At 37.4% G+C, this 144,179-nt stretch overlaps 2 protein-coding genes across 2 annotated transcripts in view; one reads left to right on the top strand and one right to left on the bottom strand.

The window, feature by feature from the left end:
- The first annotated feature begins 44,489 nt into the window (after positions 1 to 44,489).
- Positions 44,490 to 119,725, top strand: cacna1hb (calcium channel, voltage-dependent, T type, alpha 1H subunit b). The gene is made up of 33 exons (XM_065254297.2): positions 44,490 to 44,607; positions 46,142 to 46,275; positions 48,670 to 48,767; positions 49,524 to 49,683; positions 65,506 to 65,818; positions 66,369 to 66,461; positions 69,694 to 70,354; positions 74,766 to 75,115; positions 82,843 to 82,994; positions 83,070 to 83,255; positions 85,640 to 85,754; positions 88,257 to 88,412; positions 95,223 to 95,304; positions 95,390 to 95,562; positions 95,775 to 96,110; positions 96,747 to 96,847; positions 96,941 to 97,064; positions 99,542 to 99,610; positions 99,691 to 99,875; positions 100,267 to 100,393; positions 100,831 to 100,956; positions 103,722 to 103,811; positions 104,529 to 104,721; positions 110,079 to 110,230; positions 110,575 to 110,684; positions 110,774 to 110,907; positions 112,258 to 112,328; positions 112,428 to 112,506; positions 115,225 to 115,346; positions 115,534 to 115,830; positions 116,145 to 116,301; positions 116,403 to 116,563; positions 117,906 to 119,725. Exons 1-33 carry the CDS (start codon positions 44,515 to 44,517, stop codon positions 118,911 to 118,913), a joined length of 6,408 nt encoding a protein of 2,135 aa, XP_065110369.1. The 5' UTR covers positions 44,490 to 44,514; the 3' UTR covers positions 118,914 to 119,725.
- A 19,153-nt stretch (positions 119,726 to 138,878) lies between these two features.
- syngr3b (synaptogyrin 3b) overlaps positions 138,879 to 144,179 on the bottom strand; it is a 6,949-nt gene continuing 1,648 nt past the window's right edge. The window contains exons 3-4 of the mRNA XM_065254295.2: positions 140,851 to 140,996; positions 138,879 to 140,386 (exon numbers count right to left, since the gene is read on the bottom strand). Coding sequence (XP_065110367.1) covers positions 140,168 to 140,386; positions 140,851 to 140,996 — 365 coding nt within the window. The 3' untranslated portion in view covers positions 138,879 to 140,167. The remainder of the gene's footprint in view (positions 140,387 to 140,850; positions 140,997 to 144,179) is intronic.

The following is a 144,179-nucleotide window of genomic DNA, read 5'->3' as shown; positions in this document are numbered from 1 at the left end:
CTCTCGAGTGGTGGAGTGCTTTTGTTTCCCCTTTCACTTATTCACAGATGTCCCTCGCGCCTGCTGATGTTCGCCGGGGCCGTGTGCCAGCCTCGCGTTGATAAATAATTGCTGCGCTGGACCGTTTGTCTGTGTTCTTTACCTGCTCTCTCTCTCTCTCTCTCTCTATCTATCTCTCTCTCTCTCTCTGATGCAATGAAATAATCATCACAATTATCCTGAATAGCATTTTAAAGGTTTTAAGAGGCCGTGAGAGGTTAAGGCAGCATACGAGAAAATTCTTCATATATATTTCCAAGAAGCTTTTCTTGTGGACCTGAAAAACTGATGTTTAATGTCATCACACGAACCTCGTCTGTGAAATGACTGTACCGAATCTAGCGTCATGCTGTTTCTATTGCATTAAAAATCTGACTTATAGCACTGAAAACATCTCTTGTGTTATGTAATCACGGTCTTTCCAGTCAGCGAGGTTGAGTGAGTGTTTGTGTCTCATGTCTCCTCTCATACTCTGTGAGGTTAAGTATGAGACTCGTATGTGATTGTGCGCACTTTCTGTGGAGCATTTGTAGGAACTATGACATCTATTACTCATAAGAGAATAGAATATGAACGGTAGAGGATGTGAGGTTTTGTATAAATTGATTTTGTAAGAGATTGCACTTGGGGTGTGTAAGTAAAAAATGAGCATTTACATTTTCTTATGTAAATGAGAGTCGCGCTTGGCTGGGTGCCCATGCAAAATTTGTCACAGTGATTTTGTAAGGTGTCCTGTTTCACCTTTTTTATTGTCGGCCAATCTCTTCTTAAATGTGACCCTGTTTCTGATAACTCGGCTAAAGTCATTTTATGTGATGTTCTACATGTGAATCATCGTACATAATGTGAAGAACATTCTGTGAAAATATAACCTTATTATTCTGAATACTGATGTCATGTCAAAGAGGACATTACTGTAACATGGACTGTTTAGATACCAAGGTATACTTTTTGAAAGGGTACCTCCCCAGTGACAGGAACAGTTTTTTATTAATATTATTCGAAAACACTCTTAACCTTAAAGGTGCTAAAGAATGCATTGACACAATATGTTAAATAGTTTTTTGATATCATAGAAGGTATGTGGCTTTATTAAAGGGATAGTTCGGCCAAAAATTATATCCATCGTTTTTCAGACAAACACATTTTCGGATATTTTAGAAAATGTTTTAGATCTTTCAGTTGATTAAATGTAATGTTACGGGGTCCACGACCTTCAAGTCCAAAAAAAGTGCGTCCATCCTTACAAAATAAATCCAAACGGCTCCAGGATGATAAACAAAGGTCTTCTGAGGGTAATCCGCGCGGTGTTGTCGTAGAAATATCCATATTTAAAACTTTATTAACGTAAATAACTACCTTCCGGTAGCGCCGCCATCTTAGTCGCGTCCGCATTCAGGATGAGAGCTTACGCAGCCTACGGAGGCTACTCTGCTGCTGATCTGTGCCCCCGCCCTCCGAATTTGTCATACGTCACTAAGAAAAGTGCGTACACTACGCTAATACTCTCTCCTGAATACAGAGGAGTCTAAGATGGCGGTAAATTTATTGCTTATATAGCAATAAATATCCACACATAACTTAACATAACAGCATAATGAAATTAATAAACAGACAAGGAAGCAGGATTGACATGTAAATTGTATTATTATTATGGGGAAAAACAGCAATATTACTGAAATAAGGTAAATGCGTCAAACACACGGCTAACCGTACTAATAAGTCTAAATAAGCAATAACAGTGGAAAAAACTAGGGATGCACCGATATCACTTTTTTGGAATACGAGTACAAGTACGAGTACTTGCATTTCAGTACTTGCCGATACCGAGTACTTAATAAAAAACCTGATTTAAATTTACAGGTAACAGCTTTAGTCATATAATTTAACAAAAAAACAAAGGACTAGTTTTCCAGTTTGTTGTAAACTCTGCCTCTTTGGACAACACAAGAGGCATTAACCCCTTACACGCCGCTCAAACATAGAGATTTCTCAGACCGTGGTATCGATTCCAGGTATCGGGGGACTTTTAACGAGTACGAGTACTTTAGAAATTGTGGTATCGAGGCCGATACCCGATACCAGTATCGGTATCGGTGCATCCCTAGAAAAAACATTATTGACTCTCAAAACCTTATGAAAATGTAAAAATGATGTGGTTTTTATTTGAATTTCTTTTGTATTAAATTATTTTTTGTTTCTTTAAATTGCTTTAAATGTATGGATAGCCTACATGAACAGTGTTATCTCAAAGAATAATTTACAAATATGCAAGAAAAAGTTTGTACTCTAAAAATACTTAATTTGTAACAAACAGGAAGATAAAGAATTTACAAACGTGTGGACAGCCGAACCGTTTCAGCACTCGGACCGCCCCATGAGTGTTTAAAAAAAGCATGACTTAAAGTAGGTTCTCACACTTACCATATCCAGAGGTCATCATATACAATAAATCCATAGGATAGCATTAAAAAAAACATTTAAAAATAGAGGCAATATTTAAAGCATATGTCTAACACAAAGCATTTTTTTTATATTTTAAAAAACGTTTGTGTGCTGCTGCGCATCCATGATTGTGATAAGCAAACGCGCGTTGTCGTCCCGTTTATAGGCGCATATTACTTACGCAATCTTTAAATAACAAAAACAATATTACACCATAGACCAGGTTTTAGTTGGTCAATAGCATAGTCTATTTTAATTGCCTCAAAATGGCAACACGCCAACAATGCACCTGAACACACCTCATTTTCAGACCAGAAATCCCATGGGCGCAAAAATGGCCGACAATGTATTTGCTATTTAAACAACCTGGCTTAATGTGAAAATGATAACTGTGCCGGGCTGAAACTAGCAAAAAACACTTGCGTCGCTCTTTGCGCTGGGTGTATGATAGGGCCCCTTACATTTGAGCCTGTAACAGACAAAGATACAGATTTTAAGGAATAATCAATTATTCGGAGAATGGAAATTTACATTTTTGTGTGTTAAGTTTGTGTTTTTTTCAGTATGGACATGTCAAACGTAACTGTAACGTCAATAGTAGAACTTCTAACTAAACGCTAGCATATACCATTAACTAGCATGTAGCGCTAACTGAGCAGTCAACACTTTGTATTTAGCATTGTAACATCGTCCTTATTAGTTTAATGTGTAATTTAATTTGGGGCGTACATCTCGACTGTAACGATTGTGTTGTATTGAGATCTGTTTCCAGCTTTTTTGCATGCATGAGATTTACATAAGAAGAAGGAAACCATCGTGTTTGAGGCTCATGATATGTCATAACCATGTACAAAACTCTTATTATTCATCTATGGCTATGTAAATACAGTTTTTACATTCAATGGCACATTTAAGTATTCACAATAGTAACAGTGATGCTTGCCCTACAAACCAGCAGTAATGATTGGTGAGCACCCACCGTAACACATAGTAGGTAGGTTGGTAGGTAGGTATAGATAGATAGATAGATCATTTAAACTTTTACTCAAGTATATTAGTTTAAACAGACATCTATGGACTCCATCTGTAGCTGTTGTACAGCAATAATAGCATGTGAGTGTGATTTAACAGGGTTTGACAGGTTTTAATAGTTTTTTCCCATATGTGGGGGTTACATGTGGTAATTGGAAACCCCAATTCCTTCGCGCATATGTCTGTTCTCTTGCATGATTGAAAGGCTGTTCCCACAGGAGGACTTTAATGGGAAAAAACAAGCTAGTGCTCGTCAATACCCTTGTATTTGTGTGTGCATGTTTATGTGTGTGCATAACAGAGACGTCAAGAATGTGAGGGAATGTCAGATGATGGCATTATTTTCTAGAGAGATATGACTGCATTTATATATCAGGTGCACATGCACATACACAATGTCCTCAGAAACTATTAATGATAGCCATTCCAAAACTTCACTTATGGGTGATCTCCCTGGCTACTGTCACTAATGAATCTCCCGGGTTACAGGTGCCTGTCATCGTTGTCACGGTAACGGCATCGGTTTCCAAGACAACGGGAGTCACTAATGTAGGCACAGGGTTCAAGCAAGGAGCAATAAGAGAGGAAGAGAGAGTTAAATAACAAGAAATGTTATCTAATAAAATGAACACAATTATTGATGGTTTTCAATTATTGTGTGTAGATATTGACCAAAATAACACAACAAGGATGATAAGGAATCTTGTAGTTATGATTAAAGTTATGAGTGAAAGAAGTTGTGATGTTACCATTCTGAACATTTCGATGCCACTGACTGCAATGGCTTTTGGACACTTCTATGGTAATATCATTGCATACCACGTACATTGGAATGATAATGGAACATTTAATGAACATTTGCCAATAGACATATCCACTTGTTCCTTTAATAGAGCTTGCTATTTTATGCGCCATTTTGTATCAAGGTGTACACTCATTGTTGCAGTGCATTATGGGATTGAATAAGTGCACTCGATCATGTTAAACTTAGCAGTTGTGTCTGAAACTACCAAATGTGGCATCTATTTATGTATATATCTATGGTCCGAGGTGGTGCAAAAGAATGGAGACAGGGACTAATTTGCATATTCATATCTATGGTCCGAGCTGTGCCATTTAGTGGAGACAGGGACTAATTTGCATATTCATAGATTGCATATACTAAATGAGGCAAGGGTGTAGAGTTACATTCAAGCTGTTTTAAAGCATGAAGAAATTACTGAGACAAGTAAAGCTTTTATGATCAAGACTCAAAAGATGAGTTTTCAGTAGTACTGTGTTTATATATATTCAATTCAATTCAATTTTATTTATATATCGCTTTTCACAATTGTCAATTGTTGCAAAGCAGCTTTACATGTAGAGGAGAACACTGAAAATCAATACATAGTATAAGAAGTAGAATAAAGCGGCTATGGATAAACCATGTAAGTGAGCGTATTAATAATGTCACGTATAAAGTGCTAAGTTAAGCCAAAGTTGGCTGACTCTCCCTGGGACTAATATATATATATATATATATATATATAAACACAGTACACACACACATATATTATGCAAACACAAACTTTTACTTTGTATGTGATTTATCGTGATGAATCTTTTGACAGTCCTACTGAAAACTCAATAAAATGTTATTTAGATATATTTTTATTTTTATTTATAATATAAAATATATCAAAATATATATAAATATACATGTAAATGTTTCTTAAATACAAACATTAATGTGTGTGTATTTATATATATGAAATAATTACACACAGTGCACACACATAAATTATGCAAAAACTTTAATTTTGTATGCAATTAATCACAATTAATCTTTTGACAGCCCTAGATTTAAGTTATCAAAATATCAACAGTGGGACAACAGTGGGACTTTAATGCTTATGTTGAATATGGTCAGTTTTGAGAATGTTATGAAGTTGAAACTAAGGTATGCTGTTGTGAAGATGTAACATTTTAATACATAGAACCATGTCTTTATGCTTTGCACCAGACATGCAAAAACACTTGTGTACTTGGACAAAAGGTCAGACTAAGAAAATAGTCTGTTTGATGACAGACTTTTGACCTTTATTTTGCTATCCTGTGTCATCCTGTAATACAGGGCCGGCGTCATGGGGGGGAATTCACGGGCAGGGCATACGCGTCATGATGAAAATGAAATTATTTTAATTTAAAACACTCAAATAAAACGTAATTTTGAAGAAACTATTACGGAAAATGAACAAATACAAGATTGTTAATTAAATGAATTAAATGTTTTTAACAGATACCTCTAACGAAAATAGCTGCGTGATGAAGAGAAACTAAAGGGTTAAATAACACAAACTGAAGCGGATTTGTAGAACGTCTGGCGAACGATGATGGATGGTACAAACTGATTATTACCCACTATTAATTACATTATCTTAAAGGAATGTAAGTACTGTAGCATGTAAATAATGCGCTATTTTCCGAAATGCATTTGACCTAGTTACGGCGGTAGGGTTTCCCAGCTTAGGCGGGCCACCCGAACTGCAAAGTGCTATGGGAAACCCTGGTCTGGCACCGGCTCTGCTGTAATATAAGATGGTATGCTGATTGGAATCCTTTTCATTTATTATTTGGCTGTTTTCGCAATAAAATAGACTTGCTGCTTAGCGACATTTGGAAAATCCAGGCATGGATTAAAAAAGGATCTTGACATAACATAAAAGCACTGTCATGTATTGTCACAGGAGCGGAAGCGCTGACAGTAATACTCCATTCCTGATTTTACTGTTGTTTTCACTTAAAAAAATTGCTTGCGATTAAATTAGGTTTTCTTAAAATGAAATTAACATTAAAATGAAATTAACATTAATTTAAATTAATTTCATTTTAAGAAAAATCTTTTTTCAATCTGTGCAACCGGTTAAAATAATTCACCAGAGGCAGGGATAAAAAACAGAGGGTGGGGGTAATCCCCATCATCCCCCTAGCAAATCACACCCTGAGTATCACATACAGCAATACTACAGTATCTGCAAATTAAACATTTTCATTTTTGATGAATCATCATATTAATTCGTCAAAACATCGCTGTCAAATGAGAAAAGTATGTTTTTTGGTGTGATTGTAACATGGACAAATGATGCCTAAATTTATTGCTCCAAATGCACATAGCCTACTGTTTGTTGTTTTATAGCAGTTGTACAATTGCCATCAAACAGTTAATGGGTTATAATATATCTATTATTTCCTATGCAGTAAGGGCCCAGATTTAATTTTGTATTAACATTTTAATATAATGTTCAACTGAAAGGCATGCATGTGATTTTGTGTCATGAAAAAGAAAAGTGAAGAATAGAAAAAAAGACAACATCCTCATATCGGTGACTATTTAAACATAAATGGCACTTATGTAAAAACAAACAACAGAAACATCGCCTAAATATACAGTAGATTTAATGGCTATCATGGGGATTGTATTGGTTTTAATGTAAACTACTTACTGTAGGTCTCCACTCCTAATGTGGTAGCACTGTTAAATCTTACTGGAATAAGTCCCAAACGCAATACATAAAAGGATTGTGTGGTTTTAATGGGAAACAGCTGATTGGTCATAATGGTATTTGTATTGGCAACCATTACAATCTGGGTTGTTTTATCAGTAATCCACAGGGAAATATACACATGGTCATCTTTTGAAAGGCCGATTTGTGTTGTGTTGCTGATGTAACACGCTTGTCAGCTAACATCAGTACAACCCGGATGTGTGGATGGAGGTTATTTCGTGATTCGTGCGTTTGTGTGTGTGCACCTTTCCGTGCATATCTATGTTTACAATATGACAGTCTGCAGCCCGTGTACTTTTTTGAGATATAAATCGCTGAATACATAAAGACAACATCCCAGAAAAATCGTGATGTACTCGTGCACCTTGCTATGCACACGGTTTAACTTCTTTTGTCAGCATGAAGGGGCTGGTTGCTACGGTAACATCACCATGGGTATGCCCTGTTTGAGTAGCGTGTCAGTACCTTGCACGCTCGCACATGCACCGACCTGGACAGTGAGGGTGACTATGAAGCCATGGGCGACATTTGAGGCACACTAAATAAATGCATACATACAACAAACTCTTGTTAATAAGTAACGGGAATGCTGTGAAGTGGTGTGTAATTTGCACCTTTTATCAGATTTCGACAGGTTCCGTAACACCTATAATTTTACAGTTTGTGGCCCCGTCTGTGAAAACCCAGACACACACAAAACATATGAATCCAGTCTTTTGATACTAAAAGCTAAAGAAGTCCCAAGTGACCGTCCTATAATCACTGACTCATGTAACAAGCATGTGGCCCCTAAGGACCCATTTCTTTCGCCGATGCCTCCGGCTGGCCCACAGTAAGAGAGTGCTGACAGTAAAACCGGTGTATCCCTGCATCCGTGTTCGTGAGCTGGTGGGTGGACATAAGTTAGTCGAGAAGAGGCGGGGGGTTTGCGCTATATTATAGCACTGTCTGTGGATTCTCCTTGGGATCAACCCTTCCTTGGAAAGCACCTGGTTGCCAGGCAACATATGAGTTAAGACCTCACTGTATCCTCAGAGGTCTCTGCCACATTTGATTGGCTGACTCAGCAATTGGGGGCAGAGCTAACTGTGCCCCATAATCAGGATAAGATGATGTTTATCTTGAAATATTTTCTTAATAACATTGTTACTTTAGTTCAATGGTAGTGTTTTATTTTGTGTCAGACATCGCATCTCGATAGCAAGCTCATACTGTGCACAATGAAACTAAAGGCATTGATAAATGCTGACCGATTGTTTTTTGATGGTGAGAGTAAGTTAGGCTTCATTTCTTGCATTCAGCCTCTATCATCTTGCATTACATCAATCACCTTTAAAGAACTATAACACACTGCATGCATGGGTCTCTCTCTCTCTCTCTCTCTCTCTCTCTCTCTCTCTCTCTCTCTCTCTCTCTCTCCTGTCTGTCTTTGTTTCTCTTCTGTTCATCCAGAATCGTCACCATCACAGACTTAATGGTTTATAGAGAGGTTTTAATCTAATAGTGTGTTAGTCGAATTGGAAAAGCTGTAGTTTAATGGAATAATGTCTGATAATTACAGACTTCAGTTAATTCACCATTACCAGTGAAATATTGGGTTTACGGTAAATTAGCGTAAATTGATGCTGTAATTGTGTGTGTGTGCGCGCCTACGAGTTTGCGTGCATGTTTGTGTGCAGTTTAATTGATGCCGGAAACATTACGCCCCAAAAGACAGCAGCTTATTAAAAATGGAGCAAAAATTAGTGTTTTTTATTTAACAGTACACTCTTGCCCCGTTGCGTTGCCACTTAAACCATGCTTTGCTTTTCCAAACAAAAAATCCCTGGCTCTGTGCCCTTTTCCGGTTCAGAATCAGCCTTAAAATCTTGCTGGTCTCGATCCAGCTAACTCATGATTTTAGTAGGTGGAGCTTCCAATTTTTTATTTTCATTTTAAGAAAACTAATACAGTGGTGTGAAAAAGTGTTGACCCCCCTTCCTGATTTTTTATATGTTTGTCACATTTTAATGTTTTAGATCAGGATTAATAAAAAAATATATTAATCAAAGATGACAAAAGTAAACACAACATTTAAAAGTGAAGCCAAAACGTCTCGATCGCCACCCAGTGAGTGGTTCCAGTATAGGTCATAAACCCTGCCTCCTTCATGTTATTTAATGGTACTTGATTCAAGTGTTTGTTTTTTAAATAAGTTTGTTTTTAGTTAGTTATTTAAAACTATAAAAATGGTGGTGTCACGTCATGATTGACAGCTGTGATATGCGCATTCTGCGAGGGCGGGGCCTTGATTTCACGGCTTTACTTCCTGCTCACTACTGCGCAGGAATGGTCCCGAAATCGCTACTGCGCAGACTCAAGACCCAAGATGTCAGCGCCATATCGGGACACTGGCGGCTTCACTTTTCACCAAAGGAATAGAGCGAACAGGCGTTGTCCATCTTATTTTACAGTCTATGCCCCTGGTAGAACATTACTAAACTGTGGTTATTCACACCTAAGTTCAGTTTTTCTAGCCACACCTAGGCCTTATTACTGCCACACTTGTTCTCAATCAAGAAATCACTTAAATAGGACCTGCCTGAATAAGTGAAGTAGCCCGAAAGATCCTCAAAAGCTACACATCATGTTGAGATCAAAAGAAATTTAGGAATAAATGAGAAAGAAAGTAATTGAGATCTATGAGTCTGGAAAAGGTTAAAAAAGCCATTTCTAAAGCTTTGGGACTCCAGTGAACCACAGTAAGAGCCATTATCCACAAATGCTAAAAAAAATGGAACCTTTCCAAGAGTGGCCGGCCAACCGAAATTACCCCAAGAGCTTAGCAACGACTCATCCAAGAGGTCACAAAAGACCCCACAACAATATCCAAAGAACTTCAGGCCTCGCTTGCCTCAGTTAAGGTCAATGTTCATGACTCCACCATAAGAAAGAGACCTGCATGGCAGAGTTCCAAGATGAAAACCGCTGCTGAGCAAAAAGAACATAAAGGCTTGTCTCAGTTCTGCCAGAAACCATCTTGATAATCCATAAGACTTTTGGGAAAATGCTTTGTGGACAAAAGTCTTGTCTTGCGGCATTCTGAAAAGTTGAGATATTTTTAACTCGATGCGGTGCGGACGCGCCTGGAAAAAATGACCGCATTGCACCGCGTGCGCGTTGCGACTTCCCCACTTTAGTTATGAGTGCGCATACCGCACGCCTACATTTGAAATAACAAACTTGAGCGCGCAAAAGACATGATATGTGAATCGCCCCAACACAGCATTTCTAAAACAGAACATCATACCAACAGTAAAATATGGTGGTGGTAGTGTGATGGTCTTGGGCTGTTTTGCTGCTTCAGGACCTGGAGACTTGCTGTGATAAATGGAAACATGAATTCTGCTGTCTACCAAAAAATCCTGAAGGACAATGTCCAGCCATCTGTTCATGACCTCAAGCTGAAGCAAACTTGTGTTCTGCAGCAGGACAGTGATCCAAAACACACCAGCAAGTCCACCTCTGAATGGCTGAAGTAAAACAAAATGAAGACTTTGGAGTGGCCTAGTCAAAGTTCTGACCTGAATCCTATTTAGATGCTATGGCATGACCTTAAAAAGGCCAAAAGGGCCAAACCTCCTCCACAGCACTGTAACAGAGTCATTGCAAGTTATCGCAAACTCTTGATTGCAGTTGTTGCTGCTAAGGGTGGTCCAACCAGTTATTAGGTGTAGGGGGCAAACACTTTTTCACACAGGTCCATGTGTGTTTAGATTTAGTTTTTCCTTTATAATAAAAACCTTTATTTAAAAACTGCATTTTGTGTTTACTTGTGTTATCTTTTATTAATATTTACATTAGTTTGATGATCAGAAACATTAAAGTGTGACAAATATGCAAAAAAATAAAAAAATCAGGAAGGGGGCCAACACTTTTTATACCACTGTATATGAATATATATATATATATATATATATATATATATATATATATATATATATATATATATATATATATATATATATATATATTGGTAGCAAAGTTCTCTAAGTGCACAGAAGAAGAATTGGGTGAACAACGGTGCATGCATGTCGATGTGCAAGAGGTTTTTCTCTGGTAAAAGGAGGTTTACTAAATATATTAGGATATTGACACATTTTTGAGCCTTTTACCTTTTTTTCAGAAAAGACAGTGAAGAGAGACTGGAGATTTTTTAAGAGTTGAGATTTTTGCATGTACTTTTGCAGTAAAAGACTATTAAATACCAATGAGATGACTAAAGTGAGATTTGTGAAATCACTGACTAATACAAGCATTGCATTAGTCTGCTTCATTGCCATTAAAGTGAAATTACTGAACCTAAACATAAGAGCTTGATAAAAAAAAATTGCTCATTTACAAGAAATCATGTCAGATGCACTTTTTAGGTTTTGCATCTGAGCTATTCCCAATTTTTCGCATTGTTGTTTTATGTTTGCTGTTATTCTGAAAAGCTGCTAAACAGTTAATGAATAAATGAGTGATTCTATATAACCCTAATCTTTGTGTGGTGGATGATTGCCAAAGCATCTAACATGTTTCTGCGACAATCGTTTTTTAGTGTGTTGCTATGTGGTTTCTATGGAGGTCTGGTTGGTTGTTAGGTAGTTGCTTACTGAACCAAGTCAAAATAGCCCACTGGCAATTCTCTAAGATATTGTTGTCTCTAGATCGGTACAGCTTGGGTCCTCGTTCAATGCATTTATTTCTCACTTTATCACCCACAAGGTAAAAATGATATGTTTACTTTCTTTTCTTAAAAGTAATAGCATACCTCTGCTCCATAATATCCATAGCAAAGTTTAATATAAGGGGTAAGAGCTGTTTAAGTCTATAACTCTCAATTATGCCAATCACTCCTGATCATTTGGGCAGTTACTTTACACTGTACATAATCAGTCAGGCGCAAATCTGTTCATCCATTTTCCTACCCACGCGCTCTCTTTCGCTCCTTCTTTTCCCTCTTTCTCTCGACTTGTACCAATCGATCATTCTCCGGTTTCTTTCGACCTGTCACGGATCAATAACTCTACACTCCTCTACTTTCCTTTTGTCTGACCGCATTAGACGCTGCTGCTTTTCCTCTGTCTGTTTGGTGCTTTGCAATCTCATTTGTCATTTTGGTTAATTGCTATTAGCTGCCAATTTATCATAATTTCTCAAGTTTGGCTTTTTTTAGAGGCTTTTGAAGTGGGAGAGATTATAAGTGGGTATTGGTTAGAGCTGAATGTCTGTAATAAAAAACGACGTAAGTAAATGTAAAGTGACATAAGTTTTGCAGAAGTGTTTTTACCACCATTATTTTGGTGATGTTTGGTGTCTTAAAGCCAAAAAAAGGCTATATATATATTTTAATCACTTTAGTATTATTGGAAATATTGTCAAATCAAATTCACCATAATATAATCATCATGAGCAGGAAGTTGAACAAAAGTCGATTTTGAGAGAACATAGATACTGATAAAATGGATGCAGTACCTTGAATGCTTTGTAGATGGCTTTGGGTAAAAGCGTCTGGCAGATGAATAAATGTAATTGTAAAACAGGAAATCAAATCACATAAGACTGTAGACTGGGGATGCACAATATATCGTTTCCATCGACATCGCGTGGCATGCATTTGTAATAGTCACATCGCAGAACACGCAGAGCATTTTTTCTGAAGGAAAATTATTTCGGATGCCCTTATCAGTGTTACATGATTTGAAAAATGTTTTTGAACGACAGGGAAATATCATTATACAATAGAGCTATACAAGAATCGCAATAACAGAAAAATAAATTATTGCCATGTCAGTTTCCCCCCAATATCAAACAGGCTTTCTGTAGACCCTCATTATGTTGTGTCAAGCTATAGTTAGTTTCAAACATTTCAAGGGATGTTATCATTTTATGAGATGGCCAAGTTAGTTTAGGGTGTTAAATGGAAAATTCAGAATAAAAACATTAGACTTTGTACACTTGTTAATTTTAAAATAATCAGTAGGATGTATAAACTTGCTGTTAGCTTGGCAATGCATTGTGCTGCAAAATATTTTATATTTTAGATATAAACAATTTCAATAATTTGGCATATTCTTGTGAATTGATAAAAAGTATTTCCCGGTTAAAACAAATCTGTCAGCACAATCATAATTCAGTTATTGACTCTAAAGCAGTGTTTCTCAAACTTTTTCAGCCCAAGGACCACTTTATCTTCCAATTTTTTTCTGAGGACCACCTAACAAAATCTCACTTTAACACGCCCCCTAAAAACAACATAATAGAAAGGATCAATTTAAGTTTAATATGCAACCGTTTTAAGGCACCGATCCATTTTTACGTTATTAAAACAGAATGGCAAGAACTGATATCACAGTTTCACAAGTGCATTAAAAATCTACTTAAATAAGTGACGATTGTATAAACACTTGCCTAGTTTAGGACATCTTTTGGCGGACCACTGGGGGGGTTTGGCGGACCACTAGTGGTCCGCGGACCACACTTTGAGAGTAGTGCTCTAAAGAGAGTTGCATACCGGACGAGCAGCGCCATGTCGCACCATAAGTCTAAAAAAACAACACATTATTTTCTATTAGAGTAGACATGCGTCTGAAGGCTGCTGTCCGCTTTAACTCTGGTTTAACTGCTCAAAATCCCTGAGCCACTCACGTAGTTTAACATTAAATAACATTGTATATGTCCTTAATCGTTAACAATTAACAAAGGCTGCTAACACATATTTTGCATCTTGAAGTATTTGCTATCTGACTAAGCTGACGCTATTTAATGTGCACGTCCGGTGTGCAATACCTCCTCCGAGTTGCCCTACACGCAGCGCGGCGCTTATTTACTGTATATGACGGTTTTAATGCCGTCATTTCAAGCAAAGTTTTATGCAATTTGGCTGTTTGTTTATGCCAAGTTCACACTCCATGACTTTAAATGTCGGCCGATTGGTGTCCTGCTCTCTGTAAAGTCTGGTGTTTTGAAGCTGTTGAGGTGTTCACATTTTGTGACACTACATGATTGATCCACAACAGGAGGTCACAAAAAACATGCGAGAAGTGGAACGGGAAATGACGCGAAACAAAACATGAAACAGGAATTGTTTATTTGAAAATAGATGTCAGAAAGAAATCTGTGCTGCAAGCTGCTTGCGTGTTGACTACGTAAACTTGAATCTGTGATAATGGTGACGTCATGCGAATAATTTAATTAAGTCTATAGGTATGCGCGAGTACAACCAAAACAACAATGGCGGCCTGTTGAACTGTGTGTTGTGCTCATGATACTTATATATGCTTCTCCTACAAAGTTTAAAAATTTTTGTTAAAATAATAAACCGCGTCATCCATCTAAACAAAACTGCTCGATGCTTTCGCCATTTAGACTATTTGTATACATGGCTCTGTGAAGATTGTGTATGTTCGCGGGCTTGTAGCGTTTCTTTACAAGGTAGCATCGCCATCTACTGGCCTGGCCAACGTTGTTGTGTACCTGTTTTTTTCCATAAAGCAAAGACATTTTTTTCTTCTGTTTTTCAACATAAAACCTCTGTGGTGGGATTTCCATCCAAACGTGAAGCGAAAAACAAGCAAATGGGAATTAGGTGCGTTTCCATCAAGTTGTTCGAGCGAATAACGGTGGTATTGGTAACCTACTAACCAAAAGTAAATAAAACAAGACATGCCTAGAAAATGGAGACAGGACTGCATTTAGTTACAGTTGGGCAAGTTATAAATTTACTAGCAGTGCGGCTTGTAACTAAATGCTGTGCACAAAAGAAGGAATGCAGATTTTTTGATGCAGGCACTAGCAGCAAGGGCATTGCGACAACGTCAAGGCCCCATATATGCAAAAGACAATGACATCGGAAACAGCTAGACGGTCAGTCCCGTAGATTTAATGTTTGTTACATCAGAATTTGTTCGGCAAATACGTTTCTATGCATTTACTCTTCAATCAAGCTTACATTTTTTTTCACTAATTAATGGATTTTTATTCAAAATTTGGCGTTTTCATGACTCGTTTTTTATGCGATACTTAAAAATGTATAAATGCATAAAATCATGGTGATTGTAACACAGCTTGTGAGGTTCGGGATGAAACCTAAAGAACACAACATATAGTAAAGCAGAAGTGTTAATGAGGACCCCATGACAGCATGTCTGGCATTTGGTGAAAGCATAGCGACCCAATTGTGATGTCGGAAAAGCTTTCATGGTCAGATGAGACCAAGAGCAAGCAAAATGTGCGGCACAAATCTACAGCCCACACCTCAAACACACCATACCTGCCTACAATGGCCTCATGCTGTGGGTCTGCCTTTCATCAGCAGGGACCGGGGCATCTTGTTAAAATAGAAGCAAGAATTGATGCTGCAAAATACAGGGAAATGTTGCATGAGAACAGGCTTTATTCTGCATTTTGGAAGAGGCTTCATCTTTCAGCAGGATTCCCAACACAAAGCCAAATTAACACTGGAGTGGTTTATGAAGGGGAATATTCAATCTAATCAGTCCAAATGAGAATCCGTGGTGCTAAATTGCAATCCGCACAAGTGTGATCCTGTTAAACTAAACAACCTGAAGCCAGTCTGCTTGAAAGTAAATGCTAAAATCACACAGTACTTTACCTTTAAACTGTGGTGTTGACATCTGCTTTCAGGTTTTTTTATACACAATATATTCCATTTATCCACCAATGCAGAATCAAAATGCATAATTTTCTTTGAAATAAAAAAAACTTCACAGAGAAATTCTTGGGTTTTCGATTAAGAAAATTTGATTCTGACGGGTATCACAGTATGCATATAAATGTTAATATCATGTCTTAAACCTGAGCTGAAGTTTGTATTGTACGTTCTCAGCACAGGGTGTCTGTCGGCTATAATGACCTCCATCTCTCAGCTTTTTAGTCGTCTGATCATTTGATCACATTCACAGCTCATTAAAACTGCGACGTGTCAGAGCTCATCCGCAGAAACCCTCAATTAAAATGATCTTTACTGCGCCGAAAACATGGCAACAGTTTGCATTAAACTCGTACTTGATGGCGCTGGGAAATTTGAACCTTTTTGATGAGCAAAAGAGTTTTAATTGGCGGAAACATGCACAGTTTTTTCTGTTTGTTTTTTTTACTTTTAAAAGGCTGTGCTTTAGTTTTAGGTGAATATTTTTCACCCTTATTTCTTAACTTTATCTTAAGTTTCTCCCTAGTGGGAGGGGGTGTATAATTGTGCCTCAAGAATTGTGACAGCAATCCTCCTCGGGTAGGTCAGGTGACCTTCCTGCGTGAAGTTTTCATGTTCTCCCTGTGTCTATAGCCATGTTTTCATCACCATGGTTTTATGCACTTTTTGAAGTATCGCATCAAAAACGAGTGATGGGAAAAGAGTTAATACGCTCGCTTGAGGTGGTTTTTGACTGATGCGAAAAAACTAAATGCAAACAATGGGAGATGGAAATGTAAAATCTGATGTAGCGAACATTAAACCCACGGAATTGACCGTCCAGTTGTTTCGCTTTACAATATATGCTGCTCGATGTCATCTTAGCTCTTTCCCCGCCATTTCTCAGCAGAGAAAAAAATATTTGGATACATTTATATTTCCTGTTTTGTTTGTTTATTTGTTTATTTATTGTTTGTTTGTTTATATATTTTGTTTATAAGGCATTTCGTAAATTTTTTGTGAAAATTACAAAAAATGCTGGTGGGCAACTTTCAAAAAATAGCCTCGTTGCTATAGTAGTCCCTGCAAAAATGCTGCATTTGTTTTTCTGTGCACAGTCATGTCTTCATTTTCAAAGCGTGCCTTGTTTTGTTTACCGTTGGTTACAAGGTTATCAATACCACCGTCATTTCCTCTAACAACTTGATGGAAACGCACCTAATTCGCATTTGATTGTTTTTCTTTTTTTGCGAATTTTGAAAAGATTTGCTTCATGTTTGGATGGAAACCCAGCTAGTGTCTCATCATTATGCCCCACCCCAAAATCCTGTTTCAGCTCTTTTAAGAGCCCTTATTTTCCTTTTCATTATTTAAAATATTTTTTTGGTGTCAGTGTGTTAAGATTATGTGTGTGTTAGTACATGTAAACAATGTTAATGAGTTATCATTGCATTACACCAAATACCAGTGGCGGCCTGTGACTGCTCTTCCGAGGGTCTTAAATTCAAAATTAGGGTGACCATACGTTAGGCTTGTTGCGATAGTCGGTGAAACGGTGATTAACGGTGCTTCAGCCTCTCACCGGTTGGATCACTTGCCCACTGCGACACTGTCTTTCACCGTCGTTTTGATATTTTCTTGTAATTAAATCATTTAGTTTCGTTTGAGAGAGCAAACACTTAGAACTGAATGTGTCTGCTGCCTAAATTCAGCGGAGCTGAACGCGCGTCATCACAAAGCAGCGTCTGCGGGTGTCAGATTTCATTTATTCCTGTCAGACTACGGCGAGCTGATTGACCAGACGATCATGGCAGAAGCTGCGTGCTTACTCTTTTTTGTTGTAATATACATATATGATGTTAAACAGGGTGCGATTTGCTGGGGGGGATGCGTGGGATTTCCCCCTTTCTGGTCAATGTATCCCTGCCTCTGCTTAATAATTTTTATCCCCGGTGGGGATAAATTTATCCCCCCCTCAAAGTGATCAGTGCTACTACACTAGTGGCGAGACGGATCACAAAACTTATCACGGATCCGTGGTTTGAATAAAGTCAATTTTGTTTTAAAATGCGCTGCTTTGGCTGGCTCTGATACAGCTGCCGCGCAGCCTCTCTGTATTCACCACTCTGAAGACTTGCTCAATGTCCCGCCCACGGCGCTACCTGATTGGTTACAGACCCGGTTACACCTCACGAGTAAAAGGCTATCAACACATGCGAGATGGTTATGGAGCTGTGTGTCGAAACGATGGAAGGCAGCATATTCATCCGCATATTAATAAAGCGAGAATAAACATCACAATCTGATAATCTGTTTATGATGACAAGCAGAGTAAGTGTCCCAGTCACACCACTGAGAATGGCAGAAGTGACACATGATAAATGCAGATGAGGCGTTTAGCGAGGCGCGGGCGCGTCCAGTTTGCGCAAATGAGGCTAATTGACATGATGCATCTGTCTTTTCTATCATTTCACTGTAGCTCAGCATTGCGGTGTAAAGTTAATGTTATTACTTTAAAAGCAGCAGTAAAGCTGTTTCTACTGTTATGGTTTAACTTTGCAATCAATACATTGTTCATATATGTTTAAGTTGACACTACGTTGTGCCATACAGTTTTGCCATTCAAGATTTAATTCTTGCGTGTTTTTTCGTTGTGCATGATCACAGTTCATATGTGTGGGGAAAGATAAACTATTAGTGTAAAAATATTGCGTTAGGCTGCTTCATGAGTTAAGAATTTTTTTACAATTCCTGCAAATGCAGTGATGAAGTTAATGTTCTCATGATTTATTTTTATGAATTAAAATGTTTTGAAATGTGCTGTGAACAGACGCATTATGTCAAGAATGATAAAAAATCGTCAATAAGCTCATAATTTGCGCTAAAATAGTCTAAATGTTTAGTTTAAAACCATTTTAAAAAGCTGGTTATTTTGATGTTTCTGCGCAAGTTCAGCAGACAGTGAGGTTCGGGTTTGTTCCGATCAGAGCTCGTGAGCGGAGAGCGCATTTCTGAATATTAGAAATATTTTAATTAGAAATATATATAAAAAAAATATATTATAATGGATTTTTGTTAGGTCGGACAATGATTACCAAATTTCTCTCTCATATTGCTCTTCATAACCACTGAAAACAGTCAAAAAAGTAAAAACTAGTGGTGGGTTCAAAATAACTCATGACGAAATATGGTGAGTACCCACCGTCGCCGAAATCGACGCCTCTGAAAACATCCCCCCCTCTGTTTTTTTCACAAATCGCACCCTGATGTTAAATATAAGTGAGATCGTTTTGTTGTTGTGTTTTTCATTAAGAATAATAATAAACCCATCATTCAAGCAGCGCTTTATGGAGGAATAGCCGGTTGCTCTGCTTGGGACTGGTGGGTTTCTGTCAGAAGTATTTGCGCACATTGACTCAAGCACTTAAACCAGCTGTGGCACTCGCAATTGCACGCAAATTCATGCGTGATTTAAAGCAGCGTACGCAAGCGCTGGATTTAAACAACAGTTGCATCTAATTCAAAAGTGAAAGTAAAATGCGCACGTCTATATGTGCATTTAGAAGCCCCTCCCACCCGGTGAAACCAGTATCACCGGGTTTATCACGCGCTGATTAACGGGTGGGAAAATTCTGTCACCGCAACAACCCTACCATACGTGCCATTCTTCCCGGACACGTCCTGGCCAGGATTTCGGTGTGTCTTCCGGAAGTCGTATTTGTTGACGGCATACGCCATTCAGTTAAAAACATAAGACATACAATCGTAGTTTCATTACCTTAAAATGTGCTTTTCTGTAATAATAATAATAATCCTCTATGACGTATGCGGTCGACAAATACGACTTTCGGAAGACGCACCCGAATTCCTGGCCAGAACGCGTCCGGGAAGAATGGCACATATGGTCACCCTATCAAAATATGTGTTGTCGTGTGTTGCTCGTGTTATCAAAATGTGTGTTTGTTGCATCATGTGAACCATGTGCATCACGTGTTTCGTCAAAATAAGTGCCTGCTGCACACGTGCCAAAACCCTTTATGATAAAAGAGACGCTCACGTTCATAAAATACACGCAAGACACTCCCTTAACAGTAAACTCTGATTACGGATGAGATTATGTGAGTATTTGGCAATTGTGAGTGTCTCTTTTATCATAAACCCTTTAGACGCGTCTGCAGCAGGCACTTATTTTGACAAGACATGTGATGTGCATAGGTTCACTTGACACGCAAACACATATTTTTAAATTACGAACCACACACATGACGGGCTATATACAGTACATGTTGTGACGAACCTCACATTGCGCACCCTCGAAAAAATAAGTCACCGGGCGCCACTGTCAAATACACAAAATAATGTAATTTTTAGCAATGGTGCTCTTTAAAACAAATAAAGTCCACATTGGTGATACTGTATATACTGTATAAAGTATATATGAGTGTCTAAGCAAAGTATGTACAGTTTATGTGTGCTAAGACTACGCTTTACAAACGAATCCCAAGATTCACCTAAGAACCTTTACACCATCTAGCTCTTATTTCGAAAGATCAATAGGAATTTCATTTGTCTTAATGTGATTGCTTTAAAGAGACTTCGATAGTGTGTGTGAGGTATGTTGGGGAGGGTTACATCAATATGCAAAGTGCCAAGTTCCTGCTAAAAGCTTAATAGTCTTCACATGAATGGACGGATAGATTGCTAGCAGGAAAAGGCCACGCTATCTGGCTAAAGTTAAGAAAATTTAATTTTACTGATGAAAGCGAAGTTTGAATTGAAAGATGAGAATGATGTATGTACAGAAGCAGAGAGGGGGGAAGAGAGAGTTTCCATAGCGATGTCCTTGCGAGGGCTTCCAAGTTTCAATGAAAGCCACGGTTTCAGTCATTCATCAGTCATTCTTGTCTTTATGAAGAGAGGCACTTTGTCTTATTAAATACAAACAGGCTGTTTTACCTTTTCCCAGTCCAGCTAACACCCTTTCACATGCGGTCACACGCTCCGTATGCTAATACGCTGCATCATTAGTCATACTGTGGGGTTACTGCACATCCCAAGGTTCAGTTTGGGAGGGTAACTGCTGATGATGCTAAAATTATGAGTCAGGGAATGTCCTATGAGGGTGCGTTTGTGCCTGGAGCAACATTTCATTGCTCAGAGGATGCTCAGTCCTAGCTTGGGAGACTTAAAGGTGAAGTGTGTCATTTGTTTCAGCTTTTAACCCTTATATTATGTTCCGGGTCAATTTGACCCGTTTTGATATTTCAGCTGTCGGATAAACCAGTTAACCTGTAATTTTATTCTTGAAATTTTCTGACTTTTTCTCATTTATGGCCATGAACATGCATGCAAAGTTTAGACATGCTGATATTTTTTGAAGTGTACCAAAATAATTTTGTAACGATTTTGAGGTTCGCGGGTCAATTTGACCCGCATTTTGTTTTGCTCCAAAGCAACTGCATAGACCTAAATTAAATATATATTTTTAGTGTTTGTTGTTATATTGGTGTTTTACTATCCTGAAATGATGGGGGTAAAAATGCTTCTCCTCACTATTTTGAGTACTGAAAAAGACTTTTACAGACACAGATGGTAAAAGTGAGCTATAATTTCTATTTACAATGTATATGAAATACTACTTAAGTTTCAGTTTTCTTCCAGAAATTTTGTCACTTTTTCTCATTTAGGGCCATGAACATGCATGCAAAGTTAGGATACACTGATGTGTTTTGAAGTGTTTTTTTTTTTAGCACAAATAATGATTTTTGGTACGATTTTGATGTTCGCGGGTCAATTTGACCCATATTTGTTTGTTCCAAGGCAACTGTATAAACACAAATTAAATACATTTATTGCGTATATTTTGGTGTTTTACTACCCTGGAAAGGGAAAAGTTAGCTTTTCCTCACTATTTTCAGTACTGATTAAGACTTCCTCAGACACAGAAAAGTAAATGTGAACTATCATTTCAATTTTCAATGTATATGAAATACTATGTAAAGCAGATGAATTCAGACCCACAGTAAATCCAGATGTGAATACAGGTGATGCCAGCTGTGCCCCACAAAACATGACACCAAAATAAGCATCATTTGTGTAACATGCAAGAGGTCAGAAAGCACATGCTTGATGTGTGCACATCATGTAAACAGTGATTTCTTGAATTTGTACAATGAGCCTCAATAACAAAAGATGAGCCTGTTTAGAAAAAGAAAAGCTTAATTTCATTTCACAGCAATATTAAATTGTTAATTTAGGATGTCTTGAACACAGGTATGTTAAAAAAAACATGTTGAATTAAAATTTAAAATGTTAAATGTTGCAACAGTTTTTGTGCAACATTTGTTAAAACAAACATGTTAAAAATTGTGGTTAAATGCATTTTTTTAAATCTTACTTTTTAATTTAAAGTGTTTATAATGTGTGACAAAGACTGATACAAAAATGGTTCTGTTCATACCTAATCCCTTCTTGTTTTTCATAATGTGATATTTACGGAATTGCATTGAATCCAATGCGGGTCAATTTGACCCGCTCCATCAAAATCGTCACAAAAATCGAACACAATACAAGGGTTAAATACGTTCTCATGTCTCTGCAGAAACAACTGTACACTGTAGGAAGTGAAAAGTTGGTTTATGCAACTTCAAGGGGACTTTCACAAGACACATAAATAAATCTTTGGTGTCCCCAGAGTACACGTGTGAAGTTTTAGCTCAAAATCCCATATAGATCATTATTACAACAAGTGAAAATTGCCACTTTGTGATGTTTTTGGGTGTGTCCTTTAAAATGCATCTCTGCACTAAATGGCAGTGCTGTGGTTGGATAGTGCAGATAAAGGGGAGTTATTATCCCCTTCTGACATCACAAGGGGAGCCAAATTTCAATGAGCTATTTTTTCACATGCTTGCAGAGAATGATTTACCAAAATGTAAGTAGTGGGTTGATCTTTGTCACATTTTCTTTGGTGATTAAAGCACTGGGGACCCAATTATAGATCTTAAAAATTTTCATAATATGTCCCCTTTAATGTACTGTCCCTGTGACAACTTTTGTACCTTTTTTAGTGTAGGAATGTTCCCAGAAACATTTCATTGAAGTATTAAGTTAGTCTTAGGTATTTTAACTAAATACTTCTCCTAAAGTTAAACACAGTTGAGATATTTTTTTTAGTAAAGGATATGCAAAAAAATGCCTTTCTTACTTAGTACTTTTCTCTTGTTTTCAGTAGAAATATCTAAAAGTTCTTAAATCAAGATGTATTTTCTTGATGAGCAAAATGACCTAATGCCCAGAATACACTGCAGGATTTTTGCCCTCTTATAAGATCATCACCTTATCACACTGTGCGACATGGATCGTTTAAACTCTGGTACGACAGGCATGTAGACTGTACGATGATGACAGGGACGCTTCGGCGGCAGCGTCACATGTCGCGCAACGTCACCAGCATGCGCTCTTGGTAAACAAATACTACTATGCAGGTCGTAGCAGCAAACACACTGTGCGGTGATCATGCTGAATTTCAGACACTGTCAGAAAACTATCGTAGGCTATCTTTGGAAACAAGACCGGGAAAACGGCCGTTTTTGAACCTCTCTCCCTGTACGACATAGGACCACCGATGAGGAGCCACGATAACAGAAATTGTGGCGATTGTTTCGCGATGGCAATCTTTCGTCTGGGACAGCCAATAATTGTGCAGTGTATCCCGGGCTTATAAAAAATATACAATTTAAGTGAATTTGTGCTTAAAACATGCAAAAATATCTGCCAATGGGGTGAGAAAAAAAATCTTGAAATAAGATTTATTTTTTCTTAAACACTTAATTCAAGCAAAATTTTCTCACCCAATTGGCAGATATTTTGCTTTTAAAGCAACACTATGTAGTTCCATGTAAAAATGACTTACAGCTCCCCCAATTGGTTGAAAAGCGCAACAGTGCCTGGTATCAGACACTCTTTTGCAGGCAGGGGGAGGGGCGGGGCTGTGTGCTCTACCCTCCACCGCCACTTTCAGAGTGTGCTTGTAGTAGCTAGGAGGTTGCTCAGGTTGCAGCAACAGTACAATTTGTCCAGTTAAAAGTTGTTCTATCACTGAAATAATTTTAGAGACATTATTTAAAGGTAAAAAAAACTACATAGTGTTGCTTTAAGCACAATTTACTTAAATTGTATAATTTTTGTCTAAAAACTAGACTTATTTTCGTAGGTCATTTTGCTCATCAAGAAACTACATCTTGATTTGAGAATTTTTAGATATTTCTACTGAAGACAAGACAAAAATACTATGTAAGAAAGTCGTTTTTTCCAGTGTAGATAATTTAGTCTTGGAAAAGCAAAAAGCTTACAGAACACAAATTATACATTGAATACAATTTTATCAGTTTACTTTTTTGTTGGCCTTTTTGGTTATTATTATAACAGTTATTCTCCTGGGCCTTGACTTGAGTATTGAGTGCCAAGCCTCCTTAAATTCTTACCAAAGCTGAGCTACACTTTACACTCCAACAAGCACACAACAAAAATTTTCAATACAACTTTAATAATATATTTAAAAATATAAATAAAAACATATATTTTCCAAATGTAATATAATTTTTGGCCACTACTATAGGTATTGATGCTTAAATAAATATGGTAGATATATGACAGATGAGGCATTGTTACTGCTGCTGTTGCGTATTAATGTGTGTTAGTATTACTTTAAAACTTTCGTCTAGCGCTTCCTTTAAAGGTACTTTCTGGTTGCATGGCAACTAAACATTTTGGACACAAATGTTGCTGTTGTAAAGATTGTTGTACCATTTGTCATGCTATTATATAATATTAATTTTATCATGATCAAGCAGTCTTTGGCGGACAGCCCATCTAAGCTACAGTACATGGATGTCTTACTGGTGTTTATGCTGAGTTAGAAAACCGCCACAAGCGACAGACGTCAGGGCATCTGTCAACTATCTAACATCGGAAGCTCTTGTCACTCTCCTGAGCGAATCTCAGATACTCCAAAAAGGATATTGAGTCATGGAGACACTTTGTGCCCGTGGCAACTTTTGTTGCCAGACTCCTGATTGACTTTTAACCTGCTAATAAAAGTTCCCGAATCTCCAAAACATTTGCACGCTCAGCCAGAGGTTTGGGTTACGTGCGTACATGCAGAGAAAAGGAAGAAGAGCAATGTCACACAAATTTCATCCCTGCTCTTTACTCTCTACATAGTAATGTCACCCAAAAATCCCATCTAAGCCCACCGTACACTGTCGAAAGAAAATTAGCCAATGCCTTCCTGCATGTTAATGTTCAAATGAGGCACTGATGGATTAGTAAGCGCTGCTCTGTCAGAACAGTATGTAACCGTTTTGTGCCGAGCCAAAAATTGGAGCCTGAAAAGAACAATTTAAACAGCGCTCATAAAAGTGCCACAGACAGATTTATAAAACCAAACTGAATATAACTGCTTTTGGGGGAATCTTACTCGTACTGTATATTAGGTTTCCTTTGAGAAATGCATGCTTTCTACGGTATGTATTTATTTATTCATATTTATATATTTATAATAATATATAAATAACTTACCTAAAAGAACAGTAAGAGCCTGAGAAAAAATGATAAAGAAAAGAAAAAAAAAACATGTCAGATGCACTTGGATGGTTTTGCATCTGAGCTCTTTGTGTTTATATATTGCACGTATTGTTGTTTCAACCCAGAATGTTGAGTTGTGTTAACTCGATTTCTTTAACATATTTTACCCGACGCACTTTATATACATATGGGAGAGCGGGGCACAACCTAACACTTTTTGGTTTTGGCTCGATCATTCAAAAAACATTTGAGTTTGATTTATTATATTTTTACACAAGCAACACACACATCTCTGCTACAAATGAACATTTGAAGTTTGTTTCTAGTACTTAACATTCTTGGACAATTACACCAAACGTGACAGAAGTGCAAACGTTACAACTTACTCCATAGGTGGGATTAATTGTAACAGGCAGGGGGTTAGTTGTAACACTTGCTAAAAATTGAGTTTGCAGGCAAATATTTCAATACTATTTAGTCCATATACTTGAAGTGGATATTGTTTATATATCTGTCTATAATATACAGGTATCCACACTGTATTCATTCATCCGGCCATTTTCTAAGTTCAATTAATAAATGGATACAAATGTCTAAATATGTGAGAAAAAGCAGCACAATTATGACAAAACATTTTTTATTTCTCCTACCATCCCTCCACCTCAATTCCTCCTCTTTTCTAATTTACCCAATGTCGCAGTCCAGGGAGTTAAGTCGGAGCTAAAGCTGAGCTTCTCCTAGACAGAATGTTAAATGTGTGACCATTATTTCTGTGAAGAATAGACAGGTGAACTCATGCAATAATCCACTTAAGATTTCGTTTTAAATATATTATCAGGGTAGTTTTTTTCAAGTAATTTGCATTGATTCTGAACTGTCTTGTCCGTGTGTGTGCATGTTGTTGTCAGCAAATCTCTCCGCCTCAGTCTCCTGCTTTAATAAACCTCCCGGAGTTCATATCTAATTGTGAGCGTGTGTGTGTAGATGACAGAGAGAGCAGCTTGTCTCTAATACTGTGTGACATTTACTCACACAATTTAATTAACTCTCCAATATCAGCCAGATTTCTCTACCTTTTCATTTCGCACACACACCAACACACACGTACGCAATATACACATCCAGTGTACAACCGTACAAAATGTGTTCATTTTCGTTTAAGATTTGTTTGCACTAAGGAACTTTAAACGCTTTTTAAATGCCTCTTTCTCCGTGTTTTGCGTCCACAGCACTTTTGAGCTTCCCACATCCCTATTACTGTTCAGGAAGGAATACAACCTATTGCATTGTTGTATAGAGCCTTTAAAAAACAGCAATGTACTGTAAGATAAATGTCAAGAGAATTTTGTATAGATTTTTAAGTATAACGCATGCACCTCGAATCGCATTATTGTACATTTCTAAACATTTGCATCAGGCTTTTTTGCCGTGTACTTGATAAGTTAATTAAACGGCATTGTTCAAGTATTTATTTTAGGGAATGCTGCAGGGATTTACATGCTTACACGCCTAAGAAATTAAAGGTTTTGCTTTGTGCCTAAAGAAACATTTCCTAATCAGAAACTTTTTTTGTTTTGTGTAAACTTTTTTTTGGAAATTTCTTTGGGGAAGTTATTGATGTCACAATACAGGTTCTCCGGATTTTTGTATATGGATTTTGGCTTTTGCTTTTCTAAAGCACACATTAATTACCTGACAAGTTGGGTGTAATTTTAGTAAGTGGACAGCAGAGGCACTAAAACAAACTTTCTAATCCAATTTGTTTGCATTCACTATTTTCACTTTTCTCGCATTTTTGCAAATGCAGCATATCCCACGATATAATTTCCTAACAAATGTTAAGACTACTTTATTAATGTTTTTAGACAGAGATACAATGCACACAATTTTTTTATTCAAAGAACACACGCTGTTTCTGTTTTTGCTAATCTTATATTAATCTCGAGTACCTATAGACCGTTTCAGCAGTAACAACATAAACAAGCGGCTGTCGCGGTCCGCACGTAACTTCCGGTAAACTCCGCTAATAATAAATAACAACAAAGTTCTTTAAACGTAGTTTATTTATATAACAAGCAAACAAAACAACACATAGATTACCTAGGAAACCAAAACATTTGTTATTTTCGACAAGGCATTTGTTCAAGAGATCAGTTTAGCAACTAGTCAGACCATTAAAAAAACAAAACCGGAAGAAAGGTTCGGATCCAGACGTGTATCGCGTGCGTCTGATGAAACCGTCTATAGACGGTTTCATCGGATGCATCGGTCGGAACTTTACTTTCGGTTTCTGTTTGTTTAATGGTCTGACTAGTTGTTAAACTGAACCCTTGAACAAATACATCGTCGACAATAACAAATGTTTTGGTTTTCTAGGTAATCTGCGTGTTGTTTATTTAGCTTTTTATTAGAAATAAACTACTTTAAAAGGACTTGTTGTTATTTATTGTTAACGGAGTTTACCGGAAGTTACGTGTGTTCCACGAAAGCCACTTGTTTATGTTGTTACTGCTGAAACCGTCTATAGAGTACATACTTCATGTTTCCAAAAAGTCTTTAGTTTAATCAGATTTATAAAAGACAGATCCGCTGTACCGTTACATTCCGGAAAAACCTGAGCTCCTGGATGCGTACCGCGGACGGATCGAGTCGCGAACATGCAACACACACAAAACATTATACCACTATTTCTGAATAACTCATAATTCATATTTGTGTTGTTTGCACTTACGCTTGTGATTGTCAACAACGCACAGACATTTGATGCTGTTTTACTTACCGCCTGCGACTCATGACCCAGTTGGGACCACCCCATTTCAATGCAATCCAGCGTTAAACAAACACACGCTCAACTGCGCTGCTACCCTGGATAAACAAAATATATCCATTGTTTCTTTATTGCTTGGTTCTTCAGGAAGCATAAAATGCATAAATATTGCTCACAAACCAAAACACACGTCTTTGGTGACGTTGATTTTGTGTCAGCTCTTGGTTGGCGTGTGCATGTGCCATTTTGGTTAAAGTGCCAATGTAATGACTTTCACTGTACTCCCGGGACACGTTATGCAACGGTTTAATGTTATTATTATTACAGTATTAAATGAGTTATTAAAGGCACACAAGGCAAGTCTGAGTATTATTTCTCTACTAGCTCCCCCTAGTGTCTGGGAGTAAATGCGTTCTATATCTAAGACTATACGAGACTGAAGGACACCGGGTCGGATACAGCGAACTTGCAAGTGGGGTATTCTTCCTACAGACGGTAGGGGCGGGCGAGAGAGTCTTCATTCGTCATGTAATGAGTCATTTAACCATATACCGACTTACGAAGATGATTTATTAACATAAAAATGCTGCCTTGTGTCCCTTTAACATGTTAACTTGTACGCTCCTCTTTCTTGCAATCTGACAATCTTGTGATTCTTACTTGCTGTATAGAAACTGTGTGTATGAAAGAGAGACATTACAAACATATAATTACATTTCATGACTCCACGTGCTCTCGTTTTTAAACTTAATGTAATCTATTGTAACTCTCTCTCTCCATCTATCTATCTGTCTCTTAGTCTCTCTCTCTCTCTCTCTCTCTCTCTCTCTCTCTCTCTCTCTCTCTCTCTCTCTCTCTCTCTGTCTTAAATGCATTGAGTTTGAATTGATCACACACTTTGAATAAAAGTTTTTTTACTTGCTGTAGAGATACTTTTAAAGAGATTTCAGTATAACTGATACCTTTAAAGAAAAGTAGTGTAACTTCATACATTCAGCATTTTGTGTGTCTGAATATTTGTGTTACAATATTTCCCCACATATGCTATGCACTTTTTATTGATAATTTAGTTTGAATAATATTTACATTATTACTTTATCAATGTCCTTCCTGTTTGCATTCCATTCCTTCTAATGTGACTTTGATGTGATTTTGAAATACACGTGTGTGCGTTGTCGTGTTGTGTGTCTAACGTGCGTATGTGACAGATGTGCTCAGTATCATCCATCAGTTCTCCCCAGCCTGACCCCTGAGCGACGTACAGTGCACGTTTGAGGGGCGTTTCGTTCTCCACGTCCTCTAATAAAGGTGTGTGTGTGTGAAATGTCCCAAACCAACCTGCATTAGAAGTGTTACTGCATTGCAGCATGGTGCAAACTGGAAGTGTGTGATGCATTGCATTGTGCTGTGCTTCTTTGTGTAAATGTTAAGTGAGCTTACATCAACGAAACACTGAAATGTGGGTGAAGCCCCCTCTATGGCTTGCGCTGTACTGCAGTAAGGAAAAACAGTGTCGTAGTAAGCACTTTTATTAAATGTTGTGAGCCAATAGTAGCAGAAACACAAACATCCGAAAAATTGCTTCATTGCGTCAGTTAGAGGTAAATCTTTGTGAGCATAATATATAAATATTTGGCAACCTTATCTAATTTGAGCACGTTCATTTTAAAAGGACAGGGTGTGATGTATGTTGTCTTTAGTTAAAGTCATGTTTGAATAAAGAGAAGTACATTTAGAAGTATGGTTGCAGGGTTGCTAGACGCAATATCACTAAGCTAAACAATAGATTAGCATTTCCTAAAAAAACTGTGGTTGCAAAGGGGGAAATAAGAATTGAGCTTTATGAGCTTAAAGGCATACTAAAGCCAAATATCAAAATTGCGTAATCCAAGATATATATGTCTATCATCTTTCAGACGAACACATTAGGAATTATCCTAGCTCTTCCAAGCTTTATAAACATGGATCAGGAAACAACTTTTGACTTTAAACCCCAAAAAGTGCATTAATACATCACAGAAGTAATCCACATGCACCAAAAGGTTAATTAAGGTCTTCTTTGGGTAATCGAAGCAGTTTCGTAAGAAACATTAAATCAGTTAAATCAAGAGGAGCCAAATCTCGTATGCTGTTAAACTGGCCACAGATTTTTTTCCCCCACTCTGTAATGGGAATGTTAATCAATGATGATAATAAATTGTTATTAATCATGACATTTCAAGGGGTTTATTATAAGCAGTCAATAGGCTATATAAAACACGTAGGATACTTTAGTAGGATTTGTAAACTAATCCTATCCAAATTGTGCTTTGGACTCCACCATGAGTTTTAGCATAGTGAGTTGGTTGCCATAGGTACGTTACGCATAAACTGATTCGAAGATGGCTTTGTTACCAGAAGCTAGTTATTATAGTTCATAAAGTTTAAAATATGTATATGTATATGTATATGTTATAACTAGATGCACACTTCTTGTATCTAGTATTACTGAGAACTCATATTTTCTTTTTTAATATTTTAAAAACAATTGCAGTTTAACATTGCAAGTGCCATATGTTAATAGTCAACTAAATTGTTTCATTTGATGTCTTCTCCTAATAACTAAAATTGCACTTAATGATTTCTTTTTTATATTTTAAAGATATATAGGCTTAACCACCTTTCCATTGTCCATCCAGACACGACGGTTGGAGTTCGCCCCCTAGTGGCAGTCGTAATATAATTTCAGTTGAAATGTAAATCTGTGTCAACATGGGAGAGAAGCTCATTCCAGCGCTAGAGCTTTTAGTTAATAATTTAGTTATCAGCAATCAATCGTTTTTAAAGGATTCAAGTGTTACTAGTAAAGTTAAACAAAAAAGGAATAATTTTCAGTGTTTTTATTTGGACACATCACTTCCGGTTGGCGTGTCACATGCGGTGTAGTCGCACAAGTTTACTTTTTTAATGCATCCAAACAAAGCTCAAATTAGATAATTACGCACCCGCAGATGGTTGGAACCCCACGCAGCCCCTTTCCGACTTTTCTTCAGACAAACATGAACGGCGGGCCGGATAAAAAATATTGGAGGGCCGCATTTGGCCTGTGGGCCCCCAGTTAACTGGCCCTGTTATTGAAGAACCATTTTTGTCTGATTCAATAAAGAACCATTAACATCCAAAGAACCTTTCTGTTGCTTAAAAGGTTATTTATAAAAAATGTCTTTAGTTTATAAAAAGCATCTTTATTTTTAGGGGCATAAACTTTTTTTACAGACTATACGTCAGGGGTCTTCAACTAAAATTGGTGGAGGTCCAGTAAATGAACCCTCCGCACCAGCCGAGGTCCGGACGTAAAAACATAAATCGACTGCTTTCGCCAGACTAAAGAAATTAGTGTAAATATTTGTTTTATTGAACAAAATATAGTGTTATCAAGCATATTGAATAATGTTTCTTCATATGTATAAGCATAAATAATCCTTCACAAAATGGATTTCATTTTAAAGCTGTTCTGTTACTGTATGTCCTTTCAGTTGCTTGGTACAAAATATCTAAATTTATCCAGTAACAATGTCTGACAAAAATATGAAGGGAACAGTGCAAAATGCATTCATCTCTAAATCTGCAAAACACACATTCATTTCCACATAACAACTTAATAGGAAAACTAACATGCACTTTTCTGCTAAACTGAGAATTACAATCACAATCAATGAATACAAACCTCTCTGGCTTAATCAAATCATATCACATGTTACATTCATTCTCATTTATTGTCTGTACTTAACTAAGTTCTGCTTAGCTGCTTCAAGTTGCACTGGTAAAAGATCATCATCAATATCATTCATAAACACAAACAGGTAAAAGTAAACTGCCAGTTTTGGAAAACTGAAAAAGTGCAGGAAAACATTTCTCTCTTAATTTGTACTGTTCCTTCAAGTTTATAAAAATGTAAATAAGTTCAAAAGACGAAAGAATAAAAAGTCCTAGTCAAAAAAACTATGCTCATTGATCATTCTTGACATGTTTTTACTTTTGATAATGTTAACTGTTGAGAATGCTGACTCGCAACTATACGTTGAGCCAAAAATGCAGCATCCACGCACTCCTTAACTATTTTCCCATCTGTAAAGGGCTTGTTATGCTTTCCTTAAATCCACTGTATTTTCAGTGAACACTCATAGATGGCTCGATGACGCATAGCCAGAGCCGGCCCTAGACCTTTGGGGGCCCTAAGCAAAATTTCGTCGGAGGCCCCTTTGACCGTTTTAAGTAAGGCCTAAAGAAAAGCAATGACTACCTTATGACTATACTGCACATATTATCTCTACTATGTTATTTTTTTTAAATGTGTCTATTAAATTATGTTTTAATTATTCTATGTATACTGTATGTTAATGATCTTTTTTACATTGCTGGTCCTGAGTACGTATTTCGTTCTTATGTGGCAACATGTAGCCTACAGAATGACAATAAAAGACCTTGGGGTGGTCCCGGACAGGGAATATCTTAAGACAGGACTCGGCCTTAGTTTAATTAGAAAACATAACTAATTTGAACAAAAATGCCTTACTAAAAACATTATTTGTGTGGATTTTGAGGCAAAACAAAGAGCACTGGTGTATTTTAAGATATGTCAGTGCAAGCTTTTTTCAGTTTGGACAGCTCTTAGCCTACTTTTATTTTAGTCTAGGACTACTTTAATTCCTGTCAGGGAAACTGCCCCCTTGAGTTCTTGATTTGAGTTCCATGTTTGATGTCTAACAGGAAAAAATATGATACCACTGACTGAACTGAATGGCAGTGCAGTGCAACAAACACACACTGATGAACTTGCTAAATAAAAAGACTTTTCACTGACCATCAAAGAAACATTTTTAATTGACACCAGAGTTTAAGAGGCACAAACAACAGCCTATATATAATTTGAATGAAATTGAGTAAATAGAATAACATTTAAATAAAATATAATATAAAATAATAAATATAACACTTAAATGTTTAAATTTTTCAAATAAACAAAATTAACAATAATATCTAAAACATCACAAACAAGGTTAATAGTACCTAACATTCGCCTCACTATATATTATCCCTTACGTAAATAGCATAACAAAAGTTAATAGGCTTGTTTGAGATGAGCAAAATCTGACACAAACATAGGTTTGTGGATAATAACAATTAACTTGCAAATAATATTAATAATTGAAGATTAACAATTAACATTGCATTCATAACATTAATCTAACAAAGCTGACTACTGTATGTCATATGCATTGCTATAGTTTAAATATTAAAGACTGAACAGTGACATTATAAACTTTTGCAAAGGCCAGCAGGTGGTTTTAAAAACAGTTCGCTGTCTGGGCATGTACCACCACGCATATGCGCATGAGTTTGTTTACTCTTACACATAAAACACTTTAAATTCAGACGTTTAACAATATAATTACACTAATGACATACATATGTAGAAATGACAATGGCATACGTGAAATATAAGCGTAACAGAATTAATTTACCACGTTAAACCGTTTAAATATTAATTATTAAGCTTAATATACCAATTCACGTTATGATGGCAAATATAAGAAAGAGAAGTCAAACAGAACACAGGTTTGGTCATTACCGAAGTCAAATAAGATCCACTTACTTCGCATTTACGCACAAACACACATAGCATTAAAGAAATTGTCCTTAAAGCAACAGCAAAAGTTCGCGTCTGTATCAGTGATCTGGCTCAACTCAACTTTGCGTTCTGTGGGCGGGATGCTCGCCTGCACATAGATCGCGGGCACTGATTGGCTGCTGCGCTGGATGTTGTGTGTCAATCAATCTCGGCAAGAAAGAGATCTTATTTATTAGCGAACTTTCATAATAACTATAATAACAAGTAACAGCCTTTTTAACATTGCCATAATAATAAATAATGAATATTTATTTTATGTTACTTTTGATGAATGATTTTTTTCAACCACTAGCTAAGTGATGGCCCTAGCTAGGGGGCCCTCTGCTGGCCACGAGGCCCTTTGCAATTGCAAGTGTCGTTTAGTGGCTGGGCCGGCTCTGCGCATAGCTCGTTGTTTGGCAATGAGTGAGTGTGGGTCGCTCATACTGGGCTTTTAGTTCATTTATTTTTCGCACCCTTACCTCGGACTGCTGAGGGTAAGTTTCTTCAAAGTGTCTTTGTTTAGTTTCGTAATGGTGTTTAATGTCCCCACTTTTGACAACCGCAACAGACTCGCAAGCAAGATTAGGCTCTCTGCTTTCTTCCCTGCACACCTGTCTGTGAATGTTCGCGCTGGCTCCGCACTCGAAACCTGTGTTGATGTAGGACCCATATAGCGCTACTGGGCTGACCATATATGTGCCTGATATAAATAGGATTTTATAATAACGTTAAATAGCGTTTGCTATTTATGTATTTTATTGTGTTAAAAGTCTTTGCGGTCCGGATGGACGCATCTCGCGGTCCGGATTCGGACCGGGGTCCGCCAGTTGGGGACCCCTGCTATACGTCATATCTGTAGCAATAGCCAACAATACATTGTATGGGTCAAATTATCAAAAAAAAAGGAAGTCAATTTATCAGAGGACAACCAATCCAAATGTTTTGCAATAATTCACAAACAACTATTTTTTCCACTGTCTATAGCTGTAAGGCAATGGTAGGTTGCTTTAGTGAAGACATTGCATGAAATTCAAGTTTCAAAGTAAAATAAAGACACCAACTGCTCTTTTGATGCATGTTGTTTTAATAGTTTATGTCTGTAGAATACAACAAACATATTGCAAAAGGATTGCACATACTGTACTTGATTTTTTCCCTTTACAACAAGCTTTGAAAAAGAATGGTTGTTTCATTCAGTAATTGTCCAGATAAATCCGGCAGTGAACTGCAAAAAATCCAAATAAGGCATAACCAGGTAAAAAAGCTTATGAGCCAAGTTATTTAAATTATTCAAGTCAAGTCATTAATCTTGTTTACCAGACAGAATATCACTTGCGCTTTCATGTTGCTTTTGACAGGAGTACCGGTAGTTCAGGGGTCCACGTTGTTTTATCACAAAACATAAGCGTGTGTGAGTCCGCCTGCATGTCCTGAGGGAATAAAACTGCTCTTTCCCACGAAGTTCCATTGGGATGTTTCCATGGTAACACTAGAATCGGAAGCTACCGTAATTGGTCTCTTTTTTTCAGTTTCTGTTTTGTCTGGCTCTTGATCTGAGTCACTTTATCTGTCTTTTATACTCTCGCTGTCTCTTGTGTCCGTCCCCTGGACAAAGTGGCTATCCACTGACCTTTATGCTTGCCTCCCTGCTAAACACCAGCTAGCCATATCATTATGCACACTTTGTGACTCAAACACACTTTAAATATGTGTTTTGCTGATAGAAAGCTTACAGAGTAGCTGATCATTTCAGTCTGTTTTTGAGAGAGTTGCAATGAACGGTAACACTTTACGTGAAGGGGTGTTTATAAGGTGGACATAACACCTTATGTCATAATCATGACATGACACGTGAAGAAGATTTTATGCACGTTTATGACAACTGTTATTAAGTGTCATTCCTTCAATTATGTCATTTTCAATGCAAAGATTACATTGTTTGAGATGTCTTTGTTATGACAACTAACTTGACATTTACCAATTTATCGTAACTTTTCATGATAACTTGACATTACCAAGACAACATAACTGACCACTTTTTACTATATAACTTAAATTTATCATTAAAATTTTATTATGTGTTAATATTCTGTTATATAGTTTAATAACAGTGTCATGAATATTTTTCTTGACCTCAACTACAGTGGTACAAATATAATTTTTCATTAAAATGGCATTAAGTGTTAATACTCTGTCAAATAGTTTTATAACAGCATAATAAATATTCTTCAGTTTAAGAAATAAAATCAATCATCCAATAATAATAATAATAATAATTAAAATGGATGAAAATATACAGTATTTTGTTGAATTTGGAGACTGATTCACCTAAAATTAAATAAAAAAGTACAATAATGGGTTAAGCCATGCAGCGTTGGGTCCATATCACTGGAAAATAGTTAATTACATTAAATTAATTGATTAAATAAATTAATAAATGGTTTTGTTAGTTTTTTCTTCTATGTAATAAAATTTCAGAACTCTCTGTGTGTATTTTGCACATACATAAAGTTAAGTATAATCTTTTGATGTGTCTGTTGCATTTTGTTAAGGTATTTAAAATGATTTGGCATAGTATTAACACTTATTGACATATTAATGACAAGTTAAATTTGCAACACTGTAGTTAGGTCAACAAAAATATTCATGATGCTGTTATAAAACTATATGACAGAGTATTAACACTAAAGGTTAACCCATGTTGCATGAAGCTGGATAGTCTCGTGTTTGATCATTATTCTGCTATGTCATGTTTATGACAGATTTATGACAAGTTATGATGTATTGGTTTGTGTCAAGTTGTCATAACAAAGACATCTCAAACAATGTCATTTGAACAAATGACACTTAATGACAGTATTACATCTCCTTCATGTTCATGACATGCAGAGGCGTCATGCCCATTGAAACTGAGGGGGCATGTGCCCTCTATGATTTTTGAGCCAAATGGATTTCGCATGCAACCTCAAAATCAAAGAAGCATCCATTAATGTGTTACTTACTTTTAATCTGTTTAAAATGCCCAAATTATCAATTTTGTGCTGCATCCGTGTCACTTTTCAGAGATTTTTGCTTTTGATAGTGTTTTGAGCGTCTGAGCGCGCTCACGAAAATGTGAAAGAAACGCTCACAACATTTCCAAACCCCAGTACGGCAATGTGCAGTTAACCTCCTCTGTGTAGAAATTGTATGGTTTAAAATGTGACCGTCTCAACGTTATATTAGTAGAGATTTCTAGATTCATTTTCTTGGCACAACACCAAAGTTCGGCAGAGTTCATGGGGGCGCAGAATCACACATGTTCACATATAAGGTAAAATTTAATGCAAAAATCTGTTCCTCTAATCATTTTATCTAAACATATTTTTTTTTATCATTATTGAACATTAAAATCAATCACGTGGCTATAGCTTATGGCAATTTTGTTGTTTATATTTATAATTTACGTTGATTTAAAATTACATTAATTCCATATGATAATGCAGTTGTTGTGCAAAATGCATAAATGACACAATAAAACAAGTCATTAAACAAAACGTAAATAAACAAAACATGCCGTTTCAGATGTAAATATGAAGCCAATATGTCATTAATCCGATTAAATAGTATTTGATATGAAAGTTAGTCAACACTTTTTTTTGGAGGTTTTTGCATTAAGGCAGGGGCGCTCAGAATGTTAGAAATGTAAGTGCCATGGAAAAGACTGAAAGCTCTATAATATAATTCGTTTGATGACACTGTGCCCCCTTAAAAAAAATTGGTGCATGACGCCCCTGATGACACTTGTCATGTCATGATTATCAAGGTGTCATGTAAATCTTATGCACACCCCTTCAAGTAAAGTGTTACCCATTGAACAACCAAGATTTGTACTTGATATTATGGTCACGTAATTGCTATTATTACACAGCTCTCTAGAATACTTGATGCTGATTGGTTAATTGCGGCATTCATTTGTCAATTTTTTAGGAAAAACCACAGTTGGCCATGGCAATGCTTTATAATTGACTTCTTACCCAGGCAACAGGTCTCTTTCAAACAACAGCTGTTTAATGTCTCTTGATTATTGTTACTATTTATTTTTATTTATAAGTACTGAGCAATGATTAATAACACATTATTGTTACAGTAGGGCTAAGGTTAGGATTAGGGTTGGTTATCTGTACATATTAGGACCTTTAAAATGGTATTTTGACCATTTTTTCTAACAGTGTGTTTTGGTAAAATATTTGGTTTAAACAAATAAACTGCACAAGTCTTTTCAAACGTATTATTTTAAATATTTGCTTATATTGAGTTGCTGTTACTTATAAAAAAGTAATTTTATTGAGTTAATGTAAAAACATGTACATTTATAAATATAAAACCTACATTTATTAATGTGAAAATGTACATAATAATTTTCTGTTTATCCCCGTACTATATAAATATCACTTTCTACATCGTAGGCTTTTATTTTTGGCTATAATCTAAATTCCTGCTGCCCAGGCACAAATTGACCTTTTAAATATGTTGACATGTTGTGCGTGAAACCCACCGAGCTTTTGCTTTCTGTCGTTTTGTACACTTCACATCACAAGCCATCAAACTGTTACCAAGCAACCACAGAGAGTATTGTTTACAGTATAATGGTTTGTTGGAGTAATCAGTATACGAGTTATAATAAGTATACGCTGTGTTTGCATACATGTGTGTTTTGTTTACGTTTGGATTCAGGCACATCTCAAAAAGATAAAAAAAATAGCATGTCACATCGCATGCGCCTGCTCAGATGCGCTTGACCGGCGTGTGGCGATTATACGATGTACCGGTCATTAGATACGCAGATTTCTTGGAACTGAATTTAAGTATATTTTAGTTCATGCTAAGATATCTGACTTCATGTATAACCTGTGCATTTATGCATTTGCCAGATGCTTTTATCCAAAGTGACATACGCTTTACATTTTAACTAGCACCATGTTCTACAAAGCAATTGTTGCTTTGTAGAAATTCCCGGCAACCTTGCTAGAAAATCCAGTTAAGAAAAACATGGTAGCTGGTTTAACAAGGTTTCTAGCTAGTTATAGATGGGGTTGCCAGCTGACATGGGGCAGAGGTTAACTCGGTTAGCGCATGGTGTAACCAGCTGCCAACTACAAATCAGCAGATGTAGCAAACCCGGGACTTCAGCCATATTGCCAGAAATCTAAAGCTCTGGTCATTGAGGATAATTTTTGAAATTACATGAAATCTGCTTGTGGAGTAAAAACCTCCTGGCTTTTTTGTCATGAGGGAAAAGTCCTAGAAGGAAAAAAACCCAGACAAAGGTAAAATTATATAAAATTTTATGGGAATTAATACACTTTAAATAAATAAAAAAACAAATATATATAAATACGGTTTCAGCATTAAAAACATAAACAAGCGGCTGTTGTGGTCCGCACGTATCTTTCGGTAAACTCCGCTAAGAATAAATAAAAAAAAAGTTCTTTAAACGTAGCTTATTTATATAACAAGCAAAAAAACAACACATAGATTACCTAGGAAACCAAAAAAATTGTTATTTTCGACAAGGCATTTGTTCAAGAGATCAGTTTAGCAACTAGTCAGACCATAAAAAAAAAAAAACGGAAGTAAAGTTCGGATCCAGACGTGTATCGCGTCAGCGCACATGCGTCCGATGAAACCGTCTATACCCAAACAAGTAGATTAACTCTTTCACCGCCAGCGTTTTTTAAAAAAAGTTGCCAGTTTAATGCCTTCCAGAAAATGTTCTTCTTTAAATATATAAACATACAATATACCAAATGAAAGAACAGACCCTCTGCTTTTAAACAAAAAAAAAAACGTTTCATACTACCTTCAGTGGTTCTTTTGTAATCAGCTTTTGAATATGGGTAGGTTTCTGCAAAAACACCATATTTTGAGCAAAAAGCAGAGATAATTCAATTTTTGTGACGGACTTTTCATAGAGATCCCATTCAGAGCGATCTTTAAAACAGACACGGACATGCAGCCGCTTGCCATAGGGCAATACTTCCGGTTTTAAAAAGTTGCGGAAGGGCCCCACCTGGTGGATAATAGCGGTATTGCGGAAAGACGGAAAATCTCGTCATTGGCGGGGAAGCGTTTTCTCTTAATTGACGATATCTCGTCAATGGCGGGGAAAGAGTTAAATTGGTCAGACATCGGCAGGGCATCACATTGAAGGAAGGCCAGTAGATCAGTGGTGTCATGACCTTCTCGGCAGCCGGAACTGGGGCTGTTAGTCTCATTGTCCTCGGGATCGAGGACGAGACAGGAATCAAAATCCTATAGCGTAGGGGCCGTTCTGATGCACACAGCATATGCCATATTTTTTAGATATTTTTGAGATGGAAGAATGCTGTGCGGCAGATGACTATCAAAAGATATATTGCTGTCGAACATCACACCTAGGTTCTTGACTGTGGAGAATGGCTCCACGGTGCAGCCATCTATGGGCAACTTGTAATCTTATCTGACATATTTTGTTTGGAGTGATTTGGTTCAAAGCCGAAAACACATCGACGAACAGTAGCGTTTATATATTTCTGTGATTGTGTTTTGAACCGTTTGTGTACATGAACGATTCAAACTAACTGGTTAATTTTAATCATTCAGATTTCTCTTTTGTTGTTGGCTCAGTTAGCCTGACTGTAAAGATTTGTGACAGTTGCAACGTGACGTGTTGCGACACTCCATCCCTACATGCTGGAAAAAAATTGTTATTGAAAAGCTACACTGTTTTAAACAGCTAAACAATTGTTAAGTGATCTTGATACTTCTTGAAACTAGGCAGTACTTGTGACCAAACAGAGATTTTAAAAAGATTTCCGATACCCCTTTCATCCCGATTCTGTCGGCCATCATCATTATTCTCAACAGAAGCAGCACGGATGTGACCGCGATGATCTCGAGGATGAGATACGAGCGCTTGAGTTGTCTGTGCGCATTAGTGTGGGCTCAGGGATCTGGATAAATGTTTGATGAGAGGAACATTGTCCCAGTTCCAGCCCAGACAAACGTCTGAAGGAATTCCAGATGGGCTTTTACTAATACAAAGACCTGAGGAAGCAGCATCGGTTAAACATTGCCACGTGACACATACGGAAACATCTTTGGGGTGTTTTGAAAGGCATTTTAAATTACGATCAGTTTGTAGATGAGCGATGATGTATCCTACTGTAAATAATTATAGCTGTAGGATTTACAGTGGTGAAAAAGATGGTAAGAATGGTATGTTGCTCTGACAGGTTTGTGATTAATGAGGAAAAATAGATTGTGTGATGGCAGTGTCTGGAGAGAGGAGGCTGGTTTTAAGACTAGGCTAAGGAATAGTTCACTCAAAAATGAAAATGTGCTGTTTATTTTCTCACCCTTACCGTGGGTTCACACCAGCCACGTTTGAGGCGTCAAAATCGCGTCTACCGCCTCTAGTTTACCGCTTGAACATTTTGAATGCATTCACGCGTCTAGAGCGAAGTAGATGCACAGAAAAAGCAAGCTTTTGTCAGAGGGGAAATCTGCTTCTTGTGGGAGGGGCAAGTGCTATGTGGTTGTCTGTTTGCATGATGAATGTTCATTGTGCATTCATCGAGAGAGTTACCGGTTTGATTTGGTCACCTTACTTGTATAGCTCCGGGTGACTGCTCACGGACAATATCAAGCGTTCCTCCATGTTGAATGAGTGACTCCGGCGGAGCTGCCGCCACAACAGCAAGCAGGCTCCTGATTGGTTAACGCGGTGCAAAAATCAAATTTTTCAACTCGGGCATCAGGCACAAATTCATATGAAAAGGCGAAATGCACAAAAAGCACCATTCGCGTGTACCGCGCCAGACGCTCAATTCGCGCTAGATACGAACTAGACATGTGAATGAGGCGGGATGCGTTTACCACGCCACGCTAAATGCCTCATTCATGCCGCGCACGTAAACGCGTCTTCACATTGACTTAACTCTTTCACCGCCATTGACGAGATATCCCGTCAATTAACTCTTTCACCGCCAGCGTTTTTAAAAAAGTTGCCAGCCAGCGCCAGTGTTTTTCATGATTTTCACCAAAGTTTAATGCCTTCCAGAAAATGTTCTTCTTTAAATAAATAAACATACAATATACCAAATTAAAGAACAGACCCTCTGCTTTCAAACAAAAAAAACAGTTTCATCCTACCTTCAGTGGTTCTTTTGTAATCAGCTTTTGAATATGGGTAGGTTTCTGCAAAAAAATTCCATTTTTGTGACGGACTTTTCATAGAGATCCCATTCAGAGCAATCTTTAAAACAGACACGGACATGCAGCCGCTTGCCATAGGGCAATACTTCCGGTTTTAAAAAGTTGCGGAAGGGCGCCACCTGGTGGATAATAGCGGTATTGCGGAAAGACAGAAAATCTCGTCATTGGCGGGGAAGCTTTTCTGTAAATTGATGATATCTCGTCAATGGCGGGGAAAGAGTTAAGAGAAAACGCTTCCCCGCCAATGACGAGATTTTCCGTCTCTCTGCTTTTTGCTCAAAATGTGGTGTTTTTGCAGAAACCTACCCATATTCAAAAGCTGATTACAAAAGAACCACTTAAGGTAGGATGAAAAGTTTTTTTTTTTTTAAAGAGGGTCTGTTATTTCATTTGGTATATTGTATGTTTATATATTTAAAGAAGAACATTTTCTAGGCATTAAACTTTGGTGAAAATCATGAAAAACGTTGGCGCTGGCTGGCAACTTTAAAAAAAAATGCTGGCGGTGAAAGAATTAATATTGAAATTACTCGCGCTTGACGCCTCTACCGCAGCTGGTGTGAATGCAGCATTAGGCCTTTCGATATGTTGGTGAATGTTTTTTCTTTAGTCAAACAATAAAAAAGATATTTGCAGAACCCGCAGTGCTCTGTGATTTACATAGTCCAAGTAAACGCCACTTTGACATACCAACACAAAATTTATCACCACGACTCCTAGGGACATATTGACGTCTATATCGATCTTATTGCAGCCAATCGTTTTTGTTTTTTTTTTGCAAGAAATTGAACGTTATTTACATTTTTAGCGTTATTGCAGAGCTTCTGCTAAATATGAGCGTGATCTTCTAATGGTGTTTAGCACCACCTATAGAGCGGGAGGGTAAAACGCACTTCTTAAACGTAGGCCGTTTCTCAATCCGCATATATGCAGGCTGTATACATCATCAAGCCTGGTTTATTTAAGTTAACTGAGCATTGCATTACATTCGCAAGTCATAAGCATATTATAACAATTTACTAAGAATAATTGTGAACTTTATAGTTGTTAATATTTTTTAAATAAGACCGTCTTGATGACAGATGCAGCCTACAAATTCGACGCTGCAGCCTTCAGATTGAGAAACGGCCATACATACCCAGGAAGGATATACTGTACAGGAAGTGCGCTTTCCCTCAGCTGTACTCCCTATGTACTCTACTGTACTTTAGTGTTTCCCAATCCTGGTCCTCAAGGACACCCTCCCAGAACGTTTTAGATGTCTCCTTATTTAACACACCTGATTTAATTCATCAGCTTGTTAGGGAGACATGTTTAGCATTTTGGAAGGAGGCTGATTAGTTGAATCAGGTGTTTTAAATAAGGAGACATCTAAGACTTTCTAGGAGAGGGTCCTTGAGGACCGGGATTGGGAAACACTGCGCTACTAATTTCTACTGTACTCTACTCTGCTGTATATTTCTTTGATTTACTATTTGTTTTGCTCTAAAAGTCAATGTAAAGTCAATCTTGAAAATTGTTTCTAAACACATTATAAATGTAAGACTGAAACATGCCACAAAGGCTGTAAACTATGTAATACTGAATTGCAGAGCCTACTGGAAAATCCAGCAAAAGACCAGCATAAGCTGATAGCTGGTTTCAGCTGGTTTAAAGTGACAGTAGCTGGTCTAAGCTGGTCCTCCCAGCCTGGCAAAGCTTGTCAAGCTGGTGGGTCAGCTGGTCTTCCAGCATGACCAGCTATGTCCAACTAGACCAGCTTAAAAAGTGATCAAAACACAGCTAGACCAGCTTGCTACACCAGCAATACTAGCTAAAACTACTAGCTAAAGCTAAAACCAAGCTGGGAGACCAGCTAAAACCAGTTCACCAGCTTATGCTGGTCTTAGCTGGATTTTTTAGTAGGGGAGTTAGATGGTTAAACAGTTTTTTACCATTTCTGAGTTCAGGATTTTATGTCGGGCCTAAAACAGTGGCTCGATTACACGCTTGAGTCACCGCAAGTGGCCCCGCCCCTAAATCTTTGCGAGCATCCAGTCAGGTTGTAGCGGTAGAGAATGCTGCCAATTTTAATATTAAGATTTTGATAACTTATTTTATTTACTTGCCTTTTTTCCATCATTCACATTTGGTTGAGTGGTTCATAACACTGTTTCCTGTGGTGCGACAAACTCAGAACATATTTAATATCTGACTTTGCAGGGACTTATATAAGAGTGTTGGCTCGCTATAAACAGAATACAAAATGAGAGTCAATAGTAAATCACAGTGTGACATTTAGGAGATAAAACGTTTTGTCAAGACATTTCTTTTTTTATAGTTTGCAACCTTCATATAATGTTCAATCATATGATAATGTAAAAACTGTATTTCCTCTGCTAATTTATGAAGACTATGAACACTGAGTACATTTATAAATGTGTCCTTGATTGTAATATTGTAAATGTGACATCTAAATATATAGTTTTTTTTTTTGTAATGTGTGAGCTGTATTCACCTTAACTGAATCTGCACATGGTTTGAGCGCATCAGCATGCTGGTGATCCTGCTCAACTGCGTTACGCTCGGCATGTTTCAGCCTTGCCAGGATCTGGAGTGCCACTCGGACAGGTGCAGCATCCTGCAGGTAACACACGCTTACATGACTCACCAACATAACACATGCACTTTAATCTCTGTCATTCTTTTTTTACCTATTGTATTTTATTTGGCAAAATGTTGGTAGAACATTTTTCACTTTTAAAGGGGTCATATGATGCGATTTCATGTTTTCCTTTCACTTTGAGGTGTTAAAAGCTATTTGTGCATATAGAAAATTCCGTAAGTTTGCAAAGATTAAAGTCTCAAACCCAAAGAGATATTCTTGCTAAAGGGGGTTGCACACTGGACGCGCAGCTCAGCGCCGCGCAGCCCCGCATTGTTCTAAAAAAATCAAACACATTGTTTTCTATGAGTATACGCGTGCCGGCGCCGACAGGTGGCGCCTGTCCGAGACACCCAGCTACGACTAGGAAGTTGCGCGCCTTAGAGCGGCACTCACATAGTTTCAAATGAAATAACATCATATTTGTCCAAAATCGTTAGCGATTAACATTGACTGCTAACGTATATTTTGCATTTTGAAGTAGACGCTATCTGACTAAGCTTGTGCTATTTAATGTGCACTTCCGGTGTGCGACCCCCTTAAAAGCGAAGGCACACCTTCCTAAAATGCCTCATTTAAACACGCCCCCATATATTTAAATCACTGTTTGGGAAGATTTGCAGAACACTTCCCAATGTATACGCAAAGAAATGGGTAACTTTTATTTTGGCTGTAGTATTGTGGCTGCGGCTACCATGTCATATTCAGGTATTCAGCAAATCACAACACACTGGATATGTGGCCAATCAGAGTGCACTGTGCCTTTCAGAATGATGATGAGATTTGTAAAACAATGTCGTGTTTCAAAAAAGGTGGGGCATAGAGGAACAATAATAATTAAAAACATAAAAATGTATGATTTTAACCCATTGCATTACACCAAATACACAAACGTCATATCACCCCTTTAAGGTGGCGTGCACACCAAAGCTTTTACGCCGGTGGTCGCCGTATGTTTTCAATTGTTTTCAGTGAGCACCGAAGGTTGAAAAATATTCAATTTTGGAGGAAACGCTCAGCCTTTCAATGTCAGTTCTCACACGGCCGTCCAATCATACTGGAGGAGGGGTGGGATAAACATCACAACAACCAAACGGCACATCGTTCAACGATAAACAAAGCAGAAGTATTGTAGCAACCAAAGCACTCAGCTGAAAAAAGCTGCCAGTCTGCTAAAAAAAGGTGGCAGTCGGCGTCCGCCTCGCGTTTTCAGTTGCGTTTAAAATCTTTGGTGTGCACACCCCCTAAGTCTTTAGTGTCTTAAATCATGGCTTAATGATGCTCAATCCACCGAGCACAATCGCTAGCATCTATTCAGGTTGTAGCAGTATTTGAAAGTTGAGATGTGTTTTATGGTGTTATGACAATGGTAACTTTCCCCAGTGTTTGATAGCGTTATTTTTCTGTTTTCTGTATAAAATAGCTAAGTGCTTCAATGTGAATGTAAGTAAGTTGATTTTTAGTATATGCAAATTACTGATTTAGCTGTATATTTAACACCTATTTCTCCTCTCAGGCATTCGATGACTTCATATTTGCGTTCTTTGCCGTGGAGATGGTGATTAAAATGGTGGCCCTGGGGGTGTTCGGTCCGAAATGTTACCTTGGTGATACCTGGAACCGCCTTGACCTCTTCATCGTCATGGCTGGGTGAGCAACCAATCACAAAGCAGAGAGCGCCACACTCAGTGGGTCAAAAAAAAGTCAACCATTACCAGCGCGTAGCATGTGCATTCCTAGAATCTGATTAGTCATTAAATCTTAAGTGTTACAAGGTCTTGCTTTGTGTGTGTGTGTGTGGGGGGGGGGGGGGGTGCGTGTGTGTGTGTGTTTAATGTCAGATTCAGTTTTAATGTCAGGTCTAGTTCTAATGTCAAGTCGATGTGTCACAGTTAAGCTTGTGAATGACAATTACCACCAGGCAATGATCTCTCTATTCTCGTGAGTGCATTTTCCTATATCTCATCTCTTGTCATTGTCTCTCATTTCGCTGATACAGGGATTTTTGCTGCTCTTCCTGTGTTTAATGTCGCAACTTGAGCTTAATGCACAGCCTGATCACTCATTAAACCTCATTATAATATTAATGTTTTGTGGTGTGAGGAAAATACAAGTTAGGTATTAATTCACTGCTAACTGTTTTGCAGTAGGCTACACTTTATATTGTGTTTTAGATGCTGGTAGCTAATAATATATCGGTACAACAATTAAGAGTTGCCCCTCAATTTGTTAAAACATTTACAAATATACATTTACAATGGATATCTATGATTTAGGCTGGACAATCGTTTAAATTGTCTTTTAAAACAAGGACTACTTTTCGAGCGTCTCTTTTATCATAAACCCTTTAGACGCGTCTGCAGCAGGCACTTATTTTGACAAAACATGTGATGCACATAAGATGACTCGATGCAACACATATTTTGAAAAATGGTACCACACACACATGATGGGCTACATACATGTTGTGACGAACTTCGCATCACGAGCCTTCGAAAAAAGAAATCAATAGCCGTCACTTTACCATCTAGTTAACTAACCAAAATAAACTTGAATTTGTCGTCGTTTTTGACAAGATAACTTATGAGATGTTTGATATTCCATTGTGTAAGCAAAGTCAGCAGTGATTACAAGGTGTTTGGATTCATTTATCTTTTAATAATTTACTGTGGGTTCACACCAGATGCGAGTTCAACAACGGTGTGCGCTGAGCTTGCCGCTGGGTTCAGTCCAGCCAAGATGGATACCCTGTTTGATTGCCCCGTTTTTATTGGACGCGTATGTAATCGTCACAGAGCTCAGCACAAAAGTAAAACTATTATGAACTTTGACCGCGGTGTGAACGCAAGCTGCGCTCACTCTTTGTTCAACGCAACAACAAAATGCCCTCGCGCGGCGCAAGCCATTGAAATGAATGGGTTTGATAGCTCAGCGAAACACACACCGTGTCCTATGTGAAAGCTGCATTAGACGCGTCCTTCGCATCGTCCCACGATATGGGCGGCGCGTTTGCCGCAAAAACACGCGCTATTCACCTCAACTCGAGCAAAAAATTCACATGACACGAAGTTAAATCCCGCGAGTAATATAGAGCGAGTAACGCGATGCCCCACGTTTGGTGTGCACGTAGCATAAGACGTCTATTAAATTTTCACTGACAGCCCAACTTTTGCCTTGCTTTAGATGTCTAAGCAGTGTTTTGATGGTTATTAGACGTCTTTTGTAATGCTCTTTACCTAGGCATAAATGAATCACTGGTTACTCGCCTTCAGTATGTCCAAAATGCTGCAGCGAGATTTTTAACAAATACCAGAAAACGATATCACATAACACCTGTATTGATAACCCTTTACTGGTTACCTGTTAAAATGTGTTAACATTTGTTTTTATAGCATTACATGATCAAGCTCCTGAGTGTATAAAGGACATATTTATCCCATATCAGTCTCAACGTCATCTACGTTCCTCTCAGAACATGTTTTTAACCGTCCCAAGATCTGGATTGAGGCGTAGTGGAGATCGCGCCTTTTCTGTCGCGACCCCTGCACTTTGCATAGATAATTTATTTTTGAATTGTATTTTAGAGTTATTGTAATCTCTGTGTAATTTTGGAGTTGACTAATACCCATGGACAACACTTTGGTCCATTTTAATGGTTTTGAAAGTGCTTTATATATAAAAGTTGAGTTGAGTTTAAACGCAAAAATGCTGGGCAACTGGTCAGGATGTTAAAACAAACTGGTCTGGACACCCTCTTGGCTAGCATCTAACCAGCTAGCATCTCTAGTAAAGCTCTATCGTGGACATTAAGACCACCTGTCTTGACTACAACACAGTGCCGCAGTGTTTTTATCGTCAGCATTAAAAAACGACACAGCTTAAATGTCCACGGTCAAGCTTTACTAATTAATGCCAGCTAGTTTTGCCTCTACAAACCAGCACAAACCAGAAAGTCATGCTAGTTTTTTTTCAGCAGAGTATATGGACACAAAATTTTAGCTTGAATCGTAATAAAGTGTTTTTATGAAATGTGTTTCTGGATAGGATGTTGGAGTATTCTTTAGACGGACACAACGTCAGTTTCTCCGCCATCAGAACCGTGCGGGTTCTCCGACCGTTACGAGCCATCAACAGAGTTCCCAGTAAGTACTGCCTACTCTCACTTTTGTTTATCTTTGCATTTCATCTTTCGCCTTACCAGCGTCGCCGGCACACATCCCAGCTATTGATTTAAAGCAAATAATTTGGGTTAGGCCTGAAAAACACACATCTGTTGTATTTATAGATTCGCACACATCACAATGATGCATTAACACGACCTCTGACACAGCATTTGTCGGCAGGAAGGTGCTGGCGTATGTTACAGTCATGAATTGGTTCCAGCGGCAAAAGTGAGGGTCTGTTTTGTTTAATGCGGGGCAAGATTGTAAGCTCTTGACATGCACGGATATGCTTACCATTTATAGCACACTCCATTGTCAACACATTCCAAATGAGTTTTGTGTGTGCGTGCCGGACTCGGTGCAGATTGAGAGCCTGTGGCTGTAAAGTTTCCAATTCGATTATTATCAAGAAGAAGTGCGACAAATATGTACAAAGAATTTCTTCTTGTTTCAGTTACATAATGCATGTGGATGTGGTCGAAAGTGGATGAGCTCAAAATGTTTTACACCCCGTTTAGCGTTGTCCATTTGTGATTTGATCGACCAAAATGCATCTTAAAACCCGGATAATAATTAATAATAGATAAAGTCTTTGAATGTCAAACTAAGATGTTAATATGTATTAAAATTGTCTTATTTTGTACTTTTGATGGCTTTTATGCTTAATTGGATAATATGAGCATTGAGCATACAGTATGAAAGTTTGTAACATCATCATATATCTGTGTGTTGTAGGTATGCGTATTCTGGTGACCCTATTGTTGGATACTCTGCCCATGCTAGGAAACGTCTTGCTGCTTTGTTTCTTTGTTTTCTTTATATTCGGGATTGTGGGAGTGCAGTTGTGGGCGGGGCTTCTTCGTAACCGCTGCTTCCTCGACAGCAACATTAGAACGTAAGTGCTTTATTAATGCAAGCTGCTCACTTATTATTATTTATTAAATTATAATTATTTATTTATTTAACTCAATTATTAATAATATTGTTTATTATTATTATTATTATTACAATTAACTCATTCCGCGCCAGCCTTTTTTTAAAGTTGCACGCCACTATTTTTTGTGATTTTCACAAAAGTTTCACAAAATACCTTCCAGGAAAATTTTCTTCTAAAAATATATAAACATACAAATATATCAAATGAAAGAACAGACTCTCTGCTTTCAAACAAACAATATACAAACAAACAAACAAAACGTTTTATCTTATCTTAATTTTTTTCTCTGTTTATAAACTTTTAATTTTTTTGCAAAACGCTGAAACAATTGCATTTTTGTGAAGGAATTTTGTTAGTGATCAGATTCAAAAATCTTTAAAGTGTTAAATTTATAAATAACTTTTTTTGCTTAAGTTTTTTATAAATTGGGTAAGAGTTACGGTATTACAGATTACCATAAAAACTCATCAAGAACATGTTTTTTTCATGCAAATGTTTTCTTTTACTTGACAAGATAACTTGTCAATGGCGGGGTATGAGTTAATTTGCTAATTGCTTGGTGTTGCAACATTTACCGTACTGGGATGCCAATAATGATGTCGCATCAATTAATACACTGTAAAATGTAATTTGTTGACTTTACTTAAAAAAACTTAGGAAACCGATTGCCTCAAATTTTTAAAGTAAAGTTGACAATCAATTTTTAAGTTGTTGTAGCTGAGAAGAAATGTGTAAGGACAACTCATATCATGGTAGTACACTTGAGTACAGTTAACGCAAAATCATTAGTTATGATGACAAAAAAATTTTTAGTCCAGACAACTCATGTCATGGTAGTAAAGTGAACTTAAAAATCATTAGCTCCCGTCACTAAGGAAATGTCAGTTCAGACAACTGAGTTATGTTCAGTTAGCAGTACTCATTAAGGCAAGTTATCCTTACAAGGCTAAGTGTTCACAATACTAAGGAAATCTTAGGAAACCGATTGCCTTAAAATATTCAAGTAAACTTTACTCAAAAGTTTTAAGTTGTTGAAACAAAGAGAGACAACAGTTTGAATGAATCAATGAAACACTTTATTTGATTGAAACAGAACAATACAGTGAACTGCACATCCAATAAGAGAGAATTTGAATTTTGAAAAAAGACATAAAAACCCAACAAATCACACATTCACCATTACACAAAACCAAGACCAAATGACAAAAAAAAATATATTTCCATCAATAATGTAGATACACCATAAATGTGTGTGTGTGTGTGTGTGTGTGTGTGTGTGTGTGTGTGTGTGTGTGTGTGTGTGTGTGTGTGTGTGTGTGTGTGTGTGTGTGTGTGTGTGTGTGTAAAAAACAAAGAACTTCACTACTCACTGCACAGTAGATTTTTGAGTGATTGAATTTTGGGCCTTAAAGGAACACGCAGACATTTTGGGTTTTTACCTTATTCACCGTATCCCCCAGAGTTAGATAAGTCCATACATACCTTTTTCATCTCTGTGCGTCCTGTAACTCTGTCTGACGTACCCACCGCTAGCTTGGCTTAGCAAAAAGACTGGAAGTAAATGGCTCCAGCTAGCATACTGCTCCAAATAAGTGACAAATTAACGCAAACATTTTCCTATTTATATGTTGCGATTTGTATAGTCACAGTGTGTACAAATAACAAGGTCATATGAGACAGACATCTTTTAACAGTATACATACAGGAAACTATATTCTCAGATGAAGCACTGATACTTGGGCGGAGTGATTAGCACAACTCTCTCCTCACCAGGGGGCTTCTCTGGTGCTGCGAGCAAATCACTCCACCCAAGTAGCAGTGCTTTGTCTTCAGAGAATATAGTTCCCTGTATGTATACTGTTAGAAGATGGCTGTGTCTCATATGACCTTGTTATTTGTACACGCTGTGACTATACAAATCACAACATATAAATAGGAAAATGTTTGCGTTATTTTGTCACTTATAGGGAGCAGTATGCTAGCTGAAGCCATTTACTTACAATCTTTGTGCTAAGCTAAGCTAGCGGTGGGTGCGTCAGACAAAGTTACCGGACACACAGAGATGAAAATGGTATGTATGGACTTATGTAACTCTGGGGAATACAGTGAATAAGCTAAAAACCCAAAATGTTGGTGTGTTCCTTGAGGTGGGGTACCTTCAGGGATTACTGTTAGGATCTCAATGGAGGTGTTGGCCAGTTCAGGTTCATCACAGTCCTAAAAACACAATTACATGAGATATTATTACACAATTCCACATTGATATACAACCTTGCATTTAGGTAGAAAACACAAAGCAGCCACTTTAGAAAGAAGGTTGATAGGTAGTCCTGATCAGGACCAATTGAGGGTATCTCACATCTGCTCATATTTACATCTGAAGAGGCATTAGCTGATGACAACAGTTAGCTATTCTACAATGTGATAACACAAACCTTGCACTCTATTGACAGTTCTGTAAAATGGATAAGCCATATTCAACAGGGAAACAACATATGAGAAGAAAAAATACCTACAATTCTAACAAGGCTTTGCTGTTGTCCCAGAGGACAGTTGACATTTTTGTACATAATCATTTCACTCTTACACTGGTCATTTGTGAGATTAGTAGAACCCTCTCATTAACACCTGAAGATGTGTACCATTAAACAAGCATGCAAACTGGTCAAGGGTTAAAAAAAGGTGAGAAGGGTATGCGAGGATGGTGGGGGAGTGGGTCATATGACGGATTCTTTTATGCTTGCTGCTAACAAAACATCCTACCCTAATGGAAGCTTATGAAATGTACCCTCCGGCTAGTTTGACACATTATTGAGACCTTATTGAGTTAGCCCTACCATTTGTTCCAAAAACGTGATAGAACAACACCTCCAATGTTTTTGTTGTAGCGAGATATTTTAAGACAACCTTTTTACTAGTAAGTCACCATTGTTTGTTTGACCCATAATGCATTATGGACCGTGACGTAGACCGGTCCAAGCGCCGCTACAAACAAAAGGCAAATAAACTATAACATTATCAAGTAAAGCGATTACCTCAATTAGCGAGCGAAATGTCTGCCATTCAAGCCTTTCCAATTTGAGCCTCAACATGCCGTAAACACGGAGGAAGGTATATTTCACTCGCTAACTGAGGTAATAGCTTATCTTGATAACGTTATTGTTAATTTGCCTTGTGTTTGTAGCAGCGCTTGGAGCCATCTACATCAGTCCAGAATGCATTATGGGTAAACATTTCTTAAAATATCGCTACAACGAAAACATTGGAGTGTTCATCTATCACGTTTGTGGGGCAAAACGTTAGGGCTAACCCAAAAAGGCTAATTTGTTAAACTAGCCAGATGTCCTTTTAACTTAAATTTCCAATAAGCATAACCTATGCATTACACATTGTACTGAGCAGTAGGGCTGGGCGAGAAATCGACTGCGATTCTCATGCGCATTTCATCAGTAAAGCTGGCTCCGTGATTAATAGTAAATCACCATCACCTGCTTTCAGGTGGAGCAGCATTTACTACACAGAGCCGTATTTCACAGAGAAGCTCGGCAAAATCTCATGCATTATCAGAGGTGAAATTTCACGATTACGAACACGATTTTGCCTAGCTTCTCAGTAAAATACGGCTCTGTGTAGTAAATGCTGCTGCATTTGAAAGCAGGTGATGGCGACTTATTACTAATCATGAAACCAGCTTTACTGATAAGATACGCATGAGTATTGCAGTCAATTTATGGCCCAGCTCTACTCTACTACTGTGCAGTTTGCATTGCATGTCGAAATTGCATATGGCATATATGAAAATAATAGGCCACTTTTATGACACTGTTGTTTCCAAATCTGGAGGTGCTGTGGCATTTGCAATGCATGAGTTGTGACCCCTCTCGGCCATAGGGTTGCTGCGGTGACAGAATTTTCCCACCGGTTAATCGGTGCGTGACAACCCCGATGATACCGGTTTCACAGGGTGGGAGGGGCTTACTTTTTTAATTTGAATTAGATGCAACTGTTTAAATGCAGCGCTTGCGTAGGCTGTCTTAAAGGAATAGTCTACTCATTTTCAATATTAAACTATGTTATTACCTTAACTAAGAAGAGTTGATACATCCCTCTATCATCTGTGTGCGTGCACGTAAGCGCTGGAGCGCGCTGCGACACTTCGATAGCATTTAGCTTAGCCCCATTCATTCAATGGTACCAATCAGAGATAAAGTTAGAAGTGACCAAACACATCAACGTTTTTCCTATTTAAGACTAGTAGTTATACGAGCAAGTTTGGTGGTACAAAATAAAACGTAGCGCTTTTCTAAGCGGATTTAAAAGAGGAACTATATTTTAATGTGGAATAGCACTTTTGGGAGTACTTCGACTCGGCGCAGTAACACCCTCCCTCTCCCATTATGAGAGGGATAAGGGGAACGGACTTTTCAGGCGAGTCGAAGTACTCACAAAAGTGCTATTACGCCATAAAATATAGTTCCTCTTTTAAATCCGCTTAGAAAAGCGCTACGTTTTATTTTGTACCACCAAACTTGCTCATATAACTACTCATCTTAAATAGGAAAAACGTTGATGTGTTTGGTCACTTCTAACTTTATCTCTGATTGGTACCATTGAATGAATGGGGCTAAGCTAAATGCTATCGAAGTGTCGCAGCGCGCTCCACCGCTTACGTGCACGCACACAGATGATAGAGGGATATAGTTAGTTAAGGCAATAACATAGTTTAATATTGAAAATGAGTAGACTACTCCTTTAAATCTCATATGAATTTGCATTGCAATGCGAGCGCAACAGCTGGTTTAATTAAGTGCTTGAGTCAATGTGCACAGGTACTTCAGAACCTGCCAGTCCCAAGGAGAGCATCCGGCTACTCCTCTATAATGGGTTGCTTGAATGATGGGTTTATTATTATTTGTAATGAAAAACGCAACAACAAAACGATCTCGCTTACATTAAACATCATATATGTATATTATAACAAAAATGACTAAGCATACGGCTTCTGCCATCGTCTGGTCAGTCGCTCGCCTCACACACTCTGACAGGAATAAATGAAATCTGACACCGGCTGCTCTGTGATGATGCGCGTTCAGCTCTGCTGAATTCAGGCAGAAGACACATTCATGTTTGCTGTCTCTAACAAAACTAAATGATTTAATTACAAAAAAATATCAAAACGACGGTGAAAGACGGTGTCGCGGTGGGCAAGTGATCTAACCGGTAAGAGGCTGACACACTGGTAATCACTGTTACACCGACTATCGCGACAAGCCTACTCGGCCACTGTAAACTAGCACCTGAAACTACTTACAAAGTATGTCTTGAAGAAGTCTTTGTTCTCATCTCCAAGGAGGATGGGAAGGCCACGGAGGACTGCTGTTCACTTAGCAGTAACATCTGTATTCTGAAAGATAATTTCATACATAGCACCCATAAATGGTCAAGGACCATCAATTAACAGCTCTGAAAATACAATGTGGTTACACTATTTTGCTGACACCATTAAATCATTAATGTGCATGAGAAACTTACCCCCAGTGCGATTTGATGATGAAGTATCTGGCCGGTACATCCACCCTTGGACTTGAAAATGTCAAGACAGCGAGGAGTTGTTTGTCCAGTTCTTTGAAAAACTCGATTTTGAGGTTTTTGCTGGTTAAGCGAAAGAACTCTGACAGAACCTAAAGAAACAGACAAATGAGCATTTAATGAAGTCATTTTGGATGCGTTTTAATAACAAATCACTAGGTCACACTGGCCAGAAAACTAGTATTACACAAACCTCGAAAATGAATATATTACTGCAACTTGTGCATCCAATCAGCTCTAATGAACGCTTTCTTTGTAAGGCATAAAGGATACATGTATGTATATTGCCCTGCTACTCATTCCATTACAACAGGCTATCTGAATATAACAAATTGTATATGTATGTATTTTATGCTTAGAATTAGTCAAGGGGGTTGTATGGTTATTTGGTTCACTTCATATCATAACTTTCTATTCAGAAAGTTTCATTAATTGTGCATAATGACATGTGCAGCAACTGCATAGGTTTAGTAATCTAGTATTTTTCAGTAATGCAGTTATTTTGGGAAAATTTTAAATAATTGCAGGCTGAGTTGAGGTGCCCTTAATTTTCTGCTTGGGCCAAAATGTTAAATAAATATAACCTTTATTATTTTAAAATCACAAAAATACCAAATGCCCTTTCAATAGAAAAATATATCCCACCTTTAATATCGGAGTACATTAACAGTAAGTTACAAACCTTGAGCGGGAGCGTGAAGTGCACTTCCTGCTTGGCAGTCTCTGCATTAATGCTAATGTTAAAAACAGAAAAAAATATTCGAATCTCAAAATTAAAAATCGAATGAATATATCGTCGCTGTCCGATGAAAATCACGTATGTTCATTTTGCCGATTTTGAGATTTTTTGACAGATTGAATGTCCAGGGTTATTTCCGTATACAGTATGCGTCACATACCTAAATGGCCAATGAAAACTTGTGAAATCATGTCATCTGATTTTCACGTATACCCATTTGGTGTCAAAGCTGTCAATCACGCCGCATATCTTCCACCTGTGAAGCATCTCGCCGGTCTCGTAAAGTTTCATCGAAGCTCAGCACTGGATATAGCCGAATAAACATGACAATGACTTTCCTTCATCGAGGTAAACGTTTCCCCCGGACACCAGACGAACATCTAGGAGTAACTTAATTACGGTAGGACTGTGCAAACAAAGTATCTGTCTAGCATTGGTGTTATTTACGCTGGGGATGTCCCCACCACTTTTTGAAAGCATTTGGTTAAAATGTCCTGAAAAATCAAGCGATGCTTAAGACTGGTTTTGTGGTCTAGTGTCACATATGTTGCGTTGTATGCTTATGGTGTGTTTTCTTGTACATATGTAATGAAATTCATTGTAATCATTGACTAAAAGCGCTGCTGTTTTCTACGGTTTGGTGCTTTGGCACTGTTCGGTTGAGCTGGTGTTGTAGGGACTGTTACATGTGTGCAGTCGACATTGTTGAGGGTTTTATGCTGAGTATTTTCTTGTTGTTGACTAGCCTACGCTATGCCCATTTTTGATGCGCCGTTATTCAATATTTTTCCTGTCCCGCAGTAATGTTTTTATCTGATCTTTTGTCCCCACCACTTTTCAACACAAACTGACGCCCCTGCTGTGTAGCATTACCATGTCAGTGTATTGATTCATTGTCCCTTCATAGTTTGCAAGAGACATTTAATAAATGTATAATTAATATTAAATAAAGTAAGCGTATTTAACTAAGACGTAGGCTATTTAATGAACTGAGCATATTCATCTGTCAATACGAAACGCGACTTGGCCATTCTAATTAATGATCGGAAGAACGCGTATCGATCACAGTTACTGTAAAATATGCACGCATGTCCATTTAAACTCAATTTGGGTCAAATGTGGATTATATCATTACACTGGCAAGAATATGGTTACATGTAAATATGCCGTACCAAGTATGACAATGCTACATTCAACTGCTTTTGATATACGGTGTTTTTTTTTTCACTTTCTGAAAAGTAAACGTTTTGGACATACGTGAGTTTTATCGGGCAGCGACGATATGAATATTCTGATCCAGACCTCCTGCTTAACAGCTGAGCTAGCAGATAAGTTAAAGTTTTACTGTGCCATCGCCAGTTATAGCCGATGCACGCAACAGTTAACAAGCACATTGCATTTGGCGATATGAATTCATATTTACAGTTTAAGAAATTTGAGATTTACAAGGTGGGACAATGACAAGGTGGTTAGCTAGCTTTAGCTTAAACCTTACCTCACAAACAAAACTCAACTCAGAACATTAACAGAACATAGTCCTGACTTTACTAAATTGTAGAAATACATTTAACCTACAAACAGACTGAAGTATTACATACATGGCCTCTCCAAATTAACATTTTGCATGCTCTTACCTTCAAACCAAATCCAGACAAACGTTCTTTTGCCGCGTGATGGTTCAAATCCAACGTCTCAGGAGGAACTGCGCATGTGCAATCTCTTCTTCGTTGATTTGTATTGGCGGTTGGCATCCAGCATGGTGCATTACCGCCACCAAGTGTTGGGAGTGTGTGGAGACACTCATACTTCTCAAGTAAAGGTTACTTAAGTATGATAAGTTTAATTACTCTCCTCACCAAAATGCTGTGTCAACTTATTGTAAGCTAGTAGAGTCAACAAATTATGGAGCAACTAGTTATGATCACTATTTATTTTTAAGTAAAGTTAGCTATTACATTTTACAGTGTACTGTGTACTACCGCTGTGTTTGGAAGTATTGTAGGATGCCTCATTATGCTTGATCATTCTTTAGCAACATAATAATAAAAAACAATTCAAGAATGTCAAATTCAGATGTTAATTCAAGAAAATAATTTTGACACATACTCAATTTGTAAAATGCAAAAAAAATGTATACAGTGTGTACAATGGAAACGTCACTATAAATGCAGCTTATTCAGCCTGCCATATTGATTCCAAAGCAAGGTTGTGATGGATCAGCATGCACTTTAAACCTGTTTTGTACCGGAATGCTGGTCATTCAAGTCATCAAACACAGAAAAATGTTTTACAAATTTCCACAGAACAAATAACCTCAGAAATCATGGATTGTTAAAATGAGATAGAACATATGACCCAATTTTGAGAAATAAGCAGTGCAATGTGTACATAGTAAAATCTGTTTTGTTATAAGCCTGATGGCTAATCACTAACTTTTATTGCATGCTACACTAATGTAGTCCTATAACTAAGTATATATTTCCAATTCGTACAGATTACAAAGAACGCAAGGCATGAATACGTTAAAAACTTTTATCCTGTACGTTTTATAAGCACATATTGTATTGTTGCACTATATTGGTGTTTTAAAGAAAAGTAAACATGCTTACAACATGAGAAATTAACGATTAGCCAACAGGCTAATGTCCAAAATGCTTTATTCTCATCTTAAATTAGGTAATTTGTCCCTTCTTATTTTAACAATACTCATTTTCTGAAGTTTTTGTCCTGTGAAAATTTGTAAAATTCTTTGCTGCCTTAAAATTTTTAGTTGAATCAACTCAGATTTACAGATTTATCTTGACTAGAGTTAATAAAAAGCATCAAGCTATGAATTCATTCAATTCATCTGCTGATCCATAAAAAATGTGCCTTGAGTCAAAAGTTTTAAACTGTGTTCCTAATTAAGTAATTATTTTCATGATTAAACTCCATTTTAGCTGCGTATAATTATTCGATTTAATTTTTTTCTATTCCAGCCTTAAGGAAATATTCTCACCTTTATGTCATTTCATACCCCTTTTTTCTTTAAATAATGGCAAAAAATGTGTGTTGTCAAAATATACATTTTTAAATTGCTGTACACATTTTCAAATCAGCCTCATTGATCATAGATGCTGTACACAGTAAAGAGTTGACTAATGAGTATCCGTAAAAGTGGTCCGCTCCAGTGATTCATCTTGACAACTGTCCACCCTGATGCACTGCATTTCAGAAAGCCAGTCTGCTAAAAGAAGCCCTGACCCTTTCAGGGGGAACACGGCTTCGCTCCAAATCCCTCCCCAAAGCCCAGCACTATCCAAACCACCTTCTTTCTTTCAAATTATGCTGCATATTTAAACATCCAGGTCTCTTGTGCATGCTGTACTGTACATGAATTCATGTCCATCAAAAAATGTCACTTCACTTGCACCCCAAATATTTTCTGATATCTTAAATGAAATCTTATTAGATTTATTCAATGTCTAATACAGCGCACACACACAGAACTGTCCCAGTCATACTGCACCTGCCTCAGGTGTGAAAATGGCTTTTTGTAAGTCAGTCCTACGGGATGTGCAAATTTGTCTCATTATTTTAGGAGTGTACAGACAAGTTTTATTTTCTCATTAGGGAATTCACTCCTTTGTACATTCATTTTAATTAATTTTTAACAAAATAAAAAACGATGTGTGTGTGTAATACAATCCTGACAAATGACTATTTGGAAGTGGTACAATTTTAATACATTTTCTTTCTTGCAAAATGCTTTAAAGTTCTTCTCCTAAACTGTCTTCTGTTTAAACAAGGTCTCCTGGAATTTTAATAGCCCAATTAAATTGAGAGAAGCAGTCATATCAGTGCCTTCCACCCCTCACGCAATTCTCCAAATTTAGCAGTGTGAACCACCGTACAATTATAAAGACTAAAGGTATAAGGTGAATAATGTCTAATTTGTATCACTTTGTTACTAAGCTGCAGAGGATCTGTTGTATTTCTGTATAACACATACGTGTCACAAAAGAGGGGATTGTTTTATCTCAAAAGATGCAGTGCTAGAAACACACAACATTTATAGTTTGGATCCAAGCTTTTTGAATCGCATAAAACTTACTGTAAAAAAAATTTTTTTTTAAGTTTAATCAACTTGAATTTATAATTAATTTCAACTTTCTTGACTAGTGAGAATTTAGCTTGAGTTATTTTAACTTTATTTTATTATTTATAGCAATTTATGTAAACCCAATACAATTTTCAAATAAAATCAATTTGTTTAATTCACTTTTTCAAAACTTTTATCTAACTTTTTTTAAACAATGCACACTGGCATGCGTGTCCGAATCCACTTTTGCTAATTTAACGACAGGAGATGGTTTGTGCGCCTAGCACACAGTCTAAAAGGCTTGTTCCTATTCTCGTGATGAGTAATAGGTGTGTTTTGGGCGTAACATGCAATAAACCAATAAGATTCTCATTTCCGATCCCCTTTAAAAGCCAGTTGCGCTAGCGCCATGCCGATTCCATGCAGATTACGGATTTTGTAAACTAAAAAACTAAATAGATAAAGTAGACCACCAGTTTAAGATTCATTTTTAAAAATCCCGTTGTTTTTATTTGTACTTAAATATTTTTGTTATCAAAACCTTTGGTTCTTTAAAAGTCGTTTCTTTCAGTCTTGGAAGTAAAAATAGGATTGTTTTAATTGATGTAAATGTATGGGAAGCCTACATGATCAGTGTTATCTCAAAGAATAATTTACAAATATGCAAAAAAGGGTTTTTACTCAAAAAAGTACTTTATTTGTAACAAACAGGAGATAAAGAATTTACAAAGGTTCTCATCCCAGCATATCCACAGGTACAAAGTCATCACATACAATAAATCCGTGGGGTAGCTTTTAAAAAAATCTTAGTAGAGCAAAAATATCAAATTTAATTGATTTTGTGCATAAAACAAGCAAAAAAATCTGCCAATGGGGTAAGCAAAAAATCTTGAACATTTTTCTTAAACACTAAATTCAAGAAAAATGTGCTTACCCCATTGGTAGATTTTTTGGGTTGTTTCATTTAAATTTGATATTCTTGGTCTAAATACTAGACTTATTTTCTTGGGTCGTTTTGCTCATCAAGAAAAAGCATATTATTTTAAGAATTTTTAGATATTTTTAATGAAAACAAGACAAAAATACTAAGAGATTGTTTTCTTGAAAATAATTTTTTTGCAGTGTACCTTCCAGGCTACATGTGAAGCAGCTCTTTACGCCTTCTTACGTCTAGTAATCTGACCTCATTTAAGTCAAAGAGACTCAATAATTATCTTTTACATTTTAATCCTTTAATTTTTCATATTTAAAAACATTTGTGTGCTGCTGCGCATCCATCTGTGTGATAAGCAAACGCAGGTTGTCGTCCTGTTTATAAGCGCATATTACTCACGCTTTTTAAAAAACAAAAACAATATTGTGCCATTGACTTTTGACCAGGTTTTAGTTGGTCAATGGTGTGGTCTACTTTTGTTGCCATAAAATAGCAAATCACCAACAATGCGCCTGAACACACCTCGTTTTCAGACCAGAACAAATGGGCACAAATGCATTTGCTATTTAAACAATGTGGCGCTAAACGTGAAAATAACACCTGTGCCTGGTTTAAACTAGCAAAAACAATTGTATTGCATTTTGCACTGCATTGCGCCAGGTGTATGATGATAGGGCCCCTAAATTCAAGAAATTGTAAGAAAAATTTGCATATCCGATTGGCAGACTTTTTTGCTTGTTTTAAGCACAAATTCACTTATATTTAAGTATATTTGTATAGTTTCTGTCTACAAACTAGACTTATTTTCTAAGTTCATTTTGCTCATAAAGAAAATACAACTTGATTTAAATATATAAATAAATTATATATATATATATATATATATATATATATATATATATATATATATATATATATATATATATATATATATATACAGGGGTTAAATTGGGATTTGTTATGTGGGGGGGCTCTACGGGGAGGGGTACTTCGAGGGGTAACATGTTTAATACTGATGACAGCAAAAGCCACTGGTGTGTTTCAATGACATTCTGGACCTCTGATAGGATTTGATAAGTTTCAGCTTTAAAGCTGTGTCAGAGGTTGACCCCAAATATTTTAAAAAGAGCATCTGAATTTTAAATGATGCAAATCTATGAGTTTGATACCCTTTTTCCATTTGTTCCACATGTCATTATGCACAATTGATCACATTTTAAAGGAAGTTAAAAGAATCAACCTTCTTGAATAATTCTAGGCATAAGATACCCAAAAAGACTCTTACATGTCTTATAAATTATAGCCATAGAGATTCCCTATGCTGGTCAGCAGCTAAAAACAATCATATAGTTAGGTTTGATTTGTGTAATCAAAATACATTATTTTATTAAACTATGCCTATACAATGAGTTATATCCAGTGTTATCCAGTTAACATACTGTAATTAAATGAGTGACAAATAATTTAATCCTTTACACGTTTCTAGTCTTCTATTAGGTTTTCTCGACGTGGGCACCATTCTTACCTCTCTACTGTATCTCTCTCTCTCTCTCTCTCTCTCTCTCTCTCTCTCACGCGCTCTCTCTCTCGTCAAATGATCCTGCGTGAGAGCGCGTTCTTGAAGTTCTGAGTTTTTTCGCTTGAGTTGCATAACTTACGCGAAGACGCGTTTAATGGGAAAGCGCGTGTTTTCCCGGCAATTGCACTGCCCAATTCGCGTCATTTGCATCGCCCTGTGCGAGGACGCGCCTGGTTGGGTCTTTGCATTGACTTTTTATGTAATCTGCTCGCGCAAATCGTTAAACTTGCGTTGGTGAGTATGCCCTATAATGAATGGAAACGTATTATTCCCTTCACGTCAGTGCACACGCACCAGCGCAGCGAGTGCACGCGCACAGCAGCTGGGACACTGGCAATAGCAGAGCGAGACCTTCAGCCTATGTGCCGGGGCTTAGCCCCGGACGGCCCCGGCCCAATTTAAACCCTGTATATATGTATTTGTATTGAAAACAAGACAAAAGAGTTTAGAAAGTCATTTTTGCAGTGTAGCAATGTAATAGGTGCTCTTTAAATCAAAATTATTTTTTTAATAAAGTGAACAGCATAAAAAAAAATGTATGTAGTCGACCTTAGACTTATACCGGCTAAGAATCCTTAAGGTGTGTAAGATGTTTCTGGCTAAGGTGCACTAATGATATCGATGGGGTTTTAATGTGACAGCTTTGGTTAGATTTTCTTGGACCTCTGGCTTTGGGAAATAAAACAAAAAAGCCACTGCGGATATATTTCACACAGCCGGTGTTAAGCAGCTCTTTGCTGAGATTTATCCACAGTATGAGTCTCAAGTATTCCGATTACCAATAATACATTATTGCTAACATAATTATTGCTAAGTTTCATATGGATTACTGCTGATCTTATTGCTTAAGATATACAGTGAGTAACACAAGGTAACATCAATTTTCAGGCCATTTTCATCACGCATCTCTCTTAAAACCGTGAAGATCTAATATCTTCTGCTTTAAGCTCTTCTGGCTCTTAGTTTAATAAGCAGGATGTGGGACAGATTAAAGTAGTAGCTCACTTGGGCTAAAGCTGTTTGTTAAAACTCTGAGAACATAATGCTTCACACTAACACAAACTATTTTGCTGCATTTACCCATATATGGTGACCGGAAGTTTTTGCTTTTATCAGTTTTGCTTTTAGTACACTGGAAAAAATTATTTTCAAGAAAAAAATTCTTAGTATTTTTGTCTTGTTTTCAGTAAAAATATCTAAAATTGCTTAAATTAAGATGCTTTTTCTTGAAATTCATTCAGGGTATACAGTATTAAAACAGTTACACTTAAATTATAGTTCATTTTATAAGTTGTAGCAACTCATCTCTTGTCAAGATAAATAATAGTAAGTTAAAATGACTTGTAAATCTGAGTTGATTAAACTAAAAAATGTAAGGCAACGAAGAATTTTTTTTACAGTGCAGGTTGCATTGCAGAAAAAATAAAAAGGGGACAATTTTACAAGACTTTTTTAAGATTTCATATAAATATTTGGTGCCCCCAGAGTATGTGTGTGAAGTTTTAGATCAAAATACCATATAGATAATTTCTTATAAAATTGCCACTTTGTAGGTATGACCAAAAAAGTGCCGTTTTGGGTGTGTCAATTTAAATGCAAATTAGGGTGTTTTCACATATACACTGTTTAGGTCGGCCCAAATGACGTGTCGCTCCAAGTACGGTGCGTTTGGGTCAGTGTGAACACAACAGCCGCACTCGGGTGCGCACTAAACGGCTGCTCCGAGACCGCTCTAAACAGGTGGTCTCGGAGCGGCTGTTGCCGAACTCTGGGGCGACCCACCTGTGGTGTGAACACTGCTGGACCTCGGGCCGAACCAAATACAGGAAGTTCTCCACATGTTTGAGCCACTGGGCTTTCGTTGTGACGTGAGCCGGGTGTTATATTGTGGGTTAACAACAAACAAGCCAATCCTGGTCCGTTGCATAGAGATTCGCGGTCTCCTTTACGTTTGAGCTGATGATTTTATAAATGCATAGCTGTCCTCCACACACAAATAGTGACATTACGGGCTTTTTAGCAAACGGCTCCGTGAGAAAGGCTTTAATAGAACAGCTACGCAATTTCGCGTTAAAGCAAAGAAACTTCGCAAAGACGTGCATCGTTTATGATAGCGCCGCTCTCCCTGTCAGGCTGGTTGTCGTGGAAACGTGGGGGTGGTCATGAGACGGTAAGAGCTGTCAGAGGCCAATGACAGCGCTGACCGTTGTCACATGGTGTACGGTGCGGCATTTCGAGTAAAGTAAAAAATATATATATGTGAACACGGACCGCACTAACTGAAAAATTATACAATGTATTTTGGGGCGCTCCGAGGCCGCACCACGGTGCGCACCAACATATGTGAAAACAACCTTAGTTGATTTCTGAACTAAATGGCAGTGCCATGGTTGGATAGTGGTATCATCCCCTTCTGACATCACAACGGGAAATACATTTCAATGACCTCATTTTGTACATGCTTGCAGAGAATGGCTTAACCAAACAAAGTTACTGGGTTGATCTTTTTCACATTTTCTAGGTTAATAGATGCACTGGGGACCCAATTATAGCACTTAAACATGGAAAAAGTCAGATTTTCATGACATGACCCCTTTAAATGAGTTACTATTGAGATTTTTTAGCATAAAGCTGTCTTCTATACTGTAGCTCAATTGGTAGTGCCCTGCGTTAGCAGCGCAAATGTCATGGGTTCGATTCTCAGGAAACCCACATGCTGAAAAACTTTACCTTGAATGCACTGTAAGTCACTTTGGATAAAAGCATCTGCCAAATGTATAATGTATCACACCCAAATGAGCTGATGTCATTGTGTGGTATCTCTCTGCTTTACTCTAACCGACATGCTCTCTCTGTAGGCTGTATAATGTGTCTGAGTCTCTAAACGAATACTACAAACCGGATGAGTCGGAGGACGTTCCCTTCATTTGCTCGACTGCTCGGGAGAACGGAATGCTGCACTGCTCCAGTATCCCGCAGCGCAGGGAGGGGGGAGCTCGATGTGAACTCAGTGCCGATAATGTCACGGATTATGTTTTCAAACAGACCTTTCATCATGCATGTGTGAACTGGAACATGTATTACAGCAACTGCAAAGCAAGTGAACACAATCCACATAACGGGGCCATCAACTTCGACAACATTGGATATGCATGGATTGCCATTTTTCAGGTGTGTTTGTATATGCAACGTCATAAAGAAGGTCAGGATTTTTGGATGCGTGATCACAGAGATCTGCACCAAGTTATTCATTAAGAGTTTCGTATATTCGCTTTGGCAGGCAATGATATTTCTTATCCTCACATATCCTTTTGGCACCAAGAGACACTTACTTTCAGAGTTGCAAAATGAAGTGAATGGTTGCCAGGGGCTACAGCGAGACTGAATCTTCGTACATCAATAACCAGCTTACCTGTCCCAGGAAATCAAGTTTTATCATGTTCCATTTTAATCCAATCTTTAGGAGCTACAATATTTATCATATTTCCTAGTAATGTGATTGGGAATAGGCACGGACATTTATCAGATTTCCGAGTAATTCGATTGACCGGAGCATGACATTTATCATTCCTTACAGTATTGTGACCTAGTTTTGTGCAGGTGATGAACAATAACTTGCGACGTCCTTTATTTCTTGGCACTTTACACAGGGCGACATTAAGTTTATGTAACGTAACGTTTTATGGCTGTTAAATACATGCCGTGCTCTGTTTCCTTTCAGGTTATTACGTTGGAAGGATGGGTGGATATCATGTATTATGTAATGGATGCACATTCCTTTTACAACTTTATCTATTTCATCTTCCTTATCATTGTAAGTGCACTTAAATTCATTAACGTTATGAAGTTCAAGTTTCTCCACTTTCATTACTTGTATGGAAATGATCTTCGCCAGCATTAAGGGTGTAAATTACTTGAGTAATTATACTTTATAACCAGGTCCTAAAACTAACTTTTTTAAAGACACTGTATTTAACGGATTACCACACTTTCATAAAAATCCAGATATTTTACTCACCCCCATGTCATCTAAGATGTTTATGACTTTTTTTGTTCAGTCGAGAAGAAATTAAGTTTTTTAAGTAAACATTACAGGATTTTTCTAAACTTTAGTTTACACGTTCAAAGCAGTTTAAAATTTCAGTTTCAATTCAGCTTCAAAGCGCTATAAACAATCCCAACTGAGGCATAATCTAGCGTAAAGATCATAATTTTCGCAACAAAAAAAATACTTTTAGAGCCAGATTTACTAAACAGGCTTAAATTATAATAACATACAGGTGCAACAGCTAATTTCCATAATGACCAATGCAATCTACTAAGAGCAGCGCAAATTAGTTCAGGGTCGCAACTAAGCAGAGCTGATGAGGTGCGGGTGATCTACTGATGCCAGATGCGCTTGAGTTCAGCACCACGGACATCTCAGCTGAAAATTCAGGGTATGTAATCCCAGCTAACGAAGCCATAGTACACTGAAAAGAACCGGAGGACAAAAAGTAAAGGGTTAAAAGAAGTTTTGAAACACCTTGTGTGACTTCTCATAGTTACTCCTTTTTTATTTCCTCTAGCAAACAAAAAATAACATGGTTTGGCAAACAATGTTTTTAAATCTCCTATCAGCAACAATTGCAGCCATTTCCAGCGCAAAATGATTTCAATGCTTTTTTCGGCATTAAGTATTGGCACAAATATCAGTAATATCACGCGCGCAAACATACAGTCTTGTTCAAAATAATAGCAGTACAATGTGACTAACCAGAATAATCAAGGTTTTTAGTATATTTTTTTATTGCTACAGTACGTGGCAAACAAGTTACCAGTAGGTTCAGTAGATTCTCAGAAAACAAATGAGACCCAGCATTCATGATATGCACGCTCTTAAGGCTGTGCAATTGGGCAATTAGTTGAATTAGTTGAAAGGGGTGTGTTCAAAAAAATAGCAGTGTGGCATTCAATCACTGAGGTCATCAATTTTGTGAAGAAACAGATGTGAATCAGGTGGCCCCTATTTAAGGATGAAGCCAACACTTGTTGAACATGCATTTGAAAGCTGAGGAAAATGGGTCGTTCAAGACATTGTTCAGAAGAACAGCGTACTTTGATTAAAAAGTCGAATATAGGGGAAAACCTATAAAGAGGTGCAAAAAATGATAGGCTGTTCAGCTAAAATGATCTCCAATGCCTTAAAATGGAGAGCAAAACCAGAGAGACGTGGAAGAAAACGGAAGACAACCATCAAAATGGATAGAAGAATAACCAGAATGGCAAAGGCTCAGCCAATGATCACCTCCAGGATGATCAAAGACAGTCTGGAGTTACCTGTAAGTACTGTGACAGTTAGAAGACGTCTGTGTGAAGCTAATCTATTTTCAAGAATCCCCCGCAAAGTCCCTCTGTTAAAAAAAACGCATGTGCAGAAGAGGTTACAATTTGCCAAAGAACACATCAACTGGCCTAAAGAGAAATGGAGGAACATTTTGTGGACTGATGAGAGTAAAATTGTTCTTTTTGGGTCCAAGGGCCACAGGCAGTTTGTGAGACGACCCCCAAACTCTGAATTCAAGCCACAGTACACAGTGAAGACAGTGAAGCATGGAGGTGCAAGCATCATGATATGGGCATGTTTCTCCTACTATGGTGTTGGGCCTATTTATCGCATACCAGGGATCATGGATCAGTTTGCATATGTTAAAATACTTGAAGAGGTCATGTTGCCCTATGCTGAAGAGGACATGCCCTTAAAATGGTTGTTTCAACAAGACAATGACCCAAAACACACTAGTAAATGGGCAAAGTCTTGGTTCCAAACCAACAAAATTAATGTTATGGAGTGGCCAGCCCAATCTCCAGACCTTAATCCAATTGAGAACTTGTGGGGTGATATCAAAAATGCTGTTTCTGAAGCAAAACCAAGAAATGTGAATGAATTGTTAAAGAATAATGGAGTGGAATAACAGCTGAGAGGTGCCACAAGTTGGTTGACTCCATGCCACACAGATGTCAAGCAGTTTTAAAAAACTGTGGTCATACAACTAAATATTAGTTTAGTGATTCACAGGATTGCTAAGTCCCAGAAAAAAAATGTTTGTACAAAATAGTTTTGAGTTTGTACAGTCAAAGGTAGACACTGCTATTTTTTTGAACACACCCCTTTCAACTAATTGCCCAATTGCACAGCCTTAAGAGCGTGCATATCATGAATGCTGGGTCTTGTTTGTTTTCGTTTTTTTTTTTTTTGCGTTGCCTGAATCATTCAAATATTGCGTTGCCTGAATCATTCAAATATTCTCCTCCGATAAATTTTGCGTCTGAAAGTGAAACTTCTAGAAATGCATATGCAATAAGGTACTGTAAGTGATGGTTTGCGCTGGAGCAAGGTGTTAGTAAATCTGGCCCTTAAACCACAATTTCTTGTCTTGCACTTTTTGCGTGACGTGTTACATAAGTGAAACGCACACTTGCAGACCATTTTAAACAATAAACTGACACAAAGACATTAATTAGAATCATAGCACATAAAACAACGTAAGAACGGTCCTCTTTCTCCACAATTGTAAACACTGGAGTGGTAGTTTCGCATACATCATGCATGACTTCCGACGTGATTACGTAATACATAAAGCCACATTGGCGCATCACACGGCTAGTGCAAGATGAGAAGTTGTGGTTTAAAAGTAAAAAAAATATTGTTTGGCGAAAATGACGATCGTTTCGCTAGATAAGACCCTTATGCCTCGGTTGGGATTGTTAAGATGCAGTAATACTGCAATTTTAAACTGCATTGAAACTGTAAAACATTGAGGTTCACTAAAGTCCACTATATGGAAAAAAACTTAATTTCTTTTCAACGGAACAAAGAAAGCCATAAACATCTTGGATGACATGGGGGTGAGTAAATTATCAAATATTTACAATAACACATACTTCTGCATGATTTATTTATCTGTTTTATAACATAAACTAAATAGACTTTCTTCATCCTGTAGTCCATTTTGGACATTTGCTTTCAATACCTTCAATGTACTCATATTGTGATCTGTACACAGGTAGGCTCCTTCTTCATGATCAACCTGTGCCTGGTTGTCATAGCAACACAGTTCTCCGAAACCAAACAACGGGAGAACCAGCTGATGAAGGAGCAGCGGGCCCGTTTCCGTAGCAACGAGTCCACCATCGCTAGCTTGGCCGAACCAGGATCATGCTACGAAGAGATGCTTAAATACCTCGCCCACATCTGTCGTAAACTTTGTCGGCACGTCACTCGCTTATACGGTGAATTGTGCCCGAAGAGGCGAAGGGGCGATGCCAATTCCAACAGCTCCTTGACGGGAGGCGGGACTAATGGATATTGGGCTGACAATGGGACAAAAATGGGACCGTCCCAATACTTTATGACTCATTGTTATCATACTCATCATCATCATCACAATTACATCGGTAATGGCATTGAAATGAAAACCTTTCATGCTGATAGAGACACTCAGAATTGCAAAAAGGGACCATCCCTTCCACTTACACTGCAGAATTTGAAGGGTTTAAAGTTCAGTATGAACTACCCCACCATAATGCCCTCCAAACTGTCCTCAAACTCACATAATCGCCAAAACAGGACAGGCGGTCCCAAGGGACCAGCATTGCATCATGGACACTATGGCAGGAAGATCTCAGTTTGTGGTGGATTTCAGGATACCTACAAGCTGCAACACGGTAAGACCATGGATATGCATGGATTATGACCACCTGCCAAATATTGTGTAGATCCCACCAAAAAAGCCCTGATCCATCGAGGCATGGACTCCACTAGAGTATAATACAATATTACAATATAGTTCTCATTTTTTATCTGCTTAAAAAATCGCCACTTTTTATTTTGTGCCACCATACTTACTAATCATGTAACAGTCTTTAAATAGGGAAAACATGGAAGTGTTTGGTGGCTTCGAAATTCATCCCTGTTTGGATCCTAAGGAATGAATGGGGCTAGGCTAAATGCTAACACATTCACAACGCGCTGTACAAAGATTAAGTGTGTGCATTGAAAAAAGATATGCATGATATAATTAGTCTAAGTTGAGGTAAGAACATAGTAAAATATTGAAAAACAGTGGTGTTTTCCTTTAAATCTTTATGTTAGTTAATGCCACTACATTGTGCGATTAATGCTGTTAATTGTGAATTGACCAACATGAACAGATACATTAACTAATATGAATAACTGTTGTTCATTGTTTGTTCAGTTTAATTTAAAGCGTTTCCCAAATATCAAACCAAGTGAACTAAATGATGCTAACTTTTTTAATTGACTTTTTACCCAAAAGGTCCAATGATCATTTTAGTGACTATATAAGTACTAGCTGCATAATGTATTTCCTCACATTAACATTTTTACTTATTTTCACAGCCAGAAAGCATACAGAATGCCTTTTATTTTATAATCCACAACCTTGGTTTAATATATTTTATTATCCAATGCTATAACATAGATTTTTGAGTGTGGTTTAAGTGTACAAGTACTGTTCTAATGTACAAGTAAGTACATTATTAAAGTCATTTTTTGGCCTATGACATATTTAAAATTTTACTTGGAGTTTATGGATTAAAAGTAAATTCTGTCTCTGGGGTTCGAACTTAATAACAGGGATGAAATTATTAAATTTTTTGCTTAGCACACTTGTCATGCCCCAATAATTTCAAATTGAATTGAGAAACTGACTGCATAAACATGCGCTCTGTCTAGTCATTACTCTGTGCCTCTTGACTTTCGCCTGCAGTTACCTGGTTCAGTCGCTTTGCATTTTGCACAAATGTGATTTATTTCAGCATCCTTGCTTTCCAATAATGCACAAAATAATTGTTATTTGAACAACACATAGTTTTGAATACAACTACACTGTTAAAAATAAATGTACAAAACTGTACCATTTCTGTCACTGGGGAGGTTCATTTTTGTACCTTTATGGGTATACGACTTATTGAAATGTTGTACCTTTTGGGATACAATATTATACCCTAAGGACCTATTGTGAACCATTTTTCAATGTTATGGGTATAAAACAGTTAACTGTACCTTTAAAGGTTCAGTAATGTACCCAAAAAAAGGTACAACATTGTATTATGTTTAGTATACTTGTAAAGGTGAACTTTAGGGTACCACACCAACAGTGATGGGAGTAACGCGTTACTGTAATTCCACTACTTTTAGCAGTAATGAGCATTTAACAAAGTATTTTTTTTAAATCAAGTAATGCAGTTACAATTACTGAAATTTAGTTCGGTACCCGCGTTATTCTATTTTGTAAAAAAATAACACTTGCAGACAAGACATTTCTGATCTAACTTCACAAGTCTGTGGTGGGCAGCGCAATGAATCATTAATCATTAAAGCTTAAAAATTGTGTCTCTTGTTTGTAAATTATCTTTGCCAAGCAATCCCAGAATATCTTCAACTTGCATTTGTAGTCCACAAAAGTTATAAACTGAGAAATGTTAAAGGTGTAGCGGAGGATTTTCTAGAATTTTAGAAAAGAACCGCCTTCATCCCTTTTTTAAAAAATGCAATTGCGCAACACTCCTGATTGACAACTAGGAGGACCAATAGTCTTGATGATCCACCCAGAAAAAGAAAATCCTCCGCAATACCTTTAATATATTATCAGATGTTAACATCCGCTTTTTATGGAAGAGAACGATCTGCGATTGTTGCTTCCCAGTAAAAAATTCACCCTGCGCTGTACAACCGTGTTAAAACTCCATAGTATGTGTGAGTGTGCATTTGGTTACAGCTTTGGTTTCACTCCCTCGTGTCCGACAAAACAATCCACTCGCTCAGTGTCTGACAAAACAGTCCACATACTCCGTTTTCTGATTAAAATGCTTCCTTTTATCTTGTTTATCATTTGAATCAAACTTAAAAATATACAAACAATATGATCTTAAATCTTAAATATCACAGATGCGTTAAAGTAAACTGTGCGACTCCACTGTATTCCAAAAGGCGCACTACCGCAATCTTCACAGTCCACAAATTCTTAAAGAGACAGTACACAATTTTAACACATTATATATTTTCAATGTAAACATACAGAATATTTGTCTAAATGGTCTAAATGATATACATAAATAAAGTAAGCTTACATATTAAGATAATTTCTAACAAAAATAAGCTCCTACACTGCAAAAACTTCTTAGTATTTTTGTCTTAGTATTCTTAGTATTTTGTTTTCAGTAAAAATACCATCAAATTCTTAAATTAAGATGCTTTTTCTTGATGAGCAAAACGACCCAAGAAAATTAGTCTAGTTTTTAGACTTCTTTTTTTAAATCCAATTTAAGTGATTTTCTGCATAAACAAGCGAAAAAATCTGCCAATGGGGCAAGCAAGATTTTCTTGAATTTTTTTTTAATTTAGTGTTTAAGAAAAATGTTCAAGATTTTTTGCTTACCCCATTGGCAAATTTTTTGCTGGTTTTATCCAGAAAATCACTTCAATCTGATATTTTTGGTCTAAAAGCTGAAAACAAGAGAAAAATACTAAGAATTTTTTTTCTTGAAAATAATTTTTTGGAGTGTACATGTGATATATTAGTCTTACATGTAAAATAGCCCGTCCACAGCCTATCATTTTAATAATAATAATTTTAATAATAATGTTAAGTATAAGAAAATGTTGTGTTTACTGCTCATATTTACATTTAAAAAGCAGACATAAAAGTAACTTAAAAGTTTCTTTCCCCAGTAACCAATTACTTTTGATATACAGTAACTGGTAGTAATTCAATTACTTTTAAAAGAAGTAACTAGTAACTGTAACTAATTACTAATTTTCACTAACTTGCCCAACACTTCACACCAATGAAAGAAAAGGTTCAGTTTTAAATCTTTTTTTTTCTGACAGTGTCTTATGATTACTAGTAGCATTAAATGTCCCAGTATACGAGACATACGAGGTTATTTAAAGTAAAATCTTGGAAGGTTGTTGATGCCCGGTAGGAATGGGTTACTGGGACTGTTAAAATATAATAAAATATTGGTAGTACTTTACAATAAGTTTGTATTTGTTAACATTAATTAATAGTTAAAGTGCATTGTGTACTGTAACTTTTAAAAGGATCTCTAGACAGAAATACAATATTTAAAACTATATTATCAGTGCTGTATAAAGACCTTACACTGCAAAAAATTACTTTCCTACTTAGTATTTTGTATTGTTTTCTGAAAAATATCAAAAAATTATTAAATGAAGATGTATTTTCTTGATAAGCAAAATTACCTAGGAAAATAAGTCTAGTTTTTAGACAAAAAATATAAACTTTAAGTAAATTAGTGCTTAAAACAAGCAAAAACAAATCTTCCAATGGAATAAGAAAATGTAATTAAATGTTTATGAAAAAGTAAACTTATTTCAAGAAATTTTTTCTTGCATGCAGGTCAAGTCCCTGACAGTATTGATCAGTGACTATAATCCATCGCCGAGTTGTGTATTATCAGTTCACATTGCAAAATATTGTATATAATTGGGCATAGTGAGTGTTTGTTTCGAAATCTGGAAACCTGTTATGTTTTCTCCCTTGGTTCGGTTTGTTTATGCATGTGTGAGCACGGCAATCGCACTTGGATCCTCACCAAAACAACGGTGCGAGAGCGCCTGAACGAGGTAGTCTCGGCTTGATTGAAAATGTACTCTTGAGCTGTTTGCTTGTGGTGAGAAAGCAATCCGACCCAACAAGCCAACAATTCAGACTGATATGATGGGTAATGGCATAAAAACTGCAGTGTGTTTTGCAAATACGGTCGGTCAAACATAATTCAGGTCAACTGTCCAAAACATGAGATGGAGAGATAGGCTTTAATCACTTTTTTGGCACAGTCCTGCGATGAAACTGATTAAATAATATAATGACAGCTACAAAGAAACCTGCAGCTGTTGTCTTATAGATTGTATTAACACATTATGGTCATTTTTAAACCTTTGCGAAAGCGCACCGAACCGAGAAGCAAATGCAACATTGCAAAATGTTTAATTCTTGTTTTGATATAAAGCAAATGGTCTGCATAGTGCCTCAATGTCACACATTGTCCTCCAGATTTTAGCCTATAATATTAAACTTCTTCATTGCAGGTGTGTATCCTGGCACGTGCTCAAGTGTGTGTGTGGATGGGAGGGCGGGGATGGCATCATCTGAACTGTCTTCCTGCCCGATTTGCGCTCAGGAAGGTGATGGTGTCAACTGTGATTCCAACGGTGAATCGGACCCGGAGAAACAGGGGCCAGATGTCGGCACAGAACAGAGCAGATTAAACCAGGACATGGAAGAAAAGGAGTCTAGGAGACAGAACTGTGTGCTTATGTGCATTCATCATATCCGAGTTGTGCTGAAGCGGATTGTGGATAGCAAATACTTCAACAGAGGGATAATGATTGCGATCCTCATCAATACACTCAGCATGGGTGTAGAGTACCATGAACAGGTAAACAATGTCACGCACGAAGTCACCTTAATACCACAGTTGTTTCTTTTAGGCAGTGCTGAGATTAAATGGCGACCTTAAATCCGATTATTCTCCTGAGAAAAACACTCAGGAAATTTTCCTGTAGAGTTTCAGTAGAGCGTGTAAAATTACTCAGATTTGCCAAGATGACTGTTATTTTCTCACAAAGGATTAGTTGTCACAAAGTGAAAATTTGCTGGTAATTTACTCACACTCAGGCCATCGAGGATGTAGGTGACTTTTTTCTTCCGAGGAACAGTAAAGGAGATTTTAAGCTGAAACCGTGGTCCTTGGTGATTCATAAAATGCGTAACACAGTCTCACCCCATTTCGTCAATATTTGACGACACTTGACCATTCGTCATATGTTGACGTGAAGGGTATACCTTTCGCGTCATTTTTTGACGAACTGGGGAATTCAATACTATTACGTCCGTTGCATTCTCTTTCCTATTTTATTACCATTTGCGCGTCGGTTTAGGGTTAGATTACGCGAAATTAAACAGTGTACGCGAAATTAAACAGTGTACGCGAAATTAAACAGTTGTCACCTGGCGTTGGGGTTAGAAACAGTTGTCACCTGGCGTTGGGGTTAGAGTTAGGTTTGGGTAGGGATGTCATTATGTAAATCTAACCCTAAACCGACGCGCAAATGGTAATAAAATAGGAAAGAGAATGCAACGGACGTAATAGTATTGAATTCCCCAGTTCGTCAAAAAATTACGCGAAAGGTATACCCTTCACGTCAACATATGACGAATGGTCAAGTGTCGTCAAATATTGACGAAATGGGGTGAGACTGGTTGAAATGCAAGTGCACAGTTGAGAGTCGAAAAAGTAGGTACAGGATAACCTGAGGAAAGTGGTACTCCTTTACAAGGGTCTAGAGCAGTGGTTCTCAAACTGGGGGGCCCTGAGATGGTGCAGGGGGGGGGCCAGTTTAATGACATTTGAAAAAAACAATTAATTGATCATAAATTCTGGGCAATTAAACCTCAGTTTTGGAATGTTTTATATCATACATTTTCTTTGTGGGGGGGTCATAAAGGGATGCACCGTACACAAGGGTATGCCGAAAAGGTTTGAGAACCGCTGGTCAAGAGCAGTGGCGGCTGGTGACTGCTCTTCCGAGAGGTGCAAATTCAAAGTATGTTTTCGAAGTGTCCTGTGTGTTGCTTTTCAAAATAAGTGCCTGCTGCACACGCATTGAAATATTTTATGATAAAAGAGACGCTCACGTTCACAAAATACTTGCAATACACTCACTTAACATTAAACTCTTATTGATGAGATTACGAGTATCTGGCAAACACGAGCGTGTCTTTTATGATAAACCCTTTCCTGCTTCTGCGGCAGGCACTTATTTTGACAAGACACATGATGCACACCGGATCTCTCGACGCGCAGAACACATATTTTGAAATTACAAACCACACACATGACGGGCTACATACATGTTGTGACGAACTTTGCATCGTGTGCCCTCCAAAAAATAAGTCATCTGCTGCCAATGGTCGAGAGCAGGATTTCCCAAAGTTTGCAAATCACTGGTAAATTAAAGGTATAGTTCGGCCAAAAATTATATTCAATCCACGATTTACGTACCCACAAGCTGTCCGAGATGCATATGTCCATCATTTTTTAAGGGTAAAACGTGTTGTTTTGTTGTAGAAATATCCATATTTAAAACTTTATAAATGAAAATAACTAGCTCCCGGTAACAACGCCATCTTAGTCACGTCCGCATTCAAGATGAGAGCATACGCAGTTTATGGAGGGTTCTGTGGAGCCGTTTGGATTTATTTTGTGAAGGATGGATGCACATTTTTTTGACTTGAAGGACATGGACCCTGTAACTTTACATATAATTAACTGAAAGATCTAAAACATTTTCTAAAATAACTGAAAATGTGTTCTGTCTCAGAAAGCTTGGTGGTGAGTAAATCGTGGATTTAATATCATTTTTGGCCGAACTATCTCTTTAATTAGTTATAATTAAATAATAAATGGTAAATAATTTTATTAAAAAAAATGTAAAATCTAAATAAAACACTTACTAAAAGCACTTCGTGTTTTCGAAGCTATTATTGTGTTTACAATTCGCAATATAACATGTGTTTATGTTTCCTGTGTAAAAAAAACTATGTATTTTTCACACAATTTACTATTTTCGTCATCTAACTGGAAAGTAGAGGGCTGTAGTCCAAACCAGTCGTTATCTGTAGTCCTAGAAAAGTCAGTTCTGTTAAGGAAAATATATTGCTTGGCATTGAACTTTGAGCTTTATAATTTTGCAGGTATTTTCTTTATTACACACTAACTAAAGTTTGATAAATGAGATCATGAAAAAAATTTTTAACCTCCTAAGACCGAGCGTTGGTTTGTCTTTTTTTTCAGATTTCTTCCAGCTATTTTGGGGTTAGGAAGAACCAATAAATATAATAAGCAAATATTTTTGATTGAACATTAATGTATTATGGTGCAAACAACAAAAAAATTTGATGTCCACAGATGTGGACATCCAGGTTTTAGGAGGTTAAAACGGTTCATCACAGTTAGAGGAACCGTAGAGGAACCATTGTTCAGTTAATTCAGTTAATGTAACCTTTTGTAAACATTAGTGTAAGTAAACATGTTTTTAGATGATAAATGTTCTTAATGGAACCATTCAGAGCCAAAATGGTTCTTCTATGGCATCATAGTATACAGAAAATCTTGATATTTGGGTGAACTATTCCTCTAACCTACCGTACACTCTGACAAAGAACCTATTAGAAACCTATTAGATGTGTATAAAAATGGTTTTGAAAAGTTTTTTTTAACCTGTTTTCACACCACACACATTAGCAGCGCACAAGCAGCACATATTTTTTCGGCGCCCATGTTAACAAGGTAAAGCTTTCATACTACTGCAAAAAAAATGATGTTCTAACTTTGTATTTTTGTCTTGTTTTCAGTACAAATACCTAAAAAAATGTTAAATTCAGATGTATTTTCTTGATGAGCAAAATGACATAAGAAAATAAGTCTAGTTTTTAGAATAAAAATACAATTTAATTGAATTTGTGTTTAAAACAAGCAAAAACATCTGCCAATGGGGTAAGAAAAAAATCTTAAAAATAAGTTTACTTTATTTTTCATACACTTAATTCAAGAAAAATGTTCTCACCCCATTGGCAATTTTGTTGCTTGTTATAAGCACAAATTTGCATAAATTATATATTTTTTGTCTAAAAACTAGACTAACCCCGGATTTCCACCGACTGCGGAGCAGCTGCAGATCAGCTCCGCTGCGTTACGGCTCCGCACTCCGCCGTCCGTCAATACCCACCAGATCCGTATTGGTTGCAGAGCGGCTGCGTGCTGAAGTGACGAGGACCCATGAGGTCTCGCAAATTCACGTGAAGATCGCGCGATACCTAGTTCTGTCTCTGCCCATTATTCTGTTGAATTATGACGTTTTTACAAACCAGCCCAGATCACAACACGAGAACTCACGTAGACAGAGCAGTACATCATATCCATCCAAAATTCAAAAAATAAGAAGGCTGCTAAAACATTTATTTATGCTATATCTTTAATGTATTTATTTGAAACTCCCCCTGGCTCTGTTCTTGTCTATTATTTGTTGTTTCTGTATTAATGACTTTATTTGTGTGTGTTTGTAATGTTTGTATTGCAAATATTTAATAAAAAAAACACGAGTTCTCGCGTATTCAGGTATGATCACGCGATAAAGTCATGGCTCCGCCCTGCGGAGCTGTCCGGCATCCGTCAAAAAAAGAAGCTCTGCGTATCTGTGCCGGAGGGCTGCGGATGGCCGGAGCTGTGACGGATTCGGAGCGCAGTCAGTGGAAATACACACATTGACTTGAATGGAAACCGATTGACTCCGCCGCCGTTCCGCAACGGATCCGCAGCCGTTCCGCAGTCGGTGGAAATCCGGGGTTAGACTTAGGTCATTTTGCTTATCAATAAAATACATCAGATAGATCAGAATACAATTAGTACATTAGATATTTGTACTGAAAACAAGTCAAAAATACTATGTAAGAAATTCAGTTTTTGCCATGCTCATACTCGTAGGCGGACAGCGCTGAAGCAGTAGTTTATGTGCCGCTCAAGCTCAATTAAAGTGACAGTGTATTCTTTATGCTTTAAATGCTTGTGGATTGACGCAGAAAAATTTGACATTTTATCATTAAAAATCATGAATGTGATGCCAAGTGTGTTTTAAACACAGTCACCATGATGACTTTCAGCAATTTAAACTTAAGCAAATATTCAAAACACTGTACCAAAGAAATGCGCTGTTATTTACTCTCTGAATGAATCCTCATCTTTCTTAATAACCTTTAAAGAAAAGATAAATCTAAAAATGTTATACTGTTGGAGGGCAACACGCTGCGTAATCCTTATCTTTGCATAATTATGTCTATAATTGTGTATTGTGCAAATATGTCTATAACTTCCATTACATGGACCAGAACGGCACGATAACAATGTGGATTAAACAGTTATGTAATAACACCGACAGTCAAAAAAGCACCTCAAAGGGGTTTTGCTCATAAATGTATTTTAAATAATGGGAACTGTTTTTTGTACTGTACTGGCTGCAAACATAGCCAGTGTGAAAGCACACAGCAAGCGCTTGTCATGTGTTAACATGTAATTTAAGTTGAATGTGTTATTTAATATTGCCAAATCATTCTGACTGTCTGGTTATATTAACAAATACCAGATCAGGTAAAACGATTTCATTCTTAACAGTGCCAGCGCTCATTGTGACAACATGATCTCACGCAGTTGTGTACGGCTCATATTGCATTTCATGAACCCCCTCGGTCAGGATTAGTGTGCGTGTTGATGGGAGTCTATCTGCGAGAGTCTGAGATTAACCGGTTTGAGGCAGAGGACAGTCGCGCGGTTGCCAGGGAAATGATTATTTACATTACAGCAGACACAGTTAATAACAACACTCGCCTGCTCTTCCTCTGCGAGAAACAAAGCCACAGGCAGAGAGAGAAGACACATAAATACACCGTCATGACCGTGAAACACTGCTGGAGTTTCTGTGTGTGCTGCTGGCTTTTGTATATGTTTTGTTCGGCAAACCTGTCTCTGTGTTGTCTGTCAAAAATGTCCTTTGTATATAATTTGTCATGTTACACAATATACGTTCACACATTTGTGCAAATAGATATTTTAAAGAGAAACAAACGTGAGAACCAAAGATTAATTTTACAGTGTGATTGCTGTAAAAGTATTACTGGATATTACTGGCAACTAGCTGCCAGTAACTTACTGTAGATTTTACATTTATGTTTTTTACTGGCAACAGTTTGTTCAAAGTTAAATGAACATGAAACATTTTCAGTCTTTATCTTCTACAGTAAGTTACTGGCAACCAGCTGCATAATTACAGAATTTTTTTTGCAGTGGTTGAAGCTCTGCGTGTTTCTTTTTTAAAGGTGCATTGTGTAACTTTTAGGAGGATCTCTTGACAGAAATGCAATGTTATATACATAACTATAATATCAATGGTGTACAAAGATCTTACATAACGAACTGTTATGTTTTTATTACCTTGGTATGAGCCGTTTGTATTAACATACAAAGCGGGTCCCATTACATGGAAGTCGCCATTTTGCACCGCCATGTTTCTACAGTAGACAAACTGCTCAGTTGAGCACGTTTTGTTATTACATTGTCTCGACATTCGGCTACTGTTGCTTCTGTAGACATTTCAAAAGGGGGGGAGCTGGGGGAGCTGTGAACTGAGCCGTTGGTTGCAATTTCAAAGCTAGATGCAGCTAACATCACCTTTAACCTAAAATACATTGTTTTCGATGAAAGACAAATGCATACCGAGCTCCTAAGGTTACATTGGAGTAAAAAAATCCAAAGTTTAGTTCCATGTGCTCACAGAATTTTTAAAAAAAGTTTAGTTTCACTTGCACACGTGAAACTGTTGCGTGCGCACGTGAAACTTTCGCGTACACACATAAACTTTATTAAATTTTTTCTCCATGTCCCCTTAGGGGCTCCTTACATGCACACATTAAAATCTGCTCGTCTTTGTTTCATTTTCGTAAATTTTTGCCATTTATACTTATTTATAGTCAAATGCTCGCAAACACCTGGCATGCGACTTACGCTTTCCTTGCGGTTTAATTGTAATGCAACAAAGCCAAGTAACATATAAGGAGTTTGGTTCCAAAACGCGATAAACGCCTTTTTTATTGTTACCGCCAAAATCAGTATTGTATCAGGTTAGTATTAAAAAGTTAATTCTTCCTTTTACGCAAAATCTCTTTTGTCCACATTCGACCGCTTCTGTCCTGAATACTGTGAGGGGGTGGTCTGTGAGACGGTGGGCGAGTCTCTCTGCTGTCATTCAAACCCGAGCGGGAGTAATTATGAATTTATATGGACGCGAACTAATATTATGTCGGAGTCCGCTGCTTGTTTAGCAAGTAAACATGCAGCACAGTGTTTTGTACGTTTATATGTTAGAGCTTTCTCTGAATTTTCAGCGCGATTGATGAAATAGAATCGCGCAACTTTCACACGCTTTCAAAACGAAACTACGGAGATCAGCCGCTTTCGTTTTATCAATGAAAGGCTAAAAATAGCACTGTTCACCGTGTGTTCACGCCAGAAGTCAGAAAAGACGTAAAACTTGTGTTTTGTACCTCAGATTAGATAAATGGGTGGAGGGAAGGCGATCGCGTGTTGCTATTTGAACACATTCAACCACATGTGCGTTTACACTACAAAAGCAATCCGATCGAAAGTGGTTTCGACTACCTCTGAATGTGGTTGAAAGTGGTCGAAAGTGGACGAGCTCAAAACATTTTGAATACCGTTTACACCTGGCATTAACGTCGTCCACTTGTGATCCGATCGATGAAAACGCATGTTAATGCCAAGTGTAAACAGCCTCATAGACCCCCATATTAGTATGCCCAACTTTACAGTACAAAATATTATGTTTACAGCCTGGTATAAAAATTATTATTGGTTAGGTGGGTAAATGTTTGGAACCCATCCATTTAAATAATATTAAGCCTTAAAGATTTGCATAATTAAGTGCGCGGCCACTTGAATGACAGGTAAACTGCCATTACTGTTGAGCTATGTGGGCGTGGTTTAGCAACCAGACACCTCAGCTCTACCCATGTCCCACCCATTTTTGGTTATCCGATTTGATGCACGTTGACGGGCTGCCAAGATGGTGACGTCACGGACACTACGTCCATATTTTTCCCAGTCTAGGGAAAAAACAAGCATCTCCAGTGCCACTAGTGGACACTACAAACGAAAGATGTTCAGTTTATGCAGAAATGTAGGCAGAGGTACGTAATTCAAATGAGTCTGTGTAGAAGAAAGAAATGGTTATTTTAAGATTGTTTGGGTAACCAAAAAACTAAATGTTTAGCACAACATGAAGAACTTTTTTTCAAACCTTTATTTAGAGTGTATCCGAAAAGTAAACTCAAGAACTTTGTTTAGCAAAAAGTGGTTCTCAATGTGCAATAAAATGTTATTTTGTGAACCTAAGGCAACCATCAATGTTATTGATGTTTATTGGTTAGGTTTTTCAGAATCTCCAAATCTAATGGTTACATTTATTGCCGTCCCATATCATTTGTGCTGTAGACGGTGTGCTGTAGCCTTTATTTTTCTCTCTTTGTCTTTTGTAGCCGGAGGAGTTAACAGTCGCGCTGGAGATCAGTAATATTGTCTTCACAAGTTTGTTTGCGTTAGAAATGGTCTTGAAACTTTCAGCCTGTGGTGTGTTTGACTACATCAGCAACCCCTACAACATCTTCGATGGCATCATTGTCATCATCAGGTACTGTGCTGTTTAATTAATTTTCCTGGTACTGTTAAATGTGGTCTCACACGTTTTGTTTGGTGGTTCCTGTAGTGTGTGCGAGCTCGTCGGACAGGCGGAAGGAGGGTTTTCGGTTTTACGGACGTTCCGTTTGCTGAGGGTCCTGAAGCTGGTGCGGTTCCTCCCCGCTCTGCGCCGGCAGCTGGTGGTACTGATGAAGACTATGGACAATGTGGCCACATTCTGCATGCTGCTGATGCTCTTCATCTTCATTTTTAGGTGTGTCTTTGTGTACAAGAGCAAACAAACATTGCAAACTAAACAAGTTTTTAGGAATCAATCTAGGAATGTGGAATTACTTTGTCTGATTGAAACGGGCTTGATACATGGATGGATGGATGGTTTGTTATTCGTAGTTTTGAAAAGGAACATCGAGAAATGCTTTGCAATCTAAAGATGTGATGGATTATTCTCAGACAAAAGTGTGTGCCTGAACATTTCAAAAAAATATATTTTAGAAATGAATGAAGTGCAGATCAAACCAATCTGCGTACAGGGCAGAAATCGCTGTGTTCCTATCATTTTATTTGTAAAGGTTTTTGCTGGACTTGTGGTTATCTAGTGGTTATTTTTCAGTACTATGCAAAGTGCTACCTTATATTTCAACCCTGTAACATTAACCTTCTTAGACCCGAGCTTTGGTTTGTCTTTTTCTTCCAGCTATTTGGGGGTTAGGAAGAACCAATAAATAAAATAACCAAATAATAACCAAGTGTAATTGTCCACGTTTGTGTACAACAGGTTCCAGTTACACAGAATTAAGTATTATGGGCAAACAACAAAAAATTTGAATATATGTGGACATCCAGGTCTTAAGAGGTTAAGGTTTGTCACAGCAGTTGCATCAGCCTTTTGTCATACCCTGTCTGTGAAATTCAGGCTGAAGTCTCATAGTCTAATGATGAGATTTCCTATTAAAGAAATCAAGGTTATATTCACAGAATGTTCTTCACATTATGTACAATAAGATTATTTTATAAAGGAAAGTCAGTCAGGGTAACATATTTTATAAAAGTATAATTTTTAATTTACAAGCAAAATTTAAATTTTCAATATTTTAAATTCTTTGTAATCCTTTAAAATGTAATTAAAGTAAATAGATGACAATCTGATGCAGGTTTTCTATTCACATTTACGATGATGTCACAGCATTAAAGGCAGCGCAGCTACACTGCAAAATATTACTGTCTTACTTACACTGCAAAAAAATGATTTTCAAGAAAACAATTCTTAGTATTTTTGTCTTGTTTTCAGTAAAAATTTCTAAAACTTCTTAAATTAAGATGCTTTCTCTTGATGAGCAAACCGACCCAAGAAAATAGGTTTAGTTTTTAGACGAAAAATATCAAATTTAAGTGATTTTGTGTATAAAACAAGCAAAAAATCTGCCAACATTTTTTTTAAACACTTAATTCAAGAAAATGTCAAGAAACATTTGCCTACCCCAAGAAAAAAATCTTGAAAAATTTTTTAAACACTTAATTCAAGAAAATTTCAAGAAACATTTGCCTACCCCATTTTTTTTGCTTGTTTTATGCACACAATTACTTAAATTTGATATTTTTGGTCTAAAATCTAGACTTATTTTCTTGGGTCGTTTTGCTCATCAAGAAAAAGCATCTTCATTTAAGAATTTTTAGATATTTTTACTGAAAACAACACAAAAATACTAAGATTTTTTTTTTCTTGAAAAATTTTTTTTGCAGTGTAATATTTTTGTTTTGTTTTTATCAGAAATATCAAAAAAATTCTTAAATCAAGATGTATTTTCTTGATGAGAAAAATGACCTAAGAAAATAATTCTAGTTTTTAGATAAAAACTATACAATTTAAGTGAATTTGTGCTTAAAACAAGCCCAATTATCTGCTAATGGGGTGATACATTTTTGCTTAAAATAATGTTTAAGAAAAAAGAAAACTTATTTTCAGGTTATTTTTCTCTCCCCACACTGGCAGATATTTTTGCTTGTTTTAAGCACACATTCACTTAAATTGTATATTTTTGGTCTAAAAACTAGACTTATTTTCTTTTGTCATTTTGCTCATCAATAAAAAGCATCTTAATTTAAGAATTTTTAGATATTTCTACTAAAAACAAGACAAAAATACTAAGTAAAAAAAGTCATTTTTTGCAGTGTATAACAATACATTTATAATCCCACCCAATTTGAAGCAGTTCTATACCACAGTGATAAGAGCGAGGAAAGCGAGACGAGTCGTGTCATGTCATGCTGAGCCTACTCGTACTGCACAGTGGGGAAGACCCATAAATTTAAAGCCTTGTTAAATATGTTGAACACATGACACCATCCCCACATCCCCATTTTCATTTCTGCACTCTTCTTACGTTTTTCTTTAGTTGTAAATGTTTAATTTTAAAGTATTATATAGTTTTATCTTTATACTTTACTTCAACTTTATCTTTTATATTTTTCAGTTTTATTTTCACTGCAAGTTGTATACAGTACAGCATATAGTAACTTGTGTTTGTGTGACAAACAAATTTCTTAAATCTTGAGCCTAAAATTTGGCATGAAATTGAATAATTGTTTTGCAATGCATTTTCTTCTGAATGCATCTCTCTTTTTTTGTGTGTGTTGTAGTATATTGGGTATGCATCTGTTTGGGTGCAAGTTCAGCCGTCTGGAGAATGGAGACACGGTCTCTGATCGGAAGAACTTTGATTCATTGCTCTGGGCCATCGTCACTGTGTTCCAGGTCAGTAAAAAAGTGTCTTCCATCTTGGCAGATTCTCCAGAACTTCCGGTATTTACACTTTAAGATGTTTTGCACTTTTTGTGAAAGTGAAAATATACGTTTTAGCTTAAGTAATAAATTGTACATGTCTTCTTTTGAGAAAGGTAAGCTGAAATCTCAAATTTTGTGCTGACCGCTATAATTCTGTAGGTCTTAAATAAAACAACTGGGGCCTCATTTATAAAAGGTTGCGTACTCATAAAACGGGTCTGGAAACGTGTGTACCCCAGTTCCCACGCAAAGGTCATGATCTATTAAAAAAACTTAATGGGAGAATGGGCATTGCAGGGTGGGATATGAGGATGATTCATGTACATATACTTGCAGGTGATCTGTGATTTATAAAGGGAACATTGCTTTGCTTTATAAGTCTTAATCATTTTTGGCGTATGCCATTTCTGGCTTTTGTGCATACGTAGACTTTTAGTAAGGATCTTACGGGCAGTTTTATAAATGAGGCAATTTTACAGAGGCTTTTATACGTTTAAAGATCAGAAATAGCATTTTTTTGTTCTTTGGAGACAAGTTAAGATTTAATGCTCACTACCTAATTTTGGAACAGCAGCATTTGCCAGAATGCTGATGAAGGGGATTGTGGGTATTTTGCCTGTCTAAATAAAGTAATAAATCCCTGCATGCCTGAGCGAACAACCAGTGGCATAAGCAGTAAATGTAAAAATGTTGAATTTGTTTATAAATGTTGCAAATAATTTGATTCAACCAAATCATCCACAGTACTTTACATTCTATATAAAACAGCAATGTTCCATATTGTAATGAAGCTAAGTGCCGAAATCCCCTCACGGTCATCCTTGACAACAGCTGAGACAGGCTGAACTATAAGAGTGTGTTTGTTGTGTGTGTCTCGCTCTTAAAACTGGGATTATCCAAACTTTTGCAAGATGTGTCGGAGTTTTTAAAATTGCTGAGGTCATCAAAGTCTGCCCCATATTATTGCAGACATGATGAGGTCATCAGCCTTCTCCCTGCAGTATTGGCCTGTGTGATGAAGGTCACTGGTGGGTGACACTTGTGCAAATACTGATATGGTGGTGTATTAACTCCAGGCCCTGAGGGAAGCCATCCGAGTCAAGGTTTCCTCAGCACCTGGAGCCTTTAATTTCCCTAATCTCTATTTCTGTGTGTGTGGAGGTGTGTATGTGTGTGTGTTTGTAAACAGAATATGAACTTCAGACTGAATCTGCTGGTTTTCCTCAGTTCTAAATCAGTCAAGAGCTGGAGATGAGTTCAGGTTTCTTTGTAGATGTCTGCAGGAAAACAAACTCAACAAAGTTTTTCGCTGCTGAATGTTTAATGAGTCAAAAGAAACTTATTGAAAACTTTTGCTGTGTTTACCTCTAAATGTCACTTTTAATATACATTTTCAAGTTAATTTATACATTTACTTATAACATGCATAGTGTAAACAGTACAGTATCTTAAAAATAAAGGTGCTTAAAAGGACTTGCAGAGCGATGACATACTGCAGAAGAAATATTTTTGGTTCCGCAAAGAACCATTCATCCAAAGGTTCTTTTAAGGCAGGAGTGGGGAACCCTGGGTCCTGGAGGGCCACTGTCCTGCAGAGTTTAGTTCCAACCCTAACCAAACACACCTGAATTTCATTTCCAAGTAATCCTAAAGACTTTAATTTGATTTTTCAGCTGTGTTTAAACTCTGCAGGGCAGTGGCCCTCCAGGACCAGGGTTCCCCACCCCTGTTTTAAGGGATAGTTCACCCAAAAATGAAAATTACCCCATGATTTATTCACCCTTGAACCATCATCAATTAATAAGATTATCTTTTTTCACAAAACAATTGGAGTTAAATTAGAAAATGCCATCGCTGTTCCAAACTTTACAATGGTAGTGAATGGTGCTTTTGATTTGAAGCCCAAAAAAGTCCAACCACCCCACCATATATTTAAAACTTCACAAACTAAAATAACTAGCCTCCGATAACGACCGATGCCCGTTCACATGGGAGGCACTGAAAAAATGATTCATTCAATTTACTCACCACCATGTCATCCAAAATGTTGATGTCTTTCTTTGTTCAGTAAAGAAGAAATTATGTTTTTTGATGAAAACATTCCAGGATTTTTCTAATTTTAATGGACTTAAATGGACCCCAATACTTATCAGTTTTAATGCAGTTAAAATTGCAGTTTCAAAGGACTCTAAATGGGGCTCTTACTGTATCTAACGAAACAATTTCATTTTTTCGCGTCATCGTATAACACACACTTGCACACCAAAGGAAATGTAAAATTGTGAATCGAATAATATGGTCTCCTTCAGCCAAATAACTAATCAAGGGCTTATGCAATTTTCCCATTTACAATGTATTGTTAAGTCAAAATGTACAAGATGTTTATCTACGAAACAAGTAAGACAAGTTTTGCGAGTGAGAAAAAGCAGAAACCTATCATCAGCAATGTGTCTGTACTGTGTCTCTTTACAGATCCTGACCCAGGAGGACTGGAATGTGGTTCTGTATAACGGTATGGCCTCCACCTCTCCATGGGCGGCTCTGTACTTCGTGGCTCTGATGACTTTTGGGAATTATGTCCTCTTCAATTTATTGGTTGCCATCTTAGTAGAAGGCTTCCAGGCTGAGGTAAGAAGTCAGAAAGTGGAAAATCTTTATCAACGTTGCTGTACGGACGAAAATAAGTTTAAAAATGTTGCATTGCTGCAGAACAGCTTTACAATAAATAAACATAATGAGAAGGTAGTTGTAAAAAAAAAAATATAGAAATAATTTAAGTTTGTAATTAGTTGAAAGATGACTCAACTGATGACAACTACATGAAAACCATTAAAAAAAAAACATTTTAAAAAAGAGCATTAGAAATTCCTGTCATTTCATCCAAAAGCTCATACAAACCTCCATGGTTTATGAATTTGGTAGCAGATTTGGTCACCTACTGAAAGTTACATTTAATGTAAAAAATGGTTCCTCTTTTCTCAGAATTTACCATTTTCTTTTTACAAACTTACCAACTGGCTCCTACAGTAGGTAATTTTAACTCATTACCAGCATTTTTTTGTGATTTTCACAAAAGTTTCACCAAATGCCTTCCAGGAAAATTCCTTCCAGGAAAAACATACACCAAAAGAAAGAACATACCCTCTGCTTTCAAACAAACAAACAAAACTGGAAAAAAAAGTTTCATCCTATATTTGAAGAGTTTGGTTCCAAAACAATAAATGTCATTTTAAAAAAATGGTTACTGCCAAAGTCAGTATTGTATCAGATCAGTATTTAAAAGTAAATTCTCAATTTTACCAAAATACTATATTCGCCGTGTTATTCTGTCGTCTTTTCTCCCTTTTTTCCCAAAACGCAATAAACGGCACTTCTCCTTTTCTGCAGAATGCAATAAATCGGCTCAACAAATCATAGCGCACCATTCCACGCATTGTAAACAACAATGTTGGCGCGTTGAATACACGAACTTTGTGATCAACAAACAAACAAAAACAACATAATACTTTGATGGCATTAATAAACCTGGGGTGGTTTTCTGTGATGGGAAAGAAACGTAAGCCATCAACATAAAATAATTTACGTGAGAGGCACTCGGGAGACGGAAAAATGTCGGCTGTTGCTTGTTCTCCCGATAGCATCAAGCTTCTGTCATGCTAACACATTGACCCCAGGTGATCTTATGACTTTCGCTGTGAAAAAAGTTCAGCGACGACGTCCCAAGTATAACAGCAGCGATGACAGTGTTCTTAATATGACAAAGTAAGTGTTTTGATTAATGCCATAATGTTTATTTTTTATCAGTGTATACAACTAGATACCACTAAATGAATATAACATGGCAAAGATGAATGCACATTTATATATTAATTCAATAGATTTATCGCATTTTGAACAAATAAATAAATCTGTTTTTATAATAAATCTTGAAAATCATATTATGGATTTGAATTTTTATAACCAAAAGATGGTATGTGAACGTTTTTTTTACAGAAATTAGTCTAAATGGATTTATTGGGTTTTGGAACCAAACTCTTCATTTTTTTCTGCTTATAAACTCTTAAATTTGATTTCAACCATTAATTTCACTATGATTTCGGTCTTTGATATGACCGTATACAGTTAATATTACATTTTTCATGCTTATATTTTCACAGAATGTTTTTATGTCGGATGGTTTTATGCAGTGTTGTGCCTGAACGAGTTCATTGAACGAAAGTTCATGAACTCGTTCATATTTTGGGCGAACGTGAACTGAAGGTACTGTATTACTGGCTGATGAACGTTACTGTAAACTCGTTCATTCTGGGGCTTGTGAACGAACGACACGCTCTTTCAGTTTAACGTCTTTCAATAGGTTGCCAGATTTCTAGAGTCTTCCAGGCGAAAACCCGACTAAAACACACCGTAAACAGGCCTTAATGTCTAGTGGAAAAAACACTCAATCTGGCAACACCCGCGTTTCATGGCTGCATGCGTCATCAAAACAAAGAGCAGCATGGAGGTGACGCACTGGACGCTGCTCACATAGTTTAACATTAAATAACATCATATTTGTCCTAAACGGTTAAGGATTAACATAGGCTGCTAACGCATATTCTGGATTTTGATAGACTCTGACTAACCTCACGCTATTTAACGTGCACGTGCGAGCTGTCCTACACGCGATGCCTCGCAGCGCTTCTCGCCCGGAAAACCCCCTTGAAGCACCCGGCTAGCCTTTCAAGGTATGTGCAATCAAATACAAAACTTAAAAGACAGTCAAAGCTAATGTAAACCCTGGTTGGATAAGGATTTAAAGTTGGATATGAAGATGAAATCTGATGCATTTAGCTTCAGTGTTAAAACTGATAAAATAATTGCTTTCTGTGGTTCTATATGGGCTAAAATGGCAATAATTAAAAAAATCTAATATGGGGAAAAAGAACTATAAATTAGTTCATTTTTGGAACTGTGAACTAGTTCAAAATTTTGAAATATGAAATATGAACTGAATTAGTTCATTTTAAAATTTGTGAACTGTGAACTGACCTAGTTCATGTAGAAAGTGAACTTTCCTATTATTTAATTATAAATACAATTATTTAGCTGGGTTTTTACAGGCAGGGTCATAGTGTATTGTAACTTGCCTTGACCTTAAGTCTCCCAAAAACTAAAACTTTGTCATTACAACCAAAAGAACCCAAACACAAATCAACACTTTAAAAAAATCTGCATTTGGGTTCTGCAGAACAAAGAAAGACACTGGGGGTTTAAATGACATTAGGGTGAGTAAATCATTTAAAAAGTTTCATTTTTGCGTGAACTATCCCTTTAACATTTTTAAATGTCACTGGGCTTTTCTAACCATCAGCTTGCTAAAACAAACTTGGCGCAAATTTTCTACAAGACGTGGCCATATTGCATTAAATTGAGTTATCCAGAGGGAAATGTTCATGTGAGGAGTAAGATGCTATCAGAGAACCTAAACGATGGCACTGTAACACAATTATAGCTCTGTACTGCACTGTAACCATGATGCATAGCACGAAAAAGGGATTTCCTTTAGGGAACACGGAAATGAAGAATAGCACGTTCTCGTATCTCTTTGTGGTTCTATGTGACATCAAAGCGATTGATTGTGTGTTAGTTTGGTTTGTGTGTGTAATTTTCATGTAGATTAGACTCATCTGTAGTGTATATAAACACGTGTGTCGGCTGCAGCTGGTGTGATGATTTGTTTGATAGGAAAACGCTTCCGTCAAATCATTCTGCCTCTTCTTTTTCCTCCATCTTTTTATCTCCGTCTCTCTTTTGTCTGTAAGGTGATATCACACATGAGGACACTGCACACAATACATGAATACATGCACACGCACTTCTTTTTGTTGCTTTGCTGAATGTTGGTAATTCGCATTTCATTTATTCTGAACAAGATTCTGTTGACATATTAAAAATAGGTTTTCAAGTATGACACTGTGTTCTAACCATACATGACACAGCTTGATATAACCACCAATTTTGTAACAAATATGAAAATAAGGAGTTTGTGATACAGTCGATCACAAATCACAGCGAGTCCGAACACAAAATAGCATGTGAGTGAGCTTTTCCTGTTTCTGAAAACAAAGAGGGAAAAACCAAGGGGCCACCTTTCAGACCCCCATGTTAAAATGCCCAACTTAACAGCAGAAATAGATATGTTCACAGCCGGAAAAGTGTTTTTAGTCTATATAGCTAATTTTTCCCTTCATGGCAGCTGTGGGGGGGTGCATTTTTTGGTACTTATCCGTTCTGCATAATTAAGGCAGGCCACTTGAGTGACAGGTGAACTGTTGCTGCTGTCACTACCTTCGAGCTAGGCAGGCGTTGTTTCAGCCTCTTTGCCCATTTTCGGTTATCCGAGAGGGATGGGTAGTGACGCTATGATAACTATTGGCTTTAAAAATGCTCGTACATATTTTTTACAATCTATGGAAAAACACATTTAATATCATGCCTTCATGTTGTTCGTGATATCAACCAAAGTTTTGTGTTTTAAAAAAAAATCTGATTTCATATGATGTCTGACTCGTTAGGGAAAAACAACTCGAATCAGGTTTAATTGAGCAATATGTTGATTTCAGAAACCCTTGTTATTAGCGACACTGGTGGCCATTAAGTGAACTGCAGCCAGAAAGGTATTCATTGCTACTACACTGAAAACATCAGGATTGTTTTGCAGTAGTATTTACATAAAAACAATATAGCATATTCATAGCGTATTTTGGCGTTTTCTTGCGGACAGACTATGTTGCGTGGGCAAGATTTTATTTTTAACAAATAGGAACACGTTTTTTCAAAATATTTATAAAATGTTTGGTAACACTTTACTTGAACGGATGTGCATAATGTGGCATTCACACCAGACGCAGAAGCAGAGCCGATCCGCCCTATACGCAGGCTACGCGAGTTGTGTAGGGCCCCACACCACTAGGGGGCCCCCTTGTTCTTAACTTTATGCAGTGTTGCATAGACCAGCTGGCAAGTGAAATTGTGCCATGGGAGTCATTCGAAATTATAACAAGTCGGTTGACGCACCTGTCAACATGCGTCTTAAAGGTTCTCTAAGCGAATTCACGCATTTTAGACCATAAAACATTTTTTGTTACATACAGCACACATCTCCTCACTATCTGCTTGCTATCTGACCGCTGATCAAACTGTAAAAAACGCGATCTCTGTAGACAGCCCAGGCTCTACAAACTTCAATATACACACAGTGGCCAAACCTGCACCACTAAACAAAGCAAAGTTTTACAGCCAATAAACGCCAAGAAGGATTTGGGGGTGGGGGTTGGTCGCGTTTACGAAAGCACGGAAGGGAGGGGGAGGAGTTAGCTATGCTCCGTTTGTTTGAAAACAGTTCAAATATCAACAACAAGTGACGTCGAACATATTCGCTTAGAAAGCCTTTAATTCACAGATTTAAGCTATCCGCCAGGAGCAGGAAAAACAAGTGCCATGAAGGTGAAGTAAAAACACAAAATTCCTATTTAGTCTTGACTAACCATGCAATGGATTTATAACAAACACTGCAGTCCAAATCCCTAGATTCAGTTTTAGTCCAGTGTGTTTTGTTAGAAATGCTTGTACACATAAATAATCAAAATCTTTTATACGTGTTAAAAAAACACACATTTATTCATACTCATTGTGTGACTCCTGTTAGCATTTTAAAACAATGCACATTAGGTCTAATGTCTGCATAATAAGAGAATTATTTATGTATTTTGGTGTGTTTTTCTGTGGAGTCTGATCATGCCTTAGTTTTTTAAACAAATTAGAAAATCTGTTGAGTTATTTGTTATAGTTTATCTGACAGCTAATTTGGTTTTATTGTATTCATAATTTTTAAATTTGTTTCCCTGGTAATCTCTTAAAAAATAATATATGTGGCAGTAGACCTTGTTTTCTAAGTACTTATGTAACAGACCAAGGGCTTTTCAGAAAACATGTGTCAATGTTATACTTAGGAAGTATTCTGATGAGTGTCACAGTAATGTATGTGTGCCAAAAATGTACAGCTATAAGAGCATACGTGTTTTAGTCAAAAAAATTTTACAGCTACATTTAAGCAGAGACAGTGAATGTTTTTTTTTTTGAACGCGATGACAGGGCCCCCTCACAATGTTGCTTAGGGCCCCCAGAAGGCCAGGATCGGCTCTGCGTGGAAGAGGCTGCAAGCGTGATTGATTTACATGTTAAGTCAATGCAAAGACGCAAATAGGCATCTTGCGCCATGGTACGCGCGTTGGGAATGGTGCACAAGGTGTGTTCCGTGCGAATTAAGCGTTGCAGTGGGAAACACGCAGTTGAATAATCTGAACTTTGGCAGATATTCGCGCCGTGTTAACCAATCAGGAGCTTGCTCTAGTAGTGACGTGATTACAGGGAGCGAGCGGAGTCGCAAAAGCCGCTCCCATAATGTGAATTTCCGCAAGAATGTCTCGAATGACTAGAATTGAGTAAACTCAAAATGTTCCAACTATGCGCGAATAGTGCGTTTTTGCCGCCTCTACTGCGGCTGGTGTGAACGCACAGTAAGACTGACATGACACTTTTATAATCATGACATGACACGTGTCATGAACATGAATGAGATTTTTATGCATGTTTATGACAACTGTCATTAAGTGTCATTTGCTCAATTATGTCATTTTTAAGTTGTCATGACAAGTTATGATGTATTGGTTTATGTCAAGTTATCATAACAAAGACAATGTCATGTTTGCATTAAAAATGACATAATTGAGCAAATGACACTTAATGACAGTTGTCATAAACATAAACGTGGTCAGAAAAAGAAACGTTGGGTTGTATTTTAACCCATTGTTGGTTTAAATATAAAATATTTTCCTGGGTTAATTCAACCCAATGACTGAATTTGTCCCTATTTGACCCAACGCTGGGTTGAAAATAACCCAGCATTTTTTTAGAGTGCATGTTTAACATACATAATGTCAGGATTGTATAATGTAATAACCTGCTATGCCTATGAATCAACATGGATAGCGTAACCTAGGCCACGTAGGTGGGGAGAATAACATTAACCAATATCCAATTGTCATATTGAATATCCTTTCTTACTCCGAAATATATTACATTATGAGAGTGAAATGGATTGTGCCATTTCAGGTTGAATTTAAAAGCACAGATGGATGTAGCAGGTAATATTCAGTTGATATAGGATGGGGGCAATATAAGAAATAATATATAAAACAGGTTAACTAACCATCAGATTACAAGACAGAGAGTTCGAAACCCTTGAAAGATCAAATATAATTGTATTTGATCAACTTTTTCTTCTGCTGGCCTTTGTGTTGTTTACGTGCTTGTGTAAACATAATCATTCATTATTATACATTCTGAATTTTAGTTTCTAAATGTCATCTCTCTTTCTCTCTCTCTCCCTCTCAGGGTGATGCCAGCAGGTCTGATACTGATGATATGTCTTCTGACTATGATGATGAGGACAAACTGAGAGAACTGCTGAACTCAGGTGCGTGCGTGCGTGTACATGTGTGCATGTGTGCAATGATTATGTGTGTCTTTTTCTATTTGATGTTTGATCTCTTTGATATTAGGATCAGAATTGAAAATGCAGACATTAATGCCCATCTCAAACGGACACCTGGAACCCCGAGCATCCATGCCACCTCACAGCAATGCCACGCCCAGAACCGAAGTGTCACACGTCTACAGCCAATCACGTCGCAACAGCAATACCTCCACCGAACCCCATGACCAGAGATCCCTGGTAATTTTTTCAAGGGTTGTACTTTAAGAAGCTTTAAACACCATATACATGTACAGTCTGCCAAATGCTACTGTTTTATAAATGCAATGGACCCATCAATGCAGTGCGGAAGTACATTTGCCTTTCAAGATGTTGCGATTACTTTAATCTTTCATTCTAACCATTCATTTTATACTGTTATGGTCAACTCCAGTACTGTTTATCTGTTGTAGTCGAGTCTTTGGGGAAGCCGTCGCTCCAGTTGGAACAGTCTCGGCCACGCCCCCAGTCTGATCAGACGTGCCCAGTCAGGGGAGCGCGAGTCGCTGCTTTCAGGGACGGGACAAGACAGCATGGATGACAACCAATCGGATGATGGGAAATCCAGCAGGACTGGCAGTCTGGGCGGAGTCTCGTGTATGGGGTCATTTGATTTAGATCTCCTGCAGGTTCCACGCCCATATATGGAGTGTAATGGGAGATTAGATGGAGGATATCCATCCTCTCCAAACGTCATACACCCAGAATTACCATCCACACAAGGGGCAGAGGATGAGGACTTTGAGGAGGTGGGACACTGTTTTAAAAAAATCTTTTCAGTGATCGACTGATATAGATTTTTAAGTATTGCATTAGCAGCGCAAAAGATCAAGGACACGTACTGATAAAAAATGTATAGCTTGTAATGCACTATAAGTTGCACTGGATAAAAGTGTCTGCTAAATGTGTAAATGTAAACGTTAAGACACAAAATTGCATTCTGAGATATATATATCAGACTGAATTACCCAACCGGCGTGTGCCCATTTTCTATTTATTGGCATCAGATGAAAGATTAAAGTTTGATCTCCTGTTTGTGTCATATCGAAAATCTATACTAGATACAATAAACGTACAAATTTGACCTGTGGTTAAAACTGAAATTACTCAAAGCTTCCAGAAGACATGCTGCAGCTACTTTATCAGAGAGATCTTTGCGATGGCAAATTTATTTTATAAATGAAACACAGATGGGACTTTTCAAAATTAGGTAATTCACACTTGCGCAGAATATAATAAAGATGTTATGATGTTAAACCGGATTATTCTATAAACTGCAGTAATTTTTACATTTACATGTTTTTATAAGTTAGATTGTTTAAGTAATCAAATTTATTGCAAATAGATCTCCCTTATACAAAAATGTGTCTGTGTGGTTTATTTAGAGTTGGTGTTTGATTGTGAAGAGATTGTTGGAGCCATATAAACCTCAGTGGTGTAGAGATCATGAGGATTGGTCCCTTTATCTCTTTTCCCCTCATAATAAGTGAGTATAAATACACAGTAGTCATACTCGCTACACGTGCAATAATAAATGATGTACTTGCACATTTTAATGTCTCTTTCTCTCTTTGTACAGGTTTCGTGTCCGCTGTAAGAAGATCATCACTCATAAGATGTTTGATCATATTGTCCTGTTCTTCATCTTCTTCAACTGTATCACAATTGCTCTAGAGCGACCAGACATCCAGCCTGACAGCACAGTAAATACACTCATACAAGCTCATTTTACAGCTATCATTCTGTCTAAAACTAAATAAAAAAACATATGCATGTGATGCATTTATTGAATTATATACAGTATTAATGCACTATTACTGCAATATCTACACTATCATCTGCAATCAGTGTCAGAAATGTTTTAAGTGAAAAATATTCGGCATCCCTACACATCCCTAATACATGGCCCCCCAAAGAAAATTGATGACAAAAACATTCCAAAACTTTTTTGAATTGAACAAAAAATATTAAATTATAAAATGTAGTGCTGTTGGTTAGAAGCCTTATTTTTCTAAGATTTAATTACACAGAATTTATAATAAATAATACATTTTATAAAATGACATAAAACCAGGGCCTCCCGGCACCATCTCATGGGGCCACGGCCCCCAGTTTGAGAACCACTGTTTTACAATACAGTTCCATTTGTTAAATATATAAATATATAAAATAACAATGAACACTACTTCTACAGCATTTAATAATCTTAGTACATGTTAAAGGACAAGTTCGGCCTTTTTACACTTAAAGGCCTGTTTTCAGATTGTTTATGATGAAATAGAACGGTTTTGACTGAAATTTCGACATATGCGGCTGCCCCGAGAATTTTCGGATGTTTCTGTTTTACCTCACAGCTCTACAATGGGTTTAATGGTGCACTGGAACAATCCTTCCTAAAATGCATTAAACTTTCGTTTACAAAGAAGTGAAACTCACCGAGTGGTCAGGGGTGTTCACTGGTATGCTCACACAAAAATCGCTGCAAAAGACGCATTCCAACAGGTTTTATCGTAGTTTTTGCCAACTCCATTGACTTGTATTAGATGTGCTGTGAGGTACAGTATTACTCCGCGCCGGGAACTTTGTCTCTATTCTTGAAATGAGCAATGGCGGATTAGCGCCACCACCTGGGCTGGAGTGTCTATTATCCAAGCTCTAAGCAGAAGAATGTACGGGTGTGAGGCGTTTGGAAAAATAGGTCCACAAGTTAACAACGAATGCTAAAACAGCTGTTGGAAAGCATCTTTTGCAGCGATTTTTGTGTGAGCATACCAGTGAACACCCCTGACCACTCGGTGAGTTTCACTTCTTTGTAAACGAAAGTTTAATGCATTTTAGGAAGGATTGTTCCAGTGCACCATTAAACCCATTGTAGAGCTGTGAGGTGACACAGAAACAGCCGAAAATTCTCGGGGCAGCTCCATATGTCGAAATTTCAGTCAAAACCGTTCTATTTCATCATAAACAATCTGAAAACAGGCCTTTAAGTGTAAAAAGGCCGAACTTGTCCTTTAACTTTTTTCAACTACTGAACACCACTGTGTAGAATATGTAAGGAATAATTGACGACGGGCCATTGAATTATAAAAAATAATGCACACCCAAGGTGCAATGCGGCACCACGCGAAGCATTGACACAAAGCATCAGAAATTAATGCATACCCACAGAACATTTCTCAGCAAATCAGAATACAGCATTTAAAAGACCCGTGGTATAACTCATATTATACCACGGGTCGGTTGAATGCTATATTCTGATTGGCTGAGAAGTGTTCCGTGGGTATGCATTAATTTCTGATAACTGCACACCTAACTTGTCAAATGTCTTAAAAATAGGCACCAGAGCAATGTTTGTGGTAACCGTGGTATAAGAGGAATAATTGACTCCGGTCCTTTGAATTATTTGAAAATAATGCACACCTGCGGTGTAACGGCACTGCATTGCACCTTGGGTGTGCATTATTTGCTTATAATTCAATGGCCCGTCGTCCATTATTCCTTACATCAAATAAAATAAAATTAATAAAAACAGAGATTTACTACAGTCACATTGTAAATTTGTGATCCTGGACCACAAAACCAATCATAAGGGTACTTTTTTTTACTGAGATTTATACATCATCTAAATAAATAAGCTTTCCATTGATGTATGGTTTGTTAGGATAGGACAATATTTGGGCAGAGATTTGAAAATCTGGAATCTAAGGGTGCAAAAAAATAAAAATATTGAGAATGGCCTTTAAAATGGTCTGTGAAGTAATTAACACATGATAAATAAAATTTAACAAAACATCTTAATGGAACATCTGGATTTTTGGCATTAAAATAATGATTATTTTGAATGTATTGTTGGCTATTGCTACAAATATACCCTAGTGACTTATGACTTGTTTGTGTCCTTGTTAAGATCTCTCATCTATGGTAAAATCAATATATGCACAGCCTCAAGTGACTCAATTGCTGTTTTAAAATGGCCACAACAGCATTATTTTAATAGACACCAATGTTCAATAAATAATTAATTGTATTACTTAAAATAATGGCTTATTAATATGTAAAGAATATTTGAAGACGGGCCATTGAATGGCCAAAATAATTATGCAGCACAGAAACCAATAAATGAGGAACTGTAAACTCTTTATAATTTTCTATAATGTTTATTAATATATTCATTTTACAGGAGCGTGTTTTTCTTAAAGTTTCCAACTACATCTTCACTCTGATCTTCGTAGCTGAGATGACTGTGAAGGTATTGTTGGATTAAGTAACTATTTAAAAGTCAATAAAATGATGAAAATGACCATGCTGATAACAGTGATGGTGTTGCAGGTGGTTTCTCTTGGGCTGTATGCCGGGCCAGGCTCATACCTGAAGAGCAGTTGGAACGTTCTAGATGGTTTCCTGGTGTTTGTGTCGATGGTGGACATCTTGGTGTCTCTCGCCTCCTCTGGTGGGAACAGAATCCTGGGAATCTTAAGAGTTCTTCGCCTGCTCAGGACACTGAGACCCCTCAGGTAAGACTGCGTGTGTTTTAAGCACATTACGTTTTTGCCTCATGAGGCAGCAAGGCAACAAGTCAGCTGCCTTCGGACGAGGTCTTTATTAAAAAAATCTTTATGATTTTAATGTCGCTGTCCGTGGTGCTGAAATCATGTTAATCTGAAATGTTAAAGTACAGAAATTGTACAAGATGGGCTAAACGTCGTGTAACTAATAAAGAGTGATATTTTCTACTATGCAGACTAAGCGGTTTAGTTCAAGGATAACACTAGAGCTCATGTATCAGTTTCTCGTGCACTGAGCTATTTTTTATTAACTGTGACTTTCTAGTCGGATGGTTTTACCTTGAGTCTAGGATACTGTCACAACACTGAATTTTGTGTGTGTTTGTGTGTTTGTTATCAGGGTCATAAGCAGGGCGCCTGGACTCAAGCTGGTTGTTGAAACGTTGATCACATCTCTCCGACCTATTGGAAATATTGTGCTGATATGTTGCGCTTTCTTCATTGTCTTTGGCATCCTGGGAGTTCAGGTACAAACATTTACAATTAATTATTTTAAAGTGTAGTGTCTATTTCGAAGGTCTTTAAGTCCAATGTCATTACAAGTTTTTCGTTTGTACAGGCATTTCAAAAAATTCTATTTTTTGAACTAATGCTGAGTTCATTCATGTACTAATCATTAAGCCATCATTAAGTACAACATGTTTTTTAGTTGTTATTTAGTGTATTAATTAAAAATGAATTCATGTGTTGAGTCATGAGTCATGTTGTCATTGACTCATTAGTTTTTGATTAGTAAATGCTTCAAATTGGCATTACTTTATATTCAAATAAGAATTAATTTACGTATTAGTTCATTATGATTCATGGACCCTTATTATAAAGTGTTACACTTTTTCTTTTCACCAACCCTGTTTGCGATTATTATGGTGTGGTAACTATTAAATGCAAGATCTTTTTGTTACAGCTTTTTAAGGGGAAGTTTTACCACTGTGAAGGCTTTGACACTAGAAATATAACTAATAAATCGGGGTGCCTGCAGGCTAAATACAAATGGGTCCGCAGGAAGTATAACTTTGATAACCTGGGTCAGGTAAGACACACTTGCATATAGACAAATTCGCCCAAAAATAAAAATTCTGTCATCATTTACTCACCCTCATGTTGATCTAAACCTGTATGTGTTTCTTTATTCTGTTGAACATAAAAGAAAATATTTTGATAAATGATGGTAAGCACACAGTTGACGGTACTCGCTGACTTTCATAGTAGGATAAACAAATACTAAAGAAGGCGTTGCGTACCATCAACTGTGCTTACCATCATTTATCCAAATATCTTCTTTTGATGGTAACTTTAATTGATGGTAACTACACAGATGATGGTACCCACTGACTTCCATAGTAGGAAAAACAAATACTATTGAAGTCAATGGGTAACATCAACTGTATGATTACCATTATTTATCAAAATATCTTCTTTTGATGGTAACTTTAATTGATGGTAACTACACAGATGATGGTACTCACTGACTTCCATAGTAAGGAAAACAAATACTATGGAAGTCAGTGGGTACCATCAACTGTGCTTACCATCATTTATCAAAATATCTTCTTTTGATGGTAACATTAAATGATGGTAAGTTACCCACACAATTGACTGTACTCACTGACTTCCATAGTAAGGAAAACAAATACTATGGAAGTCAGTGGGTACCATCAACTGTGCTTACCATCATTTATTAAAATATCTTCTTTTGATGGTAACATTAAATGATGGTAAGTTACCCACACAATTGACTATACTCACTGACTTCCATAGTAAGGAAAACAAATACTATGGAAGTCAATGGGTACCATCAACTGTATGCTTGCCATCATTTATTATTTTGATGGTAACATTAAATGATGGTAACCACCCTGTTGACAGGACCCACTGACTTCCATAGTAGGGAAAACAAATACTATAGAAGTCAATGGGTACCATCAACTGTATGCTTACCAGGGTTCTAAATTAACACCCGCCAACCCGCCAAATGCGGGTTAAAATTAATTTTGCCGGGTGTTCATAAAAACTTACTAGCCAGTTTGGCCGGTGATGCATGAGGCATTGCATGCATGATACATAATGCTCTGTTCTCGGACATTTATTCCTCTGGCAGTACTTCCTACATTTCCCATGAACACTGTACCGTAATGCTACGTGATGATGTTTCATACACCCATTGGCTGCGCGCAGTTTGCAGTGAAACCAGCGCGAGAAACCATGGAAATGAACGGAGCGCATCCACAAGAACGCACAAGGAAGGCGGCACATGCCATAGTCTAAATCTGTTGTGCCCCGGTGTAAATCTCAAGTTACGATTTTAACAATTAACTAGTGTATTCCTTTACAAGATAATAGCGGCAAAAACGGATTTATATGCGCTTGTAAAAGCGAATAAGCGATGCAGCAGGCGCACTGATGCATACACGCACAAAGCCATGTCGGCGCGTCATTGCGTTTATCCACGCACAACCGCATTCAACGTCACGCGATTATGTTAGCTTATAAAAACATGACGAAACTAAAGTTTCTAAATTATAATGTTAATCTTATTTTGACTCGATTACTATTGGCTTCTGTGGACGTCAGAAATGTTTTTTTGCAAAGCAGGGAAAGGGAAGCAGAAAGGAAAGATGATGAGACTAAGGGAGGTAAGAGAAAACTACATCCTCACACCCTGTCAGGTCTCAAACATTAGAGGAAAACATTTCAGGAGAACCTCTTGTCAAGTCTATAGAATTGCATTGTTGCTGAGAAAATCAACACATGTATGAAATTAATATTTAGTTTACTAATGTTTAACTAGGACATACATAAACAGTTAGCAGTAACTATGACTGAGATTATTTTAGTATAGCAGTCATAAAATGACTGGTTTCTTAAAATATTGTACAAATATTCTTGTAAAAATAAGTTATTAATCATTGCTATCATTGTATAATGTTGAAAATATGCATGTATACGTGAAAGAAAAAAACGAAACGAACAATTTGTGGTGGAACAAATAATTTTAAAGTTGAGGCAGTAGGGCTAAAGGACCATGAGAGTGCCCAAAGTCATCAGAGAGTCTAAAGTTAATTAAAACTGCCAAGACAGGTCGTATTGAAGAGAGCCTTGCTTGGAGAAGACTCACTTTATGTGTGTTTTTCATACTAACAATGTTAATAAAATTATCAAATGCATTCATAATTTCTCTTTTTCACCGGAAAAAAATTTGGCTAGTGGAAATGCTGATTGGCTGGTAACTTTAGAAAGTTACCAGCCACATTAGCTGGTGATCAAAAAAGTTAATTTAGAACCCTGATGCTTACCGTCATTTATCAAAATATCTTCTTTTGATGGTTACATTTAATGATGGTAAGTTAACCACACGGTTGACTGTACTCACTGACTTCCATAGTAGGAAAAACAAATACTATGGAAGTCAATGGCTACCATCAATTCTATGCTTACCATAATTTATCAAAATATCTTCTTTTGATGGTAACTTTAAATGATGGTAACCACACTGTTGACAGGACCCATTGACTTTCATAGTAGGAAAAACAAGTACTTTGGAAGTCAATGGGTACCATAAACTTTGTGCTTACCATCATTTATAAAAATATATTTTTTGTAGATATTCTGTATGTTCAAAAGAAGAAAGAAACTCATACAGGTTTAGCACAGCATCAATAAACAATGTCAGAATTTTCAGTTTTGGATGAACTATCCCTTTAATAACCAGCTGAGTAAAAGTCAAACCCCACGAGCCCTTACGAAAAACTGTGAAATGCCTTGTTTAATGTTACCTGTGATGTTGTTGCTCCGCAGGCTCTTATGTCATTGTTTGTCCTGTCGTCTAAGGATGGGTGGGTCAGCATCATGTATGACGGATTAGATGCAGTGGCCGTAGACATTCAGGTGTGTGTGTGTGTGTGTGTATGTGTGTGTATTCAGATAACTCTGCACAATGTGAAAACGATTCTCTGGAGGTGTCCGGTTTAACAAAAGAAACAGGGAGAGCAGTGTTTACTGCTTTTTCCCAGAAGTGACATAATCACAAAAGGAAGCAGAAGGGTTTAGGTAAAGTGAGTGTCTCATTAATTCAGCTTTGGATTGGGTGGGGAGAGAGAGAGAGAGAGAGAGAGAGAGAGAGAGAGAGAGAGAGAGAGAGAGAGAGAGAGAGGACACTAAAATGAGCAAGTTGAGCAGAAAAGACAGAGCATTCATCATTTAATCCCACAGAGAGACCTTACACAGTGTCTCATACACACACATACACAGTCCAGATACAATAACACAAAGCAGACGTTTTGTAATGCATCCGTTACGATGTCCCGTCGTTGTGCAGTGACAAATACAATTTTGTCGCTTGTGCAATAAGACAAATATGATGTTTCCATTTCTTTGTGCGATTGCTTCCTTTCATAAATCTTGTCTGTGCTTTCTTGCTGATAAGCTTTCTCTTCATCCAGACCGTTTCTCTGCTTCGCACTTACGGGAATGTGAAATTTCTTAATGGCATTAACATATTTTCAATTAAAAATGATCAATTCTTCGTAATGGGACAGTGTGGCCAACGCATAAGTTAACGTTTTTTTTCTTTCTCATTCTCTTGTTTTTCTTCTCTCTTTGTAGCCCATTAAAAATCACAATCCTTGGATGCTTCTGTATTTCATCTCCTTCTTGCTGATCGTCAGCTTCTTCGTGTTGAACATGTTTGTCGGCGTGGTGGTGGAGAACTTCCACAAGTGCAGACAAGACCAGGAGGAGGAAGAGGCCCGACGAAGGGAGGAGAAGAGGCAGAAACGTATGGAGAAGAAAAGGAGAAGTGAGTGTGTTTATTTTCGGTGTCTGTCGGGACGTATCCGCTTCCCAAATGGCTGGAGTGGTTTGCCGTGTCACATTTTATGTTGTCACCAAAAAACTCACTGATTTCACAGCCAGACACGAACAGCTTCTTTTGGAGCAATGAGATTTCTTTATTTTAGGCCACTTCACATGGGACGGTAGGCAGAATAGACATGATATTATTATAGGAGAGCATTGGTTACAACATGAACATGATAAAACTGGTTCTTTACTGACACTTAAAGGTGCAATCTTAAATTTTTGCCTCTTTATTGCCATCTCTGTTAGAAACATAAAATAGCAGGTTTATTTACATACATTGAAAAAAAAATGCAGCATTAAGTTGATTAAATGTTATGAGGGCACATACATTTTTTAAAAAAAATAATGAAGCTCACAGTTAAGTCGTTTGTAAAAAAAAAAAATACCCCACTATTCCAAAAAATAAGTTTTCATTTCAATTTCATTGTGACTTTAAAGGTGCAATCTGTAACTTTTGCCTCTCTATCACCACCTCTGGTTCAAACATAAAATTGCAGAGAAATCGTATCCGACAGCTAATAAATCATTATTATGTATGTTTGTGAATTGGAGTAAGGAGACCGTTTTGAACATAAATTGTTGCGTAAGGTGCTCAATAAATGAATATTTTTTTATTTTTAAAGAAGAGCATTTTCTGAGAGACATTAAACTTTTGTGAAAATTATGAAAAATGCTGGCAGGGAAAGAGTTAAGGTTCCAAAGCTGACAACACTGAACATTAAAGGCGGGGTGCATGATTTTTGAAAAACACTTTGGAAAAGGGAGTCGGGCCGAGTTCCAAAACACACTTGCAGCCAATCAGCAGTAAGGGGCGTGTCTACTAACAGACATCGTTGCCTGGGTTGCATATGTGTGGGGTGGGTCAATCAAAAGAAGGTCCAGATACTATTGGTGATTTCAAATGTCAACACTGGCTTTCAGAGATAATGCACCCCATCTTTAAAGGGTAGTTCACCCCAAAAAATGGAACCTGTTGACATTTCAGGACTAAAATTACTATGGACATGTCAATGGGGACCATTTTGGGGTGAACTGCTGCAGCATATATTCTTCAGTTCCTGCTTGTGTGACTGGGGCGGATGAATGTCTGATGTCTTTACTGCCAGGCCTGATCGTGTTTGGCTGAGGTATGTCAAAAATGTATTGTATACAGGACGCATAATGGGGACTTACAAAAGGGAACGTAATCAATTATCAAAATACATCTGTATGTTTTATGTGCATATACTGTACAAATAAGTTTTTGTCTGTTTTGACGTGGGATTTTTAAAAGTTATGAAGTAGTGCTGTTGGTTAAAAGTCTTATTTTCCTTAGTCTTATTTCAATTACACAGAATTTTTGATAAATTAATTTAATAAACAAATGTACAATGAATATGATACATTTATATATTTTAAATAATATAATTACAAATATAAATATGTATTAATTATTTGTATTAATATTTTATTAATTAATAAATAATGTTACTATTTATTAATTTTTAATTTTTATTAATTATTATTATTTGGGCTGTCAAAAGCTTAATTGCGATACAAATTGCATACAAAATAAAAGCGTTTTTTTTTTCATAATTTATGTTTGTGTACTGTGTTTAATTTTTTATATAAATAAATACATAAATGTTAATGTTTGTATTTAAGAAACATTCAGATGTGTGTGTGTGTGTGTGTGTGTGTGTGTGTGTGTGTGTGTGTGTGTGTGTGTGTGTGTGTGTGTGTGTGTGTGTGTGTGTGTGTGTGTGTGTCTGTATGTGTGTGTATTATATATAATAATAATTAATATATTTTACAAAATATCATTAAACTGGGCTCCCCACTGGGTCTAATCTGTTAAGCACTTTATGTATTTATCACACAAAATTAACTAAAATGTTATTGTTCATGAAATACGTTTTTAGCAGTTGGTACATAAACATCACCAGAGGTTTTAAAGCAGGGATTTATTACTTCAATCACTTGGTGCTTAAATTGTTGCTATAGCAACGAGTGTAGCCACACCGGATATTGAAGCATCAGTCTGGCACACTGACAAAAGGCTTTTGTACATGTACTATGGTAATACAGTAAATACAGTACAGTTAGTGTCCTGGAGCACCTTTTAATCATCCATATGAATATTGATATAATTCAGTACCATAGTGTTTATTAAATTACCATGGTATTTCTGCCTGATACCATAGCGATAGCAGAAAACTCCTGCCACTGTTATTTTTTATGAGGCAAACTGTAAACTGAATTATGGCTGTCTCAACACCTTATTTCACTTCTCTTTCTTTTTCTTTGTCTCTCTCTCTCTCAGTCTCTCCGTCTCTCTTTTGCACACAAAGCTCCTTTCAAAGACACCTTGAGCGCTCTTTGGCAGTGATGGATATTTGGGGGGTGCTTGGCGGGACACTTTTAATGTCCATTCGATGACTTGACAGTTTCCTAACAGTGATTAGAGACACATACTGACGCATTAGCTGTATGAAAACTGGGTCAGTGTGCTTGTGACAGGGACAATAAAGCAGCCTATACAGTATAGGAAAAACCGACTACTGTAATCTGGCATACTTTACATACAGTATACTGTACAGCTTTGCCGCTGCATCCCTGAATTCCTCTTTTAAAATGGATGAGGTCCGACATTTTGACAATAAAGTGCAATCTACAGTACAATAACTTCCTTTAAGAAGAAACGCTGTTTGTGCTCAAAAAATGAAAGGGCTAGATTTAGTAAAAACTTGCGTCAGCGCAAACCATCCTTTGACGTTAAAAAACTACTGTCAGGATTTACTAAAGACAGAGACATAGTTATTTTGTGCATTGACCTTATTGCATTTGTAGTAGTTTCCCTTTCTGACGCAAAGTTTATCTGAGGACGTATTTAAATGATTCACGCAATGCAATTTACTATGGTTTGAGCTCATCAGTTTACTGGTATTTGGACTTAAAATGTCTTGCATTTTGTTGGTCATTATGGAAATGAGACGTTGATATGAGCCCATATTTTTCTTTAAAGGTCCACTGTGTAGATTTTTTGCAGCATCTAGTGGTGAGATTGTGAATTGCAACCATCGGCTCAGTCCACAACTCACCCCTCCCTTTCGAAACGCATTAAGCTATGGAGGACGCCACAGGACAAACATGTTGCCTTCTGAGACAACATATTGATGAAACGCACTCTTTATAGAACAGTTTGTCTGTTTAGGGCTACTGTAGAAACGGTGCGGTGCGAAATGGCGAATTTATTGTAAGAAGAACCGCAGTGTATGTAGTTAAAAACGGCTCATTCTAAACAATACAATTCATTATGTAGGGTCTTTTTACACCACTGATAAATTAATATAGTTATGTATATTATATTGCATTTCTGTCAAGAGATCCTTCTAAAAGTTACACAATGTACTTTAAACGTCACACACAAAAATTTCCACTCCCATCGGGGCTTTTTGGGATTGCACTCTCAAGTTTATTTTAATATTTTGCACGTTCAGCTCCTTGGTAAACTGCATTGTGGCTAATAAGTAAATAAAAGGCTTATTTAGAGTAAGAACTACAGTATAGTAGCGTGCTAAGTTCACATTTTAAATGTGAGAGCCCTTTAAATTGTAATGGATTTTGACTGGCTGTTAATGTTTTTTGTCCATCAGTTGGAAAAGCGCTCTTAAAGTACTCACAGCAAAATTTGTGGTCTGCTATTCTCCAAAATTTGGAATGATTTTTTAAACGTTATGTCTTTTTTGAAAAGTTAGTTAGTTAGTCATTTTCACAAACGTTTCAGAAAAATTTCTTCTAAAAATATAAACATACAAGTATATCAAATGAAAGAACCAGGTGTGCCTCATAAGTCTTGAAAAGGGAAGCCTCTGGCTCTTTGATCGCCCCCTGGTGGCTGGCTGCAGTACAAGTCATAAACCCCGCCCTCTCCATTCAAACGAATGGGACTCTGCACTAAATAAAAAAAATATTTACACTCCCAATAAAAGTTTCCGAAAGATGGTTTTGGTCCTTTCAAATAGTTGTTATCATGCTGATATATATATCAAGTGTTCATTTTTGTGATACATGTCATTTAAGCAAGTAATTTGATGCTATAGAAACGGGGCATGTCGTTAAGATTGGCGTGGTTGAATTGGTCGCGCGAGCGTTTGGGCGGAAGTTTGATACCGCGACTCCGCCTCTGGCACCACAGACGATTCCTTCTGCACATGCCTTGGCTCCAAACCAACGTTTTTACGTAACATGGCGGCGACCATGGACGGACATTTTTGGCTTCAATTCATTACAATGGAGGGAGGCGACGTCGCGTCGTCCATCTTTTTTTACGGTCTATGGAAAGAACAGACCCTCTGCTTTCAAAAAACTATAAACAAACAAACAACCAAAACGGGAAAGATCTAGATTCAGGACGATTTTCAAAACTTACACCGAGTTTAAAATTAGTAAAAAAATTAGCTTTATTAATTTTTAATAACATGGATAAATACTTGCGGTATTACAGATTAACATAAAACCTTTTTAGGAACACGCTTTTTTATGCAAATGTTTTCTCTTAATTGACAAGATAATTTGTCAATAACTCGTCAATGGCGCTAAAGGAGTTAAGCGATTACATCATGGGGCATACACACCAAGCGCAATGATATTGCGCAGCACCTGAAAATAGTCCCCTGCTATTGAAATTAACCAAGGGGACTTTTTTCAGGCAGTGAGTAATATCACTACGCATGCTGCAGCCATGTTACATCAGCGAAGTCCTTGATTTTTACGCCAGAATGAGAGTATAGTTCCTAGCCATATCTGCCTAGAAAATCACAACTTTTAATTTTCCGTCAGTCTTAGTACACGATGTAACTATAGAAGAGTCAAGTTTTAAATAGGAAAAGTCTTTAAACTCTAACTCTTTGGTTATTTACCGCAATGCTAATGGTCTAATCAGATTCAATGAATTATGCTAAGCTATGCTAAAACTGACGCCAGACCTGGAGATCAGTTGAATGGTTTCAAAAAACTTAAAAAGCAAATGTTTAATTCTAGGGGAGCTGAAAAATGAGCATTTTTTCAAAGAAGTGGAGTGTCTCTTTAAGACACAAGGTTTTGTGCTAAAGTATCATGCAGAACATGCAACTATCTTAGTAAATTGACCCCAAGATTTTGGAACAAATGATCAGAGGTTTGGTGCGAAGAGTGTGTTTTTGTGTGTACCTAAATGACCTGAATTCATGAGGCCTAATAAGGTTTTATTGTTTTCTTTTGTGTGTGTGTGTGTGTGTGTGTGTGCGTGCATGTGTGTGTTTGTGTGTGTTTCAGAGGCTCTACAGAGACCATACTACGCAGACTATTCCCCCACCCGCCTCTATATTCACACACTCTGCACAAGCCATTATCTGGACCTCTTCATCACCATCATCATCGGCATTAATGTCCTCACAATGTCAATGGAGCACTACAGACAGCCCAAGGTCTGCAGGATTACACACACACACGCACACATTACACAAGATTTTACACCACATTAGTTAAATTTCCAAAAATGCTCGGTGTTTGCAATCTGTATTACTACAGTATCATAATCTGACATTAATTTATTTGGATATTTAAAGTGGTCTACATATAAAGCCGAAAGGGGAGGGATTAAAAGTTAGAGCACTTGGTGGTGTCATCTGAAAAGCCAAGTTGATTTATTATAATGAAAGATTACCACTTTGTAATGTGCACAAATGCATTTTCACAACAAGTAAATTTTTATAAGGTATAATATATATCTATATATATCCATGTATCCATATTTCCATGTGTGTCTTAGTATCTGGATGAGGGTCTGAAGTACTGTAACTATTTCTTCACGCTGGTCTTTGTGATCGAGGCTGCTCTCAAACTGGTTGCCTTCGGGTTCAGGAGGTTCTTTAAGGAGAGGTGAGGCTCCACCTTGTGGACATTGATGCACATTGATTTCCTTCTACAGAACCTCGTCTGTATCAAATCTCTCGTTCTGTCTCTCTCAGGTGGAATCAGTTGGATCTCGCCATTGTTCTTCTGTCCATCATGGGAATTACTCTTGAAGAAATTGACCTGAATGCTTCTCTGCCCATCAACCCCACCATCATACGCATCATGAGGGTGCTACGTATTGCCAGAGGTATTGCCATGAGACATGTTCCCAAAGAAACACATACGTTGGTGTTCAAGTGAAAAAATTGGATTTCAAATTATTTTAATAAATCAGTCAAACTTTTTGACATAAGATTTTATAAATATTAAACAAACAATCAAATAAATGCATTTTTTTTAAATAAAATTATATATATAAACATATATACACATATATATACATATACACACATATATACACATATACACACATATACACACATATATACACATATACACACATATACACACATATACACACATATACACACACATATACATACATACATACATATATACATACATACATATATACATACATATATATATACATACATATATACATACATACATACATATATATATACACATATATATATATATTTTTTTTTTTTGCATGGAAAAACTATTGCAGGCTTAAAGCCTACAATGATAAAGCATCAGTGTGACAGTCATGGGAAATGTTTATGTAAAAAAAAATCCACATGAAGATCTCAGCCTTGCAGTTGCCCAAAAGTGATGTGTTGGTGAAGTGAAGGTCCCAGTTTATATTACTTATGATACAAAAAATATACATTTCAAATGTAGTGTCGGAAGCTCACAACATGTCATAAACTTGGTGTGAAATGTGAGATGTTGGGGCATCAATCTTACCTATAATGAAATTCAGAAAGGTGTCAGGTGTTTCAGCGGTTTTGTCAGGACAAAATGTGACACGTTAAGTTCTTTTATATATTGCTAAACTACACTGTGGGTTATGAGTTTGTGACAGGTAGTGTCAGAGAGATTTCAAACTTTTGCTTTATCTAGAGACAATACATATCTTTATTTATCTTAGCATTTTAAGTCCTGGTTTCACAGACAAGGCTTAGCTAAATCCAGGACTAGGCCGTAGTTAAGATGTTTAAAGGAAAACACCACCATTTTTTTCAATATTTTACTATGTTCTTACCTCAACTTAGATTAACTTAATACATCACTATCTTTTCAACGTGTGCACTTAATCTTTGTACAGCACTTCGTGAATGTGTTAGCATTTAGCCTAGCCCCATTCATTCCTTAGGATCCAAACAGGGATGAATTTAGAAGCCACCAAACACTTCCATGTTTTCCCTATTTAAAGACTGTTACACAAGTAAGTATGGTGGCACAAAATAAAACGTGGCGATTTTTTAAGCGGATAAAAAATTAGGCTAAATTTATGCAAGTAAAGGTTAATCTATATGGGTGTCTGAGAAATAACTGCCTGTGGATGGTTTTATAGAGCGGAACAAGATCTTTGCATTTGTGGCAAATGTCAATTATGTCTGAAGGATTCTGATGGTAATTTGATTTTCAGTGTTGAAGCTGTTGAAGATGGCCACAGGAATGAGATCTCTTCTGGATACTGTGGTTCAAGCCCTACCACAGGTCAGTAAGTTCACTTCTTCACTCTTTTATGTCTACATGGGTGTTGCTGAATGATTTTATCTTGGATAATACTGTGATGATATTCTTTTGATCCTTCAGGTGGGTAATCTGGGTCTTCTCTTCATGCTGCTCTTCTTCATCTATGCGGCTCTAGGAGTCGAGCTATTCGGAAAACTCGGTCAGTAACATGTTTGTTTCTTGTTATGGTATGTTTTTAATGAAAACTAGACCTGTATATTTCATATATATTCTGTGTCTGTGTTTGTCGACATACGGTTGGCTGGTATGTCTTTGAAGGTCACTGTAAAAAGTAAAAGTTGGATCAACTTAAAAAAATACTTCAATTGGTAACTTTAAGTAAAAAAGTTTCATGTGAAAAAAATGACTTCAATTGGTTCAAATCAATAAATAAACCAGAGGGAAAAGTGGTGGGCGGCGACATCTTTTTCAAGATTCATACATGAGAATGAGATAAGTATGACAAAATTTTCATTTTTGGGTGAACAGCGGGCGAGAAGCAAATCATTTTGTATCCCATATTTAAAATTCATAACATTCTTTTTTTTTTTTGAGTATACATAGACCGGTGGTCTGTCCACGGTGCTTCGCTGTGACTTTGTTGTGGGACTTTAAAGGAGTAATCCATTTTCTTAAAAGAAAAATCCAGATAATTTACTCACCACCATGTCATCCAAAATGTTGATGTCTTTCTTTGTTCAGTCGAGAAGAAATTATGTTTTTGAGGAAAACATTGCAGGATTTTTCTCATTTTAATGGACTTTAATAGAGCCCAACATTTAATACTTAACACTTAACAGTTTTTTTCAACGGAGTTTCAAAGGACTATAAACGATCCCAACGAGGCATAAGGGTCTTATCTAGCAAAACGATTGTCATTTTTGACAAGAAAAATAAAAAATATGCTCTTTTAAACAGAGGTGGAAAGAGTAATAAAATATTGTACTCAAGTAAAAGTAAAGTTACTTTAATATTATTTTACTTAAGTAAAAGTAAAGTTACTGGTCTAAAAATCTACTCAAGTAAAAGTAAAAAGTAAGTCATTTTAAATTTACTCAGAGTAAAAGTTACTTTTTTTACAGCGGGGAGAGGTGGAGGATTCTAGTATAGTTCAAAAATGACAAGGGAATATAAATCTCAAACTAGTTGTTTTTAATTGTAGGAACATCTTTACAATTAAAGTGCAATAACAAAAAGTTAATAAAATAAAAAGCTTTTTTAAACTAAGAAACTTTTATGGAATTGTTTAATGATTTTTACATGTGAGTTATGCACTTTTGAAGGTGGTCAGCAGCTAGTAAATACAATCACTATAGTAAGGTTGTAGTTGATGTATTGCTGGTTCATATATTATTTTATTAAACTATATATCTAGTTTAAATGAGCATATAATGAGATGAGTGCCATGGCTATACTTTTGACACGTTTATTGGCTTCTAGCTTCCCTGACATGGGTACCTGATGTCAGACCTTTATTCTTCTTCCACTCTCTCTCTCTGTCTCTCTCTCTCTCTGTCTCTCTCTCTCTCTCTCTCTCTCTCTCTCTCTCTCTCTCTCTCTCTCTCTCTCATGTCTAATGACCTGCGCATTCTCGAGGACGTTCTAAAGTTGTGTTTGACTTGACGCGAAGCTGTTAGACCTCGGAAGATAATGCGCATGGTATTAAATACGCGTTGTGCAAATGAGCGGTAAAAACGGCCATTTCGTACTCAAGAGCATGAATCCTACCTTTCATAGTCATGAAACAATCGCTTCGCGTCAGTGGAAAGTGGTCGCTTAAATATGACCAGGGGTTCCTTTCATAAGATTTGAACTGAGGCGGGTCTGCATTAGAGCCCGCCTGTCTCGTCCGTCTCCATGGTTCTTTTTGCGCGTTCCCCCGCCCATCAATCATCCGTTGCTCGTCTTTATCACCTTGCTTTTTTAAATATTTTTTACTCAGTAATGCATATGATTTAAAATGTAGCGAAGTACAATACTTTAAACAAAACATACTTAAGTAAAAGTACAAATTTTAAAAACTACTCAAAAAAGTAAAAGTACACAAAAAAACTACTCAATTACAGTAACGTGAGTAAATGTAATTCGTTACTTTCCACCTCTGCTTTTAAACCACAAATTTTCGCCTAGATCCGGTCGTGATGCGTCAGCGTGACCCCACGCAATACGTCATGACGTCAAGAGGTCACAGAGGACGAACGCGAAACTCCGCCCCAGTGTTTACAAGTGTGTTGAAAGAGGACCGTTCCTACGTTGTTGTATGTCAACTGATACTAATTAATGTCTTTGTGTCAGTTTATTGTTTACAATGGTCCGGAAATGTGCGTTTTATATATGTAACACGTGACCTCCCTACGTCACTACGCATTTACGTTAGGTCACGCTGGACCAGACCTAGACGAAAAGTTGTGCTTTAAAGAGCATATTTTTTTATTTTTCTTGTCAAAAAATGAGACAAATCCTGCAATGTTTTCCTCAAAAAACATAATTTCTTCTTGACTGAACAAAGAAAGACATCAACATTTTGGATGACGTGGTGAGTAAATTATCTGGATTTTTCTTCCTTTACGAAAATTGAATATTCCTTTAAGCTTAGTTTTTTTTTTGTTATACTATTTATTTACATTCTATAATTAATTTCAATTGATTTTCATCAACGTACGAACCCCCTGCAATTCCTCTGCGAACCACCAGGCATTTACAAACCCCAGTTTGGGAAACTCTGCCCTAGAGGGAACGCAATGCTTTGCTTGTCGCCTGGTGTGCGACAGGCGATATTGCTTTAATTTTGACAGCTGTAATTAAAAAAAGGAATGAACAAGTATTTCATGGGCACTTAAAACATTTGAGGTGTCAAAATAAAGTTTATTTATCCCAGAATGCACTGACGAGAACCCATGTGAGGGACTGAGCCGACACGCTACGTTTCTAAACTTCGGCATGGCTTTCCTCACTTTGTTCCGCATTTCCACCGGCGACAACTGGAATGGAATCATGAAGGTAATTCATAAACCCTGACAATAATCCTCATCCTTTCTCAGTCCTTACTCAAGAGAGGTTTATTTATGGATGAGGCTTTTAACTGTCATGAAGAGTGTGTGTTATCCAAATAAATTCAAGAAATGCCTGTAACCCAAACTGATTTGCGACCAAACTCACAAATTTTTTTGTGTGTGTGTGTGTCTAGGATACCCTGCGGGAATGTAAAAACGCTGACAAATGTCTGAGTTATCTGCCACTTTTGTCACCTCTTTATTTCGTGACGTTTGTGCTGATGGCTCAGTTTGTGCTGGTAAATGTCGTGGTCGCCGTACTCATGAAACATTTAGAAGAGAGCAACAAAGATGCCCGTGAAGAGGCGGAGATGGAGGCGGAATTGAAGGAGGAGCTACGGGGCAGCCGACGACAAAGCGTCGCCTCTGTGGGTGGGGCCATTGGGTTGGAGGGTGCAGCTTTTAAAATGGAGACTCTTTCATCAGAGCAGGTTATCTGACTTTATTCTGTCCTTATAATTCTTACATGTATAAGGTCATGAGTTGACACGGTGCTCTTGTAAATAATGAATCAGGAAAAAACTCAAATATTTGTAATTTGCACAGCTACAACGAATAAAGATATTTTTTTGTGATCCTGTCTGTCAAAACCGAGTCTCATAATCTATTTCTAAGATTAGAAGCATCAACATTTGATTTCACCCATTGATTTTTAATCTTTGACATGGCTTAAAGTGTCTTCAAGTGTGTTTTAAGCACTAGCTTTTGAACTCCTGTCATTAATAAGGATTTTTTGTGTTTTCAGTGCAAAGATCCCAGTTATGGTAACTTCCTGACAGTAGAAAGGCCATCCATATCCAGGATGCTATCTTTGCCCAATGACAGTTACATGCTGTATCCAGTTAAAGCTGAATACGGGTCTATCCAGCAGAGATTTTCCAAACAAGATTCAGCCTTACCAGGTGATGGGGAAAGAATCACTCACACGAAACTCATCCGGCCTTTATTGAGTTACACAAATCTAGCCAGAGAATTCGACTAAAGCCATTTATATTTTTCTCAGGCTCTTCTCCGTCACTTGGCACGCAGCCCTGTGAAGATGCTACGCTGATGGAGGTGCCAGGAACTATGTCTCAGACAAACTTGGCCTCGGTTCCAGCGCCTCACCTTCTGACTCAAAGAACAAGAAGATCCACCAATGCTGTCAGAATCCTGCGCAGACAGGTATCACATAAACAAATCTATATTATATAATAAATTACAATCGCAGCATAGTGGTTAGAGAGTCAGGCTTATAACTCAAGAGTTTTTGGTTCGAGTCTCATGAACAACAAGGTTGGGATTTTTATTAATAATTTGGCAGAAATGTTAAATTGAGAAAAACTGAAAAGGACTATTGAAATGGTCTCTTAATTTTTTATGCTGCTGTATCTATACATATAATCACATAAATAAATAAATAAATATATGTGTGTAATTATTTTGTAAATATAAATACATACACATTCATGAATGCTTTTAAGAAACTTTTACATGTTTAAATATTTATTTACATTTTCATATATTTTTATAATATATAAAAAAAACATAATTTTTCTTACATTTATAGATCAATGTGTGTATTTATATAAAAACAATAATTTTACATAATACACACACACACACATATAATGCAAAAAATGTTATTTTGAATGCGATTACTCACAAATAATTTTGGACAGCCCTTATTAAATATTAATGTATTTGTTTATTTTGAATGTGATTACTCATGATTAATGATTAATGATTAACTCATGATTTTAATTTATATATAACAATAAAAATATCAATATATTATATATATATATATAATGTGCACTGTGTGTAATTATTTTGTATATATAAATACACACACATTCATGAATGCTTGTAAGAAACATTTACATGTTTATATATGTTTATTTACATTCTGATATTTTGTTATATATAAATTAAAAAATATAAATTATTAAATGTATACATGTATGTGTGTATCTATATAAACATAATAATTATACACAATACACACACAAATATAGTATGCAAAAAAAATATTTTGAATGCAATTACTCACGATTAATCTTTTAACAGCCCTTTTTTAAATTTATTTATTTGTTTGTTTATTTAATTATTCATTATGTTTATTTATTTATATATTAACGTGTTAAAATTTTTACGCATTTAAAGGGATAGTTTCCCCAAAAATAAATCACCTTCATGTTCTTTTAAACCTGTATGAGTTTCCTTATTTTGTCAAAGAAATATTTTGATAAATGATGGAAAGCACACAGTTAACTTCCATAGTATATGTTTTTCTTACTATGACATTGAATGAATACAATCAACTGTGCGATTACCATCATCAAATATTTGAATAAAGAGAGAACATATTAATTGTTCAAAGTTGGACCTTACTTTTTGATTTTGATGAGTTAGTCATGATGAGTCAGTTTCATTTCACACAGTCATGTGTTTCAGAAAGCTTTGTAATGTATTTAACATTCATGTACTTCTTTTAATGCTTATAATATCATCTGTTTCCCTGCAGCAAGCAATAAAGAGCGACTCAATCGATTCTGCAATCCCTGGTTCCAAAGACAGCCTACAAGTTCCAAGCAAGCCTTTTTCTAGCGAAAATCTTCAACTTAAAGTACCCAGCATTTCTCTCGCCGGTGGTTCCGCCCCCTGTTCTCCCCAGACTTCCCCCCCTCCACCTCTCCGCAATCGTCCGGCAAGCGTACGAACAAACAGACAGGTGTACAGTCAATGCAGCATCCCGCGCCGCCAGGCTACAAACCTGAACCGATCTACACAAGCACTTGAAGTAATGGATGCAAATGCACAAACAAACACAGAGGGTTTGGGTGACTCTGATGACATAAACTCTTTTCAAAAAGGAGCCCCTAAGCATCTTTCCCCGTACGCATCATCCCTTTTTTGTTCGGATGCCCAATCTCAGACCTCAGGGGTTACCCGTCTACAAGAACCCAGTAGTTATAGTCTAAGAAAATACAACAGCATGGAAAATAACGGCTTTTTGTCGGCCCAATTTGGCACTCCTCGTCGACACTCCATGCATGGGGAGGAGCTAACTCTTCAACAACAGCCAATAAAGGCACCACATCCTGGACCTATACCCAAGAAGGAGAAAATGAGCCCACCATGCATCTCTATTGACCCGCCCACAGAAGCGAAGTTTCAATCCCAAACGGTCAGCCAGGAATGCAGCTCAGTTTTAAGAAGGCGGACCCCGTCGTTTGACTCGGCGTTACCACGCGAGTCATTAGATCTTACGGAGGCCCTCCCACAGGACGAACCTCCTTTGTCGAGTCATTTGCCCCTCCCACAATTCTCTTTCGATCAATCGGACGTAAGTTCTTTGAGCAGTCTGTCGGAACTGCTTTCAGATAGTGACCAATCAACGCACTCCCTTCCTCCTGAAGCCCGGTCGGGGTTTACGGGAACCACGGGAGACGCTCAGAGCCCACTCAGGAAGAAGGTCTTGGTCAGAATGGCCAGCACTAGGGATCCAGGAAATGATGATTCAGTTGCCTAGGCAACAGGAAGATACCGTACTTATGCGTCCGCCTCTTCGCAAAGCATTTTTAAGGTGGTGTCGGTCGCAGTATGCAATGTGTTTCTGATTGGAACTTGTCTTTTTTTGCCTGATCATATTGATTAGGGTTTTCAGACTTTTAGTAGTATTCATTACAGACATAGATATTGTGAAGTTTTGTGTGACATCAACCCTGTTTGAATCCTCAATCCAATCAAGATATACAATTAATGCACATAACAGTGCGATTTTAACCCTCATGTTCTGTTTGGGGTCTGGAAGAAGACCTTGTTTATAGTAATGGCTCTAAAAACTAAAAATAATACAAATCTGGCATTTTTCACCATCATGTTGCACCACCTTTTTATGCTGTTGTTATTTATTAAAGGCGACATATCATCAAAATCTGACTTTTTCCATGTTTAAGTGCCATTATTGGGTCCCCAGTGCTTCTATCGAACTAGAAAATGTGAAAAGATCAAACCAGTAACTTAGTTTTGGTAAACCATTCTGTGCAAGCATGAAAAAATAGGTCATTGAAATGTGGCTATCCTTGTGATGTCAGAAGGGGATCTTATTATAATAATACCCCCCCCCCCCTAATGTGCACTATCATACCACGGCACTGCCATTGAAAGAGATCGAGAAAGAGAGAGGTTGAAAATTGATGACAGCACAATTGAGTTTCAATTTCAACAAATCAGTGTTTGCATTTCACCATCTCATTTGCATTTAAAAAGACCCCCACACCTATAAAGTGGCAATTTTAACATGCTATAATAAACTATCTACATCAGGGATGGGCAACTTCGGTCCTGGAGGGCCAGTGTCCTGCAGAGTTTAGCTCCAACCATAATTAAACACACCTGAAGCAGCCAATTAAGGTCTTACGAGGCATACTAGAAACTTTTTGGCATGTGCGCTGAGGCAAGTTGGAGCTAAACTCTGCAGGACACCGGCCCTCCAGGACCGAAGTTGCCCATCCCTGATCTACATGGTATTTTCAGCTAAAAAATTTACATATGTGTTCTGAGGACACCAAAGATTTATTTTACATCTCAAAAAAGTCTTGTGAAATGTCCTCTTTAAGAAGACACGGAAGAATAGTTCATAGTGAATGCACCAATATATCTGTCTATAATCGGTATCAGCAAATTAAAGCAATTTTACTAATATTGCACATTGGATAATTTTTTCAAAAAAGTAGATGATCAAAATTTTAAATATGTATTTAGGAGTTAAAAGCAATTTATCGCTATTAGTAGATGTCATTCTAAGTGATCAAATATTGGTATGGACTATATGGACACAGAAATGTTGTATTGGAGCATCCCTAGTGATGTCATCGTGACCAGAGGTCTCATTTATAAAACTGTGCATAGGATCCTTACTAAAAGTCTATGTACGCACAAAAGCCAAAAATGGTATACGGCAAAAAATATTAAGACTTATAAAACAAAGCAATGTTCCCTTTATAAATCAAAGATCACTTGCAAGTGTGCGTAACATGAATCATCCTCAGATCCCACCCTGCAAGCCCATTCTCCCATTAAAGGGATAGTTCGGCCAAAAATGATATTAAACCCATGATTTACTCACGCCCAAGCTGTCCGAGTTGCATATGTCCATCGTTTTTCAGACAAACACATTTTCGGATATTTTAGAAAATGTTTTAGATCTTTCAGTTGATTAAATGTAATGTTACGGGGTCCACCCATAGTCCATGACCTTCAAGTCCAAAAAAAGTGCGTCCATCCTTCACAAATTAAATCCAAACGGCTCCAGGATGATAAACAAAGGTCTTCTGAGATTCTCCTCTAATCCGCGCAGTGTTGTTGTAGAAATATCCATATTTAAAACTTTATTAACGAAAATAAATACCTTCCGGTAGCGCCGCCATCTTAGACTCCTCTGTATTCAGGAGAGGGTATTAGCGTAGTGTACGCACTTTTCTTAGTGACGTATGCCAAATTCGGAGGGCGGGGGCACAGAGCAGCAGCAGAGTAACCTCCGTAGGGTGCGTAAGCTCTCATCCTGAATGCGGACGCGAGCAAGATGGCGGCGCTACCGGAAGGTATTTATTTTCGTTAATAAAGTTTTAAATATGGATATTTCTACAACAACACCGCACGGATTACCCTCAGAAGACCTTTGTTTATCATCCTGGAGCTGTTTGGATTTAATTTAACTTTTTTTGGACTTGAAGGTCGTGGACTATGGGTGGACCCCGTAACATTACATTTAATCAACTGAAAGATCTAAAACATTTTATAAAATCCGAAAATGTGTTTGTCTGAAAAACGCTGGACATATGCAACTCGGACAGCTTGGGGGTTAGTAAATCATGGGTTTAATATCATTTTTGGCCGAACTATCCCTTTAAGTTTTTTTTTTTTATAAATCACAACCTTTGCGCGGGAACTGGCGTACGCACGTTTCGAACCCCATTTTGTGCATACGCACGCTTAATTAATGAGACCCCTGGGGCCTCATTTATAAACGTTGCGTACGCACAAAAGAAGGCGTACGCCACTCTCTACGCAATACTTGTTATTTATAAAAAGCAAACTTGACGGGAAAATGTGCTGTCCGTCACGCAAGCTCTGACCCGGGCGTACAAAAACGGGTGAAATGAGAAATGGCGACACCGTCGGCAGATGGAAGAAACACGTGAAAGTGAAAATGACAACACTGCCTCTCATAAATAACATGCAGACTTCACAAAGCAAGTCTTACAATTAACAGCCTTACACGAACACCGTTTGATCGATCAGCAGTGAAAAAAATAAATAAATCGAAAATTACAACAGAAATTCAAATGAACACATATTTGCTAAAAGAAAAGTGAAATATGTTCTGCAATAATATTGGCATGTTGTGCAATTCATCCTCATAAAGAATATAGTTCACAGAACGAAATAATGTACAAAACTGATATTCTCAATGTGTCCGTCTGGCGGAGCAGATATAGATGCAATTACATAGACAGATAGATAGATAATTAAGGAGATATATAGATAGATAGATAGATAAATAAATAGATAGATGTATTAATTGTCCACTGGGGAAAGTTGTTATCATAGTAAAACATATCTTCATAATCTACGGAATTATGGTATTCATGCATATGCCTTTAGTGTGTTTTATTTTTGATAAAACAATGTATGGCGTATGTCTAAACCATTCAGAAAGCAACAAGAAATTACATTTGCGCTGAACAATGTCCCATTTCCACGTCGATTATTACCGACATCTGTAGCTTGTCAGATGCAATTAAATGGATGGAAATAAAATGCCCCATCACAATGCGTAATGCCCACACTGTGCCCTCCAAACAACATTTTTCTCCTCTTTTCCACCTCGCCAACGATAACTTCTACTTCACATTGAGTGAAGTTACGTTTTCTTGATTTCCTCTTTGTGTTTGCCATGATTTCGCATTCAATGCATATTAAATGTGGGCGTTTCACGGACTATTTACGGGCAACTATGGGTGTGTCATGAAGCCGCAAAAGCTTGGATTGTGATTTATTAAGAGAAAAATGCGTAGGATGTGTGTGCGCACGGTTTTATAAATCCGAATATTTCTGTGCGTACGCGCGTCCTATGTTTCATCCGTACGCCACTTCTGACGCAAATCCTACGCAAAGTTTTTTAAATGAGGCCCCTGGTCTGTCAATCTCTAAAAGCTATTTTTGGTCATTTGACATGAAAAGACTATAAGAAGAACTTAAAAAACAATTCTTGAAATGACAGGTAAGTAAATACTGAGATATTTTGTGTAGCGGGATGATCATAACTTTTTGAATCATATGAGAACTGATTTTAGACTAAATTTTACACTTGTTTAAAACATTCACATATGCATGTTTTCACATGGTGTACAAGCTAAAGCTGAGGTATTTTGAGTTGTTTCATTGTAAATTTTAATTCTGTTTATGGTTTATTTGACCCCAAACCAAAGAAATGTTACTATATTGGATATAATTCACATTTTAGAGGAATATATCAAACCAATTTGAAGTGATTATATTTACTTCATTTTTAAATGTCTATTACCCAACTTAGGCAATTTTAACAGAACATGTGGGTTATATACTGTATCGGGTGTGCTGTATTTTCCAGTTCCCTTATGTCATATAACTGATTCACAATAAAGTCATACCTGTAACACCCTGTTGTCTTACAAAGTATACAATATTTATAGATATCTTTTAGCAAAAAAAATATGCATGGGAATAATGCAGATTGTGTAGCTGAACGAATGAACGGATTATTATGTACATATGTGTGGCATGTGATATTTTTGTAAAAAGGTTCGAGTTTTCCTCCTGTTGGCCTTCAGGAGGGAATAAAGGTAAATGTTCCAGGTTTAATATAAGCTAAGCTCCATTGATAACTCTGGCGTACTGTCGATTAGCACAAATGATAACTTTGTGTTCGTTTTTTTTTTAATCGAGCAACAATCGTACAGTAATATACAGTACAGGGTACACCATACATAGTAATGCTCAATGGAAGTCTGTGGGGCAAGGCACTACTGAGAGATAAATGCATAAATGAACACAGTTTTGACAGTAAATGCTTAAAAATTGTACATGTAAACGTAAGAATTTTCAATATGTAAAGCCAACAGTAACTTTAACATGATTTGCTAAAAAAAGGTGCAAAAATCCACCTGGATGAATTATGTACACTCTTAAAAAAATGGTGCTAAAAGTTGTTCACTTTAATTGGTAACACTTAAACATTTAAGTGAAATTCTTTTTTGTATTGTAGTATGTCCGAATTCATTGTTTCCAAAAACAGTAGGCGAAAAGTCCCTGGATGACCTACTACGTTCGGCAGGATCCCGAAGTGTTCATGCGATGGATACTGTACTGTCCCATAATTCCCCGGGAGAGGAGTTGTCCAATGAAAAAGACTGAGGGGTTTTGTTTTATTCAAAAATGATGAATAATAATATTATGACGACATATTTTGCATGATGTATCAAAATGGCAGATGTTGTACGTCGAAATTCATTCATACTATCCAAATTCATACTATATAGGCCTAGTACCTACTAGGGATGTTAACTGATGACGTTTGACCAATGGTTGACCGTTTCAACGTTAACCGGTCAAAGTTGTCGGTTAAAAAAAGGGATCTGTAAATTAGGCTATTATAGACAGTGGACTAAACGTTACTACAGTTAGTCATCTCTTTCTTTCCAAGATCTTTTTGTGTGAAGTGAACAAATCCCTTACACTCAGTTTTTCATAACTGGTCTGTTTGTACTTTATAAACCAATAAAAAAACATTTGGCGCGCAAGGTCACTGCGTTTGGTTTCGCATGCTCACAAGGTTTGCGAAAAGTAAATGCTACAGGCTATTTTTTGATAAATTCCTTTATTCGAATAGTAAATAAAATACAGCAATAAAATAATTAAAATTAAAGTCTCTCCTGGTTGTGTTCGAAAATAATTAACATTTATGTCTTTTAGGCTAACAGTAAAGTGCAGAGTAAGTTTTGTTTCTGTAAATCCTCATCCATGATTTTTACCACTTTATTAAGTTTTGCTTTGTAGAAAGCATTTCTTTAAAGTGAATTTCGTTTTGTATAAATTGTATCTTAATTTTAACTAGATATGCAATTCCCAAGGAATTACCAGTGCATGAAAATGCAAAAAGCTGATTGACAGAAATGTAAAAGAAATTTAGTCTAGTAGTTTACCTGGCTGTTGACATGTTTTAGTGTGAAGCTAGCATGATTTAAAAAAGTTATCATGATGAAATATGATGCTAGCATGATTAGCATGATTCAGCATGACGTTAGCATGATGCTAGCATGATTAGCATGAAGCTAGCATGACTAGCATGAAGCTAGCATGATGCTAGCATGACTAGCATGAAGCTAACATGATGCTAGCATGATTAGCATGAAGCTAGCATGAAGCTAGCATGATTAGCATGAAGCTAACATGATGCTAGCATGATTAGCATGAAGCTAGCATGATGCTAGCATGATTAGCATGAAGTTAGCATGATGTTAGCATGATTAGCATGAAGCTAGCATGATGCTAACATGATTAGCATGATGTTAGCATGATTAGCATGATGCTAGCATGAAGCTAGCACGATGCTAGCATGATTAGCATGAAGCTAGCACGATGCTAGCATGATTCGCATGAAGCTAGCACGATGTTAGCATGATTAGCATGAAGCTAGCACGATGCTAGCATGATTAGCATGAAGCTAGCACGATGCTTGCATGATTAGCATGAAGCTAGCACCATGCTAGCATGATTAGCATGAAGCTAGCACGTTGCTAGCATGATTAGCATTAAGCTAGCACGATGCTAGCATGATTAACATGATTACCATGAAGCTAGCATGAAGCTAGCATGACTAGCATGAAGCTAGCATGATGCTAGCATGATTAGCATGAAGCTAGCATGATTACCATGAAGCTAGCATGAAGCTAGCATGACTAGCATGAAGCTAGCATGATGTTAGCATGATTAGCATGAAGCTAGCATGATGCTAGCATGATTACCATGAAGCTAGCATGAAGCTAGCTTGACTAGCATGAAGCTAGCATGATTACCATGAAGCTAGGATGAAGCTAGCATGACTAGCATGAAGCTAGCATGATGCTAGCATGATTAGCATGAAGCTAGCATGATGTTAGCATGATTACCATGAAGCTAGCATGAAGCTAGCATGACTAGCATGAAGCTAGCATGATGTTAGCATGATTAGCATGAAGCTAGCATGATGCTAGCATGATTACCATGAAGCTAGCATGACTAGCATGAAGCTAGCATGATGCTAGCATGATTAGCATGAAGCTAGCATGATGTTAGCATGATTACCATGAAGCTAGCATGAAGCTAGCATGATTAGCATGACGTTAGCATGATGCTAGCATGATTAGCATGAAGCTAGCATGAAGCTAGCATGACTAGCATGAAGCTAGCATGATGCTAGCATGATTAGCATGAAGCTAGCATGAAGCTAGCACGATGCTAGCATGATTAGCATGAAGCTAGCACGATGTTAGCATGATTAGCATGAAGCTAGCACAATGCTAGCATGATTAGCATGAAGTTAGCACGATGCTAGTATGATTAGCATGAAGCTAGCATGATGTTATCATGATTAGCATAAAGCTAACATGATGTTAGTATGATTAGCATGAAGCTAGCATAATTTGCATGAAGCTAGCATGATGCTAACATGATTACCATGAAGTTAGCATGAATTTAGCATGAAATTAGCATGATCCTAGCATTATTAGCATGATGCTACCATAATTAAGATGATGCTAGCATGATTAGCATGAAGCTAGCATGATTTAGCATGAAGCTAACAAGATTTAACATGAAGCTAGCATGATTTAACATTAAGTTAGCAAGATTTATTATAAAATTAGCATAAAGCTAGCATGAAACTAGCACGAAGCTAGCATGACTTAGCATGAAGCTAGCATGAAGCTAATATGACCCAAAGACCCGACCCCCATGTCTCTATGATGTCCGGATCCAGAGATATAAGGCTTTGTTTATTATGTTGCTAGGCTGCTCATATTTGGTTGCTAGGGGCGTGGCTTAATACCTCAATAAGGATGGTGAGAGACTGATTGGATGCCTGAGTAAAATGAGCCCACCCCCATGTCTCTGTGACACTGTGCTGCAAAGATATCCATCTGGGCATTTTATAATGGCAGTCTATGGGAGATGTTGCTAGGGTGCCCAAAATGGTTGCTAGGGGCGTGGCTTGATAGCTCAATAAGGATCCTAAGGGACTGATTGGATGCCTGAGTAAAATGAGCCCACCCCCATGTCTCTATGACACTGCGCTGCAAAGATATCCCATTCGGGACGTTTTTATTTCCTTATATGGGCATGATTCCTGCCCCATTATAAGTCTATGGGGAAATTTGGGGACCTCTTACACCCCAGGGGTACAACTTACACCCCATTGTGAGGTATGTTCTTACAGAGCCTGCCAGCCTCTTCAAATGTGGCAAGTCACAAGTTTCTGTGAAATCCTAGGTCTGAGCTACGACTCGTCAAAGTTTGTCGCAATGTTAAGTCTATGGGATTTTTCGGCTGCTTTTTCGCCCCTGGGGCGTAGACCGTACCCCCGATTGCTTATAAAAGTCATAGCACACTATTCCCGAATAGTCCGCACGTTTGAGAGTTTGAATGAAGTTTCTAAGTTAAACGGTTCGAGCCGTATTAATTGCGGAAATTTGGTTGGAAGAATAATAATAATAATAATAATAACTAGATATTAAAGTTTGAAGACAAACTTTATGTTGGCTTGAAAAAGCGTAGCTTGAACGTTTAAAACGGTTTGACAGAAGTTTAGTTTAGTAGGCTATCTGGCTGTTAGAATGTTTAAGTATGAAGGTAACATGATTTAACATGATGCTAACATGATAAGCATGAAGCTGGCATGATGCTAGCATGATTAGCATGATGCTAGCATGATGTTAGCATGACTAGCATGAAGCTAACATGATGCTAGCATGATTAGCATGAAGCTAGCATGATGCTAGCATGATTAGCATGAAGCTAGCATGATGCTAGCATGATTAGCATGAAGCTAGCATGATGCTAGCATGATTAGCATGAAGCTAGCAAGATGTTAGCATGATTAGCATGAAGCTAGCATGATGCTAGCATGATTAGCATGAAGCTAGCATGATGCTAGCATGATTAGCATGAAGCTAGCATGATGGTAGCATGATTAGCATGATGTTAACATGATTAGCATGAAGCTAGCATGATGCTAGCATGATTAACATGAAGCTAGCATGATGCTAGCATGATTAACATGAAGCAAGCATGATACTAGTATGATTAGCATGAAGCTAGCATGATTAGCAAGAAGCTAGCATGATGCTAGCATGATTAGCATGAAGCTAGCATGATGCTTGCATGATTAGCATAAAGCTAGCATGATGTTAGCATGATTAACATGAAGCTAGCATGATGTTAGCATGATTAGCATGAAGCTAACATGATTAGCATGAAGCTAACATGATGCCAGCATGATAAGCATGAAGCTAGCATGATGCTAGCATGATTAGCATGAAGCTAGCATGATGCTAGCATGATTAACATGAAGCTAGCATGATGGTAGCATGATTAGCATGAAGCTAGCATGATGCTAACATGATTAGCATGAAGCTAGAATGATGCTAGCATGGTTAGCATGAAGCTTGCATGATGCTAGCATGATTAGCACGAAGCTAGCATGATGTTAGCATGATTAGCACGAAGCTAGCATGAAGCTAGCATGATATTAGCATGTTTAGCATGAAGTTAGCATGATGTTAGCATGATTAACATGAAGCTAGCATGATGTTAGCATGATTTTAGCATGATTAGCATGAAGCTAGCATGAGGCTAGCATGATTAGCATGAAGCTAGCATGAGGCTAACATGATTAACATGAAGCTAACATGATGTTAACATGATTAGCATGAAGCTAGCATGATTTAACATGAAGCTAGCATGATTAACATGATGCTAACATGATTAGCATGAAGCTAACACTATTTAGCCTGAAGCTAACAAGATTTAACATGAAGCTAACATGATTTAGCATGAAGTTAGCAAGATATATTGTGAAATTAGCATAAAGCTAGCATGAAACTAGCATGAAGCTAGTATGACTTAGCATTAAGCTAGCATGAAGCTAACATGACCCAAAGACCCAACCCCCATGTCTCTATGATGTTCAGATCCAGAGATATAAGGCTTTGTTTGTTATGTTGCTAGGGTGCTCATAATTGGTTGCTAGGGGCGTGGTTTAATACCTCAATAAGAATCCTATTAAGACTGATTGGATGCCTGAGTAAAATGAGCCCACCCCTATGTCTCTATGACACTCTGGTGCAAAGATATCCATCTGGGCTTTTTATAATGGTAGTCTATGGGAGATGTTGCTAGGGTACCCAAAATTGTTGCTAGGGGCGTGGCTTAATAGCTCTGGGGCGATCCTAAGAGACTGATTGGATGACTGAGTAAGATGAGCCCACCCCCACGTCTCTACGACACTCTAAAGTAAAGATATTCCATCTGGGACGCTTTCATTCCCTTATATGGGCATGTTTCCTGCCCCATTATAAGTCAATGGGAAATTTTGGGGGCCTCTTACACCCCAGGGGTATAGCTTACACCCCATTGTGATGTATGTTCTTACAGAGCCTGTCAGCCTCCTTAAATGTGGTAAGCCACAAGTTTCTACAAGTTTCTCACTCACAGCTATGACTCGTCAAAGTTTGTCTCAATGTTAAGTCAATGGAAATTTTGGGGTGTTCGAGCCCCCCGTTTAGGAATTCGGAAGGTCCCATCTGTTAGAAAAGATATAGCACACTCCGTCAGACCAGTCTGAAGGTCCGTGGAAAATTTGGTGCATGTAGCTTGAAAGCTCTAGGACGAGTTAGTGTTCGTAATTTTGGTCTCAGAAAAAGAATAATAATAACTAGATATTAAAGTTTGAAGACAAACTTTATGTTGGCTTGAAAAAGCGTAGCCTGAACGTTTAAAACGGATTGACAGAAGTTTAGTTTAGTAGGCTATCTGGCAGTTAGTATGTTTAAGTATGAAGCTAACATGATTAGCATGAAGCTAGCATGAAGCTAACATGATTAGCATGAAGCTAGCATGATGCTAGCATGATTAGCATGAAGCTAGCATGATGCTAGCATGATTAGCATGAAGTTAGCATGATGCTAGCATGATTAGCATGAAGCTACCATGATGCTAGCATGATTAGCATGAAGCTACCATGATGCTAGCATGAAGCTAGCATGATTAGCATGAAGCTAGCATGATGCTAGCATGATTGGCATGATGCTAGCATGATTAGCATGAAGCTAGCATGATGCTAGCATGATTAGTATGTAGCTAGCATGAAGCTAGCATGATGCTAGCATGATTAGCATGAAGCTAGCATGATTAGCATGTAGCTAGCATGATGCTAGCATGATTAGCATGTAGCTAGCATGAAGCTAGCATGATTAGCATGAAGCTAGCATGATGTTAGCATGAAGCTAGCATGATGCTAGCATGATTAGCATGAAGCTAGCATGATGCTAGCATGATTAGCATGAAGCTAGCATGATGCTAGCATGATTAGCATGTAGCTAGCATGAAGCTAGCATGATGCTAGCATGATTAGCATGAAGCTAGCATGATGCTAGCATGATTAGCATGAAGCTAGCATGATTAGCATGAAGCTAGCATGAAGCTAGCATGATGCTAGCATGATTAGCATGAAGCTAGCATGATTAGCATGAAGCTAGCATGATGTTAGCATGATTAGCATGTAGCTAGCATGAAGCTAGCATGAAGCTAGCATGATTAGCATGAAGCTAGCATGATTAGCATGAAGCTAGCATGATGCTAGCATGATTAGCATGAAGCTAGCATGATGCTAGCATGATTAGCATGAAACTAGCATGATTCTAGCATGATTAGCATGAAGCTAGCATGATGCTAGCATGATTAGCATGAAGCTAGCATGAAACTAGCAAGATTAGCATGAAGCTAGCATGAAGCTAGCACGAGGCTTGCATGATTAACATGAAGTTAGCATGAGAATAGCATGATTAGCATGAAGCTAGCATGATTTAACGTGAAGCTAGCATGATTAGCATGATGCTAGCATGATTAGCATTAAGCTAGCACTATTTAGCGTGCAGCTAACAAGATTTAACATGAAGTTAGCATGATTTAGCATGAAGTTAGCAAGATTTATTATGAAATTAGCATAAAGCTAGCATGAAACTAGCATGAAGCTAGTATGACTTAGCATGGAGCTAGCATGAAGCTAACATGACCCAAAGACCCAACCCCCATGTCTCTAAGATGTTCAGATCCAGAGATATAAGGCTTTGTTTATTATGTTGCTAGGGTGCTCAAATTGGTTGCTAGGGGCGTGGTTTAATACCTCAGTAGGAATCCTAAGAGACTGATTGGATGCCTGAGTAAAATGAGCCCACCCCTATGTCTCTATGACACTCTGGTGTAAAGATATCCATCTGGGCTTTTTATAATGGTAGTCTATGGGAGATGTTGCTAGGGTACCCAAAATTGTTGCTAGGGGCGTGGCTAAATAGCTTTGGGGCGATCCTAAGAGACTGATTGGATGACTGAGTAAAATGAGCCCACCCCCATGTCTCTACGACACTCTAAAGTAAAGATATTCCATCTGGGACGCTTTTATTCCCTTATATGGGCATGTTTCCTGCCCCATTATAAGTCAATGGGAAATTTTGGGGGCCTCTTACACCCCAGGGGTATAGCTTACACCCCATTGTGATGTATGTTCTTACAGAGCCTGTCAGCCACCTTAAATGTGGTAAGCCACAAGTTTCTACAAGTTTCTCACTCACAGCTATGACCCGTCAAAGTTTGTCTCAATGTTAAGTCAATGGAAATTTTGGGGTGTTCGAGACCCCCGTTTAGGAATTCGGAAGGTCCCATCAGTTAGAAAAGATATAGCACACTAAGTCAGACCAGTCTGAAGGTCTGTGGAAAATTTGGTGCATGTAGCTTGAAAGCTCTAGGACGAGTTAGTGTCAGAAATTTTGGAACAGAAAAAGAATAATAATAATAACTAGATATTAAAGTTTGAAGACAAACTTTATGTTGGCTTGAAAAAGCGTAGCCTGAACGTTTAAAACGGATTGACAGAAGTTTAGTTTAGTAGGCTATCTGGCAGTTAGTATGTTTAAGTATGAAGCTAACATGATTAGCATGAAGCTAGCATGAAGCTAGCATGATGCTAGCATGATTAGCATGAAGCTAGCATGATGCTAGCATGATTAGCATGAAGTTAGCATGATGCTAGCATGATTAGCATGAAGCTAGCATGATGCTAGCATGATTAGCATGAAGCTACCATGATGCTAGCATGAAGCTAGCATGATTAGCATGAAGCTAGCATGAAGCTAACATGATGCTAGCATGATTAGCATGAAGCTAGCATGATGCTAGCATGATTAGCATGTAGCTAGCATGATGTTAGCATGATTAGTATGTAGCTAGCATGAAGCTAGCATGATGTTAGCATGATTAGCATGAAGCTAGCATGATGCTAGCATGATTAGCATGAAGCTAGCATGATTAGCATGTAGCTAGCATGATGCTAGCATGATTAGTATGTAGCTAGCATGAAGCTAGCATGATGCTAGCATGATTAGCATGAAGCTAGCATGATGCTAGCATGATTAGCATGAAGCTAGCATGATGCTAGCATGATTAGCATGAAGCTAGCATGATGCTAGCATGATTAGCATGAAGCTAGCATGATGCTAGCATGATTAGCATGTAGCTAGCATGAAGCTAGCATGATGCTAGCATGATTAGCATGAAGCTAGCATGATGCTAGCATGATTAGCATGAAGCTAGCATGATTAGCATGAAGCTAGCATGAAGCTAGCATGATGCTAGCATGATTAGCATGAAGCTAGCATGAATAGCATGAAGCTAGCATGAAGCTAGCATGATGCTAGCATGATTAGCATGAAGCTAGCATGATTAGCATGAAGCTAGCATGATGTTAGCATGATTAGCATGTAGCTATCATGAAGCTAGCATGAAGCTAGCATGATGCTAGCATGATTAGCATGAAGCTAGCATGATGCTAGCATGATAAGCATGAAACTAGCATGATTCTAGCATGATTAGCATGAAGCTAGCATGATGCTAGCATGATTAGCATGAAGCTAGCATGAAACTAGCAAGATTAGCATGAAGCTAGCATGAAGCTAGCACGAGGCTTGCATGATTAACATGAAGTTAGCATGAGAATAGCATGATTAGCATGAAGCTAGCATGATTTAACGTGAAGCTAGCATGATTAGCATGATGCTAGCATGATTAGCATTAAGCTAGCACTATTTAGCGTGCAGCTAACAAGATTTAACATGAAGTTAGCATGATTTAGCATGAAGTTAGCAAGATTTATTATGAAATTAGCATAAAGCTAGCATGAAACTAGCATGAAGCTAGTATGACTTAGCATGGAGCTAGCATGAAGCTAACATGACCCAAAGACCCAACCCCCATGTCTCTAAGATGTTCAGATCCAGAGATATAAGGCTTTGTTTATTATGTTGCTAGGGTGCTCAAATTGGTTGCTAGGGGCGTGGTTTAATACCTCAGTAGGAATCCTAAGAGACTGATTGGATGCCTGAGTAAAATGAGCCCACCCCTATGTCTCTATGACACTCTGGTGTAAAGATATCCATCTGGGCTTTTTATAATGGTAGTCTATGGGAGATGTTGCTAGGGTACCCAAAATTGTTGCTAGGGGCGTGGCTAAATAGCTTTGGGGCGATCCTAAGAGACTGATTGGATGACTGAGTAAAATGAGCCCACCCCCATGTCTCTACGACACTCTAAAGTAAAGATATTCCATCTGGGACGCTTTTATTCCCTTATATGGGCATGTTTCCTGCCCCATTATAAGTCAATGGGAAATTTTGGGGGCCTCTTACACCCCAGGGGTATAGCTTACACCCCATTGTGATGTATGTTCTTACAGAGCCTGTCAGCCACCTTAAATGTGGTAAGCCACAAGTTTCTACAAGTTTCTCACTCACAGCTATGACCCGTCAAAGTTTGTCTCAATGTTAAGTCAATGGAAATTTTGGGGTGTTCGAGACCCCCGTTTAGGAATTCGGAAGGTCCCATCAGTTAGAAAAGATATAGCACACTAAGTCAGACCAGTCTGAAGGTCTGTGGAAAATTTGGTGCATGTAGCTTGAAAGCCCTAGGACGAGTTAGTGTCAGAAATTTTGGGGTAGAATAATAAGATATAAGTTTAATAGCAATAACAATATATTGGCTTTTTCAAAGCCAACATAATAAGATATAAGTTTAAAAGCAATAACAATATGTTGGCTTTTTCAAGCCAACATAATAAGTTTAAAAGCAATAACAATATGTTGGCTTTTTCAAGCCAACATAATAATAATAATAAAAAGCCCAGTAAGAACAGTACAGCGCATTTTCAATGCACTGTAATAAATGTTTCATCAACCAAATGCATGTATTTAATAAATAAAAAGCAAATATAGCAGAGAGATGCGAGTTGCGAAATTGCAGGCGCGGCTCGAAATGGCTGTTATTTTAAATAGCATAGCATATTTTAAACTAATAGGCCTATCGGTTAACCGGTTTCAACCGGCTAATGAGGCTCGGTGGCCGGTCAAGAAAATTTTTCGTTTTCGCCATCCCTAGTACCTACTGTTTTAACGGTCGATGAGCAGTCACTTCATCTAATTCATGACCTACTGTCACAGTATGCGATTTCAGATGCAGACAGCACATTTTTAAAGAAGAACAACAGCTCCAATCTGTAACTTTTGCCCCTCTATCGTCATATGGGTTTAAAAACATAAAACTGCAGGTTACTTTTCCGTGTTTATATATATTTTTTACGTGTACAAGATGTAATATAAGTTTCAGGTGTGCCTAGAATGTGTCTGTGAAGTTATATCTCAAAATACACCACAGATCATTTGTTATATGCCCCCATTTGGATGGAAGCAAAAAATGTGTTTACCTTTTCATGTTTGTACCTTTAAATGCAAATGAGCTACAGCGCCTCAATCTCTTAATCTGCGTTTACACCAACTGCGTTTCAGGCGTCAAAATCGCGTCTAACGTGTCTACTTTGCCAATTTAACAATTTGGATGCATTCGCGCGTCAAGAGTGAATGAAAAAAAAGTTGTCCTCCAAATAGGGGGGGGGGGGTGGCGGGTCAAAAAAAAAAGAGCGAAGTAGACGCGCGTCAAATGCTTGCTTTTCCGAGGCAAAATCCACTTCTTGTGGGAGGGGCAAGTGCGGTTGTCTGTTTGCAGGATGGCTGATTGATTGTGCATTAATCGAGAGAGTTACCGGTTTGTATTTCATCACCTTACTATAGGGGGAAAATAAATGCCACGGGTCGATAAACATCACGTGACTCAAAAGTGAGTGTATTTACAACTTACCAGGTTGCCCAATCTCCTCACTGACATTCTTCCAAAGCCAGGTCCTTTTTATTCCTGTCTCTATAGAAATAAGAACTTGTGTCGTATAGCTCCGGTTGACTGCTCACGGACAATATCAAGCCTTCATGCTGAATGAGTCACTCCGGGCGGGGCTTCCGCCACAGCAGCAAGCAGGCTCCTGATTGGTTAACGCGGCGGGAAAATCTGCCAAAGTTTAAATTTTTCAACTCGGGCGTCAGCCGCAAATTCATGTCAAACGCAAAATGCACAAAAAGCACCATTCGCGCGTTCCGTTCAATTTGCACCATTCGGGCGAACGAGACGGAAACGCGTCTTCCGCACATGCTAAATGCCCCGGAGATCGGCTGAATGGATTCCAAAACGGTAAAACCCAAATATTTAACTCTAGGGGTGCTGGAAAATGAGCTTACTTTTAAAAAGTGAAGTTTCCCTTTAAAGAGCAACTAAAATGTACGGTATGTGGAAATAATCTGTTTTTTTACCATAAACCATGCGAACACATTGTATTATAGCAAATACACAAAATAACATTGTATGAAATAGGTGCACTTGCCTGCCTTGCCCCATATACTTCCAGTGTAAGTGAATTACAGTCGCAGATGCTGTCAAAAGAGATTAACTTGTATTATTGTGACCCTAGACCACAAAACCAGTCATACGGTTCTTTTTAATTGAGATTTATACATCTTCTGGAATCTGAGGGTGCAAAAAATATAAATATATTATTAATTTAAAATTATATATTAAAGTTGTAAAGTCCTTAGCACTGCATTCACTCACGAAAACAAAGTTTTGATATATTTACAAAAATTCTTGATGGAACATGATCTTTACTTAATATCCTAATGATTTTTGGCATAAAAGAAAAATCTATCATTTTGACCCATACAATGTATTTTTGGCTATTGCTACCAATATACCTGTGTTACTTAAGACTGGTTTTGTGGTCCAGGGTCACAAATAACAAGTGTTTCTGTTTGATGTGCAAGCACAAAAGCTTCCAAAGAGATGAGCTAGCATGAATGCTAACCCTCCTGTTAATGTTTGACCGATAAAATATGTTTAGTCAGTCAGTTGACTGCCCATGAACAATTACCATAAAACTAATTTCCTGAAACTATATTATCATCACAGTTTAGACTTAGTCATGAAGCACATATAAAGGCATCTTTGGTTGAAGTTAGAAACCCTTTCAAGGCTTTTCACATAATTTCCCTAATGTTTCAGATCACTTGGCACTGTTTTTATGCTAGTCTGGATTATTTTAGATTGTGTGGCTATAGCAAACAATGAATTATCTGCGTCACATCAATGGAAGCACACAATTTGTGTTTTTTTTAAGACAACCCAAGATTATATTAAAAATAACCATGGTTTAACTATTCAAGTGTGAAAAGCACTTGTGAGTTAACCTTCTCATTCAGAGGAAACATGTTTATGTGTTTATTATAAAAACTGTATTTGAAATATTTGAAGTGTAATCGAGGCTTTCGGGAAAACTAAGGGCTGCTGCTATATAAACGAGTGGAAATTTAAAAAAGTGTTTTACGTTATTTTTGCAGTGTGGTATAATGTGTGTGAGATGAATTGTCTAATGAAGTCTTAATGAAAACATAAGCTTTGGTGCAATCCTCTTTTAAAATGAATTCAGAACGGTGTGTTGACTGGTTCATGGTGAAACAGTTTCAGGTGTCGAATGAGCTTTGCAAAGATACATTATTACATTATGTTAAAAAAAAGGTAGGAGGAAGATTAGACACTGTTAACTATTTATAAAGATGGCTATTTTGCTGTCTGTCTCTTTAATGTAGCTTTGTAAGGAAGAATAGCACTGAATATTTTGTTTGTTATTCAGACAGATCAACATGAAAACAGGGCTGGGATTAAAAATTTGTCCAAAAAATTGTCCCGATTTATTGAAATCAGATGCGTAACTTTAAACATTGTTTGTCCACCTCAGGAATTAAACATTATTTGAGTTGTTTTTGTCATTATTATTTTATAAGAAGTTTGTAGTTAAACCCTAAATGCAATTTGAAACCCTGATTTATGTGATTTTGCTGGTTTAGCAATCAAAGTACATACATAAAACATACAATTTTATTTAAACATGCAGAATATGTAAACATACACTTAATAATGTTGGTAAAATAATAAAAAATCATAAGAAATAATAATGTTGCTTAATAATAATGGTAAAATAACCAAACTTTTTGTAAAGTGAATATACATTGTAAAAAGTAAAAGTTGGATTAACTTAAGCAAGTACTTCAATTTGTAACACCTATTTTTTTTACTTTTTAATTCTTTAAATTCAATTTTTAAGTTGAAAAAGCTTACATTTTTCTGTTGTAAGCAATTGAAAAAATTACATTAATTTTTTTCTTAAATTGAGAAAATGTAAGTTGAAAAAAGAATAAAAAATGTTAAGTATTACCAATTGAAGTAGTCTATTTTTTTTAAAGTAGATTCAACTTTCACTTTTTACAATGTATAAGAGTTTCGAATTTAGCCTTCACAAGGTGCTACTGTACACTTTTAAAAAAAAATGCAGCATGAAGTTAAAACAACTTGGTTTTTCAAGTCAATTGCATTTTGCATTCAACCTACTATTTTAATTTTTGACCTGTGATTTGTTGACATAACTTATAAAAACAAGTTGAAATTGTTGAACTTAATTTGCTAAGTTAAAGTAACATAAAAATATATGTTGATTTGACTGTAGTTGAGACCAAATGTGTTGTGAATTCTTTTCTCACATTTGTGAAAAAATGAATAATAAAATGAGATGATGTAGTTGTCTTCCATATTAGGGGGGTGCTGCTAAATATAACTTTTTTGTAACACATACATTTTGCATTAGTCACCCTGTTTCGGTGAAATGCAGACTTTACTTGGAATCAAAAGTATCAAAGTTAATAGCAAACTTAAACTGTTTACCAATTACCCAAACGATAACCAATGAAAACACCATAAAACCTCTGTGCCATTGTCTGGTAGCAGAATTCACTGTATAGCAACCAGACTTTATGGTCCTTTTATTTTGTAAACACAGCTATTTTTCTTACAAGGTAATAAAGCACAGTAGCATTAAATACAATAAATCTGGGTTCTATTTTATCATGTTTTAAACATTTCGTCCAAATATTGGATTGAGGAAATAAAAAAATCCAAGTGCTCAGAAATAGCAGAAGAAATTATTTAGAAAAAATTGAAGGTGCTCTTTGGTATAGGATATACAAAACGTCAAAAAAGGGCAATCCAAGGCACTATTTGTATTTAAAAAAATATTATACAAAGCCTTTATTACTAAATAAAGGCTTTTTATAATATTATTAGATTCAGGAATTTGATAATTTTTTTGAAATGTTTGGGCTGCCACATTTCTTACATTGTGACAGGTTTGCAATATAATTACTTTTAACAACATAGGGGCGGTTTCGCGGACAGCGCTTATCCTAAAATGCATGTTGAGTACGTCTTGTAATGACATATCTTAACATATCAGTGCCATTGTTTTGTCTCACGATGCACCCCAGTATTTTTATTTGTAAGGTTTGTTTTTAAAAAAAAACTACTTAAATCTAAAATATAACTAAGGCCTAGTAGTGGATTAATCTAAACCCTGTCCAGGAAACCGACCCTTAGTCTTTTTATTTTAAGATGCTCTGGACAAAAAAATTTCTTTTATGGATTTCGGTAAATGTCGTGGGATGACACGATGAAACAAATTTTGTGAATTAGGGCACACAGTCATGGCATTCGTTCTGGTTCATCTTTATTTATTAAGGACCTCGTTCCAAACACTCTGATAAACACTTTTAACTTCTTCCATTAACAAAATATAATAATGGCCTCTATACTTCAGTGGGAATTTTTGTGTCTTTGTAGCATATTATGCAGTTAGTTTTCATTAGAGTACACTGTAAAAGTGAAAAGTTGGTTCAACTTAAAAAGTGACTTTAACTGGTACCAACTAAAAAATGAAAAAAGTGAAATTTTAAGTTGAAAAACTTTATTAATAAAGGTATTTTTCAAGTTGTTCCAACATTACATTTTTTACAGTGAACCCACACATACTCATACATGATGTACAGTATGCTTGGTCAAGTAAACAATCTGATGCCATCATCTCAGTTTTTTCATCTGGAATGTCTTCTTTGAATTTAAGACACGACTGACAGTTTCATTTCCTTACCATCTCACTCCCTCCCTAGCATAACACTATTTGCTTTGAAACACAAAAAGGCGGAAATGCAGAAACAGATCTGGATACAAATGACAACTTAATCATGGATGTGATGCTACAAATACTGTTGTTGGTCAGCTTTACCAAAATGTTGTAGTGTATTACTTAATATTCATTGAGCCACAAAAATAACTGCTAATAAAAAACTAGAAGCACTAATCAATAAATTTTGTCTTTGTTATACTTGATACATGCAGTAATTTTTCCTTGGAAAAAAGTTTTAGCCCTGGACAAGAAGAGTACTGTTTAAAATGATAAATCTTACATAAGGTTCCAGTCATACAGTACATAAATCCATACATAAATGTATCCTTAAGATGACCAACCTGTTCACAAAAAAAATGCTGGGTTATTTTCAACCCAGCATTCGGTCAAAAAGAGTTACATTTACCCAGAAAATATTTATGTTTGACCGAACAATGGGTTAAAACAAACCAGCATTTTGGGTTGAAACAATTTAGCATAGGTTAAATTGCAAAAAATTTATATTTGACCCAACATTGGATTGAAACAACCCATCATGGGTTTAATTACAACCCAGCAGGCTGGGCTCGTCTCTTTTTGACCCAATGCTGGGTTGAAAATATCCTATTAGCGTTTAGCCGATAGATGTAATATCAATTAAAAAATTCCTTTTTGTGTTAGCCAGAGAAATGTAAATGAAAAATTACTTGGTGCACTTTTAACATGTTGGATTAAACAGGAATAAATATGTGCTAAATAAATAACACATGGTGATTATTTGATCTTTACTGTCAATGTAAAACCTTTGGGTAGGTAATCATCAGTTTAGCTTGAGTTACTGAAACTGCATCATCATTTAATTCTGTATTATAAGTGCACACTACAGAGGTGAACAGCATCTCCACCCCATTGCTAAAATGTGGTACGTCACAATACGTTTAGCTAACATAAACAGCAGTCTATGTCCCTCAGCGTGCCTGCTGTATATTCTTTGCCTTCTGATTGGCTGTGGATTAAAACGCGGGTGGGATCTTGTAATCAGGAGGGCGGGTCTCCATGGTTTCGATGAGCGGTGGACTCTGGTAGGCGTTGACGGGGATAGTCGTCTGGCCAATCACGTCATTGGAGGGGTACGGCTGTTTAGGAGGCTGGCTGGCCACAGGCTCGATGGTAAACAGGGTCATGTCAGTACCGAGCAGGAACCTCTGAATGGCGCACACCGTGAGGCCGGCCTAGTTAGAACAACCAGGATTATGGTGTGTTAGTGAGGTTAACATGTTAGAGAGAAAAACAATTAGGTTTAAGTATCAAGTAAAGTAGCTACTAGCTAGAGTTAGTTGAAATCCTTGAGTTAAGCAAACAAATTACACAAACCAAAAGAAGACCCAATTAAAAAAATTGGGCTACTGTAGCATGCACAAACAGTATTGCCATTCCCTTTATTAATTTACTGTCAAAACAGACCAGTGCAGTTTAGCATTCACTTGAAACTAGTATAGGAAATCTATACTACTGAGAGGCTGTTATGCGTTTTGGACAAAAGCGCCTGTTTATCCTCCACAAAGGTAATGTTCTTAAACCTGTGCATTGCTAATAGACACAGATAGGCCTAAAACAAAAACACCAACATCAGATCACATGTGAATGTAATTATGAGCATGTGTGGATGGGTGTGGAGAGCAGTGTGGTTTCTTACCCAGGTAAGAATAGAGAAGAAAGAGAAGGCAATAGCTGCTCGCGCTGCGTCTGTCGCTTGCTCCAGTGGCAACTCTTTAGGGGACGTATGGCTCCACTGATTGGCCAGAAAGCAAAATCCCACAAACCACAGGAATGTCCAGAATCCTGAGATAAGAGATTAGAAAGTGTTAGAAAGATTATTTTACATGCAATTATATAAGTCAGATAGTCAATTCCAAGAGGTGCTCATAGCAGAGCTCCACCTCATAGGTCTAACTCCACCACTTTGGGCCTGATGGGTGGGGCTTAACCTAGTTCAGTTCACACTCTCTGTTCTTGGGGGTGGAGCTTTAAATAGTGCAGCTCCACCTCTATGGACCTAGTGGGTTGGTTTTGACTTAGTCCTGCTCTACTTCTCTGGACCTTGTGGGGGAGTTTAATCTAGCCCAGCTCCACCTTTCTGGACTTGGGGCTTTAACTAGTCTAGTTTTAACACTTGGAACCTAGTGGGTGAGGGGTTGACTTAGTCCAGCTCTACCTCTTTAGACTTGGGGGTGAAGCAAGACCAAATCGGTGGGGCTTTATCTAGTGGGGGGAGGGTTAATGTAGCTCATCTCCATCACTCTAGACCTATTGGGTGGTGCTTGACCTACTCCAGCGTCACCTCTCCAGACTTAGGGGTGAAGCAAGACCAAATCGGTGGACCTTTATTTTGTGGGGGTGGATGATCTAACCCAGCTCCAACTCTCTGTGCCGATTGGGTAGTGATTGACCTACTCCAGCTCCACCTCTCTAGACTTGGGGGTGAAGCAAGACCAAATCGGTGGGGCTGTATCTACTGGGGAGGGGGTTGATCGAGCCAAGCTCCACCTTTCTGGACCTATTGGGTGGTGCTTGACCTATTCCAGTGCCACCTCTCCAGACTTAGGGGTGAAGCAAGACCAAATCGGTGGACCTTTATTTTGTGGGGGTGGATGATCTAACCCAGCTCCACCTCTCTGTGCCGATTGGGTAGTGCTTGACCTACTCCAGCTCCACCTCTCTAGACTCTCATCTCTCGCTCGCGCATGCTTTGTCCGTGCCTTAGATTTGGGTCTGAATAAACGTAACATACTTTCGCACACCTTGTGGCCAGTAGGGGGCCCCCCAAGCCCGCGAGGCCCTACGCAATTGCGTGGTGGGTAAACACGCCACTGCTTGGGGGTGAAACAGTACCTAGTTGGCAGGGTTTTAACTAGTCTAGCCCCACCTATCTGGACCCAGTGGATGGAGTTTGATCTTGCCCAGGTCCACCTTTCTGGACTTGGGGGTGGAGCATGACCTAGTCTGGACCTAGTGAGTGGAGCTTTAACTAGTCTAGTTTTAACACTTGGGACCTAGTGGGTGAGGGGGGAGTCCAGATCCACCTCTCTAGACTTGGGGGTTAAGCAAGACCAAATCGGTGGGGCTTTATCTAGTGTGTGTGGGGGGTTGATCTAGCCCAGCTCTACCTCTCTGGATCTATTGAGTGGTGCTTGACCTACTCCAGCTCCACCTCTCTAGACTGTGGGGTGAAGCAAAACCAAATCGGTGGGGCTTTATGTAGTGGGGGTGGATGATCTAACCCAGCTCCACCTCTCTGGACCAATTGGGTGGTGCTTGACCTACTCCAGCTTCACTTCTCTAGACTTGTGGGTGAAGCAGTACCTAGTCAGTGGGGCTTTAACTAATCTAGCCCCACCTATCTGGACCCACTGGGTGGAGTTTGATCTTGCCCAGCTCCACATCTTTGGACCTAGTAAAGATAACACCAATACAAGCCAATTGTTGGATCAAACTCACATAAATATAATATTATATTATATATCAAATCATAGAGATCAAGAGTACTTGAAAAGAGCTCAGATGCAAAAGCCGCTAAACCCCTAATGCTCTCGGCACATATTATAAGTTCATCAAATACTTTTGCTTCAAATCTGCTTAATCCCGGTATCAGGTCATTCAGAAATACTGTTTTTTGGAGTCTAATACAAAAAAAACATTTCATAAGCAGTGATGCGCGGGGTTTATCCAAAATGAGCGTGCCTGCGGTCGCCTGCAGTCGCCTGCGTTTACGAGTCATCCAAAAATATTATTCGGGTTGCGGTCGGTCGGGTCGTTTGAAATAAAGATGCCAATTAACTATTTTAATTACTACTTTTAAAAAATGCGGGCCAGAAAGTGGGTCGGGTACAATATTTTTTTTCGGGTTGTTTATACATTGACCCGCGCATCACTGGGCAGAAGCACTTAAGAGAATTTTGCATCTGAGTTATATCTTTATATCTTATGCTTAGTCATTCAAAACCTAACCTGTTAAAACATTTGTAGGAATGTGTTGAAACCAATTTGCCCCCCATGATTTTTGTCCAATAACATGTAAATGTTATTATATGCAGAAATACTGACAAAAAATGTAGCTATGTATTTTTATTTTAAACACTTTTATAGCCCCTTGTTAACTGAAGCCCTTTTATTTTTGAAAGTATATTTAGTTCATTGGGGCTATGAGCACATTCACACTCGCAGTAGATTTCTCACTCTTTCGTGAAGACATCTTCAAAGAAACTACAAAAATGTAATACCCCTCTGTGTATGACTCTTATATACAAACATAAATTAATTAACAGTAAAAGCAAACCCTAATGAACACAAAAAATAATTAGGACCTTTGATGAGTCATCAATGCCTATAAATATTTAGGGTCTAACTTGGATCTCACTGCAAACTGAGAAAGTGCTAAAATAGAAAGTAGACAGTGGGTGCTAAACCTGAATAGATACATGCATGACTCCCATACAATAACTACTTGACCTTCATAGCTAAGGAGACCGCAGAAATAAATATGCATTGTTGACATATAATTCACAAAAAAACTTGTAACACCCTTGTCTCATTTAATATACATGGATCTATTCAAATGTAAATTAGCCCTGGCCTCTACTTAATTGCACAGCCACCACTATTTAACACCACCTCGAACCATAGATATACTTGTACATAGATGCTGCATTTGGCAAACAGCTTGTTGTAATGTAGGTTTGGTATTTTTTAGGCTTTCTGACCCCAAGAATCATTTCTGCAATTTCCTTTGTAATTATCAGATGATTAAGGGAAGTGGCTCTTTGTCTTATTTCATATTCCTATGAAAGAGGAAGTCATGCTGGACATTTTAATGTTCCTCCTCTTCATGGTATGCTAAGATAACATAAATGATGTTAACATAAATGTGAATATACTTCAGAGATATTTTAATTATATGAATATCTAGGAGGAATTTCTATGAATAGTGGCAAACGTGTATAGAAGACAAAGATTTATTTTGACCAA

The sequence above is a fragment of the Paramisgurnus dabryanus genome, chromosome 4 (genome assembly GCF_030506205.2).
Source record: "Paramisgurnus dabryanus chromosome 4, PD_genome_1.1, whole genome shotgun sequence".
NCBI lineage: Eukaryota > Metazoa > Chordata > Actinopteri > Cypriniformes > Cobitidae > Paramisgurnus > Paramisgurnus dabryanus.
The sequence above is the reverse complement of the archived record's forward strand: the minus strand, read 5'-3'. Positions and strand labels throughout refer to the sequence as shown.

Coding starts and splice junctions, on each gene's coding strand:
- cacna1hb (XM_065254297.2), top strand. CDS start 44,515: ATGCTGGTGATCCTGCTCAACTGCGTTACGCTCGGCATGTTTCAGCCT. Junction 49,684..65,505: donor CTCGACAGCAACATTAGAAC/GTAAGTGCTTTA, acceptor CTCTCTCTGTAG/GCTGTATAATGTGTCTGAGT. Junction 99,611..99,690: donor TAGCTGAGATGACTGTGAAG/GTATTGTTGGAT, acceptor ATGGTGTTGCAG/GTGGTTTCTCTTGGGCTGTA.